Source organism: Neofelis nebulosa, chromosome X, assembly GCF_028018385.1.
Source record: "Neofelis nebulosa isolate mNeoNeb1 chromosome X, mNeoNeb1.pri, whole genome shotgun sequence".
Lineage (NCBI taxonomy): Eukaryota > Metazoa > Chordata > Mammalia > Carnivora > Felidae > Neofelis > Neofelis nebulosa.
This window is the reverse complement of record NC_080800.1, coordinates 74360947-74505125: the sequence shown is the minus strand read 5'-3', so window position 1 is coordinate 74505125 and position 144179 is coordinate 74360947. Positions and strand designations below refer to the sequence as shown.

Here is a 144179-nt window from a genome sequence, read left to right as displayed (position 1 = left end):
ATGACATAATTTTGCTTCAGATTTTTAAGAGCCTGCATTGTGATTTGCCTATAAGGAACTTCAAAAGGTCCCCAAAGCATCTCTGTTTGCCACTGCCACTTTAAGTACCATTGGATCTACTGGATCACATGGCCCATGTGGCAGAGCAGACTGGGTTTTTGTACAAACTTTATTTGTTTTGGGCCATTCTCAAAACTAGCAGCTTTTTGGGTTACATGGTAAAATGTCTGAAGTATTACACCCAAATGAGAAATATGTTTTATTTAAAATCCAAAGAAACCCATTAGGTATTGTGTACCTTTTTAGGTTGTAGCAATGGTCAAATGCAACAACTTGTCTTTTACCTTAGAAGGGATATCTTGGCATGCTAAACAGTGGCCTCCTAGAAATTTCACTAAGATATAAGGCTTCGGAATTTTTTAGGGTACATTTTTCCAAACTCTGACATGCAAATGTGTTAGCAATAAGTCTAAAGTAGTTGCTATTTCCTGGTCACTAGATACCATAAGCATAATGTCACTAATGTAATGGACCAGTGTGATATTTTGTTAATAGAAAAGACAAAAATAATCTTTGTAAACTAGATTCTGTCATAGGCCTGAAGAGAGTTGCTATAGACATAGGGTATAGGACAATGAAGTTGTATTGCTTGTCTTCCAACTTAAAACTAACTGCTTCTGGTAGTTTTACTAACAAATATAGGGAGAAAAACATTTGACAGCTCAATAACTATGTAACAGGTACTAGTGAATATGCTAATTTTCCAAAGGAATGAATCTACATGTAATATGGCATCTTCAATTGGAGTCGTCACTTGGTTAAATTTATTAAAGCCCATTGTCATTCTCCAAGATTCATCTGTTTCCTTCAAAAGCCAAATAAGATAATTGAATTTGGATATGGTGGAAATCATCACCCCTGCATTTTTCAAGTTCTTGATGGTGGCATTAATCTCTGCAATTCCTCAAAGAATTACTTTTGATTTACTATTTTTCTAGACAGAGGTAGTTCTAGTGGCTTCAACTTGGCTTTTCCCACCATAGGTTTTCACTCCTTAGTCATGAAACTAGCATAGGGATTCTGATAGTTCCTGAAGATGTCTCTTCCAATTATGCATTCCAGAATGAGGTAATAACCTACAGGATGGTTTTGGAGACCCCTTAGATGTACTGTGAGATGGACCTAAGTGTATATATAGATATAGACATAGAGATGGGGATAGGGATAGAGATAGACATAGACAGGTATATAGATAAATGTACATATAGAAGAGTTCCTGAAGGCCTAAGAATCACCATGATATAATTGATGGTGTAAGTTCCTTTCTGAATCTGAAGGTCCAAAAACCAGGAGTGATGATGTCCAAAGGTAGGAAAAGATGTATGTCCCAGCTCAGGCAGAAAGCATGTTTGCCCCTTCTTTGACTTTTTGTTCTATTGAGTCATTCGGTGAATTGTATGATGACCATCTGAATTGGTAAGGATGATCTTGGAGTTAATAAGGGAGAGTAGTAGGGGACCCTATATTTTCCTCATCCCTGGAACATCCTATATAAATATCAATTCTGAAGATACAATAAATCGATCTGAGGACTGAGATAATAAACTGCACATCTAGAGGAAAAAAAGTATCACACCATAGAAGGTAGGACCTGTGGAAAGTTGATTTGTGGGATAAAAAATGCAGATGCTGTGGCGGGGAGGGGGACGTCATCACAGAGAGAAGAGAGAGAGAAAGAAAAAAAAGAAAGCAGTGTACAGGTGATTTCACAAGGAAAACACTTTCTTAAACCCATTCACTGGGAAAAGGGGAGGGGCTTATTATTACAAGTTTTTAAAATAGCAGAGCTCAAAATCTGAAGGTTTAGAAGACTATATCATCACCAAGATCATGCGTGATGGGCTTAGCAGTGCTCCTGTGGAAAAGTGGGGACAGAGGCCTGTGAGCAAAAAGCATGATCTGAGGATCCCCTGAGTCACACCAGGAGAGACAGTTCCCCTTGTTGGAGTGCATTTGGGACAGGTGGCACTACCTCCCAGGCGTAAGAGACAGTGGGTGCCATTGAGTGGACCTATTAAGTAGCATAGCAGCAGAGGAAACAGCTGAAGGCCACTAACCTGGAAGTCAGCTATTGGCTGAGCTTTGCCATAAACTCCGAACCCCTGAATAGTCATGCTACTAGCTGTTTTTTGTTTTTTGCTTTTTTTTTTTTTTTGAGGAAACCAAGATAAGCCACAGTGCAGCAAGACTTCTGGATCCCCAGAGGATCAACATGAGTCCACACTGCACCAGGTCCCTAAAATTTGGAATGTTGAAACCCAGCCATGTGCCTGAGATAAAACACAGGACCACTGTGCACCAGGAAGACAGATGGCTCTGACACAGACAGGGTGAAGGCAAGGTTCTGACAGAAGCCTGGGGCACAAGAGGAGAGATTGTTCACTATTCTATGAGAGCTTCCTGAATAGCAGTGGGACCAAAGTCCCCTCTCCAGGGAAAAGAGATCAGGATGATGTCATTTTCCCCACACCCAACAAGATGGACAGACTTCAGTGAGAAGCAGAGACCCCAGTGGAGGCTGAAGACCCTTATACCAAGCAATGCCCCACTGCACCTTTATTAGGTGCAAGTCAGCACAAGAACCAGCAAAGCAGGTCCCTCTCCCAGAAAAGCATCACAAATCCCTCACACACTCCAAGTCTACTGATTATAGAGTGCTCAAAGATTCAGATATCTTCTTAATATAGCCATTACTCTCAGGAGCAGGAAACATAACAGGTTTTCCTAACACAGAGTATACAGAGGTCTAGGCAAAATGCCAAGAAGAAGGAACTCATCCCAAAGAAAGAACTGGAAGAGGTCACAGCCAGGGGGTTAATCAGAACAGATATAAGTAATATGCCTGAACCAGAATTTAAAACAACAATCATAAGGATAATAGCTGGACTTGAGAAAAGCATAGAAGACACTAGAGAGTCATTACTGCACAGATAAAAGAACTAACATTAGTCAAACTGAAATTAAAAATGCTATAAATGAGATGCAAAAGTGACTGGTGTAATGACAATAAAAATGGAAGAAGCAGAGAAATAATTCAGTGATATAGAAGATAAAATTATGGAGAATATTGAAGCAGAAAAGAAGAGGGAAAGAAGAATATTGTACCACCAATGTTCACTTAGGTAACTCAGCAAATCCATAAAGTGTGATAACATTCATATCAGGAGTTCCAAGAGAAAAAGAGAAGGAAAAGGGGGTATAAGGTTTACTTGAGCAAATTATAGCTGAAAACTTCCTAATCTGGAAAAAGAAACAGATGTCCAAATCCAGCAGGTCCAGAGAACCATCAAAATCAACAAAAGCCAGCCAACACCAAGACATATCATATTAAAGTTTGAAAAATACACAGATAATGAAAGAATACTGAAAGTAGCAAGGGAAAAAAGTCCTTAAACTACAAAGGAAGACAGGGTTAGCAGCAAATCTCTCTACAGAAACTTGGCAGACCAGAAGGGAATGGCATAATATATTCAACGTACTAAATGGGAAAATTATGCATCCAAGAATGCTTTATCCAGCAAGGCTATTATTTAGAATAGGAGAAGAGACAAAAGTGTTTTTAAGACAACAATCAAACAAACAAACAAACAAAAACACTAAAGGAGTTCATGACCACTAATCCAGCCCTGCAAAAAATATATTAAGGGGACCTCATTGAGTGGGAAATAAAGAACAAAATCAACAAAGACTAGAAAAGAACAGATAAAATTTCCAAAAACACCAACTTCACTAGCAATACAATGGCACTAAACTCATATCTATCAATAATCACTATGAATGTAAGTGGACTAAGTGCTCCAATCAAAAGACAAAGGTATCAGAATGGATAATAAAACAAGACCCATCTCTATGCTGCCTACAAGAAATTTATTGTAGACCTAAAAACACCTCCAGATTGAAAGTGAGGCGATAGAGAACCATTAACCATTGTAATGAGCATTAAAAGAAAGCCAGAGTAGCCATACATAGACAAACTAGATTTTAAACCAAACACTGTCACAAGAAATGAAGGTCAGTATATCATAATAAAAGGATCTATCCAACAAGATCTAACAATTGTAAATATTTATGCCCCCAACTTAGTAACCCCAATATATAAATCCATTAATAACAAACATAAAGAAATTCATGATAATAATAGAATAATAGTAAGGGACTTTAACACCCCACTTCCAGCAATGAACTGGTCATATAAGCAGAACCAAAAAGGAAACAATGGCTTTGAAGGACACACTGGACCTGAGGGACTTAACAGATATATGCAGATCATTTTATCTTAAAGCATAAGAATACACATTCTTTTTGAGTACACATGAAACATTCTCCAGAATATATCACATACTTGGTCAAAAATCAAATAGTATAAAAAGTTTGAGATCAGACCATGAATATTTCAGACCACAAGACTATGATACTTGGAGTCAACCACAAAAAAATATTTGGAAAGGCCACCAATATATGAAGGTTAAAGAACAACCTACTAAACATTGAATGGGTTGACCAGAAAACTAAAGAAGTAATAAAAAATACATGGGCAGCAAATAAAAATGAAAACATAACAGTCCAAAACCTTTGGGATACAACGAAAGTAATCCTAAGAGGTAAGTGTATACAATACAGGCCTACCTCAAAAAGCAATAAAAGTCTCAAATACACAACCTAACATCTACAGGAACTAGAAAAAAAGAACTTTTAATAAAGCCTAAAGGCAGCAGATAGGGAGAAATAATAAAGATTAGAGAATAAATGAACAAAAGAGAAACAAACAAGCAAGCAAACAAACAAACAAACAAAAGAACAGATCAGCAAAACCAAGAGCTGATTCTTTGAAAGAATTAATAAAATTGATAGACCCCCTAGCAAGACTTATCACAAAGAAAAGAAAGGACCGGAATAAATATAATCAAGAATAAAAAAGGAAAACTCAAAACCAATACCACAGAAATACAATTATAAGAGAATATTATGAAAAATAATATGCCAAAAACTGGGCAATCTGGAAGAGATGGATAAATTCCTGGAAACATGCAAACAACCAAAAAAGAAACAGGAAGAAATTTAAAAAAAAATTAACAGATCCATAATTAACAATTAAATTGAATCAGTAATCAAACGTCTCCCAATAAACAAGTGTCCAGGACCAGATGGCTTCCCAGGACAATTACACCAGACATTTATTTTTTTATTTTATTTTTTTTTTAAATTTTTTTTTTAACGTTTATTTATTTTTGAGACAGAGAGAGACAGAGCATGAACGGGGGAGGGTCACAGAGAGAGGGAGACACAGAATCTGAAACAGGCTCCAGGCTCTGAGCTGTCCGCACAGAGCCCGACGCGGGGCTCGAACTCACGGACTGCGAGATCGTGACCTGAGCCGAAGTCGGACGCTTAACCGACCAAGCCACCCAGGCGCCCCTACACCAGACATTTAAAAAATAGTTAATACCAATTGTTTTCAGAATGTTCCAAAAATAGAAATGGAAGGGAAACTTACAAACTCATTCTACAAGGCCGGCATGACCTGGATTACAAACCCAGACAAAGACCCCAATAAAAAGGAGATTTAAAGGCCAAGATCCCTGACCAAAATGGATAGAAAAATTCCCAATAAGATACTAGCAAATCAAATCCAACGGTACATTAAAATAATGATTCACCATAATCAAGTGGGATTTATTAATGAGTCTATAATATAAAATCAATCAATGTGATAAACCAAATTAATAAAATAAAGGATAAGAACCATATGATCCTCTAAATAGATGCAGAAAAACATTTGAAATAGTACAGAGTCCATTCTTTATAGAAATAAAGAGGGATAGAGGGAACATATTATGGATAGAGGGAACATATCTCAACATGATAGAGGCTGTATACAAAATACCCACAACTAATATCATCCTTGATGAGAAAAAACTGAGAGATTTTCCTTTTCATTTAGTAGCAAGACAGAGATGTCCACTCTCAACATTGTTATTTAACAAAGGACTGGTAGTCCTAACCTCAGCAATGAAATGCCAAAAAGAAGTAAAAGGCATCCAAATTGGCAAGAAAGAAGTCAAACTTTCACTATTTGCAGACAACTTGCTGGTCTATATAGAAAACCTGAAAGACTCCACAAAAATTTGCTAGAACTGATAGATGAATTCAGCAAAGTCACAAGATATGAAATTAAACAACATAAATCTGTTGCATTTCTAAACACAAATTATGAAGCAGCAGAAAGAAATCAAGGAATTGATCCCATTTACAATTGCACCAAAAAACAATAGGATGCCTAGGAATAAACCCAACAAAATAGGTGAAAGACCTGTACTCCAAAAACTATAAACCATTTATGAAACAAATTGAAGATGACACAAAAAAATGAAAAACTTCCCATGATCATGGATTAGAAGAACAAATATTGTTTCAATGTCTTCAGCATTCAATGCAATCTAGTTATTTAATGCAGTCCCTATCGCTCCCAGGACCCTCAATAGGGACTCTAGCCTGGCTGTTGACTGTGTGGCAGTCAAAAGGTTGGATGTTGTAAGTAAAACATCCCCTCCCCCTAACCCCCCATCAACCCTCAGTTTGCTCCCTGTATTTAAGAATTTTTTATGGTTTGACTCCCTCTCAGTTTGTAGTTTTGTTTTGTTTTTTCTTTTCCTTCCCTTCCCTCATGGTCTTCTGTTAAGTTTCTCAAATTCCACATATGAGTGAGAAAATATGACATCTGTCTTTCTCTGACTGCTTTATATTTCTTAATATAAATCACATCACAGTTAGATATTTAGATATAAATACATGATAATAGGTATAGATTGATTAAACAACAGATGATATCTAGATAGATGATAGCTAGCTAGGCGATAGATGATATCTAGCTAGCTAGATGATAGACAGATAGATGGATGATAGATAGATAGATAGATAGATAACAGATATGGATACATAGATATATAAATGCATATGTATGTGTGTGCTTGTGTTAGTATAGATGTGTGTATTTCCTTGCTGTTTTCACTGGACGGGCATAGGAGCAATAACACACCACCAACAATGGTCACACCAGCTCCCGTAACTTTAAGTTTGCCATTCCACAATAAGAGGAATGGGGGGGCACCTGGGTGGCTCAGTCAGTTAAGTGTCCAACTTCAGCTCAGGTCATGATGTCACAGTCTGTGAGTTCGAGCCCCGCATTGGGCTCTGTGCTGACAGCTCAGAGTCTGGAGCCTGCTTCAGATTCTGTGTCTCCCTCTCTCTCTTCTTCTCCCCTGCTCATGCTCTGTCTCTCTCGGTCTCGAAAATAAATTTAAAAAAAAAACATTTAAAAAATTAAAAAAAAAAAAGAGGAATGAGGGCATTAGAGAAATTGATGTCTTGTGGTTCTAGAATGTAAGAAATGCTTAAAACATGAGCATATCAAAAAGGCACAGAAACAATGCCCCAGAGCCTGGCAACCACCATTCTATACTCTGCTTCCATGAATTGTACTATTTTAGATACCTGAAAGAAGTACACTTAAGTAGTATTTGTCCTTCTGTGCCTGGCTTATTTATTTCACTTAGCATAATGTCCCCAATGTTCATCTATGTTGTCACATATAACAGGATTTCCTACACTTTTAAGCTTGAATTATAGTTCTTTGTATGTTTATATCACATTTTCTTTATCCATTCGTTGATGGGCATTTATGTTGTTTCCACATCTTAGAATAATGAATGATACTGCAATGAACATGTGAGTACAAATATTTACTTACTTAAATTTTTTAAACATTTATTTACTTTTTCTTCTTTCTTTTTTCTTCTCTTCTATTCTACCACTATTTTTGTTTTTTACCTTCTATCTCACCTTCCTCTGAACTGGCACTAGAAAGTTAACATATAGCATTCGTACCTCTTAAAGAGAGTTTTCTATAGGTTGTTCTGACAGCTGAAAAAATGAGATTGTACCAACAATCCCTACCAGGCAACATGAAAAACTAAACATCTCTCCAACCATTCAACTGCATGTTTTGCAGCAGTCACAGATAAAACAACAACAACAAACTAAAACCTTGGACAAGACCATAGTCACTGTGGCAGGCATACACTAAGGTGAATCCCAGTGATTTACTCCTTTATATAATCTCCTCTTGATTGCAGGCAGAATACTTGACTTGCTTTTAACAAGTACGAATATGACAAAAGGTTATGGTATGTTCCTTGTTTGATTAGATTAGATTATAGAAGAATTCATTTTCACAGAATGGAGAAGCAGACATTTTGCTGGCCTTGAAGAAGAAAGATGATATAATATGAACAGCCTGTGGGAAGGTATATATGGCCAGGACCTCAGAACAGCATCTAGGAGCTAAAAGCCTCAGTTCACAATCACAAGGAACTGAATTCTGCCAACAATCATGTGAGCTGGAGGATCTAAAGCTCCAGAAAAGAATGTAGACTGGCTGACTCCTTGATTGCAGTCTTGTGAGACCCAGAGTTGAAGAATCCAGCTAAGCGATATTCAGAATTCTGACCCACAGAAGCTGTGAGATGATAAATGTGTGTTATCTTAATTTGATAAGTCTAAATTTGTGGTAGTTACACAGCGATAGTGAACAAATTCAGTCATACACCTCTTTCTTCTCATCTTCTCACCCTATAAAAACTCCAATTCTTTTTTGGTTCAGAGTCACCATGTCTTAAGTTTCTTTCTGATGTTAATCACCTAAATAAAGTCTTGAACATTTGACTCATTTTGACTATTTTTTTACTTGACAATTTTATTTTGTGATGCAGATCCAGTCTGAATGAGCACTTCTACTGAGGGTTCATACTAGGATAGAGTGCACAAGGAACTCAGGCTTCCTCCCTTTTCTGGATCTGCGTGCTGTGTTGGGTGTTAAGGCCTCCTCCTACTCATGTGCTTCAATTTTTCCTGCAACACACAGGCTGTGGCTTTGAATATTTGAAAAGGTTAACCTATTATCTGACTACAGTCACTACCTCTGTTTTCCTTTAACGTTTCTGGAATATCTGGCCAAGTAGAGAATTAGATAATTGTCCAAAGGTAGAAAAACGACTTTCTGGCCCTTTTTCCATCTGCAATCTTTTATCATGGGCTAAGTAGTGACCTCAGGGAAGATGAACTTGAACTTAGTGGCTCCTTTCATAGTGCCTTAAAACAGAAAGGAAATAAGTTAGCACATTTACAGTGGGCAACTTTCTTTTAACTGGTACAAAGAAGCTGATAAAAAACACTCAAGAGATTCCAATTTATTGAGGCCTTTCTTAAAACAACTTCAGCTCTCTCTCCCCAAAGACCTGCTTTTTTCTAACTCTGTTACTACCCCTTATATTGCCAATCTCAGCTGGTCTCCCTCCTATTTTGCCCCCCACCCCAGCCTCCATTCTTTTTCTTCTCCTTCTTCGCTTTCCCAACTCCTTTTGGCTTTAGAGTCCATCCCCTCCCCTTCAAATATATGAAAACCTGGGTGATAGGAGAAAATCTTTTAAAGACAATTCCTGAAATATTTCCTCTCAAATTGACTGAAAAATAATCCAGCTCTGTCAACAAATTAACCTGTATCAATTTTGTTTTTATTTATTTTTATTGTTTCCCTTTTTTAATATTAAATTTATTGTCAAAATGGTTTCCATACAACACCCAGTGCTCATCCCAACAGGTGCCCTCCTCAATGCCCATCACCCACACTACCCTCCCTCCCATCCTCCATCAACCCTCAGTTTATTCTGTTTTTAAGAGTCTCTTATGGTTTGGCTGTCTCCCTCTCTAACTTTTTTTTCCTTCCCCTCCCCCATGTAACCTGTCTCAATTTTAGGCATCAACTAGAAACCACTTTTAGGAAATACTCAGGGTTTGGGATTCACATTACCACTGCCACAGTCAACCTTCACCTTTTTGTTAATGGGATTTAGCCTAAAATATATGCTATTTTGAAGCATAATATAGGCTGGCAGACCATACAACCCAGCATTTTGAGGATAGCATAATAAACATAGAGAAAACCACACACTAAAAAATCATGGCACTGTTATTTAAAATAGCTTGTTAGACACGATTCAGGTAAGGATTGATACTTGAAGATATTGCAAGTAAAAAGGCTAATGGTTCCACAATTGTCTTTCTCTGACCAGGAAACAAGCCACCCATCAGGCTGCTTAATCAGAAACAAAATAATTCCTCTCTGAGGAAGACCTATTCTAGTGTTCCAACTGTCTTTGGATCAACAAGGAGAAATAACTATATTAGTAAATGGTTATTCAATCTTGCTTTTAGTAGACATTATAAATACACTCTCCACCAATAATCTCTCTTAATTTCCCATCACCCTTCCTGAACAATAAAACATCTTGGTGTTGAGACTTACCAAACACATTTTTTTTTCTTTCTCATCTCTCTCCACTTCCACTTTGCCTATCTCCTTGGAAATATTTTTTTTTCCAAATGGCTTTTTCCTCAGTCTTTCCACCTCCACTAATTTGTTAACATTTATTAAAATTTTTTGCTCAGTGGGTACCTACTTTTAGGTGTACAAAGGACTTTTTCTTGATGCCCCAGACTCTGACAGTTAAATATACTCTATTATATGGTTCCACTTGACTACTCTGAACTCTTATATCTCTAACTCTCCTTTACACTAGAATTACCTAAATTTTATGTCTTACTTTCCTTAACATCCTCTGGGCTATCTCATCTACAAATATGGGAAAAATATACAACTTTAATGAGTCAATATACACCCCACACAGCCTCTTTTTTATTACCCTAGGGAACCTAAAAAATTAAGGAGACTATCCCTTTGATCATTCATCACCCACAAAGGGGGTGGGTGATCTGAAATTAGTCCACCCCTGACATCAGTCAACAAAATAAAAGCCATAGGCACCAGTCTTATAAACATGCCTGCCAGGCTCTTTTCCTCTCTCCTTCTGGATATTAGAGGGCCCTATGACTGGTTGGCACTCTCTTCCAGGGATTCCCCTTACTTTGCCAATTCCTGAAATAATAATAAACCTTTTAATTACTTGGAATTAGTGGTTCCTGTGTGGAGTATTTTGACATCTGATACCATTTAATGGAAGGGAACAGCAGATCCAACAAGGGCCAAGGTGCATCATAACACATTTATAGTTGTCATACATTTAATCCAGCTACCTATCTTTTTCCCTCTTCCAGAGAAAGGAATTATTTAACATTAACTCGACAATGTTCCCTGCCTCACTCTGAACTCCTGTTAGATACAGACTTACAATTCTTTGTAGGTGGGTCTCATCTTAGGAATGAATAGAATATTTTTAAGCTGGATATACTGGTATCAAAAATTTATTGAATCTAATCCCTTTTCTGAAGAAAAAAAAAGCACAACTAGATAAACTAGCTTGACTAGAGCCTGTCAGTTAGCAAAGAATGAATTAAAAAAAAATAAAAAGAATGAAATGGCTAACATATATAGATAGCACATGTTTTTGGTATGTTTCTGGATGTTATGGAAGCAAATTGTTGCTTATGCTGTCACTTGGCTGATGGTGCTCTTATCGAGCACAGTGAGAAAAATTGAGTTTTATTAAATGCCTTGTTTCTCCCTAAAAAAAATTGGTTGTAATTAACATTGAAACTCACACTAGAGAATAAACTCACAAAGGAAAAGGAAGTATCTCAGTGGATCAGTATGTTAACAAAGTTACCCTTACCCAGGTTTAATTAAGTCATCAAATTAAAGTTGATATGGTTTATCCAGATAATGTTATGAAGTTTATGAAAAAACTGAAGTCACAATTATCAGATAGTTAAAAAAAAAAGATAATTGGAGAAATCTGGGTGTGCCCTCTAATCCAATGGGTTATAAAGATAGCAAGATGACTGTTCTCTCCAGACACTCTGAAATGGATCTTGGGAAAAAACGTGCACACTATAACCCATCACAGTAAATAATATGTAAAAACTCTTTTAGAATAACATTAAGGGGAAATTTATTTTTTTTAATTTTTATTATATTTATTTATTTTTGAGAGACAGAGTGAGACAAAGTGAGAGTGCAGGAAGGGCAGGGAGAGAGGGAGACACATAACCCGAAGCAGGCTCCAGGCCCTGACCTTTCAGTACACAATCCAACATGGGACTCAAACACACAAACTGTGAGATCATGACCTGAGCCGAAGTTGGACGCCTAACCAGCTGAACTACCCAGACGCCTCCGTGGGGAAAATTTAATTTTAAAGCAGATAATGATCTGTAGTGTATGTCTTATGTACCAGACTTCGAAATCTGGAATGTGGTACATAGAAACCACAAGGGAGAATTTGAACATTCGCAAATGGACTTCATACAACACCCTTCATCACAAGATTTTGAAAAAGTGCTTATTATTGTCATCCTTTCATGTACTAAAAGGCTTTCCAAATTTGTTGAAAGGAAACTATTTTTATTGTGGTTTAAAAAAATATTAGATTGTATTTTTTCTACTTAACTTTCAGTACTGAGCTACTCATTTTACCAGGACCACAATTAAGGAAGTTTGTAATGTGTTGCCTGCTGGCCAAAAATTATACTGCTCCTACCATGCTCAATTCTTTAAAATCAAAATTTGCTAACTTTTCTAAAGACATAAAACTTACCTTGGCCTCAGTTAGTCCCATTGACCCTAATAGCAAACATAGATTATGATTATGCATTTGTGACAAGCAGACCAAAGAGATTAGGAACTACACTCCTATTTTAAACTCTACTTTGTTGTAGGAAAATATGGGATAATAATGTAAAAGACTAATGCAACATACTCAGACTTATCATCAACAGGGCCAAACTGTCTTTCTAAAGAAGCTACCCCACCTTCTGGACTTACAACCAGGACACTTAGCCTACTGGAGTTGACACCAACAAAAAACTGCTCTGGAGCCCCACTGGAAAGACATCTACCAGGTCCCCCTTATCACTAACAGGGTAGCATAGCTACAAGGGATATACTTTTGGTTCCTTGTTTCACAGCTAAAGTAATATGCACTTCTTATCTACTTGACTTCTACTTAACCAGAATCCCTAAACTGAGATTTCTCAAAACTTTTCTGAAGTACATGATGGCATAAAGAATACAGCTTTCTCACAAATATTGGAACAGGTAGATGAAGTCAGAAAATGAGAAGCTTCTGCTCAAAACAATGGAAAAAAACCCTGCCTCAAATTAGGTATTTCCCTTTTCATCCTAACCTTGAATTTGTGCATCTCTAGAATTATACCCAAGTGCTGATCATAGAAAAGCTTTCTATTCTTGCTCTGTTATTTCTACACTGTCTTGCCCCTACTATTATCCTTCTCAATTCTAAAATCTTTGGCATTTTTTTGGTCTGGCATGCTTATGAAACCATTATCACCTATGATTGTTGTTTCTGCTTACTCTTTCCTATTAGCTCTTTTACTCCTTTATAAATACCAGTTCCCTATCCAAGAAGATATCTCTGCCATTACCACTGTCATTTGGCATATAATCCCATCCAAACTGAGTCTCTGACAAATGTCTGAAGTTGGTACATCTTACCCAAAATATGCCCCAAAAGGTTTTTCTTGAAAGAAAACATTTGTTTTTAATATTTAATCCATTGACCTAAATTACTGCAATGAAATCTGACAGGTTATTGGCCCAGCTGAAAGGAGTGGATATCATTAGGCTGCCCCAACACTAGCTTCACTCAGGTAAGCTACAACAATAAAACTGTGTTTTTCTCCCCACCCCTATAGCAATTCATCTATTATTTGTGGGTCCAATGTTTTTGTTTTTGTTTTGTTTTGTTTTGTTGTTGTTGTTGTTGTTGTTGTTGTTGTTGTTTTTGGCCAGTCAATTGGACACCTTGTCATCTACCCATCACTTTGCCCTGTTCTAACTGTATGGTTGCATGGAGTTTGAACAATTATTTTCTCTGTAAGTCAGAGGTAAAATCCTTGCTTCTCAACCAGAGGGCAATTTGTGTTTGGGGTAAACACACTCTTCTGTAACACACCCATTCTTAGCAGATGGTAGAAATCCCTGCACAAAGAAATTGAAAGACTTGAAATCAGTCCAGATTTTCACTGTTTGGAATGGGTTTTATTCTGGAGTTATTCTTGAAGAAGCAGCCCTTATGGAGTACTGAAGAATTTTGTCATAATACCCAGTTAAGTAATGTGAATTATATATTTATACACACAGAAGAGCTAAGATACTGGAATAATCCAAGCTTAAAACATGAAACTATATATATATATATATATATATATATATATACACATATATATAATTGTTACATATAAAACATAATAGTTATAATAATAGTTATAATAGTTATAACTATTATATATAGTTATATATATAATAGTTATATATATATAAAATGCAGGGCATTTTATATATATATATAGAGAGAGTTTATATAGAGTTTTATATATATAGAGAGAGTTTATATATATATATAAAATGCAAGGACAGGGCATAGAGAGGAGACAGAGAATACTAAACAGGCTCCGCACTGCCAGCCTGATGTGAGGCTCAAATTCACAAACCATGAGATCACGACCTGAGCCAAAATCAAGAGTCAGATACTTAACCAACCAAGCCACCCAGGCACCCTGAAACTATATATTTTTTAATAATTTAATTTACTATTTTCTCCTTATATTTGTGAGGTAAATATTTCCTTCTTCCTGTTTATATAAGAGTTTACCTGTCAGTTGTTCTAGTCTAAGCTGTACTGTTTAAGTTAGCATGTTTGATATCCTAGTAACTGAGATTTTGAATGTAGTAAACCACGTAAATATAGTTCAAAACACAGCTTTCCTAGTTTATCATTAGTTCCATTTAAGAGTGGCACTTATTGAATGTCATTCACCAGCTTTGTCATTTTATTATATTATAGGTCTGAGTTATCAAATATTTCACTTATTTAAAATATTTTTAGCTGAACAACTTCCTTATGAAAACTCCTAAAACTTTATCTTTCATACAAAACAATAATTTTCAGTACAAATTGTTAGTATGAAATCGGAAAATGTTCTTCTCAACAAAAATTATGTATTAAACTCAAGGGTAAAGCATTAGAGATGGCAGTATTTTTTTTCTAATCTATTTCTCTTTGGTTGATAGCTTGGATTTAGTGTAATAATAAAAAAGGAAGAAATTTTGCTTTTTATAAAAGCATTCATTCACACATTATTGTCTCTGTTCTTATCCCCTTATTCACTTTGTTCTCTAAGAAAATGCCTTATTTTAAGTCAATACATTTATATACACTGTATTTCTTTTTAGAGTTTTCCATTTTATATTTAATATTTAGTGAAGCTAATTCATGAACTAATCTTGCATTTATAACTATTGGACTCTTTAATATTTTCACCCTCTGCTCATCTTTTACAAAATAATTTTAAAACCTAAATTACATGTTCTTTTAAAATTACCAAATGCCTTGTAGTAGATGCTAAAGTCTGGGATTGTGATGCCTCCTGCTTTGGTCTTATTCAAAATTACTTTGGCTATTCGGGGCCTTTTGTGGTTCCATATGAATTTTAGGATTGCTGTTCTAGTTTCGAGAAGAATGCTGGTGCAATTTTGATTGGGATTGCTTTGAATGTGTAGATAGCTTTGGGTAGTATTGACATTTTGACAATATTTATTCTTCCAATCCATGAGCACGGAACGTTTTTCCATTTCTTTATATCTCCTTCAATTTCCTTCATAAGCTTTCTATAGTTTTCAGCATACAGATCTTTTCCATCTTTGGTTAGATTTATTCCTAGGTATTTTATGGTTCTTTGTGCAATTGTGAATGGGATCCGTTTCTTGATTTGTCTTTCTGTTGCTTCATTATTAGTGTATAAGAATGCAACTGATTTTGTATCCTGCAACTTTGCTAAATTTGTGTATCCATTCTAGCAGACTTCTGGTGGAGTCTATCGGATTTTCCATGTATAATATCATGTCATCTGCAAAAAGTGAAAGATTAACTTCATCTTTGCCAATTTGGATGCCTTTGATTTCCTTTTGTTGTCTGATTGCTGATGCTAGAACTTCCAACACTATGTTAAACAACAGCGGTGAGAGTGGGCATCCCTGTCGTGTTCCTGATCTCAGGGAAAAAGCTCTCAGTTTTTCCCCATTGAGGATGATGTTAGCTGTGGGATTATCATAAATGGCTTTTATGATCTTTAAGTATGTTCCGTCTATCCTGACTTTCTCAAGGGTTTTTATTAAGAAAGCGTGCTGGATTTTGTCAAAGGCCTTTTCTGCATCGATTGACAGGATCATATGGTTCTTATCTTTTCTTTTATTAATGTGATGTATCACGTTGATTGATTTGCAAATGTTGAACCAGCCCTGCATCCCAGGAATGAATCCCACTTGATCATGGTGAATAATTCTTTCTATATGCTTTTGAATTCGATATGCTAGTATCTTATTGAGAATTTTTGCATCCATATTCATCAGGGATATTGGCCTGTAGTTCTCTTTTTTTTACTGGGTCTCTGTCTGGTTTAGGAATCAAAGTAACACTAGCTTCCTGGAATGAGTCTGGAAGTTTTCCTTCCCTTTCTATTTTTTGGAATAGCTTGAGAAGGATAGGTATTATCTCTGCTTTAAAGTCTGGTGGAACTCCCCTGGGAAGCCATCTGGTCCCGGACTCTTATTTTTTGGGAGATTTTTGATGACTAATTCAATTTCTTTGCTGGTTATGGGTCTGTTCAAGCTTTCTATTTCCTCCTGATTGAGTTTTGGAAGCATGTGGGTGTTTAGGAATTTGTCCATTTCTTCCAGGTTGTCCAATTTGTTGGCATATAATTTTTCATAGTATTCCCTGATAATTGTTTGTATCTCTGAGGGATTGGTTGTAATAATTCCATTTTCATTCATGATTTTATCTATTTGGGTCATCTCCTTTTTCTTTTTGAGAAGCCTGGCTAGAGGTTTATCAATTTTGTTTATTTTTTCAAAAACCAACTCTTGGTTTCTTTGATTTGCTCTACAGTTTTTTTAGATTCTATATTGTTTATTTCTGCTCTGATCTTTATTATTTCTCTTCTTCTGCTGGGTTTAGGCTGCCTTTGCTGTTCTGCTTCTATTTCCTTTAGGTGTGCTGTTAGATTTTGTATTTGGGATTTTTCTTGTTTCTTGAGATAGGCCTGGATTGCAATGTATTTTCCTCTCAGGACTGCCTTTGTTGCATCCCAAAATGTTTGGATTGTTGTATTTTCATTTTCGTTTGTTTCCATATATTTTTAAATTTCTTCTCTAATTGCCTGGTTGACCCACTCATTCTTTAGTAAGGTGTTCTTTAACCTCCATGCTTTTGGAGGTTTTCCAGACTTTTTCCTGTGGTTGATTTCAAGCTTCATAGCATTGTGGTCTGAAATATGCATGGTATGATTTCAATTCTTGTAAACTTATGAAGGGCTGTTTTGTGACCCAGTATGTGATCTATCTTGGAGAATGTTCCATGTGCACTCGAGAAGAAAGTATATTCTGTTGCTTTGGGATGCAGACTTCTAAATATATCTGCCAAGTCCATCTGATCCAATGTATCATTCAGGGCCCTTGTTTTTTTTATTGACCGTGTGTCTAGATGATCTATCCATTGTTGTAATTGGAGTGTTAAAGTCCCCTGCAATTACCACATTCTTATCAATAAGGTTGCTTATGTTTGTGAGTAATTGTTTTATATAGCTGGGGACTCCTGTATTCGGAACATAGATATTTATAATTGTTAGCTCTTCCTGATGGATAGACCCTGTGATTATTATATAATGCCCTTCTTCATCTCTTGTTACAGCCTTTAATTTAAAGTCTAGTTTGTCTGATATAAGTAGGGCTACTCCAGCTTTCTTTTGACTTCCAGTGGCATGATAAATAGTTCTCCATCCCCTCACTCTCAATCTGAAGGTGTCCTCAGATCTAAAATGAGTCTCTTGTGGACAGCAAATAGATGGGTCTTGTTTTTTTATCCATTCTGATACCCTATGTCTTTTGGTTGGCGCATTTAGTCCATTTACATTCAGTGTTATTCTAGAAAGATATGGGTTTAGAGTCATTGTGGTGTCCATAGGTTTCATGCTTGTAGCAATGTCTCTGGTATTTGTCTCACAGGATCCCCCTTAGGAACTCTTGTAGGGCTGGTTTAGTGGTGATTAATTCCTTCAGTTTTTGTTTGTTTGGGAAGACCTTTATCTCTCCTTCTATTCTAAATGACAGACTTGCTGGATAAAGGATTCGTGCCTGCATATTTTTTCTGTTCATCATATTGAAGATCTCCTGCCATTCCTTTCTGGTTTGCCAAGTTTCAGTAGAGAGATCGGTCACGAGTCTTATAGGTCTCCCTTTATAAGTTAGAGCACGTTTATCCCTAACTGCTTTCAGACTTTTCTCTTTATCCTTGTATTTTGCCAGTTTCACTATGATATGTCATGCAGAAGGTCGATTCAAGTTATGTCTGAAGGGAGTTCTCTGTGCCTCTTGGATTTCAATGCCTTTTTCCTCCCCCAGATCAGGGAAGTTCTCAGCTATTATTTCTTCAAATATATTCAGCATCTTTACCTCTCTCTTCCTCCTCTGGAATACCAAATATGCATAGATTATTTCTCTTCAGTGCATCACTTAGTTCTCTAATTTTCCCCTCATACTCCTGGATTTTTTTATCTCTCTTTTTCTCAGCTTCTTCTTTTTCCATAATTTTATCTTCTAGTTCACCTATTCTCTCCTCTGGCTCTTCAATCCGAGCCGTGATTGTCTCCATTTTATTTTGCAGCTCACTGATAGCATTTTTTAGCTCCTCCTGGCTATTCCTTTGTCCCTTGATCTCTGTAGCAAGAGATTCTCTGCTGTCCTTTATACTGTTTTCAAGCCCAGCGATTAATTTTATGACTGTTATTCTAAATTCACTTTCTGTTATTTTGTTTAAATCGTTTTTGATCAGTTCGTTAGCTGTTGTTATTTTTCTGGAGGTTTTTTTGAGGGGAATTCCTAGTTTCGTCATTTTGGATAGTGCCTGGAGTGGTGCCGGACTGCGGGGCACTTCCCCTGTGCTGTCTTGAATAACTTGGGTTGGTGGGCGGGGCCGCAGTTTGACCTGATGTCTGCCCCCAGCCCACCACTGGGGCCACAGTCAGACTGGTGTGTGCCTTCTCTTTCCCTCTCCTTGGGAAGGGATTCACTGTGGGGTGGCATGGTCTGTCTGGGCTACTTGCACCCCGCCAGGCTTGTGGTGCTGGGGATCCGGCATATTAGCTGGGGTGGATAGGCAAGGTGCACATCGGCAAGAGGGGCAGGCTCAGCTCGCTTTTCCTTTGGAGGTCCACTTCGGGAGGGGACCTGAGGCACCAGGAGGGAGTCAGACCCGCCAGAGGGATGGATGCGCAGAAGCACAGCATTGGGTGTTTGTGTGGTGCAAGCAAGTTCCCTGGCAGGAACTGGTTCCCTTTGGGATTTTGGCTGGGGGATGGGCGAGGGAGATGGCGCTGGCGAGTGCCTTTGTTCCCCCCCAAGCTGCGCTAGGTCATCAGGGGCTCAACAACTCTCCCTCCCATTGTCCTCCAGCCCTCCCGTTCTCTGAGCAGACCTTTTAGCTTATAACCTTCCAGATGTTAAGTCCCGCTTGCTGCCAGAACACACTCCTTCTGGCCCCTCCGCTTTTGCCAGCCAGATTCAGGGGCTCTGCTTTGCTGGAGGGCTGCCCCTCTGCCCTGGCTCCTTCCCACAAGTCCGTGTAGCACGCACTGCCTCTCCACCCTTCTTACCCTCTTTCGTGGACCTCTCGTCTATGCTTGCCTCCAGACAATCCATTCTGCTAGTCTTCTGGTGATTTTCTGGGTTATTTAGGCAGGTTTGGATGGAATCTAAGTGATCCACAGGATGCATGATCTCAGAGTCCTCCTACACTGCCATCTTCCCAGAAGCCCCCTGTATTTAGTTTTAAACCGCAATTAAATACCAGTAATGAAACAACATTTGCTTGGAAATGTATACATTTATCTTTCTTAAAATATTATTGTCATCAATTTCTCCAATTATTGTTTTTTATTGTTTGGAACTTTCATTTTTCCAAGCAGGAATTTAATATTACATAAGTCAGATACTGGGAGCGCTGTTAGTAGCTTTCAGGATATTATCTTGAGCTTGGTTGGACTGCAGAATAAGGATTATTTCATTAACCTTGGCACAGAGGAACTCAGGATATTTGAGCATATAAAGAATTTCAGCATCCTCCATTTCCAGCAGTATTTGAGAGAATTTCCCAGCCAGAGTTGGGTGAATGGATTGAACCAGAGTAACCAGCTTTTCACCCAAAACATTCTTCTGAGTAGTAATTTGATGCCCACACAGATACATTCGACATATCATGACCAACAGGGATGGGCTTCTGGATGGATGCTGGCCTTCCTACTTTAAATTTAAGATGCCTGCAGACACCTGCAACACCAGTAACTTTCTTGAATCTTTGGTTTGCATGTGATCCCAAAGAAGAAGTTTGAGGTTAAACAGCCATGGTCAGGGTTGTTGTACTGGTGAATTGATAGGCTAATTTGATCCCTGGCACTTGTGGTGGTATGAAGGTGCTGACTAATGGCTTATGTGCTACTGCTGTGTGGATAGCATAATGTATATTCTGAGATGGATGATGTTTGTCCCTGAACACAGGCTTGCAAAGATGTGCACTCAATAGTAAGACTGAGGAAGAATCGACATGAAGTTATTTGATGGTGTTGTATTTCAATAGTTGATTATAGGATTATCTTCATCTCTCACAGCTGAGATTCTCTCCATGTAGTTCTTGGTGAGGAAAGCATGGCACTCATCCTTACTGTGTGCAATAGCCACATACAGTGGTTTGGTGATCACAATTTTCCCATTCATTTCCATGACAGCTTTATTAGCTTCCTCAGGAGTTGTATACCAAACAAAACCAAAGCCTTTGCTGTGGCCTGCCTCCATCATGACCCTGGCACTAAAGATTGTCCCAAAGAGAGAGAATTCTCTTCTCAGTTGTTTGTCATCAATTTCCTCTTCAAGATTTTTCACATAGAGGTTAGCCCCCTTGCCCTTGGTGAGTTTACCTGCTTTATTTGTTCAAATTTGTGTTTTAGTTCATATTGTCTCTCCAGTTTGTTCTGGGCTCTACCAACATAAATTTGATTTCCATTAAGGACTTTTCCATTCATTTCTTCAAAGGCTTTCTTTGCATCTTCCCAAGTCTCAAAACTCACAAATCCAAACCCTTTGGATTTTCCACTTTCAAAAGTCATAACTCTCACACTTAATACAGAACCAAACTCACCAAAAATTTCTTTAAGGCATTCATCATCTACATCATCTCCAAAATTTCTGATGTAAACACTGGTAAATATATTTGCTTTATCTCTGAGCTCTGCCTCCCTTTTTTTGTGGAGTTTAAACTGCCCAAAAAAATTCGCCTACCTTTCAACAGAATACCATTCATCTTTGCAATAGCCCTTTCAGTGGCATCTGATTTCTCAAAATGCACAAATCCAAAACCCCTTGATCCACTTTCATCACTTACTACTTTACAAGAAAGAATGTTTCCAAAGACAGAACATGTATTATAAAGGGACTTATTAACAATAGATGGCAAGATTTTTAATGAATATATTGCCCACTCCTCTCTTACAAAGTGATAGGTCATGCTGGGACCACATAATAGGCAGTAGTTTGCCATTCATAATATCAAAGTTCATAGTGTTCAGAGCCCACTCAGTATCTACCTGCACCAAGAAGTTTACATACACTTAGCCCAGGGAGTGGCGTGTTACCTCATCGTGGCACAACCGAATGGAAAGGATAGGCCCAGCTCTGAGGAATTTCCCATACAACATTGCCTCATTCACTTCATGGTGCAAGTCTCTGACATAGAGTGTGGACATTTCGAAGTGGGTAACTGAAGCATTCATCTTGAGTTAGATCTTGAGTGAGATCTCCATCAGGCACCAACACCGGAACTCTTTCAGTGGGAGATAGTCAATCAAAGGAGGAATTGAGGCCAGGAATGCTCTGTTTGGCTTCAGCCACAGTTGAAGCTGGAGCTCAGCCATGGGAAACTGAGACTATGGGCCTCGGTTCTGGTGAGTCATGAACATTGCCTATAGATACATATAGCGTGCCTGATTGTGATGCAGTTTGTGCTAGTTCAGCATCACGTGCATAGGTGTCATAAGCCAAGGGGATGAAGGCAGGCAGGAAGCCTTTCATGTCATGTTTTGTCTGATGGCTAAACCCAGAATTTACTTTGCTCAGCCTCCTTAGGCGCCCAAAGGTAGTAGCCACAACTGTTCCACGGGCTACTTGGATGCAAGAAATGCATCTCCAGGCAGTAAAAAGCAGGTGCTTCAGTGGTCTTTGTCTAACTTGCCTTACTTTTTCTTATCACTAACATTCCACCTCCACTCCTCTCTTCCCCAGCTCCTCTCCACTTCTCACCATCTGTCCTCTGCTCCATCCTTCTCGATCCTTCCCAACCCTTCATTCTTATGTGTGTGTGTGTGTGTGTGTGTGTGTGTGCTTTCTCTTTTAAGGGTTTTCTGGGGCATGCCAAAGGGGAACGGTCCATGTGTTTAAAAAAATCTCCACGTGGACTCACTGCTGTAACAGCTTGGTGGTGTTTAGATTTTAAGGTTTGTTTGCAAACTATTTAAAAAACTTAATGGAAGTCTATGGCGGAGGGGAAGAAAAAAAAAGAGGTTAGAGAGGGAGAGAGCCAAAGCGTAAGAGACTCTTAAAAACTGAGAACAAACTGAGGGTTGATGGGGGGTGGGAGGGAGGGGAGGGTGGGTGATGTGTATTGAGGAGGGTACCTTCTGGGATGAGCACTAGTTGTTGTATGGAAATCAATTTGACAATAAATTTCATATTAAAAAATAAATAAATAGCCCACTGGGGAAGCCTCAAAAAAATAAAGTAAAACACTTTTTCTGTAATCAAATGAAATACAGAGTTCACTATTTTCTGTAGTAGCTTCAAAATTCTTTAGGCTTGTTATTGCTTATATTTGGTATTAAAATTTTGCTTTAGAATAAATGCTAGCAGCTTAAACCTTAAATTTTCTAGCATGTCTGAGGTATGATAATTTTCATGGATAATAAAATTTTTAAGAATTGAACTATCAGTAGGAAAGTGTCATTTTTAGAGCACAATGAAAGCACACTTTATTATTGGTCTGTCTTGAATTAACTAATGGAAATTTGCTGATGTACTATTACACTTTTACATATAAAAATTAGTAAGAGAGAATTAAGGCTTAGTAAAAAGAATTGAGATTGATTCTCTAAACTACTCACTGATCATCTTGTTTGGGGAATTCCTGTACCATATGTGTCAAATGGTAATGGAATTTGGACACAAGTTTAGGAAATCAGCAATAATTCCCTAATTTTCTAATAATTCCTTAAACTCTAAAAAGGTATGTTCTTTTCAGGTTGCTTCCAAAAATAACCTTCATGTGACAAAATAGAGATTTTTTTTTCTCATTATATAGGTCCTTTTGTATTTCATTTTCTTTTATTCTAATAGGTTTGTGTGAAAGATTATTTGCAAAGTGTCTGTAAGGCAAAGCAGTAATATTAAGCAATAGCGCTTTATGATAGATGTGCTATCATGCAAACTGTGGTTTTTAGATACATAGCATCTCTTAATGTCCTAAAAAAATGAAATATTACATATCAATATCTGATCAGTGACTGTATAAAATACGTTAGTGGCTTTTCTTTTTTGAGCTACTTTTAATCAATGCTCATTTATAATATAGCTTAAAAAGATGGAATGTTTTTAGGCTGTTTTTTTTTCTTTTTTTTTCAGGCTGTTCCTATTGGAAAATGGCAGTGAAACTTTAATGTCAAAAGTACAAGACAATAGTTTCAGGTTAGTAAAATTGTTTTCATGATAGTTGAAATTTATATAAAATTGGGTTGATTCCTTCTCCTTTCTTCTAAATATTCCTTAAAGACAAATTTGGAAAATAGTTTTTAATGAATCGTGTGTTTTTGTAACACAGCACTTAAGATATCATGGCTAATGAGAAATACCTGTAGGGAAGTAAATACATTATTTTTCTACCCTTCAAAATCTTCTAGCTTTAAGAGTTAAATTGACATGAGGCAAATTAACAGGAGAAAAAAAACAACAACAAGGTTTAATTATGTGTGCACAGAGGCCTAATAATGAAATTGTGATCCAGACATATGAACAAGGCAGATAGTTTTTATACTAGTCACTTAGACAAAGAGACAACAGATCTGTGAGGAATTTACAGGAAAATGAAAACAACTTTGAGAGCTTCAATTAGTAAGAAATTCTAAACGGAATTTGGGCTGGGGTAGTAAATTAGTAAAAAGTAATTAGAGTTGTTTATACAGACTTCTCTACTGTAAATTTCCCATCTCTGGTGATAAGGATATCTCTTTACTTTTGGTACAAAAAGGATACTTTTTACATGGGAGATTTATTTCTTGCTTTCTGGAAACAAAAATGGGGAAGTCAGAGTGTTCTTTCATTGGCTATATTTTATGTAATTTTTATTTAAAATAATCAATATTCTAGTGCATTTTGAGAAGGCCTGTCATTGGCCTCTGAATACCTCTTATTTGATATTTTTTTTCTTTTTATAATTCCTCCTGGACTGCTCTGTGCTATTGCCATGAATTTTTATACATTGCAAACAAATCTCTGTAAAATGATTAAAATTAATGACATTGCATCTCTGATGTATGATAAGTTCCAAAGTGAGGAAAATAATCAAATAACAAGCTCTCAAGTCTTTATACTGGGAAAGATGAATTAATAGTTTTAGTTAGAAAAAAAATGAATTGCTAAAATATACTTGTAGATTTATAGTTCACATTTTCCACTAAAACTATAAAATATAATGTACTTTTTTTGAGGATATAAAGTTTCCTTTTAAGTTATGAATGTGAATGAGCACTTCTGAATGAGATAAGGTTTTTCTGGAGAGGTAGTCAAGTCTACCGGGCTGGAAGCCGGAAATATAATTTCCTGGTTATCCTCTAAATTACAAAGACAATCTTTATCTTCTTTGTGCCTACTGTAAGAATATTATTAGAATGACTGTGAATACTTACTTAGGTATTGGTAAAGTTTTTATGACTAAATAGACACAACTGGTGACACAACTCTGTTACCTTTTGGGTTGTACTTCACCTTTCTTTTTTTCCAAACAAAGGTTTTTTGAGAAATCAAGGTAGGTTATTAAAATAAATATCCTATATGACATAATATCCTTACTTGAATTTTTACATTCATATTTCATATTACTTATAAACCACAAGTTTTTCAAAAATTTTAAAAATTGTCAGCAAGTTAACATTTTTGATTCAATAAAAATTTATTAAAATATTAACTTTTTATTCTAAATTTTAGGACAATATTGGGAAACTCCTCTTTTCCAGGAGTCAGTGTGTGAAACATTCACAACCAAGGTAGGTATCAATCAAAATTTTTTCGTGGATTCTCTTTAGTTTTCACCAAAAGTAAAGTGAAGAAATGACCAGATATTACTGGTATGGGTTTCTTGGCCCTTCAATAGTAAAGTGTCTCTGTTTAACTGTTGAACTTTGTACTAGGACTTTCCAGAGAACAGAACAAAAACAACAACAACAACAAAAACACCTCAAATGGAGGTGCATAAGATATATCTATATCTGTGTATCTTTATCTTTATCTATCTATCTATGTATCTATCTATATCTATAATCTATCCATATCTGTGTCTATATATATCTATATCCTTCTACATATCTATCTATTTATAGAAGAGACAGAGGAAGAAGGAGAGGGAATGAAAGTGACAGAGGAGGAGACAGTGAGAGGAGAGTCAGAGATTTATTTCACAGAATTGGCTCATGTAATTTAGGGGCCTATAAAGTCCAAATTCTGCAGAATAGGCTTAAGGACTGGTGACACAGGGAAGTGTGTTGTTGCAAGAGTTGAAAGCAATCTGGAGGCAAAATTGCTTGCTTTTTGAGGGACCTCCATCTTCTTTCCTTGAGGCCTTGAACTAATTGGATGAAGCCCACACACATTATGTAGGATAATCTGCTTTACTTAGAGTCTACTGATTTAAAAGTTAATGTCATCTAAAAAATACCTTCACCATAATATCTAGATATTTAGTGTTTGACAAATATCTGGGTATTTAACAATTTAACACATAAAAGTAACCATCACATCTATTTTGCTCGCCCACATCTTCTCTGGCAACCACCAGTTTGTTCTCTATATCTAAGAGTCTGTTATTTGTTCAATTTTTCAGATTTGTCTTTCTCTGTATAACTTATTTAATTTAGCATAATACCCTTTAGATCCATCCATGTTGTCACAAATGGCAAGATGCCATTCCTTTTTATGGCCAACTAATAGTCCATTGTATATACATACTATGCATTCTTCATCCATCTATCAACAGACACTTGTGTTCCTTCCAATATCTAGCTACTATAAATAATGCTACAATAAACATAAGAGTGCATATAACTTTTCAAGTTAGTATTTTCATATTTTTGTTTTCGTTGGCAACTACCCAGTAGTGGAATTGCTGGATCATATGGTATTTCAATTTTTAAGTTTTAAGGAGTCTTTATACTGTTTTCCACAGTGGTTGCACCAAATTACATTCCCACTGACAGTGCATAAATGTTCCCTTTTTTGTACATCCTTGACAACACTTGTTACTTCTTGTCTTTTTGGTACTAGCCATTCTGACTGGTGTGAGATGATATACCATTGTAGTTATTTGTATTTTCCTGATGGTGATTGATGCTGAGCATCTATACATGTGACTGTTTGTCATCTGTATGTCTTCTTAAAAAATATATATCTCTTCAAGTCTTCTGCAATTTTTAAATCATATTTTTTTGCTTTTATGGCATTGAGGGGATTAGGAAGTACAAACTTGCAATTACAAAATAAACATCATGGAGATGAAAAGTACAGCATAAGGAATATAGTCAATAATATGTCATAATATTGTATGGTGACAGATGGTGACCATGCTTATTGTGTTGAACATTGAGTAATGTGTAAAATTGTTTAATCAGTATGTCATACTCCTGAAACTAATACACTAAATTACATTGGTGCATTTGGTACATTGGTATAGTTGGTGTCAACTATACTTCAATATATAAAAAAAAAGGAACCATCACAAATTTTCAGTTTCAAACAGAGATTCAAGACCAAACTGACATTTTTTTAGAGGAGTAGGGAACAAGAGGGTTGCCCAAAGTTAAGCACAATGGATAAGAACTTTCATTTGTTGAGTTAAGCCATTTTATATGATGTTATCAATGGCTTAGGTTCTAGGAAATCTTTAGAAAATGTAGTGTTTTGTGCAAGTAAAATAATGGATAGCCAAGGCAGTTGACCTGCCCATCAAAACATTATATCTACAGTATATTGTATTCCCCATGTATAGTCACTTTTATGCCTATTTCCTCTACCCATTCTTTGCCAGGGCTGCTATGGAATGAAATTTATTCAGATCTCACATGGAGTGCAGATGATACTGTTAACACCAGCCTATCAGTGCTTCTTAGAACTGGGAATGTCTGAGGCTTTAATTCCCAGGAATTGGCATATCCAACTTGAATCAGAGATCTTGAAGGTTGGGCCACGAATATCTCAGAGCTCATTTGACATTGGATTGACTTTGCAGCAGGATACAATGTCTATAATAAAATTATATATCAAAACAGAACAACAGAATCAACATTGGGTCACTGCTCTATGCTTGTTACCATGTTTTACCCATATTGTCACAGAATCTCTGTAAGGTGGTTAATATCCCCATGTTATAAATGGGAGAACTGAGGTGCGATGATTGATAGCTTACCCATTTTCACATAGCTCTTAAATATGAGAGCCTCAATTTGAATCCAGGTTTTTCCAACTAAAGAATATAGTGATGAACAAAGAGGCATGGATCTATTCTTCTAGAGAAATGCCTGTTTTATTTTGTTACTATTTGGTACATGCTATAAGCAATGCTACAAAGATAAAAAAATATTAGATTTATGAAAAAACTGAGTACATTAATTTCTATTTTTTAGCAAATCAAAACCAAAAGCTAACTATGTAATCAAACAAGACTTTTTTTTCCATTTTGTCCTTTAATCTTTCATATACAAGATACAAAGGATGAGAGATAGTACATATCCCATTTTTACTAAAGAAAAGTTCCTTGTCATATTTGGCCTCCTAACCTAAAAAGTTTACAGTTATTCAACTTTGTTATTATAAATAATTGTCAGTAAAATACATGAGCAGTAATCTGATTCATGCAGCTTGTTTGACACTTCATAAATGAAGTGTTTGGTACAACTTTACATATAACTATAGTATAACAATTAATGGTTCTGTAGTTAAATATCTGTAAGAATTTTCATTACAGAACTTACTTTCTCTGGTTTATAAAATATACAAAAAGTGGGTATAATGAAACTTGAAGTATATAAGCTAATTTAGGTAGCAGTTAAAATACAAGAGATTAATTACCCTTCCTCACCATCAGCATCATTTGATGTAAAGCAGAGGGAGATTCATGAAAAGATATAGGTAAAGTAAATAGTAGATAACTTGGTCTCCTTTACTGAATAGGAGAAACCAGTGGGGTATAATTAGAAAATCGGTAGCCCCACAGACTGCAATTTCAGGTAGAGAAAAAGCTGGTTTGAGATTGTGGTTCCAAAAGAATTACCATTTGAGTCCCAATCTGTATCAGCTCAGCTTTCCATAACAACGTACAATAGACTGAGTGGCTTAAACAACAGAAATCCTTTTTCTCACAGTTGAGGAAACTGGCAGTTTGATCAGAGTGCCAGTATTGTTGGGCTCTGGTGAGAACTTTTGTCCTAGCTTTCAGATGGGTCACTGTGTCTTTACAGGGTAGAGAGGAAAGGGGAGGGGATAAGTCAAGAAAGGTGGAGAGGAGGATGGGAGAGGACTGGGGAAAGGACTGGAGTAGGAGAAGGGGAGAGACATCTCTCTCTTCCTCTTCTTATGAGGCCACCAATCTTATGAGATTAGTACTCTATTCTTATGACTTTATTTAAGCTTATTTATAAAAGCTCTATCTCCATATATAGTAATTTTGGGGTTTGGAGCTCCAATACATAAATTTGGAGTTCATAGCATGATCTTAGGAAATAAATTCCTTTATATCTCTAATCTCACCCCACCATTGTGTCCTACCTAGGGCACCTGAACTCCTCTTCCCCCTTCCTGAAGTGGCTCTATATTTCTATAAACAAATGAATTGGAATAGGCAAAATGATAGCCACATAGTTGGATAAACCAACAGATGAACAGATGAATGAACGTATTAATGTATAAGTAGTGAATGCCTACATGTATATAAAAATATATAAATGTTTGTCTTCATGTTTTTTTAAGGAGAGGGTGGTGTGGTACACTTAAGGACCTTAGTAGAATGCTCTAGATCATATTCTAAAATACAGTTAAGGTTTAAGCATTTGATTATTTGGGGGAAATGTGAGCTATTCTGTCCTGGTTATTGAGCTGCCTTCAGAAAAGTATACTATGAGTAAAGTTCATCTGTAGTTTTCAGCCCAATCTTTATATGTATCCTGAACTGTTTTCAGATATTTTAGGTGTCTACTGGGAATGGAATTCTACAAATTAATCAAACTTTCAATGGAATTCTATAAATTAATTTAATTTTGGTCTGTTATTCAGGTTAACTAGAGGTTCAGCTGATATAAAAATATCACCAAGAGCTGAATGGGATACTAAAAGGTCAATAATATTTAACTACTTAGATACAAAAGTTAAAAAGTGGTTTTAATAAAAACTATCTTGCTCATTTTAATAGCTAGATGGAAGAGACCATCTGGAAATTTATTCCCTGCTGAGACATTTTACATTATGATAATGAAAACAAATAATAAATAGATGAAAGTTTAATGAGACCATGTTACTAGAAAATAATATTTACATTGTTCCAAATTAAATTTAACACTTATTTCATATATGTTTGAGCCAGTGTTTCTGAACAGTCTTAAAATTATGTTTCTGTAACTTATATGAAACTATATTACTTTGTCTCAAATACGGAGTTCTTTATACATCAACTCAGATAAAAGTAAATGAGGATTATTACTATTTACTGTTTAGGTTGCTTATGAAAAGTTGTTATAGGTAGGGGTTGCTAATATAGCATCATAGTAGGAGGAACCTAAGCTTCTCTCATCCCTCAAACAGAACTACTAGATAACTATCAAGTCATTCTAAATAACCCAGGAATCAACCTGAAGACTGACAGAACAAACTCCACAACTAAAGGGAGAGAAGAAGCCATATCAAAGAAGGTAGGAAGTTCAGAGACTTGGTTTAAGGGAGAAAAGGATGACAAGAGCTGCAGAGGGGAGGGAGCTGAGATTGTAGAGAAGGATGGGAGAGAGAGGAGCACACAGGGGAAAACACAAGGAGAACATTTACCCAAAGCAATTGGCTGGGGAAATGGGCTGATCTAAGTGAGTTATTACAACCTGCAAGGCTTAAAGATTGGAGTTTTAAAGGTCAGTAGGCTTAGCTGGAATAGAGCCCTGAGGACACTGCTCTACTCTTGGAGATAAGGCAGGCAAACAAACCGCTGGCAAACAATATGGAAACAGCAGTCTGAAGAACACCTGGGACACACAGAGGGGAGATTATTCACTCTTGATGGATTGCATTCCTGAAAGGTAGAATTCATAGAGACTCTTCTGGGAAAAAGGAGCCAGCTGGTGCCATTTCCCTTCCCTGACCCTCAGCATAAATGCAGAGCCACCTGCAGAAAGAAGCTCAGCCCCAACATTGGCCACCTAACCTGCTTACACCAAGAACACACCTCTGTGCTCTGGTGCAGCTGCCCTTTGTGGTCAAGTTTGCCTCAATCCCTACACAGAGAAACCCTCCCCCAGAAGAACAGCACAGGCCCATGCCCACACCATGATGCCAAAAACCTGGAGTTTTAAAAGCCAGCAAGCTTGGTTGAGATAGAGCCCTGTAGGGCACTATGATACTCCTGAAGAGAAGGAAGGCAAACAGACTGGAAGCATGCAGTGTGGAAACATTGATCTGAAAAATGCCTGGAACACACATGGAGGAGATTTACTCTTCTCATAGTCCCTGAGATGCAGCATGCATGGAGACTCCTATCCAGAGACAAATGAGCTGTCTGGCACCATTTTATTCCTCATCCCCTCTGTATAAACACAGAGCCAACTAAGGTAAACAGTACAGAAACAGCAATGGCTGCCTTATCTGCTTACACCAAGACCCATAACGCTGCACTGTAGCAGTACTGCCCTTCTCAGTCAGGGATATCTCAATTCCACTGTGATGGGCCCCTTACCCAGAAGACCAACAAAAACCCATGCACACACCACATCTCCTGACCAGTGAGATTTCCAGGGCTTCAGTTCTAATGGAAGTAGTATCATGTCTCAATTGAAGAGCAGACTAGAGCACACCTAGCTAAAACTTGGCAGATTCTTGTGCCCATTGTAGATGACTGGACTTAAGGATAGAACAGCCAAAAAACTGCAACAGAGTACATGCAGCACATAACAGAGACACTTCCTGAAGTGCCAGGCCCTGACACTATAGGGCATCTTCTTCATATTCTCAGGAGCAGGAAACATAATGAGGTTTTCTAACACAGAGAAGAAGACATAAAATTAGACAAAATGCCAAGATGGAGGAATTTATCCCAAATGACAGAACAAGATAAGGTCACAGCCAGAGATCTAAATTCAACAGATATAAGTAACATGCCTGATGGAGAATTTAAAACAACATTCATAAGGATACTCTCTGGGCTTGAGACAACAAATGAGTCTTCAGCGAAGCCCTTATCACAGAGGTGAAAGAGTTAAAAAAGAATCAGTCATATATGAAAAATGCAACTGAGATTCAAAAAATAGTTGATGCAATTAACACAAGGATAGAAGAAGCAGGGGAACAAATAAGTCATATAAAAGAAAATAATGGAGGGGCCCCTGGGTGGCTCAGTTGGTTAAGTGTCCAACTTCAGCTCAGGTCCTGATCTCAGAGTCCGTGAGTTCAAGCCACGTGTGAAGCTCTGTGCTAACAGCTTTCAGCCTGGAGCCTGCTTCAGGTTCTATGTCTCCCTCTCTCTCTGCCCCTCCCCTACTCTCTCTCTGCCCCTCCCCTACTTGCACACACACTCTCTCTCTAAAAAATAAACATTAAAGGGGCGCCTGGGTGGCTCAGTGGGTTAAGCGGCCGACTTCGGCTCAGGTCATGATCTCGCGGTCCGTGAGTTTGAGCCCTGCGTCGGGCTCTGTGCTGACAGCTCAGAGCCTGGAGTCTGTTTCAGATTCTGTGTCTCCCTCTCTCCGACCCTCCCCCGTTCATGCTCTGTCTCTCTCTGTCTAAAAAATAAATAAACGTTAAAAAAATAAATAAATAAATAAACATTAAAAAATACAAGAAAATAATGGAAACTAATGATGCTAAAAAAAAGGAGAAAAAGAAAAATTATGGAACATGAGCATAGACTTAGGGAAATCAGTGACTCCATCAAATGTGATAATATTTGTATTATAGGAGTCCCAGAATAAGTGGACAGAAAAGGGGGGGGGGCAGAAAATTGATTTGAGGAAATAATAACTGAAAACTTCCATAATCTGGGGAAGAAAACAGACATCCAGATCCAGAAGGCACAGAGAACTCACATCTAAATCAACAAAAGCAGGACAACACCAAAACATATTATAGATATATTTGCTAAATATAGTGATAAGGAAAAAAAAATCCTAAAAGCAGCAAGAGAAAAGAGTCCCAAACTTAAAGGGAAGACTTAAAGGCTAGCTGCAGATCCCTCCACAGAAACTTGGCAAACCATAAGGGAGTGATATATGATATATTCAACCTGCTGAATGGGGAAAATATGCAGCCTGGAATACTGCATGCAGCAAAGTTATCATTCAGAATAGAAGTAGAATAAAGAGTTTCCCAGACAAAAACTAAAGAAGTTTATGTCCTGTAAACTAGTCCTGCAACATATATTAAAGGGGACTCTTTAAGTGGCATGGAAAACAGCAACAACAACAAAGACTAGAAAGGAACAGAGAAAATCTCTAGGAACAACAAAACAAGTAATGAAATGGCACTGGTTACATATCTACCAATAATTACTCTGAATGCAAATAGACTAAAGGCTCCTATCAAAAGACATTGTATGTCAGAATGGATAAAAATAACAAGACCTATCTATATGCTACCTATAAGAGACTACTCTTAGATCAAAAGACACCTGCGGATTGAAAGTAAGGGATTGAACAAACGTTTATCATGCAAATGGAAGTCAAAAGAAACCCAGAGTACCAATACTTATATCAGAAAAAAGAGATTTTGCACGAAAGACTGTAATGAGATGAATAAGGGCACTATATCATAATAAAGGGGTCTACTCAACAAGATGTAACAATTGTAAATATTTATGCCCCCAACTTAGATTTACCCAAATATATAAATAAATTAATAACAAACATAAAGAAATTCATTGATTACAATACAATAATAGTAGGAGACTTTAATACCCAATTACCTCAATGGACAGTTCATCAAAGCAGAAAATCAACAAAGAAACAATGACTTTGAATGGAAGACTGGACCATATGACTTAACATACATATTTAGAACATTTCATCCTAAAGCAGCAGAATACACATTCTTTTCAAATGCACATGTGACATTCCTATAATAGATCACATAGTGTGTCACAAATCGGGCCTCAACAAGTACAAAAATTTGAAATCATACCATACATATTTTCTAACCACAACACTATGAAACGTGAAGATAATCACAAGAAAAAAGTAAAAGGAAAGACAAAAATACATGGAGGTTAAACAACATGCTATGAAACAATGAATGGGTCAACCAGGATATCAAGGAAGAAATTTTTAAAAATACATGGAAACAAATTAAAATGAAAACACAAAAGTCCAAAATGTTCAGCATGAAGCAAAATGGTCCTAGGAGGGAATATAGCAATACAGGTCTACCTCAAGAAGCACAAACAAAACTGTCAAATATGCAAACAAACCGTACACCTAAAGGAGCTAGAAAAAGAACCACAAATGAAACCTAAAACCAATAGAAGGGAGAAAATAAAGATCAGGACAGAAATAAAGGATACAGAAACTAAAAAACAATAGAACAGATCAATGAATCAGAATCTGGTTCTTTGAAAAATAAAATAAAATTGAAAAACCTCTAGCCAGATTTGTCAAAAAGAAAAGGGAAAGGACACAAGGAAATACGATCACTATTCATAGATGAGAAATAACAATCATCACCACAGAAATATAAACAATTATATGAGAATAATATGAAAAATTATATGACAACAAATTGGACAAACAGGAAGAAATGGATAAATTTCTAGGTATCGGGTGACTCCATAAAATAAGTTTGAAAGTGTTCCCTCCTTTACAGTTTATTTTCCCCATATAGTTTGGAAAGGATTTATATTGATTCGTTTTTAAATATACATTGAAATTCTTCAGTGAAATCAGTTGATCCTGGTTATTTTTATTATTGGGAAGCTTTTTGGTTATTGATTCAGTATCCTTATTAGTTATAGATCTGTTTATATTTTGTATTTCTTCTTCATTTTTTTTGGTAGGTTGTTTCCAGGAATCTACCCATGTTTTCTAGATTGTCCAAATTATTGGCATATAATTATTCTCTCTTATAACCATTTAAAATTTCTGTGGCATCAGTTGTAATGTCTTCTCTTTCATTTCTTATTTTTTTATTTGAGTCTTCTCTTAGGCTAGTTAAAGGCTTGTTCAAAAAGTTTGTCGGGGCGCATCAACTTATTACTATACATGTCTCTGGAGGCAAGGGAAACAAAAGCAAAAATGAACTATTGGACCCTCATCGAGGTACAAACCCTATTCATAGCAAGGGAAACAATCAACAAACTAAAAGACAACCTTCAGAATTGGAGAAGATATTTGCAAATTACATATCTGATAAAAGGTTAGTATCCCAAATCTATAAAAAAAATATCTAACTCAACACCGAAAAGTCAAATTATCCAGTGAAGAAATTGGCAGAAAACATGAATAGACACTTTTCCAAAGACATCCAGATGGCTAACAGACACATGAAAAGATGCTCAACATCACTCATCATCAAGGAAAACCAAATCAAAACCACAATTAGATACCACCTCACACCTGTCAAAGTGGCTAAAATTAACAACTCAGGATACAACAGATATTGGCAAGGATGCAGAGAAGTGGGAACACTTTTGCACTTCTGGTGGGAATATAAACTGGTGCAACCACTCTGGAAAACAACATGGAGGTTCTTCAAAAACTTAAAAATAGAACTGCCCCACCATCCAGCAATTGCATTACTAGGTATTTATTCAAAAGATATACTTTTCAAGTAAACATTTTTGAGGATCAGAGTCACAAACCTGCTACGTTATATTTTCTGCACAATTATCTATTTATCTATCCATCTATCTATCATTTATCTGTTTATCCTAGCTATCTATCATCTATCATATCACATCTATCTATCATCTATCTATCTATCTATCTATCTATCTATCTATCTATCATCATCTATATATCTATCTATATCTATATCTATATCTATATCTATATCTATATATTTCAGGCATCACCCTTTTAAGATGCCTGATCATCCAGGCCTCTAAAACAACTGATCTTTGCTACCAACTCTCAATAGATTTATTTACAGATTTTGGAGGAATAACAGCAATAAGTGTCCTCAGGAAACTATTTTTTTCAGAGTCTGCTTCACCCCACTCAGGAAGTTTGTGGTTGTCTATGAGTTTCCCAGCAACAAATGATATTCATTTACCTTAATCAAAAGGGGAACTAATAATATTGAACTTTGCCTGAGCCCTGTTTTTCCAGAAAACAGTTAAGGTTAAATAATCACCATACCATTTAGTGTTCTAGGAAATTCTTTACTGCAGACAACCATTTGTCCCCAGAAGACTAAGAGATTTGTTGTCCATTCTTTCTCATGACTCTCATAAGACTTATAGATAACACTTTGTTTATTTGTGATAATCTCAAACACATCTTTCTGTTTTTGCCTGAACCTGTTAACAAGGGCATAAATAGCTGAGACCACAATTGTTCTCAAAAACTAGCTAGACAGAGATATAAATATTTCCTGTTTAGCTGACTGAAACATTTCCAAACATAAATCACTCCACTTGTAACTAGTTGACTTGTCCCTATGAAAGTCTAAAAAGCAAAACCACTCTGTTGAAACATTCTGATATTTGAATCTGAAGGGCTTTCCCTGTTGCAAGAGTCTTCATGAAATCATTTTTCTTATTTGTTAGTTTTTGTCTTTGACAACCCCATAGAACAGGAAAGCTGAATTAAGGTCAGGATTTGTAGTCAAGAACATTTTGTATGAGAAGGAGATGCAGGCTATATAAGCACAAAAGATAAGTTCTTGCGTTATTAATTTTTGTTGTATTACAGCTATGTAGTATTTGAGGTTCAAAGATCAGGATTATATTTTCTGAAGAAAGGTTACTGATGTATTTTTAATCCATAATAATCTTTCAAATGAGTTTTTAAACTCTTAAAAACTATTTTAAAAATTGGAACTATTGTATGTTGAAATACGATGTAAGCTCTTGATTTTGAAAGTTTCAGATGTGTACTATCCAGCTGCTTATATTGAGAACTTTATTAAACTTTATTATATTAAAAGAATCATTCATCACAGTCAAATAGGATTCATTACTAGGTTGCCAAGGTGGTTCAATTATTGCAAATCACTCAATGTGATGCAACACATTAATAAAATAAAGGATAAGAACCAATATGATCCTCTCAACAGATGCACAAAAAGCATTTGACAAAGTACAACATCCATTCGTAATAAAAACCTTCAACAAATTAGGGATAGAGGGGACATACCTCAACATAAAAAAGGGATGTATATGAAAAATCCACAGCTAAGATCAACCTCAATGTGGAAAAACTGAGAGCTTTTCCTCTACTGTCAGAAACAAGACAGAGATGCTCACTCTGTCACTATTAACATAGTCCTGGAAGTCCTAGACTCAGCAATCAGACAACAAAAAGAAATAAAAGGCATCTAAATTTTCAAGGAAGAAGTCATACTTCCACTATTTACAGATGACATAATAATCTGTGTAGAAAACTTAAAATACCCCACCCAAAATTGCTAGAACTGATATATGAATTCAGTAAAATTGCAGGACAACTTTTGATTTACAAAATCAACATTCAGAAAACTGTTGCATTTCTATCACCATTAATGAAGCAGCACAAATAAAAATTAAGGAATCAATCCCTTTTACCATTGCAACAAAAACTATAATATGTTTAGGAATAAACCTATTCAAAGAGGTAAAATATCTGTACTCTAAAAATTATAAAACATTGATGAAAGAAATTGAAAACTATACAAAGAAATGGAAAAAAGTTTCATGCTCATGGATTTGAATATCAAATAGTGCTGAAATGTCTATATTACCCAAAACAATCTACACATTTAAAATGATCCATATCAAAATACCACCAGCATTTTTTCACAGAGCTAGAAAAAACAATCCCAAAATTTGGGATTTTTGTAGGAAACCACAAAAGACCCCCTTCAAAAAAAGCCAAAGCAATGTTGAAAAGAAAAGCAAATCTGGAGTCATCACAATTCTGCACTTCAAGTCATATTACAAGGCTGTAGTGGTGTGAATGCAAACTGGTGCAGACACTCTGGAAAACAATATGGAGGTTCCTCAAAAGATAAAAAAAAATAGTACTATTCTACAATATAGCAATTTCACTACTACATATTTACCCAAATATTATAAAAATACTGAGTTGAAGGGATATATGTGACCTGATGTTTATAGTAGCATAATCAACAATATCCTAATTATGGAAAGAGCCCAAATGTCCATTGACTGATGAATGGATAAAGAAGTATGGTATATACACACACATACAATGTATATATACATGCTACTCAGCCACAAAAAAATGAATAAAATCTTGCCATTTTCCAAGTCATGGTTAGAGTTAAAGGGTATTATGCTACGTGCAATAAGTCAGCCAGAGGAAGAAAAATACCATATAATTTTACTCATATGTGGAACTTAAGAAACAAAACACATTAACATAGGAAGGCAAAAAAGGCTAGGCAAACCAAGAAAAAGACTCTTAACTAAATAGAACAAACTGAGGATTGCTGGAGGAGTGGTCTGCATGGGGATGGGTTAAATAGGTGGTGGGTATTAAAGAGTGCACTTGTGATGATCACTGGGTATTGTGTGTATGGGATGAATCACTAAATTATACACCTAAAACTAATAATGTATGTTAAATAACTATTTTTTTAATGAAGGAAAAAAAGTTTCAGCCTGGGTTGTAGTCATTTTAAGACTTGACCAGGACAGTAGAATAAAATTCCAAATTACAAAAGCCACATCCACATGGTTGTTAAAAGACATGGTTCTTTCCCACATGGACCTTTTCTCATGACATAACAGCTGGCTTAGACCAAATTGAGTGATCCAAGAGGAAAGTCACAGTGTCTTTATGACGTAGTTTCTGAAATCACACACTGTCTTTTCTGCATTATTCTATTCAGTAGCAGCAAGTCTCTAGGTTTCCATACACTCAGGAAAGTTGAATTAAGCTCTCCTTCTTTTTTTTTTTTTTTTTAAATTTTTTTTTCAACGTTTTTTATTTAGTTTTTGGGACAGAGAGAGACAGAGCATGAACGGGGGAGGGGCAGAGAGAGAGGGAGACACAGAATCGGAAACAGGCTCCAGGCTCCGAGCCATCAGCCCAGAGCCCGACGCGGGGCTCGAACTCACGGACCGTGAGATCGTGACCTGGCTGAAGTCGGACGCTTAACCGACTGCGCCACCCAGGCGCCCCAAGCTCTCCTTCTTAAAGAGAGGCATATCAAAAAATTTGTGGACATAATTAAAACCATCTCTCCAGCTAGTTACTCAGGGTTTATTAAATAATCTAGCCTTTGAGGGAGGGACACGGCAAGAACTGACATCAAGGCATTCAGGCACACAAAAACTAAGCTGAGTTGAATTTAGGACAGGAAATTAGCTCCAAAATGGACATGGAGTTTAATTTGCTAATTTAACTAAGGAACTGATAATTAGTTAGCATATTCAAGTTTGTCGTAAAGAGCAGGAAGAGCAGCAATTTAGTGGACACAGAAGTGCCCATGGAGTAGCCATGAATATACTGCTTCCTAGGTGGTTTAAAGCAGTAAAAATGAAGGAAATGTTTCCTAATATAGTTCTAGGATAGTTTAATAATGCCTCAAGCACTGGTCAAGGAAGAAGCATTTGGTTGAATGTCTGTATAACTAATAACGATGGGCCTAAGGAAGCAGGAATTGAAAGAGATGACTTTATTTATAATATTTACATAAGTGTGATGTTGAGATACATGCTGGGAGTCCTTCAGTGAGAAAATTCATGGAAAGAACCTTAGAGTAACTGGTACAAAGCCCAAAAACGGTAGTGTCTTGTTGTCTGCCCCCTTACAGCACACACCCTGGTTTATACATAGTAGTAAACAGTAGTAAATGATAAGGAAAAGAAAGTTACTCCAAATTCCCTGTCTCCCACATTGACCACTGCTTCCCATTCTGTTTATGTATTAGTAGAACATCCAACTTTGTTATCACAGGTATGACGTCCACCACCACATTAGGGGGGACAGAATCTATCACTACTGTTCAGCTGATGTTCTAATTATTGATGTTATTTTAGAAATAAATGATAGTGACTGATGTACTTTGTCAGTCTTCTTTGATCCTCACCCTGTAACTTCAGTTTCAATGAACACCGTTAGGCAAATCATCACTTCAGTGGGTGTAAACCTAGACTCAACCGGGAGAAGTTTGTAAGGAACTCCAGAGGAAGGAGGTTATTGAGACAATGACAGTTCACTAACCAAGTTATATGTATTCAAGGTGTGTTATTCAGAAAGGTTTGTTCTTCCCTTAAAATATCAGAGCTAATTGTTGAGAAATGAAGAAGATAGAAATTGTACTCTAATCTCTGGAATTTTAGGGGCGCTTGGGTGGCTCAGTCGGTTAAGCGTCCGACTTCAGCTCAGGTCACGATCTCTTGGTCTGTGAGTTCAAGCCCCGCATCGGGCTCTGGCCTGATGGCTCAGAGCCTGGAGCCTGCTTCTGATTCTGTGTCTCCCTCTCTCTCTACCCCTCCCCTGTTCATGCTCTGTCTGTCTCTGTCTCAAAAATAAATAAACGTTAAAAAAAATTAATCCCTGGAATTTACCTCTTCATTAAAATAGTCCCAGCAGTTTCTACTTTGGAAGAAACTTTAATATCTAGATCCTCTGTTAGGGCGCCTGGGTGGCTCAGTCGGTTGAGCATCCGGCTTCAGCTCAGGTCGTGATCTCATGGTTTGTGAGTTTGAGCCCTGAGTCGGGCTCTGTGCTGACAGCTCAGAGCCTGGAACCTGTTTCAGATTCTGTGTCTCCCTCTCTCTCCACTCCTCCCCTGCTCATGCTCTGTCTCTCTCTCCCTCTCTCTCTCTCTCTCTCAAAATAAATAAACATTAAAATATATATCTAGATCCTCTGCTACACAAAACATTGATGCTCCTTTACTGAATAATAATATCTAAATATTTTTCACTGGGTATAAGTCTTACCAGGCTCAAATTTAGTTGTTCTGCAATTCAAACAAACCAACAATTTTGTTCTATAACCAAAGCAAGAAGCAGAGAAAAACTGGCACATTATTATGGGTCTGAAAATATTTTGTGTATGAAATATTTTGGATAAGAAAAACTTTAAACAAATGCATTCATTATTTTTTGATGATGATCACTGCTAGTGGCACATATTTTTTTGATTTAATTTAGCAGAAAATATGCTTACATATTAGAGAGGTAATAGATGAGAAAGGAAATAAATCACAAAAGAATCATCTAAAGCAAATTCAGACTTATGAAATCTCACTTTCAAATAAAACTCAAATTTTCTTGTCAGAATAATGTTCAGTTTAGCAGTTTCCTTTCTCATTTATTTTATTTCTCTCCATCCTCTTGTGTCAAGTTCCTAGATTCTGTCCACCTAACTTTTTATTTTGAATCCCTTCCAGTCTCCTCACAGTTGGCTATATATCAAAGGGTGCTTCTGTTCCCTCAAAGTTGGGAAATAGCCTGTCTGTGAACAGCTTTATATTTAACTATGTTTCTCTAAGAGCACAGATTTTGTTTCCCTTTTCTCTTTAATGTCATTTTCTCTGTCTAGTTGCTTGAATCAATTCCCTTCCCCATTGTTGAAGAACTATATTTTTGGATTTCTTTTACAGTATTTATACAACTGTTGTAACAATATGTTTATTCCCCCTGATTAATGTGGGGTCTAGAGAAAGGTGTTTCTCAATCTCCTTCACTTTCTCCTTTATATGACTCCTATAGCACACACACATTTGCTTATTATAAAAAGACAAATATAATACCTTCCCTGCAAGTTACAGAGGTAGCCCTTGGGTTCTATACTCCTTTGATTAACACTAGTGGAATTCTCATCTTTTGCAGTTAAATCTTATAATTTTTTGTTTACTGTCATAGGAAAATATCCTGGCTTCTTCCAGTTTAGTGTTTTGTTTTGTTTTCCATTTTAAAGGCAGTCCCTTTTTTCCTACGTAATTCAGTCTTTGAAAAATGTTTGAGAGTTAAACATCTAGACTTACTTTTTATTGGAAGACACAAGATGGGAAGGAATGCATCAAAAGAGCTAAACGTATTCTGTTGTCACAGATGCCTTCATTGGACATCAGGATCTGGAAGGTCAGTGGGCACATTTCTAAGTACAAGGTCAATTGCACTTGTTCCTAAGGTCTGGGGAAGTCAATCCAGGCATTTACTTTCTGCTAGAGCCTTTGACCTTATCCAAATTTAGTCACTGAGGCAAGAGGAGGTATTTGGAGCAAGTCAGGACTTGCTACATATACCTGGAGGAGAAATGGGGTATAAAAGATTTCTCTTCCCTGGCCACTACAATAAAAGCATAGTAAATCTTCTTCTAGATGCCCCCCTTTTATTTTTTTTTTTTAATTTTTTTTTTTCAACTTTTTTAAATTTATTTATTTTTGGGACAGAGAGACAGAGCATGAACGGGGGAGGGGCAGAGAGAGAGGGAGACACAGAATCGGAAACAGGCTCCAGGCTCCGAGCCATCAGCCCAGAGCCCGACGCGGGGCTCGAACTCACGGACCGCGAGATCGTGACCTGGCTGAAGTCGGACGCTTAACCGACTGCGCCACCCAGGCGCCCCAAGATGCCCCCCTTTTAATTACTTAACACTCCAAAACACTCCCTAATGGCTCTCCCTCACCTTCTGGCTGACTGCTTACAAGTTGGCAATGGGTATAAGTCTGAGGAAGAGTGAAGTACATGAGCCATAGTATAACATACTAATCAAAGTCAATTTCTTAAATAAGCCAGATCTGGGTTTCAATCTTGTTTAGTAAAAGCAGGAGCTTCAATTGGGTATAAAGGAGACATTAGACACAAATGGTTACAGGTTGGTCAGGAAGACAATTTGCTTTTGTGCTTGAAGTTTTTCAGTTCAATGGTTTCTCATCATCTTTTCTTTTTCATCATCTTTGAAATGAAAGCCAAACATCTTAGTTTAGCATATAAGGATTTTAATGCTCTAGCCTCATCTTATCTGCTTCCATCTCTCAACTTCACTGCTCACCAGTCACTGCACCCTAATCTCCAGTTTTTCCATACCACTTTAAATTACAGAACATTACATGCTGCTTCATACAATTTTCCGACATTATTCTAATACTTCCCTAAATATCCTTGTACCTACTTCATTACTTTCATCTATTTACATTCTACTCCTCTCCTAAATTTTAGTTCACATATGACATTTCCAGAAAGACCTTGCCTGACCTCTCAGGGTACTGAACAACTGTTCTTACCTCCTAAATGCTCCTGCAGAAACTTATTCTAATCTCTTTTGGCACATTTACAATATTAGATCAAATTGCCTATTTTTTAAATGTCTGCGTTCACACTGGGCTGAGGTCATTTTTGAGAAGGACTGGTTTACATCCTTGTGTTAATCTCAGGACTTTACATATGATGAATGTTAATAAATATTGAATGGATATGTGAGAATGTGATATTTAATTGGAAAGACAGAATATTGTAAGATCTTGGATTCTGGCCATATCTAGACAATTATTAAGAATTGATGAGCTAGTAGATGATAAATTTTAAAACAAATAAAAATAACAAAACTACATTTTTTCACTTCCATAAACTGGATTAAGTTGGTGAGAAATTTAATGGCTTGGTCATTACACCAAACTTTGTACATTCAGTTTCAGTCCATTTTATTTTAGTAAAACATTTATAATACAGTGTCACATATTTAATTTCAATAAAATTATTGTCTAGATGACCACCTCCTCTGATATAGTATATTCCTCTTGAGGGTAAACATCATGTCTTGAAGTTTCTGGCATACAGTAGGTCCTTAATAAATATTGAGTAAATGGGGAACCTAAAATCAATAATACTTACAATAACTACCACTTATTCAGTGCTTCCTATGTGCTCAGATTTTTCTGGGAACTTTCTGTTTGTTAACTACCACTATTTCCCCTATTTTACAGATGAGGAGGCTGAGAGACAAAGAGAAATCACAAAATTTCCCCAAGGTCAGGCAACTGGAGTGTATACCATGCACTTTTGCTCTAGAGTCTGTTTGTTACTATCCTACCTGTGGACTTCTCTACAACTATTCAAGTATACTCTCTACTTTCTCTCTCTCCTCCCTCTCCCTCTCTTTTTTATTATGGATGAACTATCCACAATCCTTTGTGATAATCATTTCAATGTTCCTTTTTAATACATTATCACTTTATACATAATTAAGCAATATACCATTGTTTGGCTAGTATTTTTATGAATTTAATTTTTAATGTTTATTTTGAGAGAGAGAGACATAATGCAAGTGGTGGAGGGGCAGAGAGAGAGAGACATAATCTGAAGCAGGCTCCAGGTTCTGAGCTATCAGTACAAAGCCTGATGCAGGGCTCGAACTCACAAGATCCTTGAGATCATGACCTGAGCCATAGTTGGACCCTGAACCAATGCAGCCACTAAGGTCCCCAGTATTTTTATAAATTTAAATGAATGAAATTATAATTTATTTTGTGGCTTACTTCTTTCAGTAAATTTTTCTAAATTTCATTTATGCTATTATGTGTAGATGTAGTTCAATCATTTTCAATGCTAATGTTCAATTAATTGAATATTCAGCAGTTTATTCACCTCTGTTATTGCTGATGGATACTTATATTATTTCCAATTGGGAGATATTAGGGACAATGCTACAATATGCATCCTTGTGCATTTATCTAGGTGCATACATACATAAGTTTGAAGATAAATACATTGTAGACAAACTGCTAGATTATAAAGAATGTATATGGTCAAGTTTATTAGACATTGCCTAATAACTTTCAAAATTATTATGTCAATTTACATTTTTACTAGCAGTGCATGAGAATTCCTATGTTTTTTTGTTTTTTGTGTTTTTTTTTTTTTTGCTCACCGTTGATATTCCCAGAATTTTTAATTTTGCCATTCTCATAGGCATGCAAGTATTATTTCATAGTTTGGAGATTACATATAAAAATTGAACACCTTTTCATGTGTAAATAATTTCTAGTTTTGTTTTTCTCTTCTGTGAAGTGTTTAATCAAGTTGTCCATTTTTTTTTCCTCCTACTGAATTTTCTCCCTTTCTCGTACTGATTTTTCAAATTTCCTTATATATTCAGTATATTAGTCCTTTGCTGCTTAAACCAATAGGAAATTTTGTTTTCTACTCTGGCTTACCTTTTCATTTTATTTACTGTGTCTTTTGATGTTCCTATTCCTTTGGATTTCACCAGAGGGAGCCATAAACAAGAACTTGCAATATAGATGTAAAAACGTTTATTTTTCTTCCTGTCCCGTACCTTCTGTGCTTAATTGGTTAGTGTTTGACAGCAGCTTTATGTCCCAGTGATGACAACTGTCACTGGGAAACTTCTCCCAAGTTTAACTCTCCTTTTGCTCTGAGAATACCATTTCCTTCTCTTCACTTGTAGTGTTACGGAAACAGGCTGGAATGCTGGCACAAAAACCAAGTGGCATTCAGAGATCTTGGTGGATCGGAGATTTATTTAACACCAGCGGCTCAGAGGAGATCATTTCTACAAAGATCTGAGCACTGAATGCAAGTGGGGAGGGTAATTTATAGTTGTCAGCTTCCATATCTGTGGGTTTTTCGCACACCCAGCAAAGGAAGAAGAACCTGGAGGAGTAGTCTCTAAGCTAGAGACCAGAGTTTGTTTTAGCCTCATCGGCCATCCTTGGTGTACTTTATTCACTTCTCCAACATTCTCCCCTTTGATGCCTTTAAAAACAAAACTTTTAGTAGGCATCAGCTTTCAGTTTTACAGGTTGGTAATTTTGGAAGGCTAAGATGCGTGCTGTAGTTTGGCGAGCAACAGTGTTTTCAATAAAACGTGCCATGACATTCAGTATACAGGGGCCAATAGATACAAGTAAAATTATGGAGAGGAGGGACTCCGCCAGGGCAGGAAGCCAGGATGCTCAATCCGTGAGATCCCATCCTTTTCATTGATTGATACTTTCCTGTTGTCTATGTTGAATTATTTCCTTGAGTTCCTTAATCTTAGTTGTAACTATTCTTGACTGGTTTATGAAATAGCAACCTTCCTCCCCCAGAAAGATGCAAGTCCCTCCTTTTTCTGAAGTGAGGAGATCGACGGCTCGCCTATTTTGGAGGGTCACTGCCGCTAGAGAGTTAAATTGGCTTTGTAAGGTTACCAGAGAATCTGCCACTTGTTGCATGAATTCATTCAGCTCTTGAGACAGTCTATGGTATAGCCTACAGATGAACCTATGCCCCCTATTCTGGTTCCTATTCCTGCTGCAATTCCTGCTCCTACCAGAACGGGTAGCAGGATTGCCCGTTTAGCCCAGGACTTGGGACTAAAGGCTGTTAGGAACTGATCTTCAGTGTATACGATACCTCTGGGGTTAGAAAGATGGAATAACATATCTGAGTCCTGTTGGCCTCTAATCATGGGTAGGCCAAATCAGAACCAGATAGAACACCCCAGGGGTTGAACATAGGGTTGTATTCCTCTTTAAGGTTATATTTCTTCCACATAGGGAGGTATCATTCATACCTTCAGGGACTGTACAGATTAGATTGTCAGCATTTGTGAGATGGAGCCCAGTGGTCAGGGGTTCAATTAAGACAGAGGTGTTGGTTTTGAGATTTTCAGGAGCTTCCAAGGTCAAAAGACAAGGAGTGGCTAAGTAAGCCCTCTGGCTGAGGGGCAAGCACATCCAGCAGGTTTGGGTGTGATTATCTATTTTATGGAGGACTTGTAGAGTAGTGTTGGCCCAACACTGGAGTGGGGAATTGGTAAGCATCTGATTGAGGGCTGAAAGGTTAAAACCCTGGTAGGCTTCCAAGGGAGTGGTCACCTTTATGACTTATATTACCCTATCCTGGGTATCCTTTATAAACTTTTGAAGGGCCCTGTCTTGCATCCCTCTCCCGTCTGAGATCTCCCATCGAGGAAGGTAAGTTCGCTTCCCTCTCTGAGGGCCATTGTTGTGACATGGGTTCCTGACATTTTGGGTTATCTCTATGGTCCAATACTTAGTCTTTGGAGCAGTGGGTGACTGGCAGAGAGTGGGTGTTTTTCTCTTGTAGCAATCTTTGTAGAGGGAGGTGAAGGCACTGAATGCCTTTGACCCCCTTATTGTCGTATAACAATCCTGGGACAACGTGGGTAAGCGACAGTTGTGAGGGTAAGAGAGGTTATATACAGTCAATACTTAATAATCCTCCCATCCAGAGGATGTATGTGAGACCCAGCATGCGTCTTTTGTCCCATGTCCTGCTTGTTGGTACAGTCTCTATCAGCCCAACAGTAAGAAGTAAGATCAGGGCTATGACACCAGTAAGGCACAAGGGCTGGCAGAGTTGCATCCAAACCCCTGGGCTAGGTTCACACATTGATTCCTCAAGCTTCTGCCGTGCACAGGCCAGCCAGCTTCCGGGTGTAGCTGAAGCAGGGATGGAGGTCTCAGGGCCCAATTTCCCTTTTCAGGGTCAGTTTAAATGGGTTGACTGGATCTGGATCACCTCTCCAGGTTGTGGGTTCTTCTGAATTGGCCGCCTTAACTCTGGAGTGATGGACCCATGGGGTGATACCTGAAACTTTAAGGGCTATAAAAGTTTCTAGAATAACAGTATGAGGCCCAGTCCACCATGGTTTAAGAGGTTCCCTATTCCAATCTTTGACCTACACAGAGTTTCCTGGCTGAAACCCCTCTGTGCAAGGGGCACACAGGGGTCCCTAAGTAAATTGGGGCCCTCTCTGTGGTGTATCTCTGTAAATTGTTTAAGACTTCCCCCAAGGTCTGGAAGCTCTTATTCCTATGTCTCCAATCTGGTGTAGGTCTCCTGGAAGTTTTCCTAAACATGGGTGGGGGTTGCCTGTATATAATTCAAAAGGGGAGAATCATAGTGCCCCAGGTGTGCATCAGGCACACAGGAGGACCAGCAGTAGTAAATCTGGCCATGGGAGATTAGTCTCTTGGTGGAACTTAGCCAGGGTTTCCTTGAGGGTGCGATTCATCCAGTCTACTTTCCCTGAGCTCTGGGGTCGGTAAGCAGTGTGCAGTTTCCAGGTAATGTTGAAGGACTTTGTCATGGTTTGTATAATGTCTGTCACAAATGCTTGTCTGTTATCATTTTGTATGGTTAAGGGTAGACCAAACCGAGGCACACTCTCCCATAGAAGAGCTTTGACCACCTCGCGACTTCATTCCGTTCTGGTCAGGAATGCTTTGACCCATCCCGATTATGTGCAGATTATTACAAGAAGGTACCTGAACCCTTTATCTGGTTGTATGTCGGTAAAGTCCACCTCTAAGAATTAGAAAGGGGCAGCCCCCATCCTTTGTGTGTCAGGCGGGGGACATGGGGCAGACCAAGCTTTGGTTTTGGCACGTTACACATTGTTCACTGATAGCTTGGCATAATGTCAGCAGCTGGCTGATATTGTAGTTCTTTTTGAGAAGGGCCTCTAGTGCAGTTTTCCCTAGGTGCATCAATTGGTGATATTCCTTCACTAGGTGTTTTCTGATAGAGGACGGGACAAAGATGTGTCCATTTGGCATGACCCACCATCCTTCTTTGCTTAGTGTGCCCCCTTCTGTCGAGGCCCAACTTCTGTCTTCCTTTGTATACTGGGGTGGGGGGCTTTCCTCTGGGACCCAAGAGTGATAGTGTAGGTAGGAGCTTCGCCTGGGTCACCACAGGCAGCCGCTCTGGTTGTTTTGTCAGCCAAGTGATTTCCTCGAGTTATGGGGTCATCTCCTTTCTGATGTCCCTTACAGTGTAGGATAGCTACCTTATCTGGCAGCCATAGGGCCTCAAGAAACTTGGGTATTTCTTCCTTGTTTTTGATAGTTTTCCCTACAGCAGTAAAGAGGCCTCTTTTTTATAGATGGCCCCGTGTACATGCACAGTAGCAAAGGCATACCGGGAATCAGTGTAGATGTTAACCCGTTTACCTTTGTTAAGAATGAGAGCTCAGGTTAGGACCTACAGTTCAGCTCATTGTGCCAACCATCCTTCTGGTAAGGCCTTGGCTTCCAGAACTTCAGTGGTTGTGGTTACCACATATCCTGCTCTTCAGCTGCCCTCTTGTAAATAGCTGTTCCCATCGCTGAACAGGGTGACCTCCGGACTTGTTATGGCCTGGTGTTGGAGGTCCAGGCGGTTGGTATAGACTTCAACCACTACTTTGGAACAGTCATGGTTGGGTTTTCCCTCCTCCATGGCAGGGAAGGTGGCTGGGTTTAGTGTTCTTCCTGTTTCAAGAGTGACCCTTGGGTTTTCACAGAGAAGACCTTGGTATTGTGTCAGCTAAGAATTGGAGAGGAAATTATATCCTTAGGTCCTCATGAGTGACATGATATCATGTGGGACCTTAACATTAAGTGTTTGTCCAAGTGTGAGTTTGTCTGCCTCCTTGGTGAGCAGGACTGTGGCTGCCAGTGCTCTGAGGCATGGTGGCCATCCTGCAGCCACAGGATCAAGGTTTTTTTGACAGGTAGGCTATTGGCTTTTGGCAAGGCCACATGCTCTGAGTTAACACTCCAAGGGCTATTTTGTCATTTTCATGTATGAAGAGGTTAAAGGCCCTTTCTATGTCAGGCAAACCCAGGGCTGGGGCTCTTCCCAAAGCCAAATTTATTTCTGTGAAAGCAGTCTTTTCCTCCTCAGTCCATGCAAGGGGATCCCAGTCTGGCCCTCCCAAAAGGTCATAGAGGAGCCTTGCTATGGCTGAGAATCCAGGAATCCAAATGCGACAGAACCCTGTGACTCCTAAAAATTTACACAAGCCTCATTTTGTTTGGGGCTGTGGCAGTGTGGTAACAACCTTCTTCCTTTCTGGTCCTAGTTCTCTTGTTCCTTTTTTGAGGAGGAAGCCTAAGTATCAGACCTGCTGCTGAAAAATCTGTGCCTTTTTCCAAGAGGCTTGGTACCCTGAGTAGGATAGGAGCTGCAGGAGGGCCTTGATACCTTTCATACAGTCTTCTTGGGTGTCGCTGGCAAGGAGGAGGTCATCTACATATTGGAGGAGGGCACACCCTGTGGTTTCCCTCAAAAAGTCATTGAGGTCTGCAGCTAGTCCTTCCCCAAAAAGAGTGGGCAATTTCTTGAAACCTTGGGGAAGTCGTGTCCAGGTCAGCTGCATCTGGCGCCCTGTAATGGGCTCAGTCCATTCAAAGGCAAATGATAGTTGACTTCGAAGACCCAGACAGAGACAGAAGAAAGCATCCTTTAGGTCAAGTCATGTAAACCATCTGGCTGACCACGGAATCTGGCTGAGGAGAGTATATGGGTTTGGAACCACTGGGTGTAAGGAAACAGTCACTTTGTTAATGGTCCTCAAATCTTGTACTGGTCGGTATCCTTCTCCTGGCTTCTTGACTGGCAAGAGTGGGGTATTCCAAGCTGATTGGCACTCAATTAGAATACCTGCTTCTCTGAGCTTGGTCAAGTGTTCTTCTATACCAATTCTAGCCTCGAGTGGAAGGAGGTACTGCCTTTGTCTCTGAGGTTGGGCTCCAGGGATCAGGTCAACAATTATGGGGCCCAACTCCAAACTAGTCCAGGTTGGTTATCTCAGCCCATACAGAGGGAAATGTAAGCCTGAAATCTGAGGGGCTACAGGGTAAGTCCTGGGCTCAAAAGTTATCTGGGCACCAAGTTTGGAGAGCAGATCCTGGCCCAGGAGAGGAATTGGGCAGTCAGGTAAATAGAGGAACTCATGCCAGACCTTGTGACTCCCAAGTTCACATTGTTGAGCTTGACAGAAAGGCCATTGCATCACCCATGTACCAGTGGCCCCAAGTACGGTTGCCATCTTTTGGCTTAAGGGCACCACCTGGGAAGTAACAACAGAGTATTCAGCCCCAGTGTCAACCATGAATGTTATTGTGTGGCCCCCTACCTTCATTTTGACCATGGGCTCATGGGACCAAGAGAGTAAGAGCCCGGTCCCCTCAGTCCGATTCTCTCCTGGCCAGACCAACAAGGTTCTCACATCAAGGTTCCTCCCGATATTGGCTGGCTTTTGAGGGCCCCTTCCAATTCAGACATTCATTCTTCCAGTGTCCCTTCTCTTTGCAGTATGCACATTGGTCCTTGCTAAGGGGGCTCTGGGCTTTCCCCCTTTTGGTGGTTGGTGTCTTCACATCTTTGCAGTGTCTGTTTCTTTTAGCGCTGCTGTGAGAATAGTGGCCTTCTTTTTTAGTCTTCTCTACACTTCCCTGTTGGATGCGACTTCCCTGTTCATGAAAACTTTATTGGTGACCTCTATCATCTGAGTGATATTCATCCTGGCAAAGCTCTCCAACTTTTTGGAGTTTTCTCCTGATATCTGGGGCAGCCTGTGTCACAAAAGAGGTATTTACCATTTGCTGACTTTCTGGTGCCTTGGGGTCAAACAGGGTGTATACACGGCATGCTTCACATAATCTTTCATACTAGTCTCTGGGAGACTCCCCAGGGTGCTGTGCGACGGATGATATTTTAGTCATGTTCATGGGCTTTTTGGCTCCATCTCAGATTCCCCAAAGGAGGGCTTCCTGGTATCGTCGGATGTGGGCCTGTCCTTTTTCTGTGGTGAAATCCCATGTTGGGTGTTCTTCAGGCCCAGCAGCATGAGCCCAGACAGCAGGGTCATTAATACCTGGAGGTTCATGATCTTCTAGGTACTGTTGTATTTTTCTCATTATTCTTCTACTTTCTTCTGTATTAAACAGAATATGGAGTAACTGTTGACAATCTTCCCAAGTCGGTCGGTGGGTCTAGAAGAGGGACTCCATGAAGTCAACCATTGCTTGTGGCTTTTCAGAGTATGACAGAGTGTGTGTTTCTAATTGAGGAGGTCAATTGTAGAGAAAGGTTAATAATACGTCATGGAACAGCTGGGCTGGACTGTTCTGTCCTCATTCTGTCTTTCAGGCTCTCTAGTCTCCCTTACAGACATTTGGAGAGCACTAGGTCTGGGTCTTGGACACAGTCTGGCTGCTGGCCCCTGTGTGTGTGTGTGTGGGGGGGGTGGTTCTCTGGATCAGAGAGGGACAGGGAGATGGGCAGAGGCAGTGGAGAAATAGACATGGGAGGAGTTTCAAACTCAGGGGGAGGGAGGAGGGAGATTGATGAGTCATAAGGAGGCAGAAAGACAGTATCTTCTTCCATGTCTCCTTTAAATATTAGAAGAGCGGTGGGTTGCTTTTTTGGCTCCCTGGGTGAGCCTTCAGATAAAGTGGCTAAAGCCTTTGCCTGGCTCTGTTTGCTAAGGATGAATCGCACCCAATGCAAGGGAGTTCGGGCAATTTCAAGCCAAAAGTCGATGTATGTAAATTGATCAGGGTGGCTTGGGTTCCCAGTGACTATTAGCCAAACCTGGTGCACTATTTGGGCATCTAATGTCCCTTCTGGGGGCCATCCTACATGGAATATGGGCCATTCTAGTTCACAAAAGGTCCTTAACATCCTGAGTGTCATTTTCACCCCATAATCGCCTGAAAATCCCTTTTTAAAATTTTTGGGCATGACCTCTAAAATCGTAGGCTTACTCTGTTTTGATCACATTATTAATTTCTTTCTCATGTTTTGTGTCGCAAAGACAGACAAAGGGAGGGTATCCCCTCGGATGAGAGGACGAATCAGATACTCCACTGGTTGCGTTTCCAAGGGAAACTTTAGGTGAGGTTTGGTCGCAGGGGACTCAGCTTTGTGACTTGCAATCCGAGTCTGATCTGATACCGCCCTAGACCTTATACTCCCACCACGACACAGGAGAGCCCATTCAGACTCCATAGTCTTTTGGGGACCTTAAGGGTGACTTTCCATGGAGGCACAAACTCGAACTCAACTGGAAAGCCTGGCCAAGCCACACACACACACACACACACACACACACACACACCAGAGTCTATTACATTCCCTCCAGCAAAATTTTCTACCTGTGAGACCATTAAGGCCTCTGGGAATTAATCACGTCCTGCTTCCACCCTTTTGGGTGGGTCTGACTACTTTGGGGCTCTGGCCTTACTGGTTCTGACGTCGGGTCCAAGTCCTCACCTACCAGGTCTCTTTGAGTCCAGTGGGAACAATGGAGCAGGGCTGGCCCGAGGCGACCAAGTAGGAGACTGCCAAAATTCAGGCAGGGCGCGCCTTCTCCCTTGCGATCCCTCATTTCGTCACCGCCTCGCCATTTTTTCCAAACCAGTGGCAACAATGGGCCAGTGGGGTTGAGTTTCCTGGTCAGGGAACCAAATATGTTATAAAACAAGGCTGGAGTGCTGGCACAAAAACCAAGCGGCACTCAGAGATCTTGGTAGATTGGAGATTTATTTAACATTGGTGGGCTCAGAGAAGACTGTTTCTCCAAAGATCTGAGTGCAGAATGCAAGTGGGGAGGGTAATTTATAGTTGTCAGCTTCCATATCTGTGGGGTTTTTGCACGTGCAACAAAGGAAGAAGAACCTGAAGGAGGTGTCTCTAAGCTAGAGGCCAGAGTTTGTTTTAGCCCCATTGGCCATCTTTGGCATATTTTATTCACTTTTCCAACAGTAGCACTATTGATAGTAACAAATGCCAACTGTTGCTGATCTCTGGATTCACCATCCTTTGTTTATTTTCTCTTTTTTTCATGAATCTCAATACTATCTTGGTTTTCTTTTTACTACAGAAGGCATCATTATTATTGATGTCATGGTTTTATAGAAGCAGTATCTGTTAAAATTTACCTACATATTTACTATTTTATTTGCCTAGACTTTCTATCCAATCACTCTCCTTCTGCTTTGGAAAGCATTTTTTTCTTTCCTACTAGTGGCAAATGTTCCCAGTTTTTCACCAGAAAATGTCTTTTTCACACTCTTATTTTTTTAGCAGCTTTATGAGAGATAACTCATTTACCTACCATAAAGTGCACATGTTTAAACTGTACAAATCAATGGTTTTAGTGTATTTATGGAGTTGTACAGCTATTTGTAATTTAAAAAACACGGAAATAGCTCCAATGTCTTTCAACATGGTCTGGGTGGCTTTGAGACATGACTCTTGTCACCCTCAAAGCTTTGTACATTTTCCTATTTTGACAAATTTCTTAGGACTGGAAGCACCTTTGTTTTTTGCTTGTCCTTTGATTTCACTTCTAAATTCCAGTTCTCCCTCAAATGTGGCAGTTTTCTTCTCTGTTGATAGCACTTCAATTATTTAAATGTTTTTTTTTGTCAAGAAAACAAAACTTTATCTCATAGTTTTAATTGGTCACAGCAATAAGATTAGTCCTAGGAAAGCAACTTCATTTCCAGGAGTGCCCCATTCTCTCTTCAACCCATTTAGGTCAGTCATAAGCTTGTTTAAATTCTTATTTTCACCTTTTCCCCACTCTACTGTAAACTGCAAGAGGACTGACATCTGTAAGCTGCATTTCCCAGTGTCTCTGTCAGCTTGATTCTCACTGGGGTTAGCCAGTGAGAGACATTAGTGGGAGAGGAGGGTGAAAAGAGAAGAGAAGCCCTATATTTCCCTCCAGTTTTCACTTTCTAACGTAGCCTCTCTAGTATCACCTCTAGTATCTTCTTCATGGCTATAGGTCCCACCATTCAGTGCCTCCTTTTAATGGCCCCTTTGGTGGCTCCTATAGTGGTTTTAGACTCTGCTGGAGTTGACTGGCTTCTGGGATCTGGTAACACTACTGCCTTCTATTTTTCTTTCCATTCTAGGGGTGGAATAACTACATTTAGGTTGCTTATCTCTGGGATGCCTTACTGTCTGTCATTAGTTTCCTCAGCTCATCTATCACAAGTCCCCTATATTAAATTACCTTAATTTTAAATTCTTAGAATAATTTCTGTGTCTTGACTGTACACTCACTGGTATACCATTCAAATCACTCATTTACTCCTCTACTCTACTGAAACTCACAAGAGACTTACCATACAAATGGACAATGACAAGATCATTTTTAGACGAGAACTCTGACCCACAACCTCTGTGGCAACCAGTCCAGGAAACCAAACCACAACCTTTGCAGCAATTGGCCCAAAAGAGTCAGGGCTTGGTCAATGACTGCCAACTTATCTGATTTCTGCCCCCCTTCCAACTCAGACCATGAGAAAACCAAATATGATCCTCAAACCAATCACATAGAATGTCCCCCTTTTAGCTAGCCCACCTCCAGCTTCTCCATGCCCACAATCTTTAATCAAAGAAATACTGCAGCCTCTCCTTTTTTTCCACTATAAAGCTTTCCAATTCTTCTGCAAGTTTTTGAGTATCCTCCAAATGGAAGTGATGGTGGCAGTTTCCCTTGCTATAGTGAAAACTCTGAATAAATACCCTCTGTTTTCATCTGGATAGTCTTCATTTATTTTTGCACTTCTCTTTTCAAATTTGCCAGTGTCATCTACATTGCCAAATCTAGCAGTCAATTTTCAGTTCACTTACTTTTGACCTGGCAGCATGTGATATAGTTGAAAATTTTACTTCCTTACTATTTAAACACCTTTATTTGTCTCTAAGTTGTCTTACTCTCTTGGTTTTCTCGCTACCCATTGTCTATTACTTTTTAGTGTTCTTTGCTTATCCATCATAGTTTCCTCAATTCTAAGCACTGGACTGCCCCAGAGCTTAATTCTTATACCTATGCATTTTCCCTTTCAGCTCAACTCTCTGCTTTTCTTTACTTTGTTCCATGAGGCTCATCTATTTGGACTACATTATCCAGATCCCTTGCAGTTTTGTTTGTAGTTTGGTTCGGTCAATGGAAAGCACAGTGAGTTATCCAGATAGTAGGAAAAATATTTATTCCTCTAGCTGTTTCTGGAAGTTGCTTGTGGGTTGACTGTGGCCTTAGACCAAAGGTTACAGCTCCTTTCAAGAGGTCCTTTACATATGGTTCTTTGGATTCTGTTCACTATATCCTTTAGTTCTAGGTTGGTATAGGCTCTCTGCCTGAATAACTGCCATGAGTATCCCCAAAACAAGACTACCTAATTAGCATAATAAATAAGGATAACCCAGCAGTTAACTATAGAGCAGATAATTTACCTTTTCCCTAATTTTTTTCTCTGTATGTAAATATTAAAGCACTGTTGAACAGAGAGACATAAAAGAAAGCCATATAAATATATATTATTTATATTTATAAATATAAATAATATATATTTATATTTATACTCACCCAGACAATTATATAACAGTGATGATGTGAGAATCTAATGATGATCCTTAAAGTCAATATCTCCTGTGAAATTGGTGTCTGAAACTTTTGTAAATAAGGCAGCAAATTTCCACGGTTTACTCGTTTATTTTCTCATTTGCTTTGGGTCTGTGATTTCATGAATAATTTACATTTTTCAAATACCGAAAGGAACAAAATGAGGACACTACTTGAGAAACTAATCAAAATTGAAATACCACCATGCATATTAGGATTTTTGGAAAATAATGAAAATTTGATTTTATAGATTCACTGAATAGTGTTTTGAAAGTCTCTAGTATAATGTTTTATTTTATACATTTCTAGGGTTCTAGGAATTTCTTTAGAGATTTTTCTATAAAAAGGAAATTGAAGCACTTTCATCACTGATATTGCAGGACTAAACATCTATGAATTAGATGGATTTAGTATTATATGATTATATTTGAGAAATGTGATTTTTAGTCATAGTTTATCTAAATGGTAAAAATTTGTCGGGGTACATAAAGAATAAACCTTACCTGTAAGCAATGCGGAGTTTGCCCACAGGTTCCTGAAATGTCCTGCATGATGAGTGCCTTTGCTTGCCTGTGGCCTGTGGTCACCAGAGAATTTATCACTGTGAGTTACAATATGGGCTTTGGACCATACAGTCTCAGTTCAGACCTCCAGAGGAACTGATGACTAAAGATATTAAATCCAACAGAAGAACTGATGACTAAAGATATTAATACCAACCGCTGGAGGAGCTAGAGAATAAAGATCAGCTACTCGTGTAGTTTGTGGTAGAACCCCAATAAAACTGGACATCAGAGGCTTGTGTGAGGCTCCCTGGATGGCAATACTCTGTGCATATTGTTACACTTTATTGACCGGGAGGAGGTAACAGCATCCATACTTCATTGGGATAGGACACCTGGAAGCTCCTCGTTTAAACCACCCCATTGGACTCTGCTTTATATGTCTCTTCATTTGGCTGATTTTAACCTGTAGACTTTCTCTGCAATAATGTATAACAACTGTAAAGAGTGACTGGTTATATACTATGGAGTTGGGGGAGATAAAGGCAAAAGAGAAGCCTCCAGAAGGACTTTCATATACTAAAAAGACTCATAAAATACTTTGCTATTGTCAAGCTAAGGTTGTTTTCCCTCTAGTAAGGTGTTAACATGAAGACAGTAGGGAGTTCCTAGAGAAATGTTACACTCTGTATTTACCTCAAGTATTTGTCAATGGGCTGCAAGTTATAAGGAAATTTAATTTTGTTTGCTGTTTCCTTCTTGCCTTTGTTCCCCACATCACTATGGAGGGGAGGGTGATGTTAGAGCTCCAGGAAACTGAGTCTATGGGTTTCTGGAGATTAGGCTATTGATAAGATTGCCTTTTTCTTATATTTTACTAAGAGATTTGTAAACTGATGGAGATTTATGTCCTGCATGATTGTGATCTCAATCAGTTAACCATTTGTTTTCTCCTTCTCTTAGCTTTAGGGAAGCCAGGAATGCATGAGGAATGTCACACATATCCCACCTGGGTAAGGATGTTTGCAGAGTGTCAGCTTGCCTTATGCTCCCCCATCATAAGTATTGATCATTGCCATTCTTTATTAAATTCAAAAGTTTCTGTCAAATAAATAACAATTTTTCAATCTTAAAAAAAAGAAACCTGATAAAAATAATTTTACTTCTTTATACTTTCATATTTCTGTTATATTTTCAGGTCATCAAATTTACTTAATTGTGAGTGGTTGAAAATATTACTTCATATTAGCAGAAATGAAGATTTATAATGGAATAAAGTATGAAATGTTCATACATTGTTAAAACTTTGATTTCAAAAAAAATGTATTGTAGCAGACTGATTGCATTATTTATTGCTGTCATAATGAATTACCACAAATTTAGTGGTTTTATGTTACATCCATTTATTATCTCATAGTTTTGTGGGTCAGAAATCTACCAGACTAAATTTATTAAGGGGGATCATTTCCTTTCTGAAGGCTCTAGAGCCTTGTTTATTAAGGTTGTTGATATAGTTTTGCCTCTTAAAGTGATAATACTGAGGCCTTCTTTTTCAAGCTGACTGTGAGCCAAGCATCATTCCCAGCTTCTAGAGGCCATCAACATTCCTGTTTTCATGGTTCTTTTCCTTCATCTTTGTAGGCAGCAATAGCCCATCAGATTTCTCCTGTCTCTTCTTCAACCACATCTCTCTCTGACTGTCTTGCCTTTCTCTTCCACTTTTAAGAGCTCATGTAATTATATTGGGCCCACCCAGATAATCCAGGTTATCCTTCTTATTTTAAAGTGTTTAACCTTAATTTTAAATGCAAATTCCCTTGCGACATATAACTCAACATATTCACAGTTTCCAGAGTTTGGCGTGTGGATATTTGGAAGGGGAGGCATTATTCTGCCTACCAAGTGGCCTACTGATTTTGTACTGTTGAGGTACAACTAAGGTTAGGAGAATGCCTGAAGATCATATTTCATGTTAGGGTTCCAGAGATTTCTACAAACTCATATTAGTTGTTCAAGAATAACCTTAACTTCACTCTCTGGGCTAAAAGGCAAAAGCTGAAATAAGCTTTATGCCAAAACTAGAATTCAGATGCTACCACTATCATAGTAGGGGAGAGCCAGAATGACAGTCTCTCATAGGTGAAGGACTTTTACATATTTGAATTGTTTTGAATAGGGTATCATAATACTAGAGAGTAGGTTAGTACAATTTGAACACTTTATTGGTTTGATATTTAGTTTAGCATTTATATCATATCTTAAGTTGGATTTAGCAAAATCTATTATCCCAATACATGAAAGTAGCAACAAAAGTTTCCTATAGAATTTCTGTGAATGTACTGTCTACACTGGTTTACATTAAAAATAGTGGAAAGAGACTGTAGAATTTTAGATGGTTAAACAAAAAGATATTGAAATTTGGAGAAGAAATATTTTCTTTTCTGCCCTATGCTTTCTACACATACATGTATAACAGTGTTTTTATAGATAATGGTTGAGTAATAGGGTAGGGGATATATCCTTACAAACAAAGTATTGTCAGAATATTTAGTTTGTCTAAACAAAGGACTGGCTGATTGTAGATGATAGTGAAAATTTTGCCAATACAATATTTGGGGGGCAAGGAGAAGTCGTGAGAAATTGTAACTTTGGAGTTAATTGAAATTGTTCTATGTAAAAGGAATTTAAAGAAATAAGGAGGGATTTTCCTAACTGTACAACAGTTTTTGTTATTATTGTATAACAAAACAAACAAGCAAACAAAAATAAACCACTTATTTAAGAAAATATGCTCTCATAGGTCAATTATTTCAAAAGCACTAATACATTTCTCAGCACTAGTTTTCCACTATAATCAGTCTTTCACATCAGAGTAATACATTAAAATGAAGCACATTAGACTCATTAAAATAACCATGTACTAAAACATCCTTAAGATTAGTTTAAAATTAATTAAACCATGCTGAGGTAATATCACATTTGCCTATATTGCCTCAGCTTATGGCTCAGTATTATTGCTGTTGTTTTCATTAGCTGTTTTATGTAAATTGGCTGCTAAAGAATGACTTATACTTTCAGTTATGTTTTAATAAAAAAAAAACATTATCGTGTCCCCAGATTGTAAGTAATAGCAGCTGTACACTAACAATGTGAATTTCTGTACTTCAATCACTTTCATAGGTAAAATATATACAAAAACAATCTTCTCTGGGGCACCTGAGTGGCTCAGTTGGTTAAATATCTGACTTCGGCTCAGCTCATGATCTCATGGTTTGTGAGTTTGAGGCCCGCAACAGGTCATGATCTCACAGTTTGTGAATTCAAGCGCCACATAGGGCTCTCCACTCTCAGTGCAGAGGCTGCTTCATATCCTTTGTCTCTCTCTCTCTCCCTCTGCCCTCCCCTGCTCATGCTCTCTCTCAAAAATAAATAAACATTAAAAAAATTAAAAACAATCTTTTCTGAAATGCTGTATATCACATAATACAAATATAAGTAAGAGGTAGACAAGAAATTCTTAATATGACACATGAATATTTAACCTAATTGGTTTTGTGTGAGAACTGTTTTGTGGTAGCTAAATATGTTAGTCACTTAGAAATAGAAAACTATCAGGGGACCTTTTGTACCTGATTACACCTTAGAGTAAAATCTTGAGCCCCATAAAGATGAGAGGGCAGAGCTAAGTTCCATCATCTGTAATATAGGGCTACATTATAGGATGATACAATAATTAAATGCGTTAACATGCATAAAATAACTAGCATGGTTCCTGGAACTTCATAATGACCCAGTATTGTCGGTTGTTAGTATTATTATGGTCATGCCATAGGCTAGATATCAACATAATTTAGCCTTGGTAATGTTAACCCTGATAACACAGTTAAGGTCATGTTTGCCAGCTTTCTCCTTTCCATAATCTATCATTAGAGGCAAGTCACTGAAAGGAAAGGAAAGTAAAATTCACCATACACTCAAGGGCAAGGGAATTAACATCCACCTCTTGCCGCCCCCCCCCCCCGCTTCCCATATGTTCATCTGTTTTGTTTCTTAAATTACACATGAGTGAAATCATATGATATTTAAGAAAGGGAAACAAACCACAATAGACTCTTAATGATAGAGAACAAACTGAGGATTGATGGAGGGAGGCGGTGAGAGATGGGCTAGATGTATGATGGGTATTAAAGAGGGCATTTGTTGTGATGAATGCCGGGTGTTTTATGCAAGTGATGAATTCTACGTCACTGAGCTCTACGTGTGAAACCAATATTGCACTGTATACTAACTAAAATTTAAATTTAAAAAATTACCAAAGTGGAAATTTAAAAAATCCACCTCTTGGAAAGGGGGATGTCAAAGAGTTTATAAATGTATACAAAACACATTACACTAAATATTTGGGGGGACATATTTTGAGGCTCTATAAATATCCTCTTTCTCCTTATTGTTTCATATACTAGTTTCACATTCCACTCATGGATCTTTTGCCTGCAGCAATTACTGTGGTATTCTAATGGTGATTTTCCATTCTCCTCATTGTTTTTTTTTTTTCATATAATAACATAAATGATTCCTTTAATTCACCATGCCTATGTGTCTTTGATCATATAGTTGCTCTGCCTGACTTTGTCCTCCTGCTCCATCACTCTCTGAATGACAAATATGTCCTTGTCTTTTATGATTCAGTACAGGAGTTACTTCTTTTGAGAAGCCTAACTATCCCATTTCCTACCCAAAGCAGAATTTGCCATCTTTTTAATCCCCAAAGCCTTTCTATATTTAAAGCTATCATATGACTGGCATACATCCATTATTGAACTATTAAAAATGTTTTACTCATGATGCACCTTGAAAGCTAGGTAGCGTTACTTATTATTACTCTGTCCCTAGGGTCTAGTACAAAATCTGGGACATTAAAGGCAAATCAGCAAATATTTGTTAGATGAATGAATGTATAATAAAACAGTTGGTTAAATTCAATCTTCAATTTCTGGAGCATCTATTCACATACTAGTCTCAGACTGAAAAGGAACTCAGCACATCAGAGATCCCACCTTATTTTTAGCAGCTTTGTAGTATATACAAAGGAGATTTTCCACATTTTTCTTTCATCCTTCTCTTCCCATTTATCCTTTCTCAATACCATCTTCCATTCTACCATATTACACCTGAAACCATCATTTCAATCAGCAGATTTAATTAGTTAGGGAAGGGGAAGTGCAGAAGAGTTATTAATTAAGGAGATCAAAGAAGAGTGACCAGAGAGGCAAGGGGAATAAATGGAGAGAATAGTGTAATGATAGCCAAGGAATTTGACTACGAAGGGACTTACATATCATAGAGCTCAAAAGGGTAAGAACTGAAGCACGGACATTAATTTAGCAATGATGAAGTTATTGGTAACCTTTGTCAAAGCTATTTTAGTGCAACTATGGAGGCAGAAGCCATAAATTTAAGATAGATAATGTATGCTATTAAAAAGAGCGTGGCTATCAAAGAAAAAGGAGGGAATGAGGGAGCTAAAGCAGAAATAATCTAGAGGTAGGTGCATGATTAAAGGAATAGCTATTTTATTTTGTTTTACAAAAACAAAGAGAAGCACATACATATTCTGAGGGAATTAAGCCATGAGATTGAGGGTACCTGAAAGAGCACTGGGGGGGGGGGTGGGATCTATGGCATAGACATAGGTCAAAGGAATCAATGGTGCAGATAGAGCATCTAGGCTAATACTCCTTAAAGGCTCTGTCCCTATCATGACCACTTTTCAGGAGAAGGAAGGAGAAAGTCAGCTTCTCTTGTATTCATAAACTTGATGTCTACTCATTCCCCTTTCTCATTTTAGAGAAAGAAAATACATACTGAGGTAAAGAGGGTTGTAAACCCGTGAAAGGCATGTATCATCTTTTTGAACACATACGTATATGTTTTAAAATTTTTTAATGTTTGTTATTGAGAGACAGAGAGAGACAGAGCATGAGCATGGGAGGGGCAGAGAGAGGAGGAGACACAGAATTCGAATGAGGCTCCAGGCTCTGAGCTGTCAGCACAGAGCCCAACACGGGGCTTGAACTCACAAACTGTGAGATCATAACCCAAGCTGAAGTTGGATGCTTAACCGACTGAGCCACCCAGGCACACTGAACACATACACAGTTTTTGAAGGAAACACATTTTAGGTCTTGTGGTGTCTGGCCTATATCCCTGTGTTCCACAGGATGGCTTAATTTGTAAGAAATACAAGAATATCACATCTGTCTAAGTTGCTATCTAATATTTTTCTTTCATGTAATGCAATTTTATTTAAATATAAATATAATGCAATTTTATTTAAAAAATGAGAAAATATATCTTCCATTTATTCAAACTACTCAGACAAGATTTGAAGAAGCACTGCAGATTAAGGAAAAACAGCTTTCTGGGTGTTCTATTATTTAGAAATGTAGCCAACTTGTCAGGGGCAGGGTATTCCACATCTTTCATGCACTATATTAGGTTTTGTTATATACCTCTATAGCAGTAAGTTAGGACTCAAGTTTTGTGATGAATTTTTGTGGGGGATTATTTTCTGCTCTTTCAGTCTTCTAAACTTTTTAGTCATGTTTAGATTTCTTGTCATTTATGAGGCATAAATACACCTGAAGGTGAAAGATGACTGAAAATTATATACTTACATGTAGGCTCTGACAATTCTTACACATTTATACTTACAGGTATTTCTACAATGGGGAAAATCATAGAGGATATTTGAAAACATAATTGCATCTGAGAAACAACTTTGAATATCCCTGTACTTAATCGTCTTTAAATTGGTGATGGTAATGCATATTCACAATAGTACAATGAAATATATGCATATCTAGGGAAAATACTTTTTAGGCAAAATAAAAAACAATTCTGTTGCCAAATATAGTCAAGCACTTTATTACAATAACTTCTTTAAATTTCCTAACTATATTGTTTTGCAAAAGAACACTATATATTGCAGTACTACATTATTAAAATATTAATTTGCATAACTGAGTCAATCTTCATTTAAAAACTTCTGAAATACATATTTACTAAATCTAGGTAACTATTATTTTTATATGACCTCTTTATTTTTGGTTTTATATTATTAAAAGCATTGCATTTATTTTTTAAGGTTTATTTATTTATTTTTGAGATAGAACACAAGAAGGGGGAGAGGGCGGAGAGAGAGAGAGAGAGAGAGAGAATCTCAAGGATGCTCTGCTCTGCCAGCACAGAACCCAATGAAGGCCTCAGACCCACACACTATGAGATCATGACCTAAGCCAAAATCAAAATCAGATGCTTAAGTGACTGAGACACCCAGGCGCTCCCAAAACACCGCATTTAAATGCTTGGTATATATTTTGTGTTCTGTTTTAAGGGTAAATGTTTTCATCACAATAGAAGGATATAAAACACAGAGGCTATTCTCATTTCGCTGTGTTTCGTTAGAAAGCTCTCTGAAAGACTTTACATTCAGGTCATCTGACAAGTGGATTAAGTGTCTGAGTGAGAAATGGATTCAGTAGGGAGGATAAGTACTCCAGTAAATGGAAAAATGGCCCAAGAAGAAGAGATCAAGTAGTTTTTATGATGATTCATGATTTTCTCTTTTCTCTTTTCCTTTTTTTTATTTTAAGGCCAATTTTAAAATGTTCAAAAATACAGGAAATAAGTGAATAGTTTAACAACCATCCATGCACACCAGTCCCGGAATTAACAAATGTGAACATTTTCTTCTATGTGCTTCAGATATGTGCCTCAGATATTGTTATATAAACCAATAATACATTAAAAATAAGATTGCGGGACTAGTTGTTCTCATTTCCTTCCACTTTTCAACTGCTATATAGTAATTCATTGAACAAATACTCAGTTTACTTAGTCATTCCCCTACTGAAGAACACAGGTTGATTATACTTTTTGGTTTTAACAACAATGGCAGTATGTAGATATTTATTGGTGCAAAAATGGAAAATTTCCTCTAGAGAATATAACTGTAAGAATTTATAAGTATAGGGAAGGACAGTTTTCATTATGTAATAGAAATTTTCAGTCCTGCAAGTTTACATTCTTACCAATAGAGTGTGTGGGTGTATGTTCTCTCACACCCTCACATTTTTTTTGTTTTCTTTTTTTTATAATCAATTTTCTTTTTGCCTATTTGGTGGCTAAGACATGGTATCTTACTATTGTTTTAATTTCTATTTCTCTGATTTCTAGAGAGATTGATATTTTGTTTTACCTCTAGTGGCCATTCAGGTTCTCTCCCCTATGCATTTACCATTCATTGCATCCTGTTTTTCCATTGCACCATTTATCATGGCTTAAGTCCATATAAAATTATGAATATTTTTAACTTGTCTTTTGTGTATGTACCAAATATCTTTTCCATGTCTGTTTTGCGACTTTAACAAAGTGTTCAGCATCACTTTTCCTATGTAATGTATGTTTTTGTGTGGTCAAAGTCTTTTCCCAATGAACTTTCATTGTGTCTTGTCAAAGAAATTATATTCTTTCCTGAGATCCTAATGACAATCTCCTGTTTTTCTCCAAATATTTTTGATTTCTTCTTGTTTAATTATTTTCAGTTATTTTTATTTTACCTTAAAAAATCCAACTGGAATTTATATTATATGGATGGTCTGAAATAAGAATACATTTCTATTTTTCTCCTCAGTGGGTATCACCAGTTGTTGAAACGCCATTTATTGAACTGTCCATTCTTCCCACCAATTGGAAATGCTGCTCTACACTCCCACATATACTTAAAATTGTATCTGTACTCTATATTGTTTCATTAATCTATATTCCTATACAAAGAGCACAATTCTTCATTTAAGAAATCTCTATAACAAGGGGCGCCTGGGTGGCTCAGTCAGTTAAGCATCTACTTTGGCTCAGGTAATAATCTCATGGTTTGTGAGCTCAAGCCCCACTTCAGGCTCTGTGCTGACAGCTCAGAGCCTGGAGCCTGCTTCATATTCTATGTCTCCCTCTCTCTCTGCCCCTCCTCCATTCTCACTCTGTTTCTCTATCTCAAAAATAAATTAAAAAAAACATTAAAAAAATCTTTATAAGAAGCATTGCTATTTGAAGAATTAAGATGGTGGGGTATTACGATAAATATCAAATAATTCTCAACACCTGAGACATCAATCTAAAGATTGAGAGAACAAACTTCATAACTAGAGGGATAAAAGAGGCCATATTATGCAAAATAGGAAGTGTGGAGATGTGACTTAGGGGAGAAAAGATGTGCTGGTGTTGTGAAAGGGAGGGGTTCTAATCATGGATAAAGGAAAGAGAGAAAGAGAGAGAGAAAACAAGGTGCATGGCATTGCACAAGAAGAACACTTCACCAAAACCATTGACAGGGAAAATGAGAGGGGCTGATAATCACAAGATTTTTTAAGCATTGGAGCTCAAAGTCTGCAGTTTTAGAAGTCAGCACCATCACTGGGGTGGAGCTTGGCAGGTGTAGAGGTACTCCTGTGGAAAAAGAAGGCAAAAGCCCTGAAGCAGACAGTGTGGTCTAAGGACCCCTGGTTCACACTGGGAGAGACATTTCCCCTTCTTGGAGTGCATTTGGGAGAGATGACACTGCCTCTTTAGGGACAAGTGTCAGCAGGCACCATTGAGCTGTCCCATTCATTACCATAGGCAGAGACAGATGCTGAAGGCAGCTAACCTGTATGCCAGCTGTTTGCTATGCTTTACCATAAACTCCAAGGCCCTGCACATTCATTTGCCTGTCCTGGGACAAGCCTGCACCAGTCACAGCATGGTGACACCCTTCCCCAGAGGATCAGCATGGGTCTGTGCCATGCCAGGTTAGTAAAATTTGGAGTTTTGAAACATAACTGTTGTGTCTGAGATGAAACAGAGGAGAACTTGGCTGCCATGTGGACAGATGGCTTGGATAAAGGGTGAAGTCAGGGGTCTGAGGGAAGCTGGGACAAATGAGGGGAGATTGTTCACTCTTCTGTGATGATTTCTGAACAGAATCAGGTGATAACTCCCCTCTGAAGGATGAGAGAGCTGGATGACACCATATTTGACTCTGTTCATCAGCACAGACAGACTTCAGTGAGAGCCACATCACCCACAGTGGAAGCTACAGCTGCTTACACCAAACCTTACCCCTTGCACTCTGCAAGTACTTTTTTAATAGGGCAAGTGTGCCTGAGTAAGAGGAGCAGTGTTCCCTCCCCCAAAAGACCAGCACAAACCCATCAGCACCCACCAAGTCTACTGACCATACTATACTGACCTATTTCTAGGGGAAATAGAATATAGCTTCTTTTAACAAACAAACAAAAAATACACCAAGTTAAAACTTACCACACACTGGGACAAGGTCAAAACACTCCCCACTACAGGGAAAGAGAAACTCTGCAAAGGACTGACCTGAGGGAAAGAGCACCCAAAAAATCAACAGTGGAGTGCACATAGCATACACCACAAATTCTTCTTGGAGCACAAAGTCCTGGACAACATATGACCTCTTATTAATATTGCTATTACTCCCAGGGCAGGAAACATAACAGGCTTTCTTAACATACAGAAGCAAGAAATCTAGACAAAATGCCAAGATGGAGGAATTCATAACAAACTAAAGAAAAAGAAAAGTTCATGCCCAGGATCTAACTGAAATATATTAGAGTAATATGACTGAACCAGAATTGAATACAACAGTCACAAGGATACTAGTTGTGCTTGAGAAAAGCATAGCAGACACAAAGGAGTCCCTTAATGCAGAGATAAAAGAACTAAAAACTTGTTAGGACAAAATAAAAAATATTATAATTGAGATGTAAACCTGAATGAGTGTAATGACCACAAGGACAGAAGAAGCAGGAGAAAGAACAAGTGATATAGGAGATAAAATTATGGAAACTAATGAAGCTGAAAAGAAGAGGGCAAGAAAAGTATTGGATCATGAATGTAGATTTAGGGAACTCAGAAGCTCCATGAAGGGTAATAATATTTCTATCATAGGAATCCCAGAAGAAGAAAAAGAGAGAGAGCAGAAGGTATATTTGAGTAAATTATAGCTGAAAACTTCCCTAATCTGAGGAGGGAAACAGACATCAACATTCAGGAGGCCCAGGGACCTCCCCTCAAAATCAACAAAAGTAGGCCAACTCCAAGATATATTGTACTAAAATTTGCAAAATACAGAGATAAAGAATTCTGAAAACAAAGAGGGGAAAGAAATGTGTAACCTAAGTGGGAAGATAAATAAGGTTAGCAGCAGATTTCTCCAAAGAAACTTTCAGACCAGAAGGAACTGGCATGATATATTCAACGTGCTAAATGGGAAAAATATGCAGGCAAGAATACTTTATTCAGCACAGTTGTCATTCAGAATACAAGGAAAGATAGTTTCCCAGATAAAAAAATAAAGGAGGTCATGACTATTAAACCCTCTCTGTGAGAAATATGAAAGGGGATTATTTGCATGGTAAAGAAAGATCAAAAGCAGAAAAGACAAGAAAGGAACAGAAAGAATCTCCAGAAACACACACTTTACATGTAGTACAATGACACTAAATTCATTTCTATCAATAATTCGATGAATGTAAATGGACTAAATGCTTCAATCAAAAGATACAGGGTATCATAATGGATTAAAAAAACAAGAACCATCTATGTACTGCTTACAAGAGACACATTTTAGACTTAAAGCAACTGCATATTGAAAGTGAGGGGATGGAAAACCATCTATCAGGTAAATGGACGTCAAAAGAAAGCTAAAATAGCCATGTTCATATCAGACCAACTAGATTTTATGTATGTATGTATGTATGTTTAGGAGAAAGAAACAGTGTGAGCAGGAGAGGGGCAGGGAGAAAGAGATAGAATCCTAAGCAGGCTGTGCTAATAGCATACAATCTGATGTGGGGCTCGAATCCACAAACCATGAGATCATTATATGAGCACAAATCAAAAGCCAGATGCTCAACTTACTGAGCCACCCAGGCACCACAGATGTGGGAAATGCAGGAGAGAAGAATTAAAGGAAAAGACTTCAAAAGGGAAGGGCTGGAGAAGGTGCAAGGCCTTAGGACATGTTTACACAGCTGAACATGGCTCCCAAGGAACACCTAGAGCCACTAACATTGTCCAGGGCCAGATTTTCCTTCATACCTGACCCTTCCTACTGTTATAGAAACCAATTAACTCAAAATTCGACCTTGAAAAGCTAAACCATTAGATTGATTAACACATTTGCTTAGCTGACTTTATGCAAGTAGTCTTTAGCAATTATCCTAATAAAAAGAAGCTTCATTCTGGAGTGGGAGCCTCATTCCGACTCCAGTATGAGGACCTTCACTTAACTGCACTTTGTGGACTCATCTTTTTTTTTTTTTTAATTTTTTTTTTCAACGTTTTTTATTTATTTTTGGACAGAGAGAGACAGAGCATGAACGGGGGAGGGGCAGAGAGAGAGGGAGACACAGAATCGGAAACAGGCTCCAGGCTCCGAGCCATCAGCCCAGAGCCTGACGCGGGGCTCGAACTCACGGACCGCGAGATCGTGACCTGGCTGAAGTCGGACGCTTAACCGACTGCGCCACCCAGGCGCCCCTGTGGACTCATCTTTTGTGAATCCGGCCATACTTCTTACAACAATTGGCACAGCGAGCAGGGTATGGCATGGCAAACAGTCTTTGAGACTACTTTGGTTTACAGTCACAGAGGACCAAAGTGGAGCAGTAGGACAGGCGAGTCCCAGCTTTCGGATAGTGAAGTATGGGAAACTCCCAGTCTCATGATCATAAAACTTACTCTAAATTACTTCGTACTTTATTGCGAAGTTCAGGACTAAAAGTGAAAAGGAGAACTTTTGATGAGGTCTGGTACTTGGTTAAAAAATATTGCTATTGGTTTAATCCTTCTGGAAAAAAAACTTTTAAACCTTAAACAACGGAGGTTAATTATGAAAACGCTTAGATGTGCTCATCAAAATGGAGATATCATTTCTTTAAAAGTTTGGTCTTTATGCTCTTTAATTGAGATGGCTTTACAGCCTTTACAGTCTGACTCAGAGCAAAATATAAGTTCACCTAAATTAAAAACTCATCAAGAAGATGAGTTGTATTTTACATCTGATAGTTTTGAGGATAAGTCTTCCTCTGAAGAAATCAAGGCTATAGCACCTAAGGAAGATACTTTAGAAGAATGGTCTTTGCTGCCACCCACAAATGATAACTTGAAGGCTACAGCCTGCTCCTTATAATAAATTATACCCCCCTGCTCCTTTACCTGAAAATACAAAAATTCCTACTCATGTTAAACGAAAGACTGCCTATCCAGTCACTTCCAATCCTTTTTCTAATTACCAGCCTCACATAATATCTCCTTCCAAGGAACATGAGGACCCTATCATTGCACCTCTGATGAGAGGGTTGATAAAAACTAAGGAGGAAAGAGATTTAGAATTGATACAACCGGTATCAGAAATATTTCTGATTACTCTGAATGCTTTTCCACCAAATGCACAATATCTTAATGGAGGCTATAATGCTGAATACTCTTAGATCTCTGTAAAAATTTTGAAGATCTTAAAATGGCTTGTGTCCAATACAGAACTAACTCTCCTTATACACAGGGCTTACTTTCAGCATTTGCTGACACTGAACGCTTGATTCCTAAAGATTGGGAAATATTGGCTAGAACTGTTTTATCCCATGATGAATATTTACAACTTATGACTTGGTGGGAAAATGCAGCTAAGATTCAAGGGGAAAGAAACAGTCATAATATTCCTATTGACGAGGAGCAACTTTTTGGATAAGGAGAATATTCTCAACTAAGAGATCAATGTGGTATGAGTGATCAAGCAATACAATAAGTACAAAATTGCTGTAAGATGGCTTGGAAACATATAGCTACTCCAGGGGAAGTTACGCCCTCATTTGTAAATGTTAAACAGGGAAATACTGAACCTTATTTTGACTTTGTAGCAAGATTAAGAGATATTTTGGTTAAATCAATTCCTCAAGCAGGCCTAAGGGATTTGTTGCTTCCTATTGTGGCTTATGATAATGCTAAATCAGAATGCCAGAGCGCTCTTCATCTTATAAGAGCGACTGCTGGGTCCATGGCTGACTATGTGAAAGCATGTGCTGATATTGGTACCCCACTTTACAATATGAACCTCCTTGATGCTGCTATAAGAGGGACAGGCCCTTTTAAATCTAACACCAAGTGCTTTGGTTGTGGAAAAATTGGCCATATTAAAAAAAGCTGTCAAAAAATAAAGGATAAATTTTAAAAAGACAAGCATAATGTTAATAATACCAGTACTAATAATCTATCTAAATTAATGTCTCCAACTGCTTTATGCCCTCGTTGTAAAAAAGGATATCATTGTGCTAATCAGTGCCATTCCAAATATCGCAAAGATGGGCATCTTCTTCCATCTCCTAATATTGATCAAAATCAGGGAAACTTCTCACGGGACATATCTCAGGGACCAACAAACAAAATGAGCTTTTATCCAGCCAGCAATGGGTCTCAACACCACAACATCAACAGGTTACAGACTTCCTTTATACAACAACTAGGAATGCTGCCTTAGATATCCCTGCTATAGACCCAGGTGTTTTCAGCCATATTTGGGTGTCGTTAAAGTTAGAACAGGAATTTATGGACCTTTGGAAAAGGGCACAGTAGGCCTTATTTTTGGACAGAGTAGTCTTACACTTAAAGGTATTCATGTGCATCCTGGTGTTATTGACTGTGATTATGAAAATGAAATTCAAGTTGTGATATCGGCCGATAACCCTTATACTATGCAACCAGGAGATAAAATTGCTCAATTACTTATTCTTCCTTATATAGAAGGCCAAAGCAATCTTGTTATCATAACTGGAGGTTTTGGCAGTACTGGAAAACAATTATATTGGCAAACTTTTTTTGAAAGATCCTCACCCCGAAATATATCTTAAAATTAATAATAAATCTTTTATAGGATTAGTAGACACTGGAGCTGATGTTACCATTATATCTGAAAAGTTTTGGCCTTCATCTTGGCCTGTTGAAAACATACCTGTAATTTTTACAGGACTTGGCTCCTTAGGGGGAATAAAAAGAAGTCAACAGGTTATGAGATGTGAAGGACCCGAGGATCAGATAGCAACTCTTAAACCCTATGTGGCTAACATTGCCATTAATCTGTGGGGTAGAGACTTATTTCAACAATGGGGGGGGGCGCCTGGGTGGCGCAGTCGGTTAAGCGTCCGACTTCAGCCAGGTCACGATCTCACGGTCCGTGAGTTCGAGCCCCGCGTCAGGCTCTGGGCTGACGGCTCGGAGCCTGGAGCCTGCTTCCGATTCTGTGTCTCCCTCTCTCTCTGCCCCTCCCCCGTTCATGCTCTGTCTCTCTCTGTCCCAAAAATAAAAAAAAATTAAAAAAAAAAACAACAATGGGGTGAATATATTAATATCTCATTTATATGTACTCAAAATAAAAATATAATATGTACCATGGGATATGACCCACTGAAGGGATTAGATAAAAATCAACGAGGTATTAAAACACCCCTCGATATTTTCCCCAAACATAAAGCCACAAGGCTAGGATATCCAAATTTATCCTAGCGGCCACTACCAAAGAACAAAAATACATGCTGCCTTTAAAATGGCTTATTGATGAGCCCCTATGGATAGAGCAGTGACCACTTTCTCAAGAAAAACCGGCAGCTTTAAAATCTTTAGTTTCTGAACAATTAGAAGCGGGACATATTGAACCTTCAACTAGTCCCTGGGATTCTCCAGTTTTTGTCATAGAAAAGAAATCTGGAAAATGGAGAATGCTGACTGATCTCCAAGCCATAAATAAAATCATACAACATATGGGGGTTCTACAGCCTGGCCTTCCGACACTTGCTGCTATCCCTCTAGATTGGAAAATTATAAATATTGATCTTAAGGATTGTTTTTTCTCCATTCCCTTAAACCCTAAAGATTCGGAGAGATTTGCATTCTCCATTCTTGTAATTAATCATGAGGAGCCCATAAACAGATTTCAATGAAAAGTTCTACTTCAAGGAATGTTAAATAGTCCTACTCTTTGTCAGCTTTTTGTTACAGAACCTCTCTGATATTTACAATCTCAGTTTCCTCATGCTAAGATCATCCATTACATGGATGACATCTTATTAGTTTGCCTGAATGACATGATTTACATGCACTTTTTTAGCAGCTCGGGCAACTCTCTCAAAATATGGCCTCATTATTGCAGAAGACAAAATTCAATTTGAAGATCCCTTGTTCTATTTAGGTCAAAATTTAGTACAAAATTCAATAATGCCTCAAAATGTTCAAATTCATAGATATATCTTGCATACTTTGAATGATTTCCAGAAGTTATTAGAAGACATTAACTGGTTACATCCTACTGTAGATATACTTACTTGTCATCTGACTCATTTTTTTGATGTACTTAAAGGGGATTCCAATTTAAATAGCCCTAGAAAATTAACTCTGGAAGCATCCCAACAATTACAATGTATTGAACAAAAAATTGCTTCCAGTCAGCTTACTCGAATTGACCCCTTGCTACCTGTTTCCTTGTTAATTTTACCATCACCTCATCCTCCTACAGGAGTACTTTAGCAGACTAAGGGAACCAAAGAATGGATATTTATTTCCAACAAAGCCTTTAAAAATTATCTACATATTTAGACAAAATAGGAATGTTAATTTTTTAAGGGTCAGGAGAGACTTAAGGAAATTACAGCCCAAGACCCTAAGACAATTATAGTACCTCTATCTCATGCACAAATATCCATGGCATATTGGCAGTGCATTTTATCGCAACTTGGTGTTGCAGATTATATAGGTCACATAGACAACCATTATCCTAAATTCAAATTAATTGAATTTATCAAAACCACCTCCTTTATCATGCCTTAAATTGTACAATCAGTAGCTGTAAATGGAACTAATTATTTTACAGATGCCAACAAATCAGGTTATTCTGCATATTATGGTCCTACTTCTAAATATGTAAAATCCCCATATACTTCAGTACAAAAGGCTGAACTCTTTGCCATATTTTTATTACTTAAGGATGTTTCCTCATCCATCAATATCTTAACAGATTCAGCCTATTCTAAACAAGTGATTGAAAATTTGGAAACCATTAATATTTATTCAGATGGCTCAGAATTGTCTGACTTATTTTTTTCAAATCCAACATTGTCTCCAACACCGATCCCATCCTATATACATTACTCATATACGATCTCATTCTGTCCTCCCTGGCCCCTTGGCAGAAGGAAACGCTACAGTGGATTCCTCATTGGCAACTCCTGTTATTACAGCACAAGATTTTCACAATCTGACTCATTTTAATGCTAAAGCCTTAAATAAACACTTTTTTATTTCCCTTAAACAAGCTAGAGAAATTATCACACACTGCCCCACTTGTGGGCCTGTTGTCATTCCTCCATACTCTCGGGGGTTAATCCCAGAGGTCAACAACCTAATGATTTATGGCAAATGGATGTTACTCATGTTCCGCAATTTGGTCGCCTTGCATATGTACATATATAAATAGATACATATTCTGGTTTATATAGGCTACACCTTTATCAGGAGAAAAAACGGCCCATGTTATTTAGAAGTATTTGCCACGATGGGACTCCCCCAGAATCTTAAAACTGACAATGGCCTAGCTTATGCTTCTCACACTTATATTTTGCCAAAAATGGGGCATTCATCATACTACAGTCATTCCTTATAATCCACAAAGTCAAACTATTATTGAATGTGTTAATCGTACATTAAAAACCATGTTACAAAAACAAAAACAGGCGGATATGGCCTTGAATCCAAAGAATCAACTAATGAAAGCACTATTTACACTTAATTTTTTGGATTTAAGAGGTGAACAAGAGCTCACTGCAGCTGAAAAACATCACACAATCTCTAATACCAGACCCCTTTCACAACCAATATTTTGGAAAAAATGATAATAACCAATGGTGCCCAGGGTATGTTAAATTGTGCGGTGGAGGATTTGCTCTTGTATCCACAGATAATGGAGTTATCTGGCTCCCAGCCTGACAATTAAAACCATGATATGAACAGATGGGCGAAGAGAGAAAGAGTCGATAATTTTCGACCACTGGAGAAAGATATGGAAGACTTAAGCCTGGAACAAGAGACAAAAAGAAGAACCAAAAAAACAAAGTCAAACCTCCAACATGAGGACAGATGAAGAAGATGACTCTAGAAGCAGAACAGAACCTCCAAAAAAACAGGAACACCTAAGGCTTCTACTACTCTGTTTATTGCCATGATGTCGGTTCTTACCCTAACCGTGAGCACTAAAGAGAATCACACCTGTTGGGCTTATATTCCAAATCTGCCTCTTGATAGATTAATTCCATGGGATGATCCCTCTTTCCCAGTTTATGAAAATGATTCAGCCTGGTTGCCTGGACCTTATGATAATAGAGGTCCATTTAAACCAGAAGAAGAAGGAAAAGTAATCCCTGAATATTCTGTAGGTGCAAATGGGTCACCTATATGCTTTGGAACAGGCAAACACTGTGTTACATTTCGTTCACAGGCATGGATAGCAAAAATACGCAATGGGACTAATGTCTCTACACTGTACTTACTACAGGGAGTCTCCATGAGAAGTCAAATAATTACATACAATCACCCTCCTAAATTGCCTCGATGTCAATTAAGAAAGATTATAAATCCTGAGGAATGGGTTAATTGGGAACTCTATAGAGGAGAGGTGGATAGAGTTTTTCTGAATACTTCCAAAGGAAGTGGCATTAATTGGGCCTCTGAAGTCTCTGCTTGGACCAAATACTCCAAAAGAGAGCTCTGATGGCATTCATATCAAGAGGATATCATTTCAGGTGTAACATCTGAACCCATTGTATGGCATGAAGGAGGGATGACTCCCCCCAGCCCACGTTTGCCTGATGGGCCAGTTCATTCAGAACTTTGGAAAATTGGCACTGGATTATTAGTCATGGCAGCTTGGAAAGGCCACTTAATGAATATTTCAAAAAATTATCCAACTCTTTTAGATTAAATGAGACTCATAAAATTCAAGCATGTGTCAGACTTCCTTTTCTCTTTATGTTAGGCATGCCTCATTGGGACCCTGATAACAATCTTCTTATTTGCCATAATTATTCTTTTTATACTTGTCTTAATTCTACTATTTCTTTTAACCAGGAAAAACAAAGCTTATATATACTTAAGGCACATAATGGGGTTTGGATGCCTGTAATCATGGATCGGTCTTGGCAACACTCCCCTGAAATGTATCTTATAGATGAAATATTGAAACGTGTCTTACACCGCACCGGAAGGTTTGTAGCTTTACTGGTAAGTGCTGTACTTGGGATTATAGCTATTACAGCTACAGCAGCAACAGCTGGTTTTGTGCTGCATCAGACTGTACAAACCACCCACTTTGTACAAAACTGGCATCGAGATTCAGAAAGGCTATGGAACAGCCAATGGCTGATTGATAGCCAAATAGCCAATTATTTGACTTGCAACAAACTGTGCTTTTTCTAGGAGATCAATTGATTAGTTTACAACAACAGATAAAAGCTTCAAAGTGATTGGAACATAACATTTTGTGTCACCCCCCATGTATATAATCAATCTAAGATATCGTGGGAGCTAGTGCATTGACACCTTCTTAATCAAGGCAATACCTCTGCTGATACAGCTCAATTACAAAAGGACATTAATGAAACATTCAAAATTAAACTTGAGATGATTTCTGGTGCTCCTTCTCTATCTGAGATAACTAATCGAATCTCAGAATTAAATCCAATGAATTATATAAAACCCTTAAACTTTTCTGCGATTGGTATTTTTATATTAATATTTGTCTTATTACTTTGCATATACTTAGTCTGGAGAACAGGACAGCAACCAAGCCGAGAATATGCCTCACGAGCCTGTGTCTTTGCCTTCCAGCTTTGCCAAATGAAAGAAAAAAGGGGAGATTTGGGAGATGCAGGAGAGAAGCATCAAAGGAAAAGACTTCAAAAGGGAAGGGCTGGAGAAGGTGCAAGGCCTTAGGACATGTTTACACAGCTGAAGGCATATGTGGTTCATAAGGAGCCTAGAGCCATTAACATTGTCCAGGGCCAGATCCTCCTTCACACCTGACACTTCCTAGTGTTATAGAAACCAATTAACTCAAAATTCAACCTTGAAAAGCTAAACCCTTAGATTGATTAACACACTTGCATAACTGACTTTATGCACATAGTCTTTAGCAATTATCCTAATAAAAAGAAGCTTCATTCTGGAGTCGGAGCCTCATTCTGACTCCAGTATGAGAACCTTCACTTAACTGCATTTTGTTTGCAGACTCATCTTTTGCAACTCCAGCCATACTCCTTGACACACAGACAAACTAGGTTTTATTTATTTATTTATTTATTTATTTATTTATTTATTTAATGTTTAGTTTTGAGAGAAACAGAGAGACAGAGTGTGAGTGGGGGAGGGGTAGAGAAAGAGGGAGACACAGAATCCAAAGCAGGCTCCAGACTCTGAGCTGTTGGCACAGAGGCTGATGTGGGGCTCGAACTCACGGACCATGAGATCATGATCTGAGCTGAACTTAGCTGAGTGAGCCACACAGGTGTCCTGACAAACTAGATCTTAAATCAAAGACTATAGAAATGCATGAAGAACACTATATCAAAATAAAGTGGTCTATCCAGGGGCGCCTGGGTGCCTCCGTCAGTTAAGTGCCTGACTCTTGGTTTCAGCTCAGGTCTTAGTCCCATGGTTGATGAGATCAAGCACCACATTGGGCTTTGCACTGACAGTTCTGAGCCTGCTTGGGATTCTCTCTCTCTCTCTCTCTCTCTCTCTCTCCCTCCTTCTGCCCCACCCCTGCTTGCATGATTCATCTCTCTCAAAATAAATAAACAAACTTAAAAATTCACTTTAAAAAGAGTAGAACAGATCAATGAAACCCGGAGCTGGTTCTTTGAAAGATTTAATAAAATAGATAAACCCATAGCCAGACTTATCAAGAGAAAAGAGAACAGACTCAAATAAATTAAATCACAACTGAGTGAGGAGAGATCACAACCAACACTGCAGAGAAAATAAAAACAATTATAAGAGAATATTATGAAAAATTACATGCCAAAAGATTTGGCATTCTGAAAGAAATGGATAAATTCCTAAAAACATATTAACTACCAAAACCAAAACAGGAAGAAAGACAAAATTTGAACAGACTCATAACCAGCAAAGAAATTGAATTAGTAATCAAAAATAAATCCAGGGCTGGATGGCTTCACAGGATAATTCTCCCAAACATTTAAAGAAGATTTAATACCTATTCTTCTCAATATGTTACAAAAAGTAAAAATCAAAAGACAACTTCCAGACTCCTACAATACCAGCATTACCCTGATTCCAAAACCAGATAAAGACTCACTTAAAAGGAGAATTACAGGCCAACATCCGTGATGAACATGGATACAAAAATTCTCAGTAAAATACTAGCAAACTGAATCCAACAGCACATTAAACAATTATTCACCATGATCAAGTGGGATTTACTCTGAGTCTGCAAGGATGGTTCAATATTCACAAATCAATCAATGGGATATACTGTATAAATTAAAGAAAGGATAAGAACCATTAGATCCTCTCAATAAATGCAGAAAATGCATTTGACAAAATACAACATCCATTCTTGATAAAAACCCTCAACAAAGAAGGTACAAATGGAACATAGCTCAACATCATAAAGAGCATATATGAAAGACCCACAGCTAATATCATCTTCAATGAGGAAAAACTAAGATTTTTTTCCTTTACGATCAGGAACAAGACAAGGATGTCTACTCTAACCATTGTTATTTAACAGTATTGGAAGTCCTAGTATCAGCAATTAGACAACAAAAAGAAATAAAAGTCATCCAAATTGGCAAAGAAGAAGTCAAGCTTTCACTATTTGCATATATGATACTCTATGTATAAAACCTGAGAGGCTCCACCAAAATATTTCTAGAATGGAGGCTTGAATTCAATACACTTGCGAAGATACAAAATCAACATACATAAAAATGTTGGATTTCTATACACCATTAAGGAAGCAGCAGAAAGAGAAGTCAAGGAATGTATTCTATTTACAGTTGCACCAAAAACCATAAGATACCTAGGGATATACCTAACCAAAAAAAAATCTATACTCTGAGAACTACAGACCAGTTATGAAAGAAACTGAATAAGACAAAAAGAAATGGAAAAGCATTCCATGCTCATGGATTGAAAACCCAAACATTGTTAAGATGTCTATACTACCCAAAGCAATCTGCATATTAATGCACCCCCTATTAAAATACCACCAGAATTTCTCACAGAGCTAGAGCCAGCAACCCTAAAATTTGTATAGAACCACAAAATACCCCAAAGAGCTAAAACAATCTTGAAAACAAAAGCAAAGCTGGAGGCATCATAATTTCTGACTTTAAGCTATATTACAAAGCTGCAGTTATCAAGATAGTATGGTGCTGGCAGAAAAACAGACACATAGATCAACGGAACAGAATAGAAAACCCACAAATAGACCCACAACCATATGGTCAACTCATTTACCAAGTAGGGAAGAATATACAATAGAATAGAGACAGCCTCTTCAACAAATGATGTTCAGAAAACTGGACAGAAACATGCAGAAGAATAAAACTAGAACATTTTGTTTCACTGTACAGAAAAACAAATTCAAAGGGGGAAGAAAGACCTAAATGTGAGACAGGAAACCATCAAAATCCTAGAGGACAACACAGGATGCAATCTCTTTGACCTTGGCTGGTGCAACTTCTTTGTAGACACATCTCTGGAGGCAAGGGAAACAAAAGCATAAATGAACTATTGGGGCTTCATCGAGATAAAAAGCTCTTACAGAGTGAAGGAGACAAATACCAAAACCTAAAGCAACCTACAGAATTGGAGAAGGTATTTGCAAATGACATATCAGGTAAAAAGTTAGTATACAAAATCTATAAAAAATGTATCAATCTCAAAACCCAAAAACCGCACAAATAAACCAGTTATGAAATGAGTATGAGACATTAATAGACACTTTTCCAAATAAGACTTCCAGATGGCTAACAGACACATGAAAAGATGCTCAACATCCCTCATCATTAGGGAAATACAAATCATAACTACAATGAGGTATAACCTCACACCTGTCAGAATAGCTAAAATTAACAACATAGGAAACAACAGATGTTGGCAAGGATGTGGAGGAAAGGTAACTTTATTACACTGTTGGTGGCAATACAGACTTGTGCAACCATTCTGGAAAACAGTATGGAGTTTCCTCAAAAGGTTACAAATACCTTAGAACTCAGCAATTGCACTATTAGGTATTTACACAAAGGATAGAAAAATGCTGATTCGAATGGACACACTGATGTTTACAGCAGCATTATCAACAATATCCAAACTATCAACAGAGCCTAAATGTCCATTGACTGATGAATGGATAAAGAAGATGGTGTATATATGTATATATACAATGGAATATTACTCACCCATCAAAAAGAATGAAATCCTGCCATTAGCAACAATGTGGATGGAGATAGTATCTATGATGCTTCACAAAATAAGTCAGTCAAAGAAAGAGAAATAGCATATGATTTCACTCATATCTGGAATTTAAGAAACAAAACAGTTGAACATAGGGGAATTGGGGGGGGAGAGAGGGAGCAAACCATAAGAGACTCTTAAACATAGAGAACAACTGAGGGTTGTTGTAGGGGAGGTAGGTGGGGGGATGAGCTAAACAGGTAATGGGTATTAAGGTGGGCACTTTCTATGATGTGCACTGGGTGTTATATATGAGGAATGAATCACTAAATTTTAATCCTGAAACAAAAAAATAATAATAAATTAAACAGAAAAGAAAACAAACAAACAAACATCTGTCTTGTTAGCAGTCACTCCAAATTTCTCCTTCACTCCCCCAGCTCCTGGCAACCACTAATCCATTTTCCATTCCTATGAATTTACATAATCTGCACATTTAACATTAATAGAATTATATAATAAAGAAGCAGCATTGGTATTGGCATGTTACTCCCTTCATGCCCTCTCTATATTTTTGTTTTATCCAAAATGTCTTTGACATTCTTACAGCTATAGTTTCCTGTATTGTTTTTAATAACTTATAACCAACCATTTCCAAACATACAGTACATTGTAAATAGTTTATTTTTTATGTTTATTGAAGTATACTTAATATACTGTGTTACATTTGTTTCAGGTGTACAATGATTTGACATTTTTATACATTACTTAGTGCACATCACTTCAAGTGTATTCTTTTTTTAATGTTCATTTATTTTTCAGAGAGACAGAGAGAGAGAGAGAGCATAAGTGGGGGAGAGGCAGAGAGAGAGGGAGACGTAGAATCCAAAGCAAGCTCTGGGCTCTGAGCTGTCAGCACAGAGCCAGACGCGGGACTGGAACCCATGAACTGTGAGATCATGACCTGAGCCGAGGTTGGCACTCAACTGACTGAGCCACCCAGGCACCCCTCTTTAAGTGTATTCTTAAACCCCATTATTGCTATTTTAAAATTTATATTTTATTATATTTTATTGAATTATATTTGACATATACTATTAGTTTTAGGCATATATCATAGTGATTTGATATTTTTATACATTATGAAATGATCACCACAATAAGTGTGGATACCATCAGTCACCATACACAATTATTACAATATTATTGACTATATTCCCTATTTTGTACATTTTATCCCCATGACTTAGTTTATAACTGAAAGTTTGTACTTCTAAATCTCCTTCATCTATTTTGCCCACCCCCCAAATATTCCCCTTCTTCCAACTGTTTGTTTCCTGTATCTATAAATCTGTTTCTGCTTTGTTTTGTTTTATTTTTTAGAGATTGCACATATAAGAGAAATCATTCATATTTGTCTTTCTCCATCTGACTCATTTCACTTAGTATAATATCCCCTAGGTCCATCTATGTTGTTGAAAATAACAAGGTTTAATTTTTATGGTTGAGTAGTATTCTATTTTAGACACATATACTATATCTTCTTTATCCATTTATCCACCAATGGACACAGATTGTTTCCATGTCTTGGCTATTGTTGTAACATCTTTTCACATGCTTTTGTGCCATCTGTATATCTTTTTTGGCGGGGGTCTGTTGACTTTGGCCAATTCTACATTTTCATTAGTCATCTTCTACTATGGAGACTATGATGATTAATTTTATGTGTCAAATTTACTGGGCCACAGGATGCCCATATACTTCACCAGTGATTATTCTGGATATTTCTGTCGTGTGGTTTTGAATGACATGAATAATTTGGTAGACTGAGTAAGACAGACTACCTTCTATAATGTGAGTGGGCTTCATCCAATCAGTTGAAGGCCTGACTAGAACCAAAGGCTGAGCAAGATATAATTCTACTGCCTGATATGGTCTCCTGTTTCTACAGCAGCTTCTGCCCCTTCAAACTTTAAATGGCACATTGGCTCTGTAAATCTTGGGCTTATCAGCCTCCATTGTCACCTAAACCAATTCCCTATAGTAAATCTATTTCTTTCTGTTCTATTGTATTATATTATATTGTATTATTCTATTCTATATTCTATTTTGTTATTCTGTTCTGTTTTTGTCATTCTATTTTATTTCCTGTTCTATTGTATTCCTTCCTAATACAGGTAATTAATTGTGTTTATTTTTCTTTGATACTTACTTCATTTTCTTCCATTGTACTTTAAAAAGTAAATGTATTTCAGATTTTCATTTCCTTATAAGTATCACTTTGAGGAGCACCTAGCAAGCATTAATACTTGGTTGCATTTAGTTCTAAATATTGTCCTTTAGATTTAGGTATTTCATATTATTCATTGCAATTTTCTCTGTAATGCACTGGTCATGTAGAATATTTTCTTATAGTTTCCAAATAATATGGGATTTGGGGACCATTTTGTCAAAGTTTTCTTTTGATCTATTGTACGAAAAAGTGGTCAATTATAATAATTATTTACAAGTTTTTGATACTTTCTCTATGGCTAAGTATATAGTCTGTTTTTGTAGTTGTGACATTTGTACTTAGAAAAAAGTATATTATCTAGTAGTTGCATACAGATTTCTTCTTATATATGTAGCCAGCATTGTGTGGTATTTAAGACATGGAGTCTGAAATTTGACTCTGTGAGCTAAAATGCTGGGTTTACCTCTTAGAATGTGTATCATCTAAGAAAAGCCACTTAATCTATTTAGGCCTCGGTATTACACATTTTACAGATGAATGCTTTGAATAGTACCTGAGATATAGTAAGTAATTAATAAATGTTTTCCATTTTTATTAGATCAAGCTCGCTATTGATATTAAAATCTTCTAAATCTTTATTCATTTTGTGCATGCCTAATCTATTCTCATTGTGGGTCTATCAATTCTTCCTTTAAATTAATTAGATTTTTAATTTAATTAATTACTTTTTTGGGTACATTGCTAGGTATATAAAATTTAATTGTTACATGTTTGTAGTGGTTTGGTCCTTTTATTATCTCACTGATACTGATACTGATACTAGTACATAGTTGCCTATTATTATAACATTATGATACTTTCTGTCATAAATGTAATATTGTATTAAGTGGTTATTATCATAATAATGTTTAATATAAATAACATAGGGGGAGAACTTTCAGCAACATTTAACAACAAGCACTTATTTTTTGCTCATGCATTTCTCCCAGTTAGCGGGAATTCAGTTAATCTAAGGAAAGCTTGGATCAGCTTTCTCCAAGCTACAATTTGTGCTCAGGTCATGAGTTTTTTCTGTATTTGTTTGCTAGGGCTGCCATCACAAAGTATCATAAACTGTGTGACTAAAACAACAGAAATTAATTTTCTCACAATTCTAGAGTCTAGAAGTCTTAGATCAAGGTCTCAGCAAGATTGCTTTTGTTTCTGAGACATATCTCCTGGCCTTGTAGATGGTCATCTTTGCCATGTGTTTTCACATGGTCTTCCTCTCTACCTTTCTGTATCCATATATCCTTAAAATGACACAAGTCATAATGGATCAGGGCTCACCCTAATGACCTCATTTTAACTTAATTTCTTTAAAGACTATCACCATATGTAGTCACATTCTGAGGTACTGGGGGTTAGGATTTTAACATGTATATTTGGTGGAGGGTCACTATTCAGACTATAACATATGTTATAGAAAAACAGCTTTTCCTTAGCAAAAAGTAGAGTTTTATAGAGCAAGTAAAACTGTACTAGTATTTAACGTTCCTGCTCCAGTCAGATCTGTTAACATTCCACTGGGTAAAGCAATTCATATAACCCAACTCCATTATCAATGGAGCAGGGAATTATACTTTAGTTCTTGTAGGAGAAATCCCAAAATTGCATAGCAAACACTGTAAATCAGAGAGGAATGAAGAATTGGTAATAATAATGCATGCTACCAAAACTGTGTAGCTCTGAAGAGTTTAGACTCTAGAACCAGAGTTAGTGAATTCAAACTCCAGATCTGTCAGTTATTTAAATTCTATGTGCCTACCTCAGTTTCCTCATCTTTAAAATAGGATAATAATAATCATATCATATACGGTAATTTTGCAGAGCATCAGACTCCCATCTTTCATGTACCATTGTTATGTGTTTTAGATATTTTTTTTTCTAATCCTTCTTAGAAATTATCACAATATTCTTCAATATCCACTGCATTTTACTTATTTATTTTCCATGCTCAGGATTAGAAGAACAAATATCGTTGAAATGTCTATATTACACAAAGCAGTCAACACATTCAATGAAATCCCTATCATCACAATATTTTGATTTTCCACCACATTTACCAGTTTCTTTACTAACCATAAGTCTTCTAAAATCCTACTTTTTCCTTCTAGTTTCACTTTCATTCTGGTTGATGTATATAATTTGGCAGTCACTTCAGTAAAAATCTATGAATTTAAACTGTTTTGGTTGTATAAAATGTATCATCAAATACATATTTAGCTGGTCCTAGAATGCAAGAGATATTTTTTAAAAAGAATCTCGTGTCATTTTCATAATTTCTATATAATCACTCCTCTCTTGTAGTTTTATATAAACATATACCTGCACGCATATTTATATCTATAGACACATATATTCTTTGATATTCTAGAGTTTGCATAAGATACTCTAGGTATAAGTTACTTTTATTTATTTGTTTGGTACCCACTGTAGATTTGAAGTATGAAGATTCACAATTGTTATAATTTTTTCGAGTTTATTTTTATTTTAAGGGAGAGAGAGCACGCACATGCTTGTGTGAAAGAAAGCGGGGTGGGGAGAGAGAGAGAGAGAGAGAGAGAGAGAGAGAGAGAGAGAGAGAATCCTTAGCAGGTTCCATGCTGTCAACACAGAGCCTGACACAGGTCTTGATCTCACAAACCATGAGATCACAACCTGAGCTGAAATCAAGAGTTGGCACTTAACCTACTGATCCACCCAGGCAGTTCTCATATCTGTTATAAATTCAGGAAAATTATCAGCCATATTCCTCAGATTCTCATTTTGCTTACACTATCCTAGTTGTCTTTTACCTTTGTGTTCACATTTTTTCACCTTTTTTTTTTCTTTCTCTCTGTACTGCATTCTGAGTGATGTCTCCAGACCTGTATTTCACTTCGCTGAATATTTCACTGATCTCTTTCTTTGGTTGTAGCTACACTGATGTTCAATCCATCCACTGGGAGTATTTCTCTTATTATATTTTTTCATTATTTGGGCAGATATTAATTTATATTATTTATTTTCCATATCCAGTGGTGTGTGTGTGTGTGTGTGTGTGTATGCTTTAATTTTTAGAGCAGTTTTAGGTGCACAAAAAAATTGAGAGGAAGGTACTGAGATTTCCCATATGTCCTTTGCTCCCACACGTGTTTAACCTCCCCATTATCAATATCAATGCCCTGTACCAGGGTGATACATATGTTAAAACTGATGAACCTATATTAACATATCATAAACACTCAAAATGCATCATTTACCTTATTTCACTCTTGTACATTCTATAGGTTTGGATAAATGTTTAATAACATGTTTCCATCATTATATAGTATCATAACAAATATTTTCACTGCCTTAAAAATCCCCTGTGTTCCACCTATTCATTCTTCTATCCCCATCCCCTGGAAACCACTGATCTTTTCATCCTTTAAATAGTTTTGCCTTTTCCAGGGTATCATATGCTTGCAATTGTACAATACATAGCCCTGGCAGCTTTATTTCTTGCACTTAATACTATGCATTTAAAGTTTCTCTGTATCTTTTTATATCATGATAGTTTATTTATTTTTCACACTAAATAATATTCCACTGTTTGAATGTATCACAGTTTATTTATCCATTCACCTACTGAAGGGCATCTTAGTTGTTTCCAGTTTGGGCAATTATGACTAAAGCTACTATATAAACATCACTGTGCAGGTTTTTGTGTGAGTGTATATTTTCAAATCCTTTAAGTTAACAGCAAAAAGCACAATTACTGAATCATATGGCAAGACTATATTTAGTTATATTAAAAAAACACCAAAATATCTTCCAATATGGCTATAACATTTTGCATCCCCACCAGCAATTAACAAGAGTTGCTGTTTCTCCACATTCTTGTATTTGATGTTTTCAATGGTCCATATTTTTATACTCTATGATTCATACTGGAAGTATGTTATTGACTCTATACAAATTTAAAGAAAGCTCTGACCTTTAGGAAGCTGCAGCCACTCCTTTAGGATTGTAATGTGATTCTTGACAAACTACTTGTTTCCATTTCTCAAATTTGCAACGAAAGGTGAATAAGAAAAAAAAAATTGAGCAAGGCTATTCCACCATATAAGATGGTGGAAATGATCAAAAATTTGAAATGAGGACTTATGGAAAAGCATTACTTATTATTAAAGAGAGGAGAAGAGTAATTTGGACCTACCTTATAGAATTGTCTATTTAGTACATTGTCAACAGCCTTTCAAGGTCCATTCTAATTCTGGATTCAAAGATTTCACAAAACATTGTAGCTAACATGTTTATGGTCCTGGCTAATAATAGAGATCCTAGTATTTGTCTTGTACTTGAAATAGAGACTGTGGATGTTGTGTGAATGAGAGATAATTTCTTGGTTCCACAATCCATAAAGGGAATAAAAAAGATAAACAGAAAAGCACATACAGTATAATGTTATAATAGAGGTTTGGGCCGGGCCTATTGAGACTGAGTGTAAGGGAAAGAGTGACTAACTCTATTACAGGATATGTGAGAAAGTCTTTGTCAATGTGGCAGTATTTGAATTGGATCTTGAAGGATGAATAAAGATTTTTTCAAAAAGGAAAAAGAGGCATGAAAGAGCATTGTATCTCCAGAAAATGTTGAATATTATTATAATGCTAGAGTACAAATTAAGTGGGAATGAGTGCCTTAAGACGAGATTGGAAAGTTACATTTATGACTGTGAAAATCCTTGTATGTCAAACTAAGAGGTAACCTTTATGCAATAGAAAGCCACTGAAAAATCTTAAGGAAGTAACAATATCAAATATGCTGCTTGTGAAATATCTGTGATCATTCTGAGGAATATATTATGGGAAGAGAGAGGGATGATAAGATACTAGTTAACAGGTTGTACCTTTTCTTACAAACTTGAGCATTTTCCTGCACTGTGCAAGTTAGTTTATAATGTAATTTTATTTTATTGTAGGAATATTTAACACAAGATCTACCCTCTAACAAACTTTTATGGGCATAGTACAGTATTGTTGACTATAGTACAGGGTACTATAGCAGATCTCTAGAGCTTGTTCAATTTGCTTAACTGAAACTTCATGCTCATAGATTGGTAATTTCCCATTTATCCATATTTCCATCCCCTGGAAACCAACATTCTGGTCTTTTATACTATGAATTTGACTATTTTAAATACCTCATATTAGTGGAATCATGCAGTCTTTCTGTGTCTGGCTTAATTCACTTAGCATAATGTCCTCAAAGGTCATCTATGTTGTAGCATATTGTAGAATTTTCTTCTATTTTAAGGCTAATAATCCTTCCTTATATGCATATATATAATGTTTTTTATTCATTTATCTATTGATGGGTGCTTAGATTGCTTTCAGCTCTCAGCTACTGTAAATAATACTATAATGAACATGGAAGAGTTAATATCTCTTTGAGATCTTGATTTAAATTATTTTGGATAAATACAGAAAAAGTGGATTGCAGGATCAAGTGGTATTTCTATTTTTATCATTATTTATTTGGAAATCACAAATTCTAATTTTATTTTATTTCTATTTATAAAATTTAATTCCACTATAGTTAACATACAGAATTATATTAGTTAGAGGTGTATAATTGAGTGTTTCAAGAATTCTTTACATTACTTTTACATAACTGTTCTTCATGATAAGCATAATCTTTTTAAATTAAATTTAATTTAATTTAATTTTAAGTCATTCCAGTATAGTTAATGTATAGTAATTCACCATGATCAAGTGGGAATTATTCTCCATATACAAGGATGATTCAATATTCATAAATGAATTAATGTGATACATCACATCAATAAGAAAAAGGATAAAAAACATGATGATTTCAATACATACAGAAAAATCATGTGAAAAAGTACAACATCCATTTATAAAAGGCCTCAACAAGAAAGTTTAGAAGATAAGTGTACTCTTAATCCCTTTCACCTATTTCACCCTTCACCCCACCCACCTTTCCTCTAACAACAATCAGCTTGTTCTCTATAGTTAAGAGTGTGTTTTTTGGTTTGTCTTCATTCTTTGTTTCTTTTGTTTCTTGAATTCCACATATGAATGAAACATCTTATGGTATTTGTCTTTCTCTGATTATCTCATTTAACATTATACTGTCTGGATCCATCCATGTGTGGCAAATGACAAGATTTCATTTTTTTGGACTCAGTAATATGCCATATATATATATATATATATATATATATATATATATGTATGTATATGTATAAAATATAACACATCTTATCCATTCCTCTCTTGATGTACATGGGCTGATTCCATAATTTGGCTAGTGTAAATAATGCTGCAGTAAATATAGGAGGGCATGTATCTTTTAGAATTAGTGTTTTTGTATTCTTCAGATAAATACCCAGTAGAGGAATTACTCAATCATATGGTAATTCTATTCTTAACTTCCTTAGGAATTTCCATACTGTTTTCCACAGTGGCTGTACCAGTTTGCATTCCTCCCAAAAGTGTATGAGGGGTTCCTTTTTCTCCACATTCTCAGCAATGTTTGTTGTTTGTTGTGATTTTGATTTGGCCATTCTGACAAGTGTGACATGATATTTTATTGTGATTTTCATTTGCATTTCCATGTTCAGTTCTATAAGTTCTTTTTATTTTGTATACTAACCCATTATCAGATATGCAATTTGCAAATATCTTCTTCCATTCAGTTGGTTGTCTTTTAGTTTTCTTGATTGTTTTCTTCACTGTGCAGAAGCTCTTTATTTTTATTTAGTACCAATAGTTTATTTTTATTTTTGTTTCCTTTGCTTCAGGAGACATATTTAGAAAAATGTTCCTATCGCCAAGGGCAGAGAGATTTCTACCTATGACTTCTTTTAGGAATTTTCTAGTTTCAGTTCTTACTTTGAGGCCCTCTATGCATATTGAATTTATTTTTGTGTATTTTGTAAGAATATAGTCCAGTTTAACTTTTTGCATATAGCAGTCCAATTTTCCCAACACCATGTGTTGAAAAAACCGTCTTTTTCCCATTGTAAATTCTTGCCTCATTTGTCGAAATCTAATGGATTATGTAATCATGGGTTGATTTCTGGGTTTTCTATTCTGTTCCATTGATCTATGTATTTTTTCTCTTTTTTCTTCTCTTTCTTTTCTTTTTCTTTTCTCTTCTTCTTCTTCTTCTTCTCCTTCTTTTTTTCGGTGGCAGAACAATGCTGTTTTGATTACCACAGCTTTATAGTATATTTGTAAATCTGGGATTATGATACTTCTGATTTGTTCGTTTTTCTTCAAGATTGCTTGGGTTATTCAAGGTTTTTTGTAGTTCCATACAAATTTTGAGATTATTTGTTCTAGTCCTGTGAAAAGTGCTGTTGGTATTTTGATAGGAATTGCATTAAACCTGTAGATTTCTTAGGGTAGTATGGGTATTTTAATCATATTTATTCTTCCAATCCATTAGCATGGAAAAAAAACTTTCCAATTGTTTGTGTCATCTTCAATTTTCTTTATCAATATTTTATGATTTTCAGAGTATAGGTCTTTCATCTTCTTGTTTAAGTTTGTTCCTAGATATTTCATTATTTTAGTTGTAATTATAAATGGAGTTATTTTCTTAAATTCCTTTTCTGCTACTTCATTATTCCTGTATAGAAATGCAATGTATTTCTGTATGTTGATTTTGTATTCTGCAACTTTACTGAATTCATTTCTCAGTTCTAGTAGATTTTTGGTGGATTTCTTATGGTTTTCTATTTAGAGCATCATGTCATCTACAAATAGTGAGGTCGCTATTTAGAGCATCATGTCATCCACAAACAATGACATCATTGTCATCTACAAATCTTTGTCAATTTGGATGTCATTTTCTTTTTGTTGTCTGATTGCTGTGACTAGGACTTCTAATACTATGGTGAATAAAAATGGTGAGAGTGGATATCCTTTAAATGTTCCTGATCTTAGTGGGAAAGTTCTAAGTATTTCGCCACTGAGCATGATGTTCACCTGTGGGTTTTTCATAAAGGCTATTATTACATTGAGGTATGTTCCCTCTACACCTATGTTGTTGAGGGTTTTATCATGAATGGACACTATATTTTGTCAAATACACTTCCTGCATATATTGAAATATTATGCTTTTTATCTTATCTCTTGCTCATGTGATATATCACGTTGTTTTCTGAATATTGAAGCACACTTGCATCCCAGGACTAAAATCCCACTTGTTATGCTGAATGAATTTTAATATATTGTTAGATTCAGTTTGCTATACTCTGCTGAGGATTTTTGGCATCTATGTTCATCAGAGATATTGGTCTGTTATTCTCTCTCTCTTTTATGTAGTGTCTTTATCTGGTATTGGTATTAGGATAATGCTGTCCTCTTGAAATGAATTTGGAAGCTTTCCTTCCTCTTCTATTTTTTGAATAGTTTGAAAATAGGTATTGACTCTTCTTTAAGTGTTTGGCAGAATTTATCTGTGATGCAGACTGGTTATGGACTTTTATTTGTTAGGAGTTTTTTGATTACTGATTCAATTTCATTGCTAGTAATTGGTCTGTTCAAAATTTTCAATTTTTTCCTGATTAAGTTTTGAGGGGTTATGTTTCTAGGAATGTATCCATTTCTTCTAAGTTTTCCAATTCCTTTGCATATAATTTTTCATAATATTCTCTTAAATCCTTTGTATTTCTGTGGTGTTTAGTTCTCTGCTTTCATTTCTGATTTTCTTTTTTCAACTCCTTTCTTTTTTCTTTTGAGGAATCTGGCTAAACATTTATAAATTTTGTTGGTCTTTTTAAAGAACCAGCTAGTTGTGTCATTTATCTGTATTTTTTTTAAGTCTATAATTCATTTATTTCTGCCCTAATCTTTATTATTTCCTTCCTTGTACTGTCTTAGTTTAGTTGGTTATTCATTTTTTAACTCCTTTAGGTGTAAAGTTAGGTGATTTATTTGAGGGTTTCTCTTTTGTTGTTGTTGTTGTTTTAAGTTAAGCCTATATTGATATAACATTTTCTCTCAGAACAGCTTTTGCTACATCCCAGAGATTTTGGGCCTTTTTGTTTTCATTTTCATTTGTCTCCATATATATTTTTATTGCCTCTTTGATTCTTTCATTAACATATTCATTCTTTAGTAGCATGTTGTTTAACCTCCATGTATTTGTGTTCTCTCCAGATTTTGTGTGTGTGGGGGGCTGCTTTCTAGTTTCATGATGTGGTCAGAAAGGATTCATAGTATGTCTTTAATTTTTTAATTTGGTGCCACTTGTTTTATACTTTAATATGTGGTTTATTCTGAAGAATGTTCCATATGCATTTGAAAAGAAGGTGTATTCTGCTGTTTTATAATGGAATGTGCTGAATATATCTGTTATATCCATCTGGCCCAATGTGCCATTCAAAGCCACAGTTTCCTTGTTGAGGGTGTTCAAGTCCCCTACTGTTATTGTATTACTATTGATTATTTTCTGTATGTTTGTTATCAGCTGCTTTGTGTATTTAGGCACTTCCATGCTGGGTGCAAAAATATTTATTATTATTATTATTATTATTATTATATTTTCTTATTGGTATATTCCCTTTATGGCTAAAATTTTCCTTCTTTGTGTCTTGTTACACTTTGTTTTAAGGTCTATTTTGTCCTGTATAAATATTGCTACTCTGGCTTTATATTCACTTTCATTTGCATGATAAATGCTTTTCTGTCCCTTACTTTCAATCTGCCTGTATATTTCAGTTTGACATGTGTCTCTTGTAGGCAGCATATAGATGAGTCTTGTGTTTTATCCATTCTATCATCCTCTACTTTTTGATTGGAGTATTGAGTCCATTTAAATTTGAGATAATTATTAATAGGTATGTACTTATTTCCATTTTGTTACTTGTTTTATGATTGTTTTTATAGTTATTCTCTGTTTCTTCTCTTTCTTCTCTAAAGATTTGCGGGCTTTCTTTAATGATAACTTGGATTCCATTCTCTTCATTTTTGCATAGCTACTTTTGGTTTTTGATTTGTCATTACTATTAGGTTTTGTATATAACATTTTCTGCATATAAAAGTCTGTATTAAATTGATAGTCACTTATGTTTGAACCCATTATTTACTCTTTACTCCCCACATTTTAGTACATAGTATCATATTTTACATCCCTTTATTTTGTGAATCCCTTGACTAATTTTTATATATATACTTAATTTTACTGCTTTTGTGCTTCCTACTTATCTTATTTCTACTTATGGTCTTTCCTATCTACTCAAAGAATTCTCCTTAACATTTCTTGTAGTGCTGTTTAATGATCATTGATTCTTTTTCCTTTTATTTGTCTAGGAAACTCTTTATCTCTCCTTTTCTGAATGATAGCATTTGTGGACAAAACTTTCTTGGATGAAATTTTTTTTCTTTTAGCAATTGGAATCTATAATGCCACTCCATTCAGGCTTATATATTTTCTGCTGAAATATCAGCTGATAACTTTATAGAGTTTCTCTTATTTGTAACTGTTTTCTCTTGCTGCTTTTAAAATTCTCTCTTCAGCACCACTTTCTTTGCCATTTTAATTACTAGGACTCTTGGTATGGACTTGTTTAGATTGTTTCTGTTGAGGGGTTCTCCATGCCTCATGGATTTGGATGTCTGTTTCCTTCCCTAGATTAGGAAAATTTTCAGTTATTACTTCTTCAGATAATTTTTCCCTCTCTTCTCTTTCTGGCATCCCTATAACATGAATATTATCATGCTTGATGCTGTTACTTAGTTCCATATGTCTATTTTCATTTTTTCCCTTCCTTTTTTGTTCATCTTGATTGCTTTCCATTACTCTGGCCTCCAGGTCACTGACCTGTTTTGCTTCCTCTACTCTGTTCTTTGTTCTTTCTGTGTTCTTTTCATTCCAGTCACTGAGTTCTTCATCTCTGATTTTTTTTTCATGTTTACTATATCTTTGTTAAGGGTCTCACTGAAGTCATCCACTCTTTTCTCAAGTCCAGTTAATATATTATGACCATTAGTTTAAATTATATACCAGGAATATTATATATCTCTGTTTCATTTAGCTTTCTTCATGTGATTTTGTCCACTTCTTTCATTTGGGATATATTTGTTTCCTCAGTTTGTTTAACTTTCTGTGTCTGTTACTATATGTTAGGAAAGTCGCCTATATCCCCTGCCTTGGAAAATAGGCCCTTATAAACAAGAGGCATTGTACTTCCCTGCAATGCAATGTCTCCTGTCCTCCAGAACCTGAAGCTTTAGGAGTGTCCTTACATATGTTGCATGAACCATAGTATTGTGGCTGAGCCAATGTTGCCTATAGCCCAGGAGTCTGCAGAAACTCTCTGCCTATTGTTGGCAGGGTTTGGTACTTGTGTTCATAAGTCCATCTGCAGCCACCTTTGGCTTGAGTTGAGTCATACAAGATGTTTTCCAGAGATGTAATATCACTTAACTGCAGTGTGCTTTCCCTGGATTGTCCTCTGAGACTCTGTCACTTGGGGTTGTAGTCTGAAATAAGATCAGATGTCTATCTCCAACCAAAGTCTGGGATATAATTGGACTGGTGTGTGTGTGTGTGTGTGTGTGTGTGTGTGTCCTCCACAATCCCCAAGGCAGAAGTCACTTTGGAGTGATGTTGCCTCCTCTCAGTGCTATTTGCACACTGCCAGGCTTATGGAACCACTTTGGATTGGCTCTTCTCAAGCACTTATAGAAGGAGTTATGTTCACAGGAGAACTTGGGATGGGATGAACAGTTTTCCCAAAATTTTCACTGATCAGCATCAGGAGGGAACTTGAAGCTGCTTTACAAAATTCTTGCTGCAAGACTGGAAGGGCCAAGTGTACAGGAGACCATAGGGGCAGCCACACTGTGCCAATAATAACTATACTGGTCTCCTGTGTGAGGGGACCTGCTGCCTCCCAAATTTCCCATGTTTGCCAGGTTGGTGACAGCAGATCTACAGAAAAAAATTGGATCAGAGCATGCTGTTAACAACCTAGGTATAGAGTGTTAGTGCTGAAGATCTTCCTGCAGATGTCCATATATCTAGGCTAGTGGGTCAGAGGACAGGAGTGATACTTGCCATGTCTTTTGTTCTTGGAGAAGTTTCCCAAGAATCCGTAACCCTCCAGGACATACTCTGAGATTAGTAAAAAAAAAATCACCTTCCCATATACCCCAGATATTTTTCAAACTGTTGCTTCTAGGAGGAAGATGGTGTCAAAGTTGGAAGAACCTAGGCAAACCTTGTCCCAAGAACAAAACTAGATAACAATCAAGTCAAACTAAATAAACTAAAAATTAAACTGAAGACTGACAGGAAAGCCCCACAACAAAAGGGAAAGAAGAGGCTGCATAGAAGAAGGTAAAATGTATGGAGATGTAGTTCAGGGGAGAAATGGATAACTGTTGCTTTGGAAGAGAGGGAGTCATGGTCACAGACAAGAGCAAGAGAGAAAGAGAAGCACACAGGGGAATGCAATACAAAAATGTTTCCCCAAAGCCATCAGACTGGAAAACAATAAAGGCTGAATTTCCTGAGTTCTTGCAACCAGCAGGGCTTAAAGCTTGGAGTTTTAAGGTCAGTGAGCTTGACTGGAATAGGGCTCTGAGGGCACTGTGCTGCTCCTAGAGAGAGGCCAGACATAAACTTGGGGCAGAGAGCTTTGGAAACAATGATCTGAAGAACTGAAGCACTCCTAGGGAAAACATCAGGGAAATTATTCTCTCTTCCATTCTCAGGGCACTCCCTAAGATGCAGTGTTCAGTGAGATACCTCACAAGGAACAAAGGAGCTGGCTAAGACCATTTCCCTACCCCGTCCCTCAGCATAAAAAAGAGCCACCTGTGGGAAGTAGCACAGTACTAACACTGGTTACCTAACTGTCATAAATAGGCCTCATTCCCCTGTGCTCTGGTGCGATTGCCCTTCTCAGACAATTTTACATCAGTTCTAGTGCAGCAGGCCCCTCCAAAAGAAGTCCAGCACAAATCTTGCCCCATAATGTGTTTGCTGACCAGAGAGTAGAGCAGGGCCTCACTTCTGGTATAGTTGATATTAGGTCTCATTTGACAATTAAACCAGAGCACAGCTATTTAAATTTCACCACATTCAGACCAGAGACCAAATGCTTCCCACAGCAGGCAAGGAGAGCCTCTTGAGATGACATTCCTAATGGATAGAGCAGCCCAAACACAATAGAATGCAGAAAACACACAAAAGAGAAACACCCCAAAGTGTCAGGCAATGAGCAGTACATGAACTCTTCTTCATAAGGCCATTACTTTCAGGAGCAGGAGACATAACTGGCTTTTCTAATACAAAGAAGAAAGCCAAGTATTACACAAAATTAAGAGATGAATGAATTTATCCAAAATGAAAGAGCAAAATAAGGCCAAAGATAGAGATCTAAGTGAAACAGGTATAAGTAATACACTTAAGAATGTATAAGGACAATCATAAGGATACTCCCTAAAATTAAGAAAATAATAGAAGACATTAGTGATACCCTTACCACAGAGATTAAAAGTTAAAGATGAATAAATCAGAGATGAAGAATGCAATAAGTGAGATAAACAGGTTTCATAGAATCAACAGCACAGTGGAAGAAGCAGAAGAATGAATTAGTGACATAGAAAATAAAATGCTGGAAAGTAATGAAGCTGAACAAGAGAGAAAAAAGAAATATGCAACAAGAGAATAGATGTAGGGAACTCAGTGATTCTGTCAAATGTAGTAGCATTCATATTATAGGAATCTCATAAGAAGATAGAGAAGGGAGCAGAAAATTTGTTTGAATAAATAATAACTAAAATCTTACCTAATCTGGAAAAGGAAACAGACATCCGGATTCAGGAGGTGTAGAGAACTCCCATCATAACCAACAAAAGTAGGCCAACACCAAGACATATTTTACTAAAAGTAGCAAAATAAAGTGATTAAGAAAAAAATCTTAAAAGCAATAAGACAACAGAAGTCTTTAACATACAAGGGAAGACCAATTAGGCTAGCCGTATAGCATTCAACAGAAATTTGGAAAGCCAGAAGAGAGTGGCATGATATATTCAAAGTGCTGAATGAAAAAAAAAAATGCAGCCAAGAAACTCTATCTAGCAAGGCTATCATTAAGGATAGAAAGAGATAAAGAGTTTTCTGAATAAAAAGTAAATGAGTTCATGACCATTAAACCAGTCCTGCAAGAAATATTAAAGGGGGCACACTGAGTGAAAAATGGAGACCAATACTGACAAAGACAAAAAAGGATCAGAGAACGTTTCCAGAAACAGTGACAAAACAAGTAATAAAATGGAAATAAAAACATGTCTATCAATGTAAATATTATCTAATAATTACTCTGAATGTAAATGAACAGAGGGTGTCAGAATGGATGATAAAACAAACAAACAAACAAACAAACAAACAAACAAATAGAAAACAAGACCCAGCACACTTGGATGGCTCAGTCAGTTGAATGTGTGACATGTAACTCTTGATTTTGGTACAGGACATGATCCCAGGGTCGTGAGATCAAGCTCCACAACAGGCTCCATGTTGAGCATGGATTCTTAAGACTCTGTCTCTGTCTCTGTCTCCCTCTGTTCCTCTCTCCGCTCGTGCTCTCTCTCTCTCAAAAAAAAAAAAAGGCAAGACTCATCTATATACTGCCTATTAGATACACAATTTAGACCTAGAGACAGCTGCAAGTTGAAAGTGAGAGGATGGAGAAATATTTATCATGAAAATAGATGTCAAAGAAAGCCATAACAACAATACTCATATCTGATAAACAGGACTCTAAAACAAAGACTGTAACAAGAGACCAAAAAAATGACACTATATAATCATAAAAGGTACAATCCATCAAGAACATGAAAATTGTAAATATTTATGCACCCAATATAGAAGAATCAAAATATATAAAACAATCAATAACAAACATAAAAGAACTAATTGGTAATAATACAATACTAGTAGGAGATTTTAATGTCCACTTACATCAATGGACAGATCATCTAAACATGATATCAACAAGAAAAGAATGCTTTTGAATGGCAACCTGGAACAGATGGACTTAACAGATATATATATTCAGAACATTCCATCCTGAAAGATCAGAATACACCTTCGTTTCAAGTGCACATGGAACATTCCTCAGAATAGACCACATATTAGGCTACAAAACAGGCCTTAAGAAACACAAAAAGATTGAAATCATACCATTTACCTTTCCTATAAAGAGTGGTATGAAACTAGAAATCAATCACAAGGAAAACATGGAAAGACTACAAATACATGGAGGTTAAATAACATACTACTAAACAATTAATGAGTCATTCAGGAAATCAAAAGAGATATTATAAAAATACATGGACACAAAAGAAAATGAAAACACAACATTTCAAAACCTTTAGGATGTAACAACAGTTGTCCTAAGAGGGAAATTTACACCAATACAGACCTTATCCAAGAAGCAAGAAAAAAAATGAAATAAACAACCTAACCTTACAATAAAAGGTGTTAGACAAATGACAACAAAGGGAGCTTAAATCCAGGAAAATGATATAAGTAATAAAGATTCAAGCAGAAATAAATGACATAGAAACTAAATATATATACATATATATATATATATATATATATATATATATATATATATCTCAACACCCAAAACCAATTAATCCAGTGAAGAAATGGGCAGAAGACATAGACACTTTCCAAAGAAGACATCCAGATGGCTAACAGTCACATGAAAAGATGCTCAACAACACTGATCATCAGAGAAATACAAAATAAAAACCACAATGAGATACCAACTCACATCTGTCAGAATGGCTAAAATTAACAACTCAGGAAACAACAGATGCTGGTGAGGATGTGGAGAAAGAGAAACCTCTTGCACTGTTGGTGGGAATACAAACTGGTGCACCTGCTCTGGAAAACAGTATGGAGTTTCCTCAAAAAATTAAAAATAGAACTACTCTACAACCCAGCAATAGCACTACTAGGAATTTATCCAAAGGATAAAGGAGTGATGATTCATAGGGGCACATGTAACCCAATGATTATAGCAGTGCTTTCAACAATAGCCAAATTATGCAAAGAGCCTAAATGTCCATCAACTGATGAATGGATAAAAAATTGGTGGTTTATATATACAATGGAATACTACTTGGCAATGAGAAAGAATGAAATTCTGTCATTTGCAGCAACATGGATGGAACTGGAGGGTATTATGCCAAGGGAAATAAGTCAATCAGAGAAAAACAGATATAATATGTCTTCTCTCATATGTAGAACTTGAGAAACTAAATAGAAGACCATGCAGGAAGGGAAGGGGAAAAATAGTTACAGAGAGGGAGGGAGGCAAACCATAAAAGACTCTTAAATACAGAGAACAAACTAAGGGATGCTGGTGGGGTGAGTGAGAGGGGAAAATGGGTGACGGGCATTGAGGAGGGCACTTGTTGGGATGAGCACTGGGTGTTGTACATAAATGATGAATCACAGGAATATACCCCAAAAACCAAGAGCACACTGTATACACTGGATTTTAGCCAACTTGACAATAATTTATATATATTTTTAAAAAGTTTAAAAGTAGAACTATCCTATGACCCAGAAACTGTACTTAAGTATTTATCCAAAGGATACAATGCTGATTTGAAGGGGCACATGCACCCCAATGTTTATAGTCGTGCTATCAACAATAGCCAAGTTATGAAAAGACCCCAAATGTCCATCGACTGATAAATAGATAAAGAAAATGTGGTATGTGTGTGTATATTTATATATTTATATTTATATTTATATTTATACATATATAATGGAATATACTCACCAATCAAAAAAAAAAAAAGAAATGTGGATGGAACTAGAATGAATTATGCTAAGCGAAATAAGTCAGAGAAATACAAATATATGATTTCAATAATATGTGCAATTTAAGAAATAAAACAGATGAATGCAGGGGAAGGGAAGAAAAATAAAATAAGATAAAAACAGAGAGGGAGGCAAACCATAAAAGACTTAAATACAGAGAACAAACTGAGAGTTGCTGGAGGGGAGGTGAGTGGGAGTGTGGGTTAAATGGGCGATGGGCATTAAAGAGGACACTTTTTGGGGTGAGCACTGGGTGTTATATGTAAATGATGAATCAGTAAATTCTACTCCTGAAACCAATACTACACTATATGTTAACTAAGTTGATTTTAAATTAAAAAACAAGAAAAAACCAGATCGATGAAACCAGAAGCTGTTTTTTTCTAAAAAAATAAAAATTATAAAACTATACCCAGACTTATCAAAAGAAAAAAGAAAGGGCCAAAATAAATTAATCATAAATGAGAGAGGAGAAATAACAATAAGCATCAGCAACATAAAAAAATTATAAGAGAATATTATGAAAAACTATGTGACAACAAATTGGACAACCTGGAATACATGGATAAATTCCTAGAAACATATAAAATATCAAAATTTGACCAGGAATAAGTGGAAAGCTTGAACAGACTGATAACTGGAAAGAAATTGAATCAGTAATAAAAAGCTCCCAACAAACAGAAGTCCAGGACCAGATGGCTTCACAGGGGAATTCTATCAAACATTTAAAGAAAAACTAATATCAGGGCACCTGAGTGGCTAGTTGGTTAAGCGTCTGAATTCGGCTCAGGTCATGATCTCATGGTTCATGGGTTTGAGCCCTGCCTCCGGCTCTGTGCAGACAGTTCAGAGCCTGGAGCCTACTTCAGATTCTGTGTCTCTCGGTCTGTCTACCCTACCCTGCCACATTGTCTCTCTCTCTCTCAAAATAAATATTTAAAAATTTAAAGAAAATGTAATATCTATTCTTCTCAAACTATTCCAAAAAATATAAAAGGAAAAAAAAAAATTCAAATCCATTGCATGAAGCTGCCATTACCATTATACAAAAACCAGAAAAACAAACCACTAAAGAGAACTAGTTCTAACACCCCTGGTGAACAGAGATACAAAAATTCTCAATAAAATAGTAGCAGACTGAATCTAATAATACAGCAAAAACAATCATTCACCACACTCAATTGGGATTAATTTGCATGTTGCAAAGTTGGCTGAGTATTCACAAACCAATCAACATGATATACCACAATAATAAAATAAAGGAGAGGAACCATATGATCATTTCAATCGATGCAGTAAAAACATTTGACAAACTACAACATTCATTCATGATAAAAACCCTTCACAAAGTAGATTTAGTGGGAACATACCCCAGCATAATAATAGTTATGTATGAAAAATCCACACTTAAAAACATAACTGGGGAAAACTGAGAGGTTTTCCTCTAGAGTCAGCAACAAGACAGGGATGTCCACTCCAAGCACTGTTTTATTTAACATAGTATTGGAATTCCTAGCCACAGCAATCAAAGAACAACAAAGAATTAAAATGAATCTAGGGGCGCCTGGGTGGTTCAGTCAGTTAAGCATCCGACTTTGGCTCAGGTCATGATCTCGCAGTTTTTGAGTTCGAGCCCCGCATTGGGCTCTGACAGCTCAGAGCCTGAAGCCTGCTTTGGATTCTGTGTCTCCGTGTCTCTCTGCCCCTCCCCCACTCGTGCTCTGTCTCTCTCTCTCATTCTCAAAAATATATAAACATTAAAAATTTTTTTAAAAGAATTAAAATAAATCTAAATCAGCAATGAAGAAGTCAAACTTTTACTATTTATAGATGACATGATACTATGTATAGAAAATCTGATATATTCTACCCAAAGAAAACCTTCTAGAAGTGATAAATGAATTGAGTAATGTAGAAGACTATAAAATCAATGCACAGAAATCTGCTGCATTTCTATACACCAATAATGAACCAGCAGAAAAAGAAACTAAGGAATCAATCCCATTTAAAATTGCACAAAAAAAAAACAAACAATAAGGTAGTTAGAAATAAACCTAACCAAAGAGGAGAATGTCCTGTACTCTGAAAACTTCAAGACACTTATGAAATAAATTGAGGATGACAAAATAAATGAAAAAAAAAAAGCATACCATTATCCTGGATTGGAAGAATGAATATTGTTAAAATGTTTGTACTACCCAAGGCAACCTACAAATTTAATACAATCCCTATCAAAATGCCAACAGCATTTTTCACAGAGCTAGAACAAACTATCCTAAAATTTGTATGGAATCACAAAAGACCTGGAATAGCCAGAGTATGCTTGCAAAATAAATGTAAAGCTGGACATCAAAATTGCAGACTTCAAGTTATATTACAAAGCAGTAGTGAGGAAGACAGTATGTTACTGGCACAAAAATACACACTTAGGTCAATAACACCGAATAGAAAATGAATCCAGAATGATATAGTTAATTAATCTTCAACAAAGTGAGAAAGAATGTCCAATGGAAAAATATAGTCTCTTCAACAAATGGTGTTGGTAATACTGGACAACAAAGTGCAGAAGAATTGAAACTGGACCACTTTCTTACACCACACACAAAAATAAATTCAAAGTGGATGAAGGACCTAAATATAACATTTGAAACCATAAAAATCCTGGAAGAAAACATATTCAGTAATGTATTTGACATCAGCCATAGCAACTTCTCTCTCTCTATGTCTCCTGAGGTAAGGCAAACAAAAGCAAAAATAACCTATTGGACTACATGAAAAAACAAAAACAAAAACAAAAACAAAAAACTTCTGCACTACAAGGGAAACAATCAACACAATTGAAAGGCAACCTACAAAATGAGAGAATATATTCACAAATGGCATATCTTATAAAGGGTATGTATCCAAAATATATAAAGAACTTATAAAACTCAACATGCCCAAAACAAATAATCCAATTACAAAGTGGGCAGAATATCTGAAGAGACACTTTTCCAAAAAAAGAAAACAGATGGCCAACAAACACATGAAAAGATGCTCAACATCTATGATCATCAAAGAAATGCAAATCAAAACTACAATGATAAATCACGTCACATTATGGCTAAAACGGACAACATGTTTTGGCAACTATGTGGAGAAAGGGGAACCCTCTTGTACTGTTTGTGGGAATGCAAACTGGTGTAACCACTTAGGATAACAGTACGGAGATTCCTCAGAAAGTTTAAAATATAACTGTTCTATGATCCAGAAATTGTACTATGACGTACTTACCCAATGGAAACAAAAATATTAATTCAAAGGGATACATGTACCCCAATGTTTATAGCAGTATTATCTACAATAGCCAAATATAGAAATGGCTCAAGTGTCTATCAACCAATGAATGAATAAAGCAGAAGTTGTGTATATATACAATGGAATATTTCTCAGCCATAAAAATTAATGGAATCTTTCTATTTGCAAGGGCATGGATGGAGATAAAGAGTACTTTGCTAAGTGAAATAAGTCCATCAGAGAAAAACAAATACCATATGACTTCACTCTATGTGGAAGTAAACAAAAAAATGAATAAAGGGGAAAAAAGAGAGAGAGAGAACATGAAACAGAGTCTTAACTATGGAGAAACATACTTCTCATTACCAGAGGGGAGGTAGGCAGGGGCATAGGTTAAAAAATGTGATGGGTATGGAGGAATACACTTATGATGAGCACTGGGTGTTGTGTGGAAGTGTTGAATCACTATACTGTACACCCAAAATTAATACTACACTGTGTGTTAACTAAATAGTATTTAAATAAATAGTTAATACTGCTGCTTTTGTGTTGCATCTCACTGAGGTTTTGTGCTGTGCTGAGCATAAGGACTGTTTCCGTTCATCCTTCAGGGTCTCCCAGAGTGGAGCCTGAGGATTTTTAAAATTCCAGGTAATAATCCCTTCTGATTGTGTGAACTCCTGAAATTATGCCCGCATGGTTTTCAAAGCCAAATGACACAGTGATTCATCTTGCCTTTGCAGGCTCTCTGGTCTGACAGTCTTTCTTTATCCGTTCTGATTTCATGGTATCTGTCCTTTCCATGGACAGTCCTTCTTGTCCCGTTATTGCCCAAGTGTGTCTCTGCCCATTTTACCCTGTTTGATGTAGCTTCCTCTCTACATTTAGCTGTGAAGAGTCTGTTCTGCTAGTGTTTGTATTGTTTTCTGGGTTTTTTACACCAATGTGGATGTTATCTAGTTTTATCCATGGGTCAAGGTGAGCTTAGGATCCTCCTACTCCACTGTCTTCTCTGGAATTCCTCTATTTTTAATATTTTGAGGAAACTTCCTATGGTTTTCCATAGCTGCTTGACCATTGTATATTCCCACCAAGAGTGAACAGTGATTACCTTCTCTCTTCATTCTTGACAAAAGAATTTATTTCTTGTCTTTATGATAATAGATAATAGACATTCTAACAGATGTGATGTGATATCTCATGTGGTTTTGATTTGCATTTCCTTCAGGATTAGTGACTTTGAGCTCCCTTTCATGTATCTATTGGTCTTCTGTATGTTTTCTTTGGGAAAAAAAATATCTATTCATATCTGTTCAATTTTAAATTGGATTCTCTAAGGTTTTTTGTTTATGTTTTGTTTTGTTTTTCAATTGAGTTGTATGACTTTACCATATATTTGGATATTAACTGCTTATCAGATATATGATTTGCAGACATTTTCTCTTTCAGTAAATTACCTTTTAGTTGTGTTAATGGCTTCCTATGCTGCACAAAAATGTTTATTTGATGTAGTTCCACTTATTTAGCTTTGGTTTTGTTGTCTTTGCTTTTAAAATGAAATACAAAATAAGTAAAGTAAAAAGCATTGCCAAAACCAATTCCAACGAGCTTACTGCCTGTGTATTCTTCTAGGAATTTTGTTGTTCAGGTCTTACATTAAAATATTTCATCTATTCTGAGCAAATTTTTATGCCTGAGGTAAGTAGTCCATTTTCATTCTTATGAATGTGTCTGTCCATCTTCCCAACAACATTTAATGACAAGACTGTCTTTTCTCCATAATGTGTCCTTGGCTTATTTCTCATACATAACTTGAGCATATATACATGTGTGTATTTTGAGGCTCTCTATTCTGTTCCATTGATCTATGTGTCTATTTTTGTACTAGTACCATACTGTTTTGATGAACACAGCTTAGAAGTATATCTTGAAATCTGGAGTTGTGATACCTCCAGCTCAGCCATCAAAAAGAATGGAATCTTGTCATTTGCAATGACATGGATGGAGCTAGAGTGCATTTATGTTAAGCAAAATAAGCCAGTCAGATAAAGGAAAATACTGTATTATTTCACTCATATGTGGAATTTAAGAAACAAAACAGATGAGCGTAGGGGAAGGGGAAAAAGGATAGGGAAGCAAACCATAAGAGACCCTTAACTATAGAGAAAAATAGAGCATTGTTCTTTGACAAGATTGCTCTGGCTATTTGGGGTCTTTTATGGTTCCTTGAAAATGTTAGGATTATTTTATTTTTATAAAAAATTTCATTGGAATTTTGATAGTGATTGTATTAAATCTGTACATTACTTTGTGTAGTATGAAGATTTTAGCAATAATAGTTCTTCCAAATCATGAGTATGGAATATCTTTCCATTTATTTGTGTCATCCTCATTTTCTTTCATTAATGTCATAGTTTTTAGTGTGCAGATCTTTCACCCACTTGGTTAAATTTAGGCATTTTGTCCTTTTTGATGCAATTGTAAATGAGATTGCTTTCTTAATTTCTCTAATAGTTTGTTATTAGTATAAAGAAACAGCTTTCCAGGGCACCTGGATGACTCAGTCAGTTGGGCGTCTGACTTCAGCTCAGGTCATGATCTCGAGGTGAATAATTTCAAGCCCTGCATTGGGCTCTGTGCTGACAACTCAGAGCCTGGAGCCTGCTTCAGATTCTGTGTCTTCCCCTCTCTCACTGCCCCTCTACTGCTCAAGCTCTGTCTCTCTCTGTATCAAAAGTAAATAAATATTTAAAAATTAAAAAAAAAAAAGAAATAGCTTTCCACCCTTTGGAATTGATTATTTTCCTCCTTTCCATTTGAGATTTTTCATGGTTAGAGTATGGAAATGTAACTGATTAGGTCATGTTGATTTTGTCACTTTATACTTAACTGAAATTATTTACTGCTTCTAGCAATTTTTAACCACAGATTTAAAGGTTCTTGATATATATGATCACACCATCTGCAAACAGGTAGAATTTCACCCATTCTTTTGGAATGTGACTGCCTTTTATTTCTTTTTCTTTCTTAGTTGCTTTGTCTAGGACTGCCAATATCATTTTGAATACAAGTGGTGAGATTGAGCATCCCTGTCTTCTTCTTTATGTTTTTTAAATTTATTTTTTTTTATTTTTTAATTTTTATTTTACATGCAAGTTACTTAGCATATAGTGCAACAATGAATTCTGGAGTAGATTCTTTAATGTCCCTTACCGATTTAGCCATCCACCCTCCCACAACCCTTTCACCAACCCTCTGTTTGTTCTCTATATTTAAGAGTCTCTTATGTTTTGTCCTCCTCCCTGTTTTTATTATGTTTGCTTCCCTTCTGTTATGTTCATCTCTTTTGTATCTTAAATTCCTCATACGAGTGAAGTCATATATTTGTCTTTATCTGACTGACTAATTTCCTTTAGCACAATATCCTCTGGTTCCATCCACGTAGTTGCAAATGGCAATATTTCATTCTTTTTGATTGCTGAGTAATACTCCATTGTATATGTATACATCTTCTTTATCCATCCATCCATCAATGGACATTTGGGCTCTTTTCATACTTTGGCTATTGTTGATAGTTCTAGTATAAACATTGGACTGCATGTGTGCTTTCAAAACAGCACACCTGTATCCTTTGGATAAATACCTAGTAGTGCAATTGCTGGGTCCTAGGGTAGTTCTATTTTTAAGTTTTTGAGGAGCCTCCACACTGTTTCCCAGAGTGGCTGTACCAGTTTGCATTCCCACCAGAAGTGCAAAAGAGATCCTTTTTCTCTGCATCCTCACCAAAATCTGTTGTTGCCTGAGTTGTTAATGTTCGCCATTCTGACAGATGTGAAGTGGTATCTCAATGTGAATGGTTTTGTTTCATATTTCCCTGATGTTGAGTGATGTTGAGCATGTTTTCATGTGTCAGTTGGCCATCTGGATTTCTTCTTTGGAGAAGTGTCTATCCATGTCTTTTGCCCATTTCTTTGCTGGATTATTTGTTTTTAGTTGTTGAGTTTTGTAAGTTCTTTATAGATTTTGGATACTAACTCTTTATCTAATATGTCATTTGCAGCTATCTTCTCCCATTCAGTCAATTGCCTTTTAGTTTGGCTGATTATTTCTTTAGTTGTGCAGAAGCTTTTTATTTTGATGAGGTCTTAATCGTTCAGTTTTGCTTTTGTTTTCCTTGCCTCTGAAGAGATGTTGAGTAAGAAGTTGCTGCAGTAGAGGTCGAAGAAATCTTTGCCTGCTTTCTCCTCAGGGATTTTGACGGCTTCCTGTATTACATTTAGGTTTTTCATCCATTTTGAGTTTATTTTTGTGTATGGTATAAGAAAGCAGTCCAGGTTCATTTTTCTGCATGTCACTGTCCAGTTTTTCCAGCACCATTGGTGCTGGAACCATTGCTTTATTCCATTGGATATTCTTTCCAAAGCACCATTGCTTTATTTCATTGGATATTCTTTCCTGCTTTGTCAAAGATTAGTTTGCCATACGGTTGTGAGTCCATTTCTGGGTTCTCTATTCTGTTCCATTGATCTGAGTGTCTGTTTTTGTGCCAGTAACATACTGTCTTGATGATTACAGCTTTGTAATACAGCCTGAAGTACAGGAATGTGATGCCTCCAGCTTTGGTTTTCTTTTTCAAGTTTGCTTAGGCTATTTGGGGTCTTTTCTGGTTCCATACAAATTTTAGGATTGTTCCAGCTCGGTGATGAATGCTGGTGTTATTTTGATAGGGATTGCTTCTTGATAAAAACCCTCAAGAATGTAAGGATAGAAGGATCATACCTCAAGATCATAAAAGCCATATGTGAAAGAGCCACTGCTAATATCATCTTCAATGGGGAAAAAACAGAAAGCTTTCCCCATAAGGTCAGGAACAAAACAGGGATGTCCAACCTCACCACTGTTATTCAACATAGTATTGGAAGTCTTAGCCTCAGTAATCAGACAACACAAAGGAATAAAAGCATCCAAATCAACCAGGAGGAGGTCAAACTTGCACTCTTTGTAGATGACATGATACTCTGTATGGGAAACCCAAAAGATTCTGCCAAAAAACTTCTAGAACTGATCCATGAATTCTGCAAAGTTGTAGGATATAAATCAATGCAAAGAAATGAGTTGCAGTCCTATACACCAATAATGAATCAACAGAAACATAAATCAAGGAATTGAGCCCATTTACAATTGCAACAAAACCATAAAATACCTAGGAATAAACCTAACCAATGAGGTGAAAAATCTATACACCGAAAACTATAGAAAGCTTATGAAAGAGATTGAAGAAGACACAAAAAATTGAAAAAATATTCCATGCTCCTGGATTGGAAGAATAAATATTGTTAAAATGTCAATACTACCCAAGGAAATCTACATATTCAAAGCAATTGCTGTCAAAATAACACCAGCATTCTTCACAGAACTGCAACAAACGATCTTAAAATTTGTATGGCACCAGAAAAGACCCCGAATAGCCAAAGCAATCCCAAAAAAGAAAACCAAAGCTGGAGGTATCACAGTCCAGGATTTCAAGATGTATTATTACAAGGCTATAAACCAAGACAGTATGGTAGTGGCCCAAAATCAGACCCATGGATCAATGGAACAGAATAGAGAACCCAGAAATGTACCTACAAATATATGGCCAACTAATCTTTGACAAAGCAGGAAAGAATATGCAATGGAATAAAGACAGTCTCTTCAGCATATGGTGCTGGGAAAACTGGACAGAAACATGCAGAAAAATGAACCTGGACCAAGTTTCTACATCATACACAAAACTATACTCAAAATGGATGAAAGACTTAAACGTAAAACAGGAAGCCATCAAAATCCTTGAGGAGAAATCAAGCAAAAACTTCTTCAACCTCTACTGAAGCAACTTTGTACTCAACACATCTCCAGAGGCAAGTAAAGCAAAAGCAAAAATGAACTACTGGGACCTCATCAAGACAATAGGCTTCTGCACAGTGAAGGAGACAGTCAGCAAAACTAAAAGTCAACCAATGGAATGGGATAAGGTATTTGCAAATGACATATCAGATAAAGGATTAGCATCTAAAATATATAAAGAACTTGTTCAACTCAACAACTGAAAACCACATAGTCTAGTAAAGAAATGGGCAAAAGACATGAATAGACACTTTTCCTAAGAAGACATCCAGGTGACTAACAGACAGATGAAAAAATGCTCACCATCACTCATCATCAGGGAAATACAAATTAAAACCTCAATGAAATACCACCTCACAACTGTCAAAATGGTTAAAATTAACAACTCAGTCAACAACAGATTTTGGTTAGGATGTGGAGAAAGAGAAAACCTTTTTCACTAATGGTGGAAATGCAAACTGGTGTAGCCACTCTTGAAAACAGTATGGAGGTTCCTCAAAAAAATTAAAAACATGGGGCGCCTGGGTGACTCAGTCGTTAAGTGTTTGACTTCGGCTCAAGTCATGATCTCACAGTTTGTGAGTTCAAGCCCCATGTCAGCCTCTGTGTGACAACTTAGAGCCTGGAGCTTGCTTCAGATTCTGTGTCTTCCTCCCTCTCTGCCTCTCCCCGACTTGTGCTCTGTATCTTTCTCTCTCCCTCTCTCAAAAATAAACAAAATGTTTAAAAAAATTAAAAATAAAAGAAATAAAAAAAATAAAAATAGAACTACCCTATGACCCAGCGACTGCACTACTAGGTATTTACCGAAGGGATACACGTGTGCTGTTTCAAAGGGCACATGCACCCCAATATTTATAACAGCAGTATCACCAATGGCCAAAGTATGGAAAGATCCCAAATGTCCACTGACAGATAAATGGATAAAGAAAATGGAGTATTACTCAGCAATCAAGAAGAATGAAATCTTTCCATTTGCAACTAAGTGGATGGAACTAGAGGTATTATGGTAAGCAGGATTAGTCAGTCAGAGAAAGATAAATATATGACTTCACTGATATGTGAAATTTAAGATACAAAACAAGTGAATATAAGGGGAGGGAGACAAAAATAGTATAAAAAGAGGGAGGAGGACAAAACAGAAGAGACTGTTAAATACAAGGAACAAAGTGAGGGTTTCTGAACAGGTTGGGGTGGGGGTGGACTAAGTGGGTAAGGGGCATTAAGGAAGACACTTGTTGGGATGGGCACTGGGTGTTATATACCAGGGGATGAATCACTGGAATCTACTCCTGAAATCATTATTGCACTATATGTTAACTAACTTGGAAGTAAATTTTAAAAATTAATTAATTAATTAAATTAAAAAGAAATGGATGAAAGGGAGTGGGAGATACACGCCTCCAGTTATGGAATGCATAAGTCACAGGAATAAAACATATAACACAGGGAATATAGTCAATGATGTAATAGTGTTGTATGGTGACAGGTGATAGCTACATTTGTGGTAAGAATAGCATAACATAGAGATGTTGAATCACCATGTTGTACAACTGAAGCTAATTTAACATTGTGTGTCAACTATACTCAAATAAAAAAAATTAAAAAGAAATATGTAATTTTGACTTCATAATTAGATGATAATAGGTAATCTGTGTGAGAATTTTATCTACATATTTATGGTTATCTAATCAAACCTCAAACGTTTATATGTCTTCTGTAATATTGGGAGAATTGCTGTGTACATTATAAATACTAAGTAAATGTTTGCCTAACTAATTAATAAAATGGCTATTCTACTTGTGTTCACTCTATTAAGGAATAATGAGGATTTGTGCAAAAGCTGTCCATCTTCAAGCCTTGCCATATAAACACTGGTGAATGAGAAAACTAGAAATATCAATCTTCTCCCCAAATAACAGATATGAAAATATTATTTTATGAAAATCAACTATTATTCATTTCATTATAAAATTTTATTTATGTATAAAAATATTCAACTTTACTTGCAACTCAGTTTTAAAATCTTCATTTGTGTGTAATGGGACATAAACTAAATTGGTTCTCAGAATTATTCTGTAAGATGTATATTATAATTCCTGCTTTATTGAAAAAGATAAAAAGACTCGAAAAGTCTTTTGTCAAAAGTCATTCAGTTAATAAATATCAGAAATGTACAGTTCAAACTCAAGTACTCAAGCATAGAATTCTGTTTACTGTAAAACACATTTTTCTTCCATTCTATAATCAGATGTCTATATTATTACATGTATCTTATGCAATTCTAAACAAAATATAACTGATTTTATATATCTTTGTCCAATTTCTTCATGATGTAGAACTTTAGTGAGATTTGAACCCTTTATTTTGGTTACATGGAATGTAATCAACACTTAGCCTTGAGAGAGATGAAACATTTTTAAACACTGATGCTTGAATTTATTAGTAAAGTTCAATTTTTGGTAGTACATGAAAAATTTGAAGTTTAAAATTTGTCAAGTAGAAGAACAAAACAGAACACAAGGGCAGCATACAACTAAAAAATATAAAAAGAACATGCACACAAAGTGAATTTTACCACAAGGCTATAATTCACAGGATCACTTACTTTCGTCCTTCTCACATATTGGAAATAAAGAAGCATGCCCATAATTCCCTGGAAGAGTATTGCGTGTGTGTGCATCAAGGATAAACTAAGTCTGTAAATAAAATGATGAAAAAGAGAGTCTGGGAACAATGGACAATGCCTGTCACAGGGTAAGATAAAAAAGGCCCATTCCAGTGTGTAAATCGTATTGAAATCAGTACTTTCAAACTGAATGAAGATTAATTTTCACCTCATTCGTGATAGACTGGAAATCAAAAAGGTGTATTTATTTCGAGCCCACTTCTCAATTCTTGAAGGAAGCCAATTAGTTCATAATTGCTGAAAATTTTAAGAAATTTTGACTTTTGAATTGCTATACGTTAGCCACAAAAAATATGTATTAAACACATAGGATGATTTTAGTTGGCCAAAATAAAGGTTTATTTTCCCTGTGGTATTTGATATAGGTACATTCTGGAATACATCTTTTCTACATGGTTTGCTTTATATTTTTCCCAACTTTTCCCACCAAATGCTAGTCACAATCCTACTGAGTTAATGTGAAAATGCTTAAAAGATATGGAAACTTGAATTTAATGTTATGTCATTGTTCATGTTTCCTCTAAATTTAGGAAAGGACACTGGATTTTAGAGTGAACAAAATGATTATTAAGTTAGAAAATAGTACTATTTAATTAAAAATTTCAGACTATCTTATTATTTAGACTGTTATAATAACATTATATATATAAACTTCAGTATGCACTCTATGAGGACATCAAAGACAGTGTAACAAAATGATATAAATACATTGAAAGAATATTATTGACACTTTGGCAATGTCTCCACAAAAACATGTTTACTGTGTTTTTTCCCCATGGTTTAAAGTTGTTATTTAAATTCTAATTACTTAATATACAGTGTAATATTAGTTTCAGGTGTACAATTTAGTGATTCAACATCCCATACAACACCCGATGCTCACCCATCAAGTGCACTCCTTAATACCCATCAACTGTTTCACCCATCTGCCCACCCACCCGCCCTCTGGTAACCATCAGTTCTCTATACTTGAGAGTGTGTTTCTTAGTTTGCTTCCCTCTTTTGTTGCCCTAAGATCATTATTTTTTCTTAAATTTGAAATATGAGAGAAGTCATATAGTATTTGTCTTTCTCTGACTTATTTCGCTTAGCATAATACTCTCCAGCAGCATCTACCTGATTGCAAATGGAAAGATTTCATTCTTTTTTAAGGCTAAGTAATATTCCATTGTGTGTATATATACCACCTCTTCTTTATACATTCATTAGCCGTTGGATATTTGGGTTATTTCCACAATTTTTGCTGTTGTAGATAATGCTACTATAAACCTTGGAGTGCATGTATCCCTTCAAATAAGTATTTTTGTATTCTTTGGATACATACCTAGCAGTGCAATTGCTGGATCCCAGGGTAGTTCTATTTTTAACTTTTTGAAGAACCTTCATACTGTTTTTGAAAGTGACCACACCAGTTTGTTTTCCCACCAATAGTGTAGGAGGCTTCCCTTGTCTCTGCATCCTTACCAACACCTGTTGATTCTTGTGTTGCTGATTTTAGCCATGCTTACAAGTGTGAGGAGATATCTCACTGTAGTTTTGTTATGTATTTCCCTAATGATGAGTGATGTTAAACATCTTTTCATGGGCCTGTTGGCCATTAGTATATCTTTTTCAGAAAATGTCTGTTCATCTCATCTGCCCATTTTTTTAAAAAATGCATTTTTTTGGGTGTTGATTTTGATAAGATATTTATATATTTTGGATACTAACCCTTTGTGTCATTTGCAAATATCTTCTTCTATTCTGAAGTTTGCTTTTTTAGTTTTGTTGATTGTTTTCTTTGATGTGTAGAAGCTTTTTATTTTGATGAGTTCCCAACAGTTTATTTTTGCCTTTGTTTCCTTTGCCTCAGGAAACATATCAGTAAGAAGTTGCTACAGTCTTTGTTCTCCACTAAGATTTTAATGATTTCTTGTGTCACACTTTGCTATTTAATTCATTTTCAATTTACTTTTGTGTATCATGTAAGAAAGAGGTCTAGATTCATTATTTTGAATGTTGTCCAGTATTCTCAACACCATCTGTTGAAGAGACTGTCACTTTTCTATTGTATATTCTTTCCTGCTTTGTTGAAAATTAACTGATTATATAGTTGTGGGACCAGTTCTCAGTTTTCTATTCTGTTCTATTGATCTATATGTCTACTTTTGTGCTAGTACCATATTGTTCTGATTACTACAGCTTTGCAATATAATTTGAAGTTCAGAATTGTGATGCTTCTATCTATGCGCTCCTTTTCAATGTTGCATAGGCTCCCAAGGGTCTTTTGCGATTTCATACAAATTTTAACATTGTCTGTTCCAGTTCTGGGAAAAATGCTGTTGGCATCTTGACAGAGATTGTATTAAATGTGTGGATTGCTTTGGGTAGTATAGACATTTTAACAATATTTTTTCATCCAATCCATGAGTATGGAATATTTTTTCCACTTCTTTGTATCATCTTCAATTTCGTTCATAAGCTTTTAATAGTTTTCAGAGTACACATCTTTTACCTCTTTGGTTAGGTTTACTCCTAGGTATTCTATGTTTTTGTTTAAAATTTTTTAATGTTTTATTTATTTTTGAGAGAGAGAGACACAGAGCATGAGCAGGGAAGGGGCAGAGAGAGAGAGACAGAATCTGAAGCAGGCTCCAGGCTCTGAACTGTCAGCACACAGCCCGATGAGGGGCTTGAACTCACAAGCTGTGAGATCATGACCTGAGCCTAAGTCTGCCACCCAACCGAATCACCCAGCCGCCTCTCCTATGGTTTTGGTGCAATTGTAAATGGGATTTATTCCTTGATTTCTCTTTTTGCTGCTTCAGTTTTGGTGTATAGAAATTTAACAATTTCTTTACGTTTATTTTGTATCCTGTGACGTTACTGAATTCTTGTATCAGTTAACAATTTTTTGTTTCTACGTAGAGTACCATGCCATCTTCAAATAATGAAACTTTGACTTCTTCCTTGCTGATTTGGATGCGTTTTATTTCTTTTTGTTGTCTGCTGGCTGTGGGTAGGACTTCCAATACTAGGTTAAATAACAGTGGTGAGAGTGGACATCCCTGTCTTGTTCCTGGCTGTAGAGAAAAAGCTCTCAGTGTTTCCACATTGAGGATTATGTAAGCCCATATATTTGTATATGGGCTTTATTATATTGATGTATGTTTCCTCTAACCCTACTTTGTTGAGGTATTTCTTTATGAAAGGATGCTGTACATGGCCAAATTCTTTTTCTGCATCTATTGTAAAGATCATGTCATTCTTATACTTTATTTTATTAATGTATTGTACCATGTTGATTGACTTGCAAATATTGAACTACCTCTGCAGCCTAGGAATATATCCTACTTGATTGTGGTGAAATATTCTTTTAATGTACTGTTGGATTTGGTTTGCTAATATTTTATTGAGAGTTTTTATATCTATATTCACCAGGGATATTGGCCTATAATTTCTTCTTTTCTTCTTTTTTCTTTCCTTTTTTGTAGAATGTTTACCTGGCTTTGGTATCAGGGAAATGCTGACCTCACTTGGAAATTTCCAGTCTTTTTCTATTATTTGGAATAGTTTGAGATTTATATGTATTAACTGTTCTTTACATGCTTGGTAAAGCAAGCCTGTGAAACCGTCTTGCCCTGGACTTTTGTATGTTGGGAGACTTTTTTTTTAGCTGATTAATTTTCTTCACTGGCTATTGAAATGTTCAAGTTTTCTATTTCCTTCTGTTTCAGTTTTGATAGCTTATATGTTTCTAAGAATTTATCCATTTCTTCAAGGTTGTCCAAATTCCTTGGCATATAGTTTTTCATAATATTATCTTATCATTGTTTGTATTTCTGTGGTGTTGGTTGTTATTTCTCCTCCCTCACTTGATTTTATTTATTTGGGTCCTTTCTCTTTTCTTTTTGATAAGTCTAGCTAGGGGTTATAAATTTTATTAATGTTTTAAAGAACCACCTGCGATTTCATTGATTTGCTCTACTGTTTTTTGGTTTTTGATTTTTGTTTTGTTTTGTTTTATTTTTGTTTGTTTGTTTGTTTTAGTTTGTATTTCTTCTGATGCCTTTAGGATTCTTTTGTTGCTCTTTTTATAGCTCCTTTAGGTGTAGGGTTGTTTATTTGAGATTTTTCTTGAGGTAGGCCTGCATATACTTCCTTCTTAGTACCTACCACTTTTGCTGCATCCCAAAGTTTTCAACGATTGTGCTTTCATTTTCATTTGTTTGCATGTATTTTTCAAAATGTCTCTCATTTCCTGGTTGACCCATCCATTACTCAGTAGCATGCTGTTTAACATCCATGTATTTGTGGTCTTTCCATATTTTTTCTTGTGATACACTTTACATTTCATAGTGTTGTGGTCAGGAAATATACGTGGTATGATCTCAATCATTTTGTATTTGTTGAAGCCTGATTTGTGACCTACTATGTGATCTGTTCTGGAGTATCTCCTATGTGCACTTGAAAATAATGCATATTCTGTTGCTTTAAGATGGAATGTTCTGAATATATCTGTGGTTTATATGGCCCAGTGTGTCATTCAAAGACATTGTTTCCTTGTAGAATTTCTCTTTAGATCATCTAACCATTGATGTAATCGAGGTATTAAAATCCCCTAGTGTGATTGTATTATTATCAATGAGTTGTTTTGTTTTTGTTATTACTTTTTTTTGATATATATTTGTGTTCTCCCTTCTTAGGTACACATATATTTACACTTTTTAGATCTTCTTGTTGTATTACCCCTTTTATTATGATACAGTGCCTTCTTCATCTCTTGGTACAGACTTTGGTTTAAAGTCTACTTTGTCAGATATAAGTATTGCTACTCTGGCTTGCTTTTTTTTTTTTTTTTTTTTTAAAGTTTTAACATTTATTTATTTTTGAGACAGAGAGAGACAGAGCATGAACGGGGGAGGGGCAGAGAGAGAGGGAGACACAGAATCCGAAGCAGGCTCCAGTCTCTGAGCCATCAGCCCAGAGCCCGACGCGGGGCTCGAACGCGGGGCTCAAACGCGGGGCTCGAACGCGGGGCTCAAACTCACGGACCGCGAGATCGTGACCTGAGCTGAAGTCGGACGCTTTAACCGACTGAGCCACCCAGGCGCCCCCTCTGGCTTGCTTTTGACATTCATTTGCATGATAAATATTTCTCCATCCCCTTACTTTCAACTTATAGGTTTCTTTAGTTCTTTTTTTTATTTTTAATGTTTATTTAAACTTTTGAGAGAGAGAGAGTGGAAGCAGGGGGAGGGCAGACAGGGAGGGAGACACAGAACTTGAAGCAGGCTCCAGGTTCCACACTGTCTGCATGGAGCCTGATACGGGGCCCAACTCATGAACTGCAAGATCATGACCTGAGCTGAAGTTGGACACTTAACCAACTAGACACCGGGTGCCCCAACCGGTGTCTTTAGTTCCTGTATGCAGCTTATAGATGTATCTTGTTTTTGTTTGTTTGTTTATTTTTTGTTTCTTTTTATTTTTTTTATTTTTTTTTTCAATATAAGAAATTTATTGTAAAATTGGTTTCCATACAACACCCAGTGCTCATCCCAACAGGTGCCTTCCTCAATACCCATCAGCCACCCTCCCCTCCCTCCCACCCCCCATCAACCCTCAGTTTGTTCTCAGTTTTTAAGAGTCTCTTATGCTTTGGCTTTCTCCCAGTCTAACCTCTTTTTTTTTCCTTCCCCTCCCCCATGGGTTTTTGTTAAGTTATTTGGGAAATGTAAATCAACAGTACAATGAGATATTACATCACACCTGTCATAATGGTTAAAATCACCACACAAGAAAGAAGAGGTGGTAGGCAAGATGTGGAGAAAGGTGAAATCTCTTGAAGTCTTGGAGGGAATGCAAACTGGTGCAGTCCTATGGAAAACAGTATGTAGGTTCCTCAAATTTAAAATTACCTATTATCCTCTGATAATGCAATTATGATCCAGCAATTGTACTACTAGGTATTTACACAGAGAAAACAAAAATACTGATTTGATTTGAAGGGATGCATGCACCCTGATGTTTATAGCAGCATTATCTCCAACAGCCAAATCATTGAAAGAGTCCAAATATTATCCATCAACTAGTGTATGGATGAAGAAGTTGTAATGTGTGTGTGTGTGTGTGTAATGGAATATTACTTAGCTATAAAAATTAAATCTTGCTATTTGCAACAAGTTGGATGGAGTTATAAATTATTTAGCTAAGGGAAAGAAGTCAAAGAAAGACAAATATCATATGATTTCACTCAAATGTGGAATTCATGATACAAAACATATGATCATAAGAGCAAAAAGAAGAAAACCAAGAAACAGACTCTTAACTATGCATAATAAACTGATGGTTACCAGAGGGGAAACAGGTGGTGGAATGTGTTCAATAAGGAATGCACTTGTTGTGATGAGTGCCAGGTGTTGTATGTAATTGTTGAATCACTAAGTTGTACACCTGAAATTAATATTATGCTGAATGTCAACTAGATGAAATTTAAATAATAACTAAAACAGAAATAAAAATGAATACATTCATGCATTATTTCTCTTATACCTTAATGTTGTTGCCATAGATTACATGTACAGATTAAAACAACTTTCACTGTGTAATTTTGATTCTTAAAAATCTTCCTACATTCCGCATACTTTGTTTTATACTTGTGTTTATATCCTCATTATTTTTTAATTTAAATTAAAATTACATATTCCACCAGAAAAAAATTAGATTGTTTGGTTAACCTTATTGATTATATTTTTAAATTGATAGTTTTTCCATTACTGTATAGATGAGCACAAAATTATTAAGATTATTATATTTTCTAGTCATATATTTATTTATTCGTTTCTATACAGTTCCAACCATTAAGAATTCCTTACTTGTAATTTCTTTCTTTAAGGTAATAATATTTCCCTTTAACTTTGGAGAAAAAGCCATGTTTTCTGGCACTTAACCAATCAGAATTCATCTGCTTATCTAAGCATTTTTATTGGTATCTTGCCATTTTACAAGCCTATTAATTTAGTACATTTCACTGTGGAAGTTACTGGCAATAGAGATTGCTAGAGGATTTTGACTTTACTCTCTTGCTGTTGAAGAGGGAAGTAAAAACAACATCTCTGATCCTTATGGTGCCAAATACTCTTTTTTTCATTTGGGGTTTATGGAAGGGGAAGACTATCTTTAGTTTGTCCAAAAATTAGACTAAAACCAATACTCTCATTCAATCAACATTCTCAGTGTAAAACTTCTATAGTACTCAGGTGATTTAGTGTAGTGGGTAAAATGCTGAAATATAAAAATTATAACTTTGTTTGTAGCCAAACAATTTACCTAGCAGATTTGTGGCCTTTGACAAGTTAATCTCTACAAACTTTCTCTATAAAACAGGGATAACAACATGCACCCCCACTGGATTGTTATAAGAATAAAATAAGATACAACAAGTATTTTAAACTGTTTTGAAAACAACAGAGCACTAAATAATTCAAAGAGTATAGATACAGACATAGGGATAGATATATAAAGATAGTTGGGTAAATTGTGTCTTGGATTCTTCCTTACCTCTAGTCTGTCCAGCTGCAGGTATTCCCACTTTCAGTGTTCTGCATTTCTACCTATGCCCAGAGTTCTATGTTACCATTCTCCTTACCATTAGAAACCAAATGCGAAGAATTTGTTCACAGGTGTTAGAAGCTTTTAGTTTCTCTTCATGGTGGCATTTGCCTGTAAATGAATTTGTAAAGAGGATTTTGAGTAAAACTTATTCTCTTTTATAGCATGTTTCTTACTTGAACTTTGCCTTCATGTTGTAATTTATTTATCATCCAAATCATATACTTGTATGATATTTTGAAAATAGTAAATCTTTCTTTGGAATCATTTGCTCAGGTTGTCTTTAGCTGCTAGTGGACCTAGACATAGTCATGGCTCAAGTTATGTAGAAGGTCCTGATGAAGTTATTTTCCTTTCTATTTTTGAATTTTATATGAAATAACTTTTATATCTCTACTGGATTAACTCTTCTTTTTCATTCTTAATATTGTAAATATTAAATATTTTATTTTATTTCTTTTAATTTTTAATTTTTTTAATCTTTTATATTTGAGAGAGAGAGAGAAACAGATAGACAGACAGAGCTCAAGCAGGGGAGGGGCATAGAGATGAAGACAGAATCTGAAGCAGGCTCCAGGCTCTGAGCTGTCAGCACAGAGCCTGATGCAGTGCCCAAACTCACAAGCAGTGAGATCATGACCTGAGCTGAAATCGGACACCCAACCAACTGAGACACCCAGGCACCCCTTAAATATTAAATATTTTAAAAAAATATTTATCAGTTTCCAAATTTGGTTTGCTGCCAAAATATCAAATCATGTCTAAAATGTTATGTACACAATTTCTAATATTGATATTGATTACTCTTTTTATTAGTTTGCTAGGGATTTTCTAATAAATAACCACAAACCAAGTAGTTTAGACAGCATAAATTTATTGTCTCACAGTTCCAGAGGAAGCTCTAAAAGTCTGAAACCAAGGTATTGGTTAGGTTGATTCCTTATGAGGGTTGTGAAGGAAGGATCTGTTCCAGGCCTATCTCTTTGGCTTGTGGATGGTTTGTTATGCCCAGAATTCATGATCCCCAAAGACCACCAGGGAGCTGAGTCCAATGCAAAAGCAGAAGAGCCTTTATTCGAGCTAGCTTGAGCTCAATCCCCTACCTGCACCGACGCAGCGGTGAGATACCAGGGAGAGAGAGCGAGTTTCAAAAACACAAAGGTTTTATTGGGGCCTAGGGGCAGTTGGTGAGGTAATGGCTGTGGCCTCAGCCGATTGGCTGGGGAAGGGTCGTGGCCTCGGCTGATTGGCTGGGGAAGGGTCGGAGTCCTGTTACGCAGGTCGCTGGGCGTGTTTTGATCAGGAAGTTTGAACGGGTGAGTGGGAGGTTACTCAAGGGGAGGAGGCGTGGTCTAGGTGAAGGACACAGAACAAGATGGAGTCAGCCGGCGTAGGCCTGCCCTTTCAGGTTATCTTCTGTTTTGTTTCTTTGTACCATCTTTCTTCTGTGTGTGTCTGTAACCAAATTTGACTTTTTTGTACAGACATTAGTCATATTTTATATGGGGTCCACCCTACTCCAGTATGACCCCATCTTAACTAATTATATTTTCAATTACCCTATTCCCAAATAAATTCATATTTTGTGCTACTGGGGGTTAGGACTTTGACATATGGATTTTGATGGAGGACACAATTAAACCTATAACACTTCCCAGGTGTCTTCTATATATGGTGGAAGAGTTTTTTTCACTTATAGCTTCCATATGAGACATTGGTTATTAACACCAGTGTTACATGGTGATAGCCTGTAGACCCATAACAGACCGTTTTAGAATATCAAATCAATATTATTATCATCCATTTTATTTAAATCTATTTTTAACATGTTTTACATATTAACTTAATTGGATATTGTCAAATCAACCCCCCTGATTTAGATACACCTAGATATAGACTTTTTTCCTTTTACTTGATTATTATTAGCAACTTCATTTTGAACTGGCTGCATTTGCTTACATACTACTCCACCAATCCTCAGCTCATGTACATGTCCACTCCAGTGTGACTCAAGTCAGATATTCAAAGCAATTAACTAACATTTTAGTGTTCTTCTAAGATGCATAGACACAGACCATAATCATTAGTGGTACTATATTAGGTATATATTGTGCCCACTCCCATATGCTCTCTCATCAGGAATTTGTTTTCTGACACTCAAATAAAATATTTGAAGTCACTCTTCATTAAGCCAGCAGCAGATTACAAAGCACTTTTCTAAATAAATTTCAAGAAGAATTCTTAAACAAAATGTTGAAATAATCTTTTCCTTATATACAACAGTGTTAGAGGTTAAAATTAACACACTATTTTGATAAAATGAGAGCAATTGGATGAAGTAAAAATAAACAATCTCATGTATGTATTGCAAAGAATAATTTTGAAATGTGACTGGAAGGAATATGAATTAATAGTGCTTTTTCATTTCACGCAATATGATTGGAATCTTTATGGTTATCTATTGTTTACCTAATGCTGCCATCTAGTGAACATATGAAACTGATATTAAAATTTCTTCTAGACATTTCAGTGCTTATTAAAGAAGATTTTACACACACAAAAATATATCTTTAAAAGATTCTCATATATTTTATCTTGAAGAATAAAGTTAAAGGAAGAATTCTGAGTCAAAAAGATAAATAAAATAACAGGCTTTACTTTGGGAAAAATAACTTTTATAAGGTGATATTCTTTCAGTCTAGCTATTTCATTTTTTTAATTTTTTAATGTTTATTTTTTGAGAGAGAGAGAGAGAGTCAGAGCATGAGCAGGGGAGGGACATAGATAGAGGGAGACACAGAATCAGAAGCAGGCTTCAGGCCCTGAGCTGTCAGCACAGAGCCCGAAAAGGGGCTCAAACCCATGAACCATGAGCACATGACCTGCCTGCAGTCGGACACAACCAAATGAGCTACCCAGGATCCCCAACTGTTTTATTTTTCTTGAATTTCATTTCAGTCATTAACTATTACTTTCTAAAAGTACAGCTATAACTTTTATTTCATAAAGTGAGGCTTATTTTTGCGCTGTAATAAATGTGAAATTACTTTTGTACTTTCCTCTATTAATAATAATTGTATGACTAAGGCTTAATGTACCATATGTAAAATTTAAGTATTATAAACATACCTTTTGAAGCATATATTTTAATTTATTATAGAATTAGCTAACTCTTATTATAGGCTATAAAAAGCATACTGCCCTTTTTAATAGTTATATGTAACTGCTGTTCATATAATTATTACACTTTCTCAATTTTATACAAATGAATCTTGGTTATATTTGTTTTAGTTCATTGCATTTATAACACATCAGATTAATGGTACCTGAAATTTATTGTAACACACAAACAACATAGTTGTTACTAGCATCAACTTATTTTTACTTTTTACTTAGTACTTTTCATTGAGTAATATAAATTTAATAAACTATAGCATTATATAGTGTAAAAATCACGGGCAAATTATAGACAGGAATTATGGATTTAAATCCTGGATCTCCTACTTGCAAAATTCTGAACTAACTGTACCTTAAACTCACTGTACCTGAAACTATAGGAATTCAAAAGACCCCCAAAGAATTGAACCAGAGTAACCTGACAGACATAATATTTCTCCTTGGTTTAATAATTTTATTAAAAATATAAGTTCAGTTCTCAGCCAAAGTTTGGTTATCTGCATTTACTAAATAGGTAGCAGAGTCTATGAAACATCAGGTAGGTGCAAAAAAACTGCTTTCTCAAAAGCTATATGAAAAGACATTTAACTATACAAAGGCTAAAACATTAGAATGGTTTTGAAAACACTATAACTGTTATAAAATTGCAAGCCATTGTAGCCAATGTACTGATATATTTGTAACAATTGATTTTTGGGGGGCAAATAGCCTTGATTTGTAGTATTTCAAGATTTTTGTGCTAAAATACTACCATGGTAATTTAAGTTAGCAACGTTATATCAGCTACCTTGCAAATTTCCAGAACATTAACAATTGGCCCCGTAAGTCATTACAAACAAGTTCCAGCACAACATTATTTCCACTTGGATATCTTTCTGTCATGTTATTCTTTCATTAATATTGTATGTAGTTCTTTTTTTAAAGTTTATTTATTTGGAAGGGGAGCAGCAGAAGGAGTGGGAGAGAGAACCCCAAGCAGGCTCTGTGTTGTCAGTGCAGAGCCTGATATGGAGCTTGATCTCACAAACCATGAGATAATGACCTGCGCCAAAATCAAGAGTTGGCCACTTAACCATCCAAGCCACCCAGGCACCCCTTTTGTTAATATCGTATGTAGTTCTGAGTCTCAGAATCAAGATGCTATAATTCTTGGGGTGACTAAGGTAAATTGGTATTCCTTCATCCTGTTATAATGAAAAAGCTTAGGAAACTGAAAAGTACATTTTTCAAACTACCTTGCTGCTAGAGTTTGGGATGTGATTATATTTGGCTCATCAAATATATTTGCATGAGATTACAAAGCAAAAGAATTTTGTTTCTCTACATCCATGTTAACAGAGGTACCAGTATGAGGTTACCAGCTTCCTGGTTATCCATAGACAGGTGGAGTTTGGGGATTTTATTATCGTTGTGTGTATTATAGTGAGCATGTAGTGGTTTCAGAACCCAGAGCAGTTGCAGTGTCTTCATGGCTGTGCAGGATTCTCTGTTCTAATGGTTTCCTGATAATGGAAGCTTCTGGATTGTGGCAGTGTCATTGTGCAACTTAGCAGGAAGATTTTTGAGTCTAGAGTTTCCCTAGTGATCTGGGCACTCTAACCATAAAAATCTCTTAGAAGTCCTTTAAAAATGCTATACGTATTCATATCTTTATAGTTTTGCTTAGCTGTCATAATTACACATGGCTTATTCAGTTACTGCCCTATTCGATTTGTCCCCATTATTGCTAAGATTTAAAAACTATACACAATTTTTTTTAGTTTTTATTTGCAGTCTTTAATTCACTTTATTTTGTGTTCTACTCTGACTACTCCACCAAAATTTATTTTTCTAAAGTCATCAAGGATATTTGTGTTACCAAATCTAAAATTTGTTTTAATGTTTATTTATTTTTGAAACAGACACAGAGTGCGAGCAGGGGAGGGGCAGAGAGGGAGGGAGACACAAAATCTGAAACTGGCTTCAGGCTCTGAGCTGTCAGCACAGAGCCCTATGCAGGGCTCGAACCCACAAACTGTGAGATCGTGACTTGAGCCGAAGTCGGAGGTACAACTGAGCCACCCAGGTGCCCCTGTGTTACCAAATATAAAGGATACATTCTAGATCTCATACAAGGAAAATATGGTCTAAACATAAAGCCAAGGGTATGACTGTAAAATCATTTGTTAAGACTTCAAAAAGTTCTAAGGTTGGGTTTCAGTGTATAGTGCAGTCTGATAAAAAGCCTTCTAAAGAGTTTAAGGGTGTGCCTCTTAGATTTTCTCAAACAATAGTGTTTTCAGGAAGTTTCAGGGTGTGACTCTCAGCCATTTCAATAGAAATCCAAAGTACAGAGTGCATATTTTAAGGAAATTTGTGGGCATGGCATTAGTCAAATGAAGTGAACCCCAATGGGACTTGAGGGACACTCACAAAGTGTTAAAGATAAGTACATTCACAGAAACACTGCCAATTTGAACTGACATGGCCAGAGACAAGTAGGAAATGTAAAAAAAAAAAGCCTTTTGACCACTAGATACTACTGATGGAAAGCAAACTGAAAAAAAAAAAAAAAACACAAGAAAACAAAACACTCAACTGCAAACGTGTACTACCTTTCATGAAGATGGAAGGGTGATTCTGAGAGCAGAACCAGGAGACCAGGGAGACAGGAAATTATTGCTAGGCAGGCATAGGATGGTGTGGAACCTCAAGTATCTGACTGGCTGGGTTTTAGAATTGTTATGGCTATTGTGCCTCTAATTTCCCCTTTTGTGAAGAGGGCCATCTATATAGCACTTATGCTATTACTGTCCTCCCACTATTGTATGGTGGTGATGTGAGAGATAGATAACTTGTTCCTTTCATTCCCAAGTCTTCAGATAGAAAAGAAATGTACTTGAGGTTCTCTGCTTATTAAAATATATGAGGAGCTTCATCCATAACAAAACGTAATTTGGATGATGACATCTTGAACTTTGAACTGATTCTGTAATAGCATGAGGCTTTTGGGTACCTTACTATCATGAGCTAAACTCCAAGACCTGACTTTTACTGCCCACCTGCTTGTACTCACTGACCTTTGTCCCACATTTTCCCTTAAGCTCTTCTTTCCAGCTAATATCTTAACTCAGGCAAATGGAAAGTGAAACTGCCCCTAAATTGATAGCAATTGCCCTGACAACATCTCCATCCAGCCCAGACCACCCAGACCAGTTTGCACTTAACCCCTGCCTATGCATGTACAAATAGACCATTAAGTGACCTCTAGAATGACTGCAAACTACCTTTACCTCATGATAATACTAAAATATCTGCCCAAGGAGGAGCATAAGCTTCATTTACATAACATACAATGTGTGTATAGGCATGTATCATTAAGACACATGCTTGACCTTATGCCCGCCTCTATGTACCATGACGAGGCTTCCCTATCTAATTTTTTATCTTAAACCTAAATTAAAAAAAAATCCATTCATCCTTGTTTGGGGAGTCACAGCTTTGGAAGTCATTCTCTGTGATCTCCGTATTTGCTGCAAATGAAGTTTTCTTTGTGAGACAGCTCAACCTGGTGAGGTTTCTGATTTGGCAAGGAACAAACTCACATTGGTTTAGTTACATTAAGAAAGGATGAATATATTTTACTAACAAGAGGGACAAATATTTTTTCCACAAAAAAATTTGACACTGATACTTTTAAAATATATCAACAAGTTCTTTGATACTCCTTTCTTCAAGTTGTACAACCTAATTCCCCTCCACTGAATGTGTTCTGGATTTAGTAAATCACTTCTAATGAATGGAATAAATAGAAGTGATGGTAGATGGCTTCAGAAACTAAGTGATGAAAGACATTATAGTTGCATTTCTGCTCTTTTTCTTAGATTATTATCTCTGGGTAAGTTAGCTACTGTTTCCAGAAGATGCTGACATGGAAAGTGACTTACTTCATGATGCCATAAAAAAAATGTTATAGACCAGGAAGCTTAAACAATACACATTTATTTCTCACAATTTTGGAGGCTGGGAAGTCCAAGATCAAGGTGTTGGATTATTTGCTTTCTAGTGAGATCTGTTTTCCTCATTATGTCCTCACATGGCAGAGAAATAGGGATTGAGGGTGAGTGCTCACAATCTTTTCTGTCTCTTACTATAAGAGCACTAATGAATCCCATCATAAGAGCTTGCACCCTTATGACCTAATTATCACCTACAGTTTTCATCTCCAAATACCATCATATTGGGGATTAGACTTCAACATATAAATTTGGGGATACACAAACATGCAGTCCATACCATAGAGGAAATGAGGCCTTCTGCTAACAATCCCAAAGGAATTTAAGCATCCTGACAACAGCCATGTGAGTGAACCAACTTAGAAGTGGATCCTCCTTTTCCAGTCAAATTTTCAGATGACTGCAGCCCAGACTGAGATCTTAATTGAAGCCTCATGAGAGACTATGAACCTGAAAGATCCAGCTGAACTGCTCTCAGATTTTCAACCATTAGCAACTGTGCGAGATAATAAATGTTTGTAGTTTTGACCTGAAATATTTTGGGTAAATTTTGACATTAGTAAATTACTAAGATATAAATTTTGCTTTAAGCATAATTAGTTGATTTCATTTTCTTGAAACGTTCAATTGGTTTCTAGATATCACACTCATGGTTTTCTCTTCCCTCTCTGGGTACTTATTTTCAGATGAGTTTACCATTCCATTACTAATTTATAAATATTTAAACTTGAGTTCATCTTAACTACACTAGTCCTTTTGTATTTTGTTTTTGTTTTTGTTTTTTTTAAATGTTTTTATTTATTTTTGAGACAGAGAGAGACAGAGCATGAGCAGGGGAGGGGCAGAGAGAGAGGGAGACACAGAATCCAAAGCAGACTCCAGGCTCTGAGCTGTCAGCACAAAGCCCGATGTGGGGCTCGAACTCACAGACTGTGAGATCATGACCTGAGCCGAAGTCGGACGTTCAACCGACTGAGCCACCCAGGTGCCCCTACACTAGTCCTTTTGAAAATGTTACTGTCTACATCCAACCCCTAAGTGGTCTCCTGTAGACTTATGGCTTTAAATATAACCTTTATGAAGATTATTTTGTAATTTATAAATCAGCCCACATCTCTCCCCTGATCTCCAGATCCATGTGTCTCTTTGATATTTTTACTTCTGGAAACCAAGAGTTAGTTTGAAGTATTTTATTTATATATATATATATATAGTTATATATAGTTATATATATGTATATAGTTATATATATATATAGTAATATATATATAGTTATATATATAGTTAAACAATATATATATACATAGATTTTACCAATATATGAAGTTTATTGTCAAATTGGTTACCATAAAACACCCAGGGCTCATCCCAAAAGGTGCCCTCCTCAATACCCATCACCCACCCTCCCCTCAATCCCACTGCCCATCAAACCTCAGCTTCTTCTCAGTTTTTGAGAGTCTCTTATGCTTTGGCTCTCTTCCACTCTAACCTCTTTTTTTTCCTTCCCCTCCCCCATGGGTTTCTGTTAAGTTTCTCAGGATCCACATAAGAGTGAAACCATATGGTATCTGTCTTTCTCGGTATGGCTTATTTCACTTAGCATCACACTCTCCAGTTCCATCAATGTTGCCACAAAGGGCCATATTTCATTCTTTCTCATTGCCACGTACTGCTCCATTGTATATATAAACCACAATTTGTGCATCCATTCATCAGTTGATGGACATTTAGGCTCTTTCCATAATTTGGCTATTGTTGAGAGTGCTGCTATAAACATTGAGGTACCAGTGCCCCTATGCATCAGTACTCCTGTATCCCTTGGGTTAAATTCCTAGCGGTGTTATTGCTGGGTCATAGGGTAGGTCTATTTTTAATTTTTTGAGGAACCTCCACACTGTTTTCCACAGCAGCTGCACCAATTTGCATTCCCACCAACAGTGCAAGAGGGTTCCCGTTTCTCCACATCCTCTCCGGCATCTATAGTCTCCTGGTTTGTTCATTTTGGCCACTCTGACTGGCGTGAGGTGATATCTGAGTGTGGTTTTGATTTGTATTTCCCTGATGAGGAGTGACGTTGAGCATCTTTTAATGTGCCTGTTGGCCATCCGGATGTCTTCTTTAGAGAAGTGTCTATTCATGTTTTCTGCCCATTTCTTCACTGGGTTATTTGTTTTTTGGGTGTGGAGTTTGGTGAGCTCTTTATAGATTTTGGATACTAGCCCTTTGTCAGATATGTCATTTGCAAATATCTTTTCCCATTCCATTGGTTGCCTTTTAGTTTTGTTGGTTGTTCCCTTTGCTGTGCAGAAGCTTTTTATCTTCATAAGGTCCCAGTAGTTCATTTTTGCTTTTAATTCCCTTGCCTTTGGGAATGTGTCAAGTAAAAAATTGCTACGGCTGAGGTCAGAGAGGTCTTTTCCTGCTTACTTCTCTAGGGTTTTGATGGTTTCCTGTCTCACATTCAGGTCCTTTATCCATTTTGAGTTTATTTTTGTGAATGGTGTGAGAAAGTGGTCTAGTTTCAACCTTCTGCATGTTGCTGTCCAGTTCTCCCAGAACCATTTGTTAAAGAGACTGTCTTTTTTCCATTGGATGTTCTTTCCTGCTTTGTCAAAGATTAGTTGGCCATACGTTTGTGGGTCTAGTTCTGGGGTTTCTATTCTACTCCAATGGTCTATGTGTCTGTTTTTGTGCCAATACCATGCTGTCTTGATGATTACAGCTTTGTAGTAGAGGCTAAAGTCTGGGATTGTGATGCCTCCTGCTTTGGTCTTCTTCTTCAAAATTACTTTGGCTATTCGGGGCCTTTTGTGGTTCCATATGAATTTCAGGATTGCTTGTTCTAGTTTCGAGAAGAATGCTGGTGCAATTTTGATTGGGATTGCATTGAGTGTGTAGATAGCTTTGGGTAGTATTGACATTTTGACAATATTTATTCTTCCAATCCATGACCACAGAATGTTTTTCCATTTGTTTTTATCTTCTTCAATTTCCTTCATAAGCTTTCTATAGTTTTCAGCATACAGATCTTTTCCATCTTTGGTTAGATTTATTCCTAGGTATTTTATGCTTCTTGGTGCAATTGTGAATGGGATCAGTTTCTTTATTTGTCTTTCTGTTGCTTCATCATTAGTGTATAAGAATGCAACTGATTTCTGTACATTGATTTTGTATCCTACAACTTTGCTAAATTCATGTATCAGTTCTAGCAGACTTCTGTTGGAGTCTATCAGATTTTCCATGTATAATATCATGTCATCTGCAAAAAGTGAAAGCTTGACTTCATCTTTGCCAACTTTGATGCCTTTGATTTCCTTTTGTTGTCTGATTGTTGGTGCTAGCACTTCCAACACTATGTTAAACAACAGCAGTGAAAGTGGACATCCATATTATGTTCCTGATCTCAGGGAAAAAGTCTCAGTTTTTCCCCATTGAGGATGATGTTAGCTGTGGGCTTTTCATAAATGGCTTTTAGGATCTTTAAGTATGTTACTTCTATCCCGACTTTCTCGAAGGTTTTTATTAAGGAAGGTAGCTGAATTTTGCTAAAAGCCTTTTCTGCATCGATTGACAGGATCGTATGGTTCTTACCTTTTCTGTGATTAATGTGATTTATCACATTGATTGATTTGCGACTGTTGAACCAAGGACTCTTATTTGTTGGGAGACTTTTGATGACTGATTCAATTTATTTCTGGTTATGGGTCTGTTCAAGCTTTCTATTTCCTCCTGATTGAGTTTTGGAAGAGTGTGGGTGTTTAGGAATTTGTCCATTTATTCCAGGTTGTCCACTTTGTTGGCATATAATTTTTCATAGTATTCCCTGATAATTGCTTGTATCTCTGAGGGATTGGTTGTAATAATTCCATTTTCATTCATGATTTTATCTATTTGGGTCATCTCCCTTTTCTTTTTGAGAAGCCTGGCTAGAGGTTTCTCCATTTTGTTTATTTTTTCAAAAAACCAACTCTTGGTTTCATTGATCTGCTCTACAGGTTTTTTAGATTCTATATTGTTTATTTCTGCTCTGATCTTTATTATTTCTCTTCTTCTGCTGTTTAGGCTGTCTTTGCTGTTCTGCTTCCATTTCCTTTAGGTGTGATGTTAGATTTTGTATTTGGGATTTTTCTTGTTTCTTGAGATAGGCCTGGATTGCAATGTATTTTCCTCTCAGGATTAGCTTCGCTGCATCCCAAAGCGTTTGGATTGTTGTATTTTCATTTTCGTTTGTTTCCATATATTTTTAAATTTCTTCTCTAATTGCCTGGTTGACCCATTCATTCTTCAGTAGGGTGTTCTTTAACCTCCATGCTTTTGGAGGTTTTCCAGACTTTTTCCTGTGGTTGATTTCAAGCTTCATTGCATTGTGGTCTTAAAGTATGCATGGTATGATTTCAATTGTTGTATACTTATGAAGGGCTGTTTTGTGACCCAGTATGTGATCTATCTTGGAGAATGTTCCATGTGCACTCGAGAAGAAAAGTATATCTGTTGCTTTGGAATGCAGAGTTCTAAATATATCTGTCAAGTCCATCTGATCCAATGTATCATTCAGGGCCCTTGTTTCTTTTTTGACCGTGTGTCTAGATGATCTATCCATTGTTGGAAGTGGAGTGTTAAAGTCCCCTGCAATTACCACATTCTTATCAATAGGGTTGCTTATGTTTGTGAGTAATTGTTTTATATATTTGGGGGCTCCTGTATTCGGCACATAGACATTTATAATTGTTAGCTCTTCCTGATGGATAGACCCTGTGATTATTATATAATGCCCTTTTTATCTCTTGTTACAGCCTTTAATTTAAAGTCTAGTTTGTCTGATATCAGTATGGCTACTCCAGCTTTCTTTTGACTTCCAGTGGCATGATAAATAGTTCTCCATCCCCTCACTCTCAATCTGAAGGTGTCCTCAGGTCTAAAATGAGTCTCTTGTAGACAGCAAATAGATGGGTCTTGTTTTTACATCCATTCTGATACCCTATGTCTTTTGGTTCGCACATTTAGTCCATTTACATTCAGTGTTATTCTACAAAGATATGGGTTATAGTCATTGTGATGTCCGTAGGTTTCATGTTTGTAGCTATGTCTCTGGTACTTTGTCTCACAGGATCCCCCTTAGGATCTCTTGTAAGGCTGGTTTAGTGGTGACGAATTCCTTCAGTTTTTGTTTGTTTGGGAAGACCTTTATCTCTCCTTCTATTCTAAATGACAGACTTGCTGGATAAAGGATTCTCGGCTGCATATTTTTTTTTTCTGTTCATCACAGTGAAGATCTCCTGCCATTCCTTTCTGGCCTGCCAAGTTTCAAAAGAGAGATCAGTCACGAGTCTTATAGGTCTCCCTTTATATGTGAGGGCACGTTCATCCCTTGCTGCTTTCAGAATTTTCTCTTTATCCTTGTATTTTGCCAGTTTCACTATGATATGTCGTGCAGAAGATCGATTCAAGTTATGTCTGAAGGGAGATCTCTGTTCCTCTTGGATTTCAATGGCTTTTTCCTTCCCCAGATCAGGGAAGTTCTCAGCTATTATTTCTTCAAGTACACCTTCAGCACCTTTCCCTCTCTCTTTCTCCTCTGGAATACCAATTATGCGTAGATTATTTCTCTTTAGTGCGTCACTTAGTTCTCTAATTTTCCCCTCATACTCCTGGATTTTTTTATCTCTCTTTTTCTCAGCTTGTTCTTTTTCCATAATTTTATCTTCTAGTTCACCTATTCTCTCCTCTGCTTCTTCAACCCGAGCCATGGTTGTCTCCATTTTATTTTGCAGTTCATTAATAGCATTTTTTAGCTCCTCCTGGCTGTTCCTTGGTCCCTTGATCTCTGTAGCAAGAGATTTTCTGCTCTCCTTTATACTGTTTTCAAGCCCAGCGATTAATTTTATGACTATTATTCTAAATTCTCTTTCTGTTATTTTGTTTAAATCATTTTTGATCATTTCATTAGCTGTTGTTATTTCCTGGACATTTTTCTGTGGGGAATTCTTCCATTTCGTCATTTTGGATAGTCCCTGGAGTGGTGAGGACCTGCAGGGCACTTCCATTGTGCTATCTTGAATAAATTGTGGTGTTGGGCGGGGCCGCAGTCAGACCTGATGTCTTCCCTCAGCCCACCACTGGGGCCACAGTCAGACTGGTGTGTGCCTTCTCTTCCCCTTTCTCCTAGGGGTGGGATTCACGGTGGGGTAGCATGGTCCATCTAAGCTACTTGCAAGCTGCCAGGCTTGTGGTGTTGGGGATCTGGTGTATTAGCTGGGGTGGATAGTCAAGGTGCACGGGAGCCAGAGGGGCAGGCTCAGCTCCCTTTTCCTTTCGAGATCCGCTTTGGAAGGGGCCCTGCGGCACCAGGAGGGAGTCAGACCTGCCTGAGGGATGGATAGGCAGAAGCACAGCTTTGGGTGTTTGGGCGGTGCAAACAATTTCCCTGGAAGGAACTGGTTCCCTTTGGGATTTTGGCTGGGGGATGGGCGAGGGAGATGGCGCTGGTGATCGCCTTTGTTCCCCGCCGAGCTGGGCTCTGTTGTCCGGGGCTCAACAAGTCTCCCTCCCGTTTTCCTCCAGCCCTCCTGTTCTCCAAGCAGACCTATTAGCTTGTCACCTTCCAGATGTCAAGTCCTGCTTGCTGTGGGAACAGACTCCATCAGGCCTCTGCTTTTGCAAGCCAAACTCGGGGGCTCTGCCTGGCCGGTTGGCCGCCCCTCCACCCCAGCTCCCTCCTGCCAGTCCGTGGAGCATCACCGCCCGTCTGCCCTTCCTAAACTCTTCCATGGACCTCTCATCTGCGCTTGGCTCCGGAGACACCATTCTGCTAGTCTTCTGGCGGTTTTCTGGGTTATTTAGGCAGGTGTAGGTGGAATCTAAGTTATCAGCAGGATGCGCTGTGAGCCCAGCATCCTCCTACGCTGCCATCTTCCCAGGATCCCTATATATATATAGTTAAATATATTTATTTATTTATTTATTTATTTATTTAGAGGGTGGGAGAGCAGAGAGATAGGGGAGAAAGAATCCCAAGCAGGCTCCGCACTGTCAGCACAGAGCCCAATGCAGGGATCAATCGCATGATCCCTGAGACCATGACCTGAGCCAAAACTGAGTGTCAGATGCCCAAATTACTGAGGCACCTAGGCACCCCTGAAGTATTTTAAGTTGATGTTTTGTGGAGTAAAAGTGAATCAAGTGTAGACTCACCTTTTAGTGACATTTTTAGACCATATAATTGTGTACAGTTTAAGTTCATGGTGATCAAATTCAAGAATACGAAATTCAGTAAACTTTGCTCACAAAACATGTTATTTGTTAGGACAACAAATTAGTCCTCTGGGTTTACTGGCCACATGCATGCATGAGCATGTATCTTGCTCATAATTATTTAATTAAACTTTGGTATAATTAATTTTTATAATAAATTCTTATCTTAACATTGAGGGCTTAAGGCTAGTAATATTAACTGAAATTGAAATTAATGTATTATTTCCCTTTTTCAATTTTTATTCACAATCTGTGTACTAGTGATGTTGTTGATTGGATTAAATTTGTGATAACCATTAAAATAATTCAGCTTGTAATATTGTATTTGGTGATTAATATCGATAAAATTCCCAGAAGACTGTATTACCACTTTACAGATGAAAATATCACTATGATATGAGATATCAGTGTGGAACTCCCCCCCCCATGTTTTGAGTTTAGTCGTGAATAAAATATTTGAAACATTGAGATACACATTGGCAAATCAAGATCAAAGTAGAACAGTATTCAAATATTACAAAATGAGATGAGCAGTTACATAATGAGATATTCTAATTTGCCTTTTGCAAATTTCTCTCTCAGCAGGCTGACTGAAATTTATCTGGATTCTGGCTCTTATTAAATCAGTCTTAGAACATTCTTATGGGTGCTGATATTTTCCTTTTAGTCACAGTCTCTGAGCTCTGTTGATACATGAAAATTAAAAATGGAAATAAAACCTTAAAATTTAAATTGAACCAAATTAGAACATTAATATATGAGTTAATATCTTTCTAACATGGGAAATTTTATATTCTCAACTTCTGAAAACTACTTAGAAATAACTCATTTTGTTTTCTAATTTTCTGCAAGTACCTCTATTTAAAATACCTGAACATTTTAAAATTAATTTTCATTTTTACTGAAGTATAGTTGACACACAATATTACATTAGTTTCAGGTGTACAACATGTTGATTAGACAACTATATACATAATGCTATACTCACTACAATTGTAGCTAACATCTGTCACCATACAACATTATTACAACGCCATTGTCTATATACCCTGTGTTGTAACTTCCATCCCCCTGACATATTCATTCCATATTTTAAGCTCATACATCCCATTCTTCTTTACCCATTTTGCCCATTCCTTCCCCCCCACCCTACAACCACCAATTTGTGTGGGTCTATTTCTGCTTTTTTTTTGTTTTTTTTTTGTTAACTTTGTTTTTTAGTTTCCAAATATAAATGAAATCATTCATTATTTGTCTTTCTTTGATTTATTTGATTTAGCATACTATCCTCTAGGTCCATCCATGTTGACACAAATGACAAGATCTAATTTTTTTTATGTCTGAGTAAAATTCCTGTTTTGTGTGTGTGTGTGTATGTGTGTGTGTGTCCACATATTTTTCAAGATATATCTTCTCAGGCAAGGAAAACAAACCAGAACATTTACAGCACTGAACATAAAGGACATACATGTATATAAATGGTTTGGCCAATGTGGTGGATAAGCTTAGGAATCCCCAGGCTTACACCAATGAGTTAACAAGGCATAAAGAAATCAATTGCTCACATCTGAGTTTGGGTAAACCAGATTGGCACCCCAAAATAGAGAGGGGGCTCAGAGCCCCCAGAATAGAGAGGGAGAGGCAAAGGCCTAAAATGGGAACAGCACAAAGGTCCCCAATACATAGGTATATGAAATAAACAAGATTAGATATTCAGAGTGGAAGCACCCCCAATTTAGTACTATTGCAGAAAAGCTGCTTTCACAGGAGGATAGGGCCAAGTTAGTGAATTAGACTATTGATGAATTAGAGTATGGACTGCTGCACTGCAGGCAAAGCAGCCCAGAGTGGAAATGGTTAACAAAAAAAAAGATGCCTTATTGACCCTGAGGTTATTTCCCCTGTCTCATCCCCTAGGCTAGCTAAGATAAAACAGGCATGGAACCTCCTGTCTGCCATTACCAACCATCTACCCATTTTCCCAGTGCCAGGATTTTGTTTTATATTGACCCAAACCCCAAACACTGTATATCTTCAAAACCCCCCTCTTCCTTCATGCCCCCAAGTTAATGTCCACAGTTTCTTTGTCTCTTTGTACACTCCCATCACATTTGTAAGCCTTCTGATCTGAATAAACATGAGGCAAGGACCCTTATTTGGGGCTCTTGTCTTTTCCTGGACATTAGCCATCTCTTGCTTCAATCCTGCATCCTCTCTTTTGCTGGTCAAAAAAGAACTTTAGACTTAGAGTCTACGACAGGCCAAGCCTAGTGACCAATGATGGTGGTTAATGTGCATACTAAATAAGAGACCCAAATGTTGAAAGATGAATTCACCAAAAAAAAGAGTTATACTATACATAAAATCAAGTAATATTTAAGCCATGAAGAAAGTGGAATTTACAGAGAAACGCTGGGCTAATGTCTGTATGACTATTTCCTGCCAAAAGGAAACTGCAGGTCCAAGTCCTTTAGACCTCACTGAAAGGAAAATCTCTGAGAACAATTGTTGGTTTGAAAATAGGGGTATAATTGAGTTTCTCAAGAGGATGACTACTCTTTTAAAGAAAATATTTCTATCTGATGGGGTCGAAGCTACAAGCTGATAAGAAATATATTGGTTAGATTTTGTCATTTTTACTTATTGTAAATATATGCAGCCATTCTAAAATGCTCATAAAATTGTACATAGTTTGTAAAAATGCAGTGAATAAGTGTAAGTAGCTGTGATATTATGATGAGTTAATAATAGTTAATAATGATTTCCTGAGTAAAATAGGAACTAAATGAATTGGTAGAATGGAGTGACTTTCAATAAATGAAGAATGGCATCTTATGAATTGGTACAAAAGAGCATAATTGGAAATTTGGAATGAAATATAATTATATTAGTCCATGTTGTATTACAGAATGATATTAAATACAATTAAAATTCAATAACCATAACATTTACTAAGTAGTGCCAAGGACAAGAAGTGGATCCTGTCACCAAGCTGTGCCACCTGAACAAGGACATGAAAATCAAGTCCCTGGAGGAGAGCTATCTCTTCTCCCTGCCTTTCAAGGAATCTGAGATCATTGACTTTTTCCTGATGCATCCCTCAAGGATGAAGTTTTAAAGATTAGGCTTGTGCAAAAGCAGATCCATGATGGCCAGTGGACCAGGTTCAAGGCACTTGTTGCCATTGAGATCACAATAGGTATGTCGATCTGAGTGTTAAGTGTTCCAAGGAGGTAGCCACTGCCATCCATGGGGCCATCAACCTGGCGAAGCTTTCCATTTACTGCATGTGTCAAGGCTACTGGGAGAACAACATCAGCAAAACCCACACTGTCCCATGCAAGATGGACCAGCCACTGTGGTTCTGTGCTTGTGTGCTTCATCCCTGCCCCAGAGGTATTGGCATTGTGCCCAAGAAGCTACTGATGATGTCTGGTATTGACAATGGCTACACCTCGACCAGGGGCTGCACTGCCACCCTGGACAACTTCACCAAAGCCATTTGTGATGCCATGTCCAAAACCTACAGCAATCTCACACCTCACCTCTGGTAAAAGACTGTGTTCAACAAGTCGCCCTATCAGGAACTCAGTGACCATCTTGTAAAGACTCACACCAGAATCTCCGTGCAGAGGTCCCACGCTCCAGGTGTGTCCAACACAGATTTATATAAGAAAATTAAAGCGAAATAAAGCATCTTAAAAAAAGAAAAAAACAAACACAGCAAAACAAAACCATTTATTAAGTAGAATAATGCATTAATGCAACCATTGCATTAAGAGGCTTAATCATTATTCCCAATATTGAAGTTATTGATGAGTACAGTAGGAAAAATCACTTATAATAATATAGCTGAATTTATTGTAGATAAAATATGATCATAAATATCTTTCAAGTGCTTGTACAAAGGGTGTGAAATCCAGAGAATAACTTAGATTGTTATTCATGTGTTGGATAACAATCTAAAATAAATTGAGTTTTGTATATTAATTGCCTTGCTAAGCTATAAATATAATTAGTAATGTAGCATAATGAATGCTATGATGTATAAAAATGTGTATTCTTTTCAAATGATTTTATTTATTTTTTTTTAATTTTTTTTTCAACGTTTTTTATTTATTTTTGGGACAGAGAGAGACAGAGCATAAACGGGGGAGGGGCAGAGAGAGGGAGACACAGAATCGGAAACAGGCTCCAGGCTCCGAGCCATCGGCCCAGAGCCTGACGCGGGGCTCGAACTCACGGACCGCGAGATCGTGACCTGGCTGAAGTCGAACGCTTAACCGACTGCGCCACCCAGGCGCCCCTAAATGATTTTAAATCTTGAATTCCAATATACATAACATGCAGTGTTATGTTAGTTTAAAACATACAATATCGTGATTCAACAGTTCTATATATTACCCAGTGTTTATAAAGATAAATATACTCTTAATTTGATTCACTTATTTCTCCATGCCCTCACCCACCTCCTCTCTGTTAAAAATCTGTTTATTGTTCATATTTAAGAGCCTCTTTTTTGGTTTGTCTCTTTATTTTTCCTTTGTTCATTTGTTTTTATTCTCAAATTCCACATGTGACTGAAATCATATGGTATTTGTTTTCCTGTGACTGACTCATTTTAATTATACCCTCTAGATTATACTCTCTAAATCCATCCAGGTTATTGCAAATGGCAAGATTTCATTCTTTTTATATAGCTGAATAATATTTCATTGCATATATATACAACTTTTTTATCCACTCACATAACAGTGCACACTTGGCCTGCTTCCATAATTTGTCCATTGTAAATAATGCTGCAGTAAACATAAATTGTGCATATACCCATAGTGTTTTCATATTATTTGGGCAAATACCTAGTAGTGTCATTACTGCATTATATGGTAATTCTATTTTTAATTTTTTAAGGAACCCGTAGTATTTCCCACAGTAGTTGCACCAGTATGCATTCTCACCAACAATGTACAAGGGATTCTTTCTCCACATCTGTGTCAACACTTGTTTCTTGCCCTTTTGATTTTAGCCATTCTGATATATGAAGTGATATCTCATTGTGGTTTTGATTTGCATCCCCCTCATGATGAATGATGTTGAACATCTTTTCCTGTGTCTGTTGGCTGTTTGTATATTTTCTTTAGATAATATCTGTTAATGTCTTCTGACCTTTTTTATTGGATTTTTTTTGTTTTGATTGGTATAAGTTATTTATATATTTTAGTTACTGACCCTTTATCAGATGTATCATTTGCAATTTTTTTTTCCATTCAGTAAGTTGTCTTCTAATTTTGTTGATTGTTTCTTTCACTGTGCAGAAGCTTTTTATTTTGATATAATACCAGTAGGTTTTTTTGTTTGTTTTTTTGGGGAGTGTTTTTTCTTTTGTTTCCCTTCCCTCAGGAAACATATCCAGAAAATATTCCTACAAATGATGGCAGAGAAATTACTGTCTACAGTCTCTTTTCGGATTTTTATGGTTTCAGGTCTCACATTTAGGTCCTTAATTCATTTTGAGTTTATTTGCTATGTATTAAGTTTAAAAGAAGTCAAGTTTCAATCTTTTGCATGTAGCTCTCCAGTTTTTTTTTTTTTTTTTAATTTATTTATTTATTTATTTATTTTTTAATATATGAAATTTACTGTCAAATTGGTTTCCATACAACACCCAGTGCTCATCCCAAAAGGTGCCCTCCTCAATACCCATCACCCACCCTGCCCTCCCTCCCACCCCCCATCAACCCTCAGTTTGTTCTCAGTTTTTAACAGTCTCTTATGCTTTGGCTCTCTCCCACTCTAACCTCTTTTTTTTTTTTTTTTCCCTTCCCCTCCCCCATGGGTTTCTGTTACGTTTCTCAGGATCCACATAAGAGTGAAACCATATGGTATCTGTCTTTCTCTGTATGGCTTATTTCACTTAGCATCACACTCTCCAGTTCCATCCACGTTGCTACAAAAGGCCATATTTCATTCTTTCTCATTGCCACGTAGTATTCCATTGTGTATATAAACCACAATTTCTTTATCCATTCATCAGTTGATGGACATTTAGGCTCTTTCCATAATTTGGCGATTGTTGAGAGTGCTGCTATAAACATTGGGGTACAAGTGCCCCTATGCATCAGTACTCCTGTATCCCTTGGATAAATTCCTAGCAGTGCTATTGCTGGGTCATAGGGTAGGTCTATTTTTAATTTTCTGAGGAACCTCCACACTGCTTTCCAGAGCGGCTGCACCAATTTGCATTCCCACCAACAGTGCAAGAGGGTTCCCGTCTCTCCACATCCTCTCCAGCATCTATAGTCTCCTGATTTCTTCATTTTGGCCACTCTGACTGGCGTGAGGTGGTATCTGAGTGTGGTTTTGATTTGTATTTCCCTGATGAGGAGCGACGTTGAACATCTTTTCATGTGCCTGTTGGCCATCCGGATGTCTTCTTTAGAGAAGTGTCTATTCATGTTTTCTGCCCATTTCTTCACTGGGTTATTTGTTTTTCGGGTGTGGAGTTTGATGAGCTCTTTATAGATTTTGGATACTAGCCCTTTGTCCGATGTGTCATTTGCAAATATCTTTTCCCATTCCGTTGGTTGCCTTTTAGTTTTGTTGGTTGTTTCCTTTGCTGTGCAGAAGCTTTTTATCTTCATAAGGTCCCAGTAATTCACTTTTGCTTTTAATTCCCTTGCCTTTGGGGATGTGCCGAGTAAGAGATTGCTACGGCTGAGGTCAGAGAGGTCTTTTCCTGCTTTCTCCTCTAAGGTTTTGATGGTTTCCTGTCTCACATTCAGGTCCTTTATCCATTTTGAGTTTATTTTTGTGAATGGTGTGAGAAAGTGGTCTAGTTTCAACCTTCTGCATGTTGCTGTCCAGTTCTCCCAGCACCATTTGTTAAAGAGACTGTCTTTTTTCCATTGGATGTTCTTTCCTGCTTTGTCAAAAATGAGTTGGCCATACGTTTGTGGGTCTAGTTCTGGGGTTTCTATTCGATTCCATTGGTCTATGTGTCTGTTTTTATGCCAATACCATGCTGTCTTGATGATGACAGCTTTGTAGTAGAGGCTAAAGTCTGGGATTGTGATGCCTCCTGCTTTGGTCTTCTTCTTCAAAATTACTTTGGCTATTCGGGGCCTTTTGTGGTTCCATATGAATTTTAGGATTGCTTGTTCTAGTTTCGAGAAGAATGCTGGTGCAATTTTGATTGGGATTGCATTGAATGTGTAGATAGCTTTGGTTAGTATTGACATTTTGACAATATTTATTCTTCCAATCCATGAGCAGGGAATGTCTTTCCATTTCTTTATATCTTCTTCAATTACCTGCATAAGCTTTCTATAGTTTTCAGCATACAGATCTTTTACATCTTTGGTTAGATTTATTCCTAGGTATTTTATGCTTCTTGGTGCAATTGTGAATGGGATCAGTTTCTTTATTTGTCTTTCTGTTGCTTCATTGTTAGTGTATAAGAATGCAACTGATTTCTGTACATTGATTTTGTATCCGGCAACTTTGCTGAATTCATGTATCAGTTCTAGCAGACTTTTGGTGGAGTCTATCGGATTTTCCATGTATAATATCATGTCATCTGCAAAAAGCGAAAGCTTGACTTCATCTTTGCCAATTTGGATGCCTTTGATTTCCTTTTGTTGTCTGATTGCTGATGCTAGAACTTCCAGCACTATATTAAACAGCAGCGGTGAGAGTGGGCATCCCTGTCGTGTTCCTGATCTCAGGGAAAAAGCTCTCAGTTTTTCCCCATTGAGGATGATGTTAGCTGTGGGCTTTTCATAAATGGCTTTTATGATCTTTAAGTATGTTCCTTCTATCCCGACTTTCTCAAGGGTTTTTATTAAGAAAGGGTGCTGGATTTTGTCAAAGGCCTTTTCTGCATAGATTGACAGGATCATATGGTTCTTCTCTTTTTTTTTGTTAATGTGATGTATCACGTTGATCGATTTGCGAATGTTGAACCAGCCCTGCATCCCAGGAATGAATCCCACTTGATCATGGTGAATAATTCTTTTTATATGCTGTTGAATTCGATTTGCTAGTATCTTATTGAGAATTTTTGCATCCATATTCATCAGGGATATTGGCCTGTAGTTCTCTTTTTTTACTGGGTCTCTGTCTGGTTTAGGAATCAAAGTAATACTGGCTTCATAGAATGAGTCTGGAAGTTTTCCTTCCCTTTCTATTTCTTGGAATAGCTTGAGAAGGATAGGTATTATCTCTGCTTTAAACGTCTGGTAGAACTCCCCTGGGAAGCCATCTGGTCCTGGACTCTTATTTGTTGGGAGATTTTTGATAACCGATTCAATTTCTTCGCTGGTTATGGGTCTGTTCAAGCTTTCTATTTCCTCCTGATTGAGTTTTGGAAGAGTGTGGGTGTTTAGGAATTTGTCCATTTCTTCAAGGTTGTCCAATTTGTTGGCATATAATTTTTCATAGTATTCCCTGATAATTGTTTGTATCTCTGAGGGATTGGTTGTAATCATTCCATTTTCATTCATGATTTTATCTATTTGGGTCATCTCCCTTTTCTTTTTGAGAAGCCTGGCTAGAGGTTTGTCTATTTTTGTTTATTTTTTCAAAAAACCAACTCTTGGTGTCGTTGATCTGCTCTACAGTTTTTTTAGATTCTATATTGTTTATTTCTGCTCTGATCTTTATGATTTCTCTTCTTCTGCTGGGTTTAGGCTGCCTTTGCTGTTCTGCTTCTATTTCCTTTAGGTGTGCTGTTAGATTTTGTATTTGGGATTTTTCTTGTTTCTTGAGATAGGCCTGGATTGCAATGTATTTTCCTCTCAGGACTGCCTTCGCTGCGTCCCAAAGCGTTTGGATTGTTGTATTTTCATTTTCGTTTGTTTCCATATATTTTTTAATTTCTTCTCTAATTGCCTGGTTGACCCACTCATTCGTTAGTAGGGTGTTCTTTAACCTCCATGCTTTTGGATGTTTTCCAGACTTTTTCCTGTGGTTGATTTCAAGCTTCATAGCATTGTGGTCTGAAAGTATGCATGGTATAATTTCAATTCTTGTAAACTTATGAAGGGCTGTTTTGTGACCCAGTATATGATCTATCTTGGAGAATGTTCCATGTGAACTCGAGAAGAAAGTATATTCTGTTGCTTTGGGATGCAGAGTTCTAAATATATCTGTCAAGTCCATCTGATCCAATGTATCATTCAGGGCCCTTGTTTCTTTATTGACTGTGTGTCTAGATGATCTATCCATTTCTGTAAGTGGTGTGTTAAAGTCCCCTGCAATGACCACATTCTTATCAATAAGGTTGCTTATGTTTATGAGTAACTGTTTTATATATCTGGGGGCTCCGGTATTTGGCGCATAGACATTTATAATTGTTAGCTCTTCCTGATGGATAGACCCTGTAATTATTATATAATGCCCTTCTTCATCTCTTGTTACAGCCTTTAATTTAAAGTCTAGTTTGTCTGATATAAGTATGGCTACTCCAGCTTTCTTTTGGCTTCCAGTAGCATGATAAATAGTTCTCCATCCCCTCACTCTCAATCTAAAGGTGTCCTCAGATCTAAAATGAGTCTCTTGTAGACAGCAAATAGATGGGTCTTGTTTTTTTATCCATTCTGATACCCTATGTCTTTTGGTTGGCGCATTTAATCCATTTACATTCAGTGTTATTATAGAAAGATACGGGTTTAGAGTCATTGTGATGTCTGTATGTTTTATGCTTGTAGTGATGTCTCTGGTACTTTGTCTCACAGGATCCCCCTTAGGATCTCTTGTAGGGCTGGTTTCGTGGTGACAAATTCCTTCAGTTTTTGTTTGTTTGGGAAGACCTTTATCTCTCCTTCTATTCTAAATGACAGACTTGCTGGATAAAGGATTCTCGGCTGCATATTTTTTCTGTTTAGCACACTGAAGATATCGTGCCAAGCCTTTCTGGCCTGCCAAGTTTCAAAGGAGAGATCAGTCACGAGTCTTATAGGTCTCCCTTTATATGTGAGGGCACGTTTATCCCTTGCTGCTTTCAGAATTTTCTCTTTATCCTTGTATTTTGCCAGTTTCACTATGATATGTCGTGCAGAAGATCGATTCAAGTTACGTCTGAAGGGAGTTCTCTGTGCCTCTTGGATTTCAATGCCTTTTTCCTTCCCCAGTTCAGGGAAGTTCTCAGCTATAATTTCTTCAAGTACCCTTCAGCACCTTTCCCTCTCTCTTCCTCCTCTGGGATACCAATTATGCGTATATTATTTCTTTTTAGTGTATCACTTAGTTCTCTAATTTTCCCCCTCATACTCCTGGATTTTTTTATCTCTCTTTCTTTCAGCTTCCTCTTTCTCCATAACTTTATCTTCTAGTTCACCTATTCTCTCCTCTGCCTCTTCAATCCGAGCCGTCGTGGTTTCCATTTTGTTTTGCATTTCGTTTAAAGCGTTTTTCAGCTCCTCGTGACTGTGCCTTACTCCCTTGATCTCTGTAGCAAGAGATTCTCTGCTGTCCTGTATACTGTTTTCAAGCCCAGTGATTAATTTTATGACTATTATTCTAAATTCACTTTCTGTTATATTATTTAAATCCTTTTTGATCAGTTCATTAGCTGTTGTTATTTCCTGGAGATTCTTCTGAGGGGAATTCTTCCGTTTGGTCATTTTGGACAGTCCCTGGAGTGGTGAGGACCCGCAGGGCACTTCCCCCGTGCTGTGGTGTATAACTGGAGTTGGTGGGCGGGGCCGCAGTCCGACCTGATGTCTGCCCCCAGCCCACCGCTGGGGCCACAGTCAGACTGGTGTGTGCCTTCTCTTCCCCTCTCCTAGGGGCGGGATTCACTGTGGGGTGGTGTGGCCCGTCTGGTCTACTTGCACACTGTCAGGCTTGTGGTGCTGGGGATCTGGCGTATTAGCTGGGGTGGGTAGGCAAGGTGCACGGGGGCGGGAGGGGCAGGCTTAGCTCACTTCTCCTTAGGTGATCCACTTCAGGAGGGGCCCTGTGGCAGTGGGAGGGAGTCAGATCCGCTGCCGGAGGTTTGGCTCCGCAGAAGCACAGAGTTGGGTGTTTGCGCGGAGCGAGCAAGTTCCCTGGCAGGA

At 36.9% G+C, this 144179-nt stretch overlaps 2 pseudogenes; one reads left to right on the top strand and one right to left on the bottom strand.

The window, feature by feature from the left end:
• Window positions 1-20773: 20773 nt before the first annotated feature.
• LOC131502098 (polyadenylate-binding protein 1-like) lies at window positions 20774-22260 on the bottom strand (annotated as a pseudogene).
• Window positions 22261-75827: 53567 nt separating this feature from the next.
• LOC131502097 (small ribosomal subunit protein uS5-like) lies at window positions 75828-136814 on the top strand (annotated as a pseudogene).
• Window positions 136815-144179: the final 7365 nt, after the last annotated feature.